Source organism: Armigeres subalbatus, chromosome 2 (genome assembly GCF_024139115.2).
Source record: "Armigeres subalbatus isolate Guangzhou_Male chromosome 2, GZ_Asu_2, whole genome shotgun sequence".
In the NCBI taxonomy this organism is placed as follows: Eukaryota; Metazoa; Arthropoda; class Insecta; order Diptera; family Culicidae; genus Armigeres; species Armigeres subalbatus.
The window spans coordinates 45789250-45933428 of record NC_085140.1 but is presented as its reverse complement, the minus strand read 5'-3'; the positions used below and the strand labels follow the sequence as shown (position 1 = coordinate 45933428).

Genomic DNA, 144179 nt, shown 5'->3' with positions numbered 1-144179 from the left:
TTCTTGATTTAAGTCTTTGGAGGTGACTAAATTTTTGTTATTGAAAAACGTAATATTTAAATCAATCCATCTCAATATTTATCATTACGAGACATCCATTCCATAACTCTGTGATCTTTAAAAAAATATATCATTGCATACACACCTCCATGAGCATGAGATGATAATCATTCATCGCCATCAACAACTCGTCACATTCACTTTCCTATAGAGACATCTCGTTGACAGAATCCTATTCGAATTGAGGAAGATCCAATAATTACGTCAATCAAAACAAAGCAGCTTTTAACATTTCTCCCCTTTGTAAAATTTCGTATAGCCTTGCCTAAAACCGTGACATAGATTATGGACTTTCCCTCTAATTTGTTCGTTATTTTCCGCTTAACCTTATTACAAGAATTCGAAATGTTCTATGAAGCCGTGAAGCATGAACCAACCTCAATTAAACCGCTTCAACCGGACGGTGGCACCTCTTCGCCAATCGACCAGATGTCAGCAAAACGGTGCTCATTACTTGCCTCCAAGTGCTAATTTATGTGCATATTTCAATTGTTTTAGAAACAGATCAAACTCATCGATGCCGATGTGAATGCGATCCCGTTGCCATGTACCTTAGTTAGCCATCTTATGCAACGGGAAACGGTTTCAATTTACAGATGACAATACAAAAATATACGTACTAGTTTTAATTATTATTTGTTCGAAGTACATACTTTCGAAAAGTAGTTCAAAGTACAAACTTGACCTCCGATTGGTTATGTAACCATGATGCTGCTGCAAGTTTATAATAGAGATATACATCATACGTAGAATAACGCCAACGTCCATCTTGACCCCTAATGATTTTATTACTCAAACCCTACGTATGCCGTCTCGCATATATGGGCTGCATTTATTGTATATACGCATTCATTTGTTTATACGGGCATGTTTTCCACTGCTGCCACCGATCATTAATATTTAACCGACCATGTACACAATTTTCCAACATGTTATTTCGCTTTGCACTCATCTACCACGCGTCCCCTCTTGAACGCATCATCTTCCAATGTACTGAAAATGATTTTCCAACCAATCGACTGGCGCTGTAAGACGAAACATAGCAGTGTTGTTCAAACCTCTAAATACCTACGCTACATATTATTTTGTGGAAATATCTGATTCCACATTTTAGTGGAGACGATATGACGTCGCATGTGAGTGATCCCAATTTTATCGTGTGGACAAAATTCATTTTACGGTTTTATGATTTTCCTCTTTGACTGTAGACCTGATGCGCGAAGCAGCGAAATTAATATGATTGATGGTTTGAGCATTAATAACAATTGTTGACTAAATCAAATCAAACACATTGAAGCTTCAGATGATGTGTTTTGGAGCAACTGTCTCAGATCGCAGGAAGGATGATTTGTAAGCATATTTTTTCCATCTTTTGTCTGAAGATAAACTTATTCGCTAGAGTCAAGATATAATTGGCCACATTGCTATGCTAAAAAAATTGGCGTAACTTTTTTTCGGTTTAATTTTGAAATTGAATTTTGGAGAAAATATCCCTTGCTTTGAACCAAGTAAGTGCGTAAATTGAAGGAAGGAATTATATCCTCTCTTGCCTTCTGCTGGGCAAATGAACCATTTTGAATAAAGGATCATATTCTCGTGTGCTTGAAGGACACGAAAGGACACGAAGGACGAAAGAAGCATCATATTTTTTCCTGCCTGGACAATAGGGTGGCTCAAATTAGTATGGAAAAAACTTTGTTCAATTTTTTTGATGGGCCGCCCTCTTATCCGGTTCTATTTGATGCCCTGATGCTCTGGACAAAATTTCAGCCAAATCGGTCAACGTTTGGGCGGTGCTAAACTCGTTTTAAGTTTATATGGAAAAATGTATGCAGAAACATCCAAAAACAGTAAATTGCAGCTGGACTACACAGCTTACCATGAAGAACTGTGATACTCATTCAGATCTTGGAAAATTTAATACAGAATGTTATGCAGAAAACCGCGGGAAGTTTCGAGTTTTCCCTGCTAAGTTATTGGCATTTCTCTGCAGTGGGGTTTGAGCAAATTTCGTTTCTTTTACCTTTGAAAAGAAATAAATTCACCCCTACAACACTCCAGTAAAATGCTAATATCTTTGCGTAATAAACTCTAATCTTCTCGCGGTTTTCAGCATAACATTCTGTATTTAATTCTACAAGAACTGAATGAGTATCATGGTTCTTGATCGTAAATTGTGCCGTCCAACTGCAAATCACTGTTTTTGGATGTTTCTGCATACATTTTTCCATATAAACTTCCAACGAGTTTAGCACCGCCCAAACGTTGACCGATTTATTGAAATTTTGTCCAGAGCATCAGGACATCAAATAGAACCGAAAAGAGGGCGGCCCATCAAAAATTTGAAAAAGTGTTTTTTGAGCCACCCTACTGGACAAGTGTATTCTTCGAAAGAAGGGTTCATATCTGCCCTTGCCTTAAAACGAGAAAATGCCTCAAAAAGAGCAAATATCCAACTTGAAAGAAGATATCCTAACTGCCCTTTCCTTGAATCGAGCGAATTCCTGAAATAGAAGAAGCATCCAAATACTCCTTTGCCTTCTGCCGGCCAAATCCATCCCTCGATGAAGGGATCATATCTGCTCTTTCTTTAAATAAAATTTCCGAGTTGACCATTGACGCAAATGCTCGAATTGAAAGAAGGACTCATATCCTCTCTTGCCTGCTGCCGGAAAAATGTATCCTTTAAAGAAAGGATCATATCTGCCCTTGCCTTAAACCGATCGAATGCTCGAATAGAAAGCAGGACTCATATCCTCTCTTTCCTTTTGCCGGTCAAATTTATTTATTTATTATCAGACTAAGGCCGGAGTGGCTTGTGCAATACATAAAAGTCTTCTCCATTCAGCTTGGTCCATGGCTGCACTTCGCCAACCAGACAGTCTGCGGATGGTCTGAAAATCGTCCTTCTCCTGATCGATCCACCTTGCCCGCTGTGCACCTCGCCTCCTTGTTCCAGTCGGATCGTTGTCGAGAACCATTTTCACCGGATTAGGGGAGACTGGGTAGACTTGATCCCCTTTTCTGATTTCCGATGTATAACAACCAAAAATAAATAACCATACGCGATTTCCACACAGACTCTCTAATAAATATAGTATTTAACTTTACTGATGTATGACCATTGGCGTAAATAAGGGGGGCCGGGGGGAGGCCTGGCCCCCTCCAGACCTACTTGTGGCCCCCCCCAGAAAATTTTGAAAAGTAATTCCAACTTAATCAGTTTTTATTTCATTTACATATTTCCTACATATTTCTTAATTTTGATTATGAATTCTATAAACATATTTTTTGTTGCGTTATCACATCTATGACCATTTGTTCAGCAAAGCATCGAAATATTTAAGTTGGACCCCCAGGAACATTTTCTCGATTTTTAAGCTAAAATCAATGCCGCTTCTAATTCAGTTGCTAGCTTAAAATAATAAATTTGTTCTGCATTTGTTTGACTAGTATCCTGGTCGCAGAAACATTAAAACATAATTGTATTAAGATATAAATATTTCTGTTCTATTAAACTACCATCCGCTTCAAAAAAGACTGAAGCAACTACATCAAAATGAGCTCATGCACACAAATCCGGTCAACGAAATTTCGAACGACCATTCTTTCGAAAATCTTCGAGTTAATCGCAAGGTATGCCGCAAAACAGTTGATCAAATTCCTATGGAGCTTTTTGCTATCGCTATATAATTCTGGCACAGAAAGATATAAAATTATAAAACTTAAGAATCTTTGTTACAATTACAGAAAAATCAACAACGCATTCCATTGAAAGTATTAGGACAAAACTTAGGCAACCTTCGCACTCACAACAGAGATTGCATTAAAAAAATATTTTTATAATCCTCAAAAGATCTTGTTCCATTTAATTTTTTGGCGATTTCAAAAGGATCATCGGAAAACCCTTTTGTGCCTGCTTTAGTTAGAATTTGTTTTTTAGGATAAAAAAAATAGATTTAGAAACCAGTTCGTATCAGAAAACATTTCTTTTGCAGCGCAATTCAGATCGTTTTGGTTGCTTCTCAAGTCTCTTTGATTTTTGCAGAGAAATCTCTCACCTATTCAGAAAACCATAATAAAGCCTCTTCCTAACGTCAGTAACTACAAAAACCCTATGTTATTCTGGAATTTGATTTATGACTCATAATTGTATGACTCATGGAATTTATGACTCATAAAATACACTTTAGGATTCCAAATTTGTGTTCATCGGTACTTAACTATTTCAGCACATAGCATACATTTTGAAATTGCATGAATACTTGAATATTGATTATGACAAAATTTCGTGGAATTTATTCCACATCTAAAGAGTTTCAAAAATTTCAAAAATCGAGATCTTTATGCATTCAGTAATCATGGAAATGCTTGAAAACTTTCAGAAATATACTCATATCGAATTTCATTCATATATAACTCGAAGAAGATTCTTGAATCTTAGATTACACACTTATCCACATTTAGTAACATGGAGAAGACAAGTTGACACAGACACATCGTTTTGAAGCAATCACAGCATCATTGGAAATCAATTGTATTATTCGCGATTTTTTTATGTTAGTTCTAGGACGAATGAGCGATAAACTTAGTCAAACAATTTCTATTGCAATCCATGCGCACAGTGCTTTAAATCGCCTTTGAAAATTACATCCCACCAGCTGGTGCCATGGCCCCCCCTAGACCGAGACTCTAGTTACGCCTATGTGTATGACAGACCTTCAATTATTGTTATTATTGATACACAATCGATTTTTGGGGGTGCTGACTTTGAAAATATTCTGGGGAAATTGATCCCTCTCTATGAACTTGCTTTGATAAAATTAGAAAGGTGCACTCAGATTTTTTAAATATTTTTCCTTCAAAATACGCGGAATTATCGAATTGATGTGCGTATACATGAACGATTTTTGTTATTGAATTCGACAGCACATGCAATTTTAAAATTTGGGGAGACTTGATCCCCTTTTTATAAGATCTACGCAATAAATATTTTTTTCCTGCCAACCCTTCATCAAATCCGTCAAATCTACAAAAAATTAGGAGCCTGAAAACAGATTTATATTTTTTTGAATTTTTTCGCCAAATTTTTGTAGGAGTGACTAACGGGGGATCAAGTGTCCCCATATTGAGGCAATAACTTCAAATCCAAATATCCTAAAACTTTGATGGAATTTTGACATTTTCATCAGTACAGATCATTAAGCATATTTATGGCTTTGTGCTGTAAAAAAACGAAAGCATTTGGTCATTGTTATGAAAAGTTGTTCAAATTTTGCGTGGCCAATAAAAAAATCTTTAGGAAGGTCAAAACATACAAAACGCCCTGCAGAATAAATAAGGTTGTCAATCCAAAAAATAACTTACCACATAAAGGTCATTTGTCTAGAGGATCTATACTAAAAAATACTCTAGAACAAAACTACTTTAGTTCTCGATAAAACAGGGGGTGATCAAGTCTCCCCGGGGATCAAGTCTACCCACCTTCCCCTACTGTTCGACATTCTGGCTGCGGTCAAACGCATCCCTCTAAAATGGATCATATCTGCCCTTACCTTAAACCGATCGAAAGCTCGAAAAGAAAGAAGGACTGAATTAAAGGAAAGAGTCATATCCGGGCTTATTTATCTATTTATTATCAGACTAAGGCCGGAATGGCTTGTGCAGTGCATAGAAGTCTTCTCAGAAACAACAGACCGATGCGTTTCAATATCCAACGCTTGTCAGTTGAAGGAGTTGCTGAACAGTACCACCAGAAGCTGGACTAGCGAATAGGAGTTGCCACCGGATCTGGTGACGTCAACAGATTGGGGGCACATATCCACGAAGCTGTGACTACAACAGTGCAGAAAGTGTTGAGCACTGCACAGCGACGCCAACGGAATGGTTGGTTTGATGAGGAGTACCAGCGAGTGACGGACGAGAAAAATGTTGCTAGGAGTCGAATGCTAGTGGCTCGTACCCGTTCCAACAGAGAGCGGTACAGTGTAGCAAGGTCAGAAGAGAAACGAATCCTCCGCAGAAAAAAAGGCAACACGAAGAGAGTGTTGTGATAGCTGAAGCGCAGGAGAACATGGATAGAAACGATATGCGGAGGTTTTACGCAACTGTCAATGGTGCGCGGCTTAAAACTGCGCCAGTGCTCGCCATGTGCAATGACCGAGAGGGGAATTTACCAGCTGGTTGGATGGCCTCATTTGCCCAATATATAAGAAAGGGCACAGACTAGAGTGTACCAATTACAGAGGGATCACCCTTCTGAAGTTTGCGTACAAAATCCTGTCGCGTATCCTGTTTAACAGACTGAGACCGCTTGAAGAGTCCTTCGTCGGCGAATACCAGGCAGGTTTTCGTGAGGGCCGATCAACGATGGATCCCATGTTTAGCATGTGGATGATCCTTGATAAATTCCGGGAGCACGACTTGCAGACTCACCATCTGTTCATTGCTTTCAAAGCAGCGTACGATTCAGTGACGAGCAATGAGCTGTGGCAGATAATGTCCGAACATTGTTTTCCGGTGAAACTGATTAGACTGATACGTGCAACGCTGGATGGCTCGAAATCAAGTATCCGGATTGCAGACGAAGTGTCAACCTCGTTTGTGACCTTAGACGAATTGAAGCAGGGTGATGCACTTTCGAATTTATTGTTCAACATTGCACTCGAAAGCGCTATTAGGAGATCTGGCGTGCAGAGGAACGGCACTATCATCACACGGTCGCATATGCTCCTGGGATTTGCGGACGACATCGACCTTATTGGAATCGATCGCAGAGCCCACTAATACTCCCACTTTTATCCTAAAGCTTTTATCCCACTGAAGAGGGAGATGGCGAGGATAGGCTTAACCGTTAACTCTACCAAGACAAAGTACATGGTGGCAGGTAGAGAGAGGGTAATACCTAGTGGTGTTGGTGCAGTGGTAGTGCTTGATGGGAATGTGTTTGAAGTTGTTGAAGAATTTGTTTACCTTGGAACGCTTGTGACTGACATGTGACAATGACGTTTCCCGTGAAGTTAAAAGACGTATTGCTGCTGCGAATAGGGCTTTTAGGGATTACGTACCCAGCTTAGATCCCGCAACATGCAGACGCAAACGAAATTTGCTCTGATTCTACCAGTGGCCCTTTATGAACATGAAGCATGGACATTAAAAGAGGCGGACCGGCGAGCTTTCGGGGTTTATGAACGATTATGGAGCTCTACAATACAGGCATAGGTGTATCGACGCCATAGGTGTAGCCAACCAGGTACCAGGTAGGTAATGAGCTCCATTGAAAAAAAGCGAAATCCTTTCTTCTTCTTCTTCTTCTTCTTCTTCTTCTTCAATTGGCTCTACATTCCACCAAGAAGTTGGGCTGCATTTCAACGGATAGGCAATCATACGCCTTTGCTCGCAAGGCTACTGGAGACCCAAAATCCTTTCATATTCACTCAAATTTAAGTAAAAGTAAAGTAAAAACAAACAACCATGCGTTCACCATTATTTTACATGCAATTGAGTCATTTACACCACCATGGGGGCGTTTTGCCGCAGGCCTATTTTTAAAATATTTTTTAAATTCGTTAGAAAGTCATGAAAATCTTATTGTTTTGAATAAAAGATCATTGTGAAATGTAGCTGGGTTTGTACATTATGCATCTACACTTAAAATGGTTCGGTGAACTAGCCTTGAATAAGAGGTAAAATACCAAACAATAATAGGTACCTACCAAAAAATAATATGCAAAATACTTTGGCATAACATGCTTAGGTATTTCAATACCAAAAGAATAATAATTTGTGATGCGTTTGGTATTGAAATACCTAAGCATGTTATGCCTAAAGTATCTTACATATTAATTTTTGGTATTATTGTTTGGTATTTTACCTCTTATGCAAGGCTAGTTCATAACAGAGTATGGTATTAATAACAGAATGAGGTATTAATGAGGTAATTTCTCTTGCTCGGGAATTTTTGTTCATATTGATGAAAACGCAAAGCAAAGCATTTTGGATCGATTTCACACTCAAAGCTCTTTCTATGATTTTCTTATGTCTGCATACGGCCCTCTTTTTACGGCAGGTGACGTAAACGAATTTGTAGTATTCTTCAACATCAAAAGTAAACCTATCTATATGGTGCTCCTAGAGATTCATAGAATCAAACTGAAGGAAGGAAGGAAGAATGTAAAAGGAAGAAGGAATGACCAAGTAAAAATCCAGATTCATCCTCATAGCGTCGATGATGCCTTTCTTGTGCATCGTAAAATGTACTAGGGGTATAGATCGCATATTTTCTATCATTTTGCATGTTTTTGCATTAATCACTATGCAATGCCACCATTCTTGAAAAAAAAAATCGATTTTGAAATTTTTTTCCCGTGGGAAAAAAAACAATGATTTTTCGTTAAATATCTTGGCTGTGCATATGCACAGCATATGTTTCGAAATGGACAAATTGATATGAAATTTGCGAAAAAGAATCCACGTGTCTTGGAGGGACTCGAACCCTCAACCTCCTACTCTCTAGATAGGCGTGATAACCCCTACACAACAAGACCACTTAAAGGTCACGTTTGCGGAAAAGCCATCAGAATCCGAGTACCAACCTCCACCGCGGTTAGCTCTCTTTTTTGCAAATTGAATATCTTTCGGATGCTTGATTTGTCCAATCTCCACATGTGCTACACGCCTATCTAGAGAGTAGGAGGTTGAGGGTTCGAGTCCCTCCAAGACACGTGGATTCTTTTTCGCAAATTTCATATCAATTTGTCCATTTCGAAACATATGCTGTGCATATGCACAGCCAAGATATTTAACAAAAAATGGTTTTCGTACGGCCGAGTTGCCGAATAATATGCAATTAATTGTAATCAAGTGTCGGTCTTTCACCGTCATTAGTCGTCTGAGTACACGCGACCGCTTACGTTAAGGCAATCAAACTCATCAAATGCTTTAGCCAAGCAAGCCTTTGGCACAGCAGAGTGCGATTGAATTCGCATTCTATACCGTCCCGCCCAGACAGTTACTGGGGGCATGGAGTGCGATCCTCTCGTTTAATAAACAATGTGCACTCGCTTGGCTGTGGGTATACAATAGTAAAGCACATGTGGAGATTGGACAAATCAAGCATCCGAAAGATATTCAATTTGCAAAAAAGAGAGCTAACCGCGGTGGAGGTTGGTACTCGGATTCTGATGGCTTTTCCGCAAACGTGACCTTTAAGTGGTCTTGTTGTGTAGGGGTTATCACGCCTATCTAGAGAGTAGGAGGTTGAGGGTTCGAGTCCCTCCAAGACACGTGGATTCTTTTTCGCAAATTTCATATCAATTTGTCCATTTCGAAACATATGCTGTGCATATGCACAGCCAAGATATTTAACAAAAAACTAACAGTGGGTAATGTCTTTGACATAACCGGAAGTGGACGTAGGACTTGGCTTGACCATGCATGTAAAAATACATATTTTGCTCAGCATTATTCATAAGCATTGTTACACGTTTCGTTACCAATCTAGAGGAAAAATATCAAAATGGAAAGCTATCAATCGATTTTTCATCTAATGTTGTTTTTTTTGTCATTGATGAAAGTATGTAAAAAGATAATTCTTTGATTTCTAGAGACGGCAATATCATCATCCCTGTCCGGGCTGACAATAGTCATTCTCGTCGTATGAAGAAAGCGAAAAAAAATATAGTCTTCGTCATAACATTGCCCGACGCGACACCTATTCGGTTTCTTCATGTCGCATGCCTACCACGAAGATAGTCGTGCAGCCAAAAGTTATGACGATTCCCGTCGTCACTTCTTCACATAATCGATTGCACGTCATTATAGACGGAGTAGTTAAAAACATAATGACGTCTAGAATAAAGAAATAGTACGAACTTTGGTAACATAAATGTTTCGATAGCATTTATAACATCTTCACACGTTACTTCAAATTCATTTTCCCAAAGAAATAATAAAAATCTTCGCAGGGCAGCTGCCGCTTGAAGAATAATGGTATGAAGTCTTCGTTCTTCGCTGTCGTCATGACGATTTGGTTGCACGACGAAAGCTAACGTTGTGCGCGTCATTGACGATGCGTCGAGTAGCAGACAATAAATCTCGTCGCTACTGCGGTTTTTCTTGCTGCGACGATGACTATTGTCAGACCTGTCGCTGGATGTTGGTTCTCTACCGACCGCTCAAGATAAAATTTGAGCAGGAACTAAACTCGCGTGAGCCATGATTTTATCATTATATCAGAACTTTAGCCGAAGCTCCGCCCCTTTGATGAATAAGACCATTGAACATCGTTTGCTCACTGCTAGTCGTGGGCAATTAAAGTGACAAAACATTTCAAAATTATTATTTTCTAAATAATAACTAATGAATGAAAGAGTTCACTATCAAAATAATTATATATGGAACATTCGAAGTATTTTCAATGCCATAATTGCCAAAAAAATGAACTATAGCATAGGAAATCCGCCGAAGCTCCGCCTTTTCGATAAATAATACCAATGTAAATCAGCTGATGGCTACACCTTTACATTGATCAATAAAGCGAATGATTTCTTCATTATAGCATTGCAACTTAAGCCGATGTTCCACCTCTTTGATGAATACATCGCCAAACATTTGTTGGTTCTACCTTTACGTTGACCAACCAAGCAAAAATGATTTGTCACATATATAGTATATAGTATAGTATATTACCACAGATAACAGATATTGAGGCTGGCATCCGATACGTGTGTAAACATCTCCAACCGTCATTTCAATTGTATTTAAAATTGGGACCGCGTTTGGCAATCGATTGGAGATGGCGCAAGGATCATTGTTATTGAAAACGCAGCCCGAATACAGCTGTCAAATACATTGGCTGCGTTCGACGGTTGTTAATCCGCTGCGTTCGTATGTACTGCCGCAATCAGTTGAGTAGATGGCAGTAGTGGGCCAACGTATATCAATTCAAAAGTTTACACAGGATTTTCAATAAAATTTGTTCTAGCCTAAATATCTGTTATCTGTGATATTACCAACATGGTCCACTTCGAGAATCCCCATATATTGGGCAACAGACAGCACATTCACACCATCCTGGGTTACCAAAGATGACTAACGCCTAAAAATGATTGCCAGGGGTGCGATAATTGCAAATATTACACTAATTTTACAATTTTTGAAAATTTTAATTACATTTTTCAACATTTCATTTTTAAACTACGATTCCAAAATGGGATCATGTGATGATTTCTAGCACATTATTTCGACATGTTATGCTGCACATTGAATTATACGTTTAGGCACCCCTCGCAATGTCTCTTCACTACATTGCTTGTCTTTTGTGATACCGCGACGCTACTGCGTTAACTCTTCAAATTAGCTAGAGTGGTAATAGTGGTAATAGAGTATATTTGCTGAAACACAAAATCACGTTAACCAAGAATATTCAAAAGCTTTTTACCAACGTTTGAAAGTTACACAAAATTCAGTAGCTATTTACCTATTCACATCGACAAATAAATCAAATTTTAAATTGAAATATTTAGACTCAAAACATTGACAATTTTTGGAATTCTAATGGAGAAATTTCAAAAATTTTCGTTGAAATCTCAGAATAAGAAACGCATTTTCTTTTGTCGTGAGCGAGGAAGACAGAATTTTGTAACAATATATCGCCAGGAACGCGAATATTAATAAAATTGTCACGCAAACGCTCTCTAATTAGTTGATTGTACTACATTTTCAAAATGATTCTATTGCGAAAAACTCTTTAGTAAGTATATTAGTGGTTCTGAAAGATCCATTCTTAATGTTAGATGTAAATTTCCTCTTGAGCTGGTTCAACTGGGAGTTTATGATTGTTTAAAACATTATGAATCGATGTCTGCAGGAATACCAAACGCTTAACCGCTGCTGCCATCGGCCGAGAAAGCTTGATCAGTAATGTTGTCGTCGACACTCTATCGTCACACACCGCCGTGCCGCGCTTACTGTTGGCTTCTCGACAATGCCGGGCTGAAAATGCCGATGATGCTGACCTGAGAATGCTGACGATTCTGCCTTGCTCTTAAAAAGGCTTTAGGTTTGCGAATGCGTGGCTGAGACGATGATGCAACCTTTCTGAAATTCCGACGATGCGATGCTGTTATTGCTTTGCCTGTTTCGGTCAGATTGAGAGGAAAAATTCGCGCTGCGCTATTTTATGCCTTCTTAGCAGACCTAGCGTGAGCTCATTCGTTGACGTCTGCACCAATCAGAACGTGGCAATGGAATGATGCAAGAATGATGCGGTACCCATATTTATAGGTTTTCGTGAATTCAATGTTTTGCTTTGAAAACAGTTTTAGGCCTATTGAAACAAGTTTTCGGATATTATCAAGCATTAATATGAAAGGCATACTTGAAAGCTGTCGATTGAGGGGTCTACTGCAGAAATCTGTTCACTAGGGTAACAGCTATTAACGTTTGAAATCTTTCAACACAGCGTAACGCGGCCGATTTAGAAATTTTGGAATGACACCCGGTATAGTAAAGAGAGACGTAAGTCCTACGTCAAAAATGGTTTTCGTACGGCCGAGTTGCCGAATAATATGCAATTAATTGTAATCAAGTGTCGGTCTTTCACCGTCATTAGTCGTCTGAGTACACGCGACCGCTTACGTTAAGGCAATCAAACTCATCAAATGCTTTAGCCAAGCAAGCCTTTGGCACAGCAGAGTGCGATTGAATTCGCATTCTATACCGTCCCGCCCAGACAGTTACTGGGGGCATGGAGTGCGATCCTCTCGTTTAATAAACAATGTGCACTCGCTTGGCTGTGGGTATACAATAGTAAAGCACATGTGGAGATTGGACAAATCAAGCATCCGAAAGATATTCAATTTGCAAAAAGAGAGCTAACCGCGGTGGAGGTTGGTACTCGGATTCTGATGGCTTTTCCGCAAACGTGACCTTTAAGTGGTCTTGTTGTGTAGGGGTTATCACGCCTATCTAGAGAGTAGGAGGTTGAGGGTTCGAGTCCCTCCAAGACACGTGGATTCTTTTTCGCAAATTTCATATCAATTTGTCCATTTCGAAACATATGCTGTGCATATGCACAGCCAAGATATTTAACAAAAAATGGTTTTCGTACGGCCGAGTTGCCGAATAATATGCAATTAATTGTAATGATTTTTCAATAATTCCAAAATGGAATATCCGATCGGGCCAATTTTCAATAGCAAACAATGGGACCGCATTCCCCGTCGAATGCAACTTGTTGCGAGTAAATCGGGTAATGCTAAGTACATACACACACATACACACATACATACGCACATACAGACATCACCTCGATTCGTCGAACTGAGTCGATCGGTATATAACACTATGGGTCTCCGCCCAAGTAGCACACGCAACATCTTCCAAAAAACACCTTGTTTCTATTCAGTCATTAAAGGCTTTGGAAAAACATCAAAGCACGAAAAAGTTGCATCAAGATGTCAAATTCGTTCGAATTGTGATCAATGTTTCATTAAAATTGCAATGCAGTACGTGTTTGACATTTGGAAACAAACAAACAAAGAATACTGCACCTCATGTTGCAAACACGAAACAAAATCATTAAGTTGCATATTTTTTACCATGTAACTTCAATGCGTCTTTCAAAATTTAATTGTTTGTTTAAATTAAGTTGCAGTTATGTTTTATGTGTCTTCATGTTTAATTTAGCATCGTTCAACGTTTTGACAACTCACATTTTTTTCCTGTGATGGTGCAATCAAGTAACAGGAAACCCGAGTACATAATTTCATAATCGTATGGTTTTTATTGTGAGCCAACATGCAGTCCCTTCGAAGTGTTGAATGGTGCTGTGGTAGAGTGAAGGACTATCAATCACAAGATCCATAAATCGAATCCAGTTTTATATATTTTTTTTTCACTGTAGTATTTTGCAACAATATTGCAATTTTACTGCAATCGAAGGATGTTTCCGTAGGCTCCACCTCTTGCGCTTTTTAGATTGCAAGAGAGTTATATTTGATAGCACATACGCAAAGATTGTTTCTTTCCGAATAGTTGCAACACAGTGAAATGTTCAGTAGTGAAACAATGTGTGCTGCTTGGGCGGGCCTTCTATCAAAAGTTGTTTTTTGGAGTAGTCCTATAGCCTTTCGGAACAACTTTGTTGTACGAGAAAGGCAAAAAGAAAAAAGAAAAAAAAGAAGAAGGAAGAAAGAAGGATGTAGGAAGCAAAAAGAAGGAGGAAAAAAGAAAGATGAAGAATGAAGGAAGTAAGTAAAAGAATAACAAACAATGGGATAGGCTTCCCGGTCGAATGGAACTTGTTGCGAGGAATTCGGTCAATTTTAGGTTCCAAAAAGTGTGTCAACAAAATTTTGTGCACATACACACATAGACACACACATACATACATACACACATAACAGGGGCTGCGAAATGGTGAGTTGACATCTGTGAAGGAGCGACCTACACAACTCTGGTCCTCATAAGTTCTAATCACACGCTTCCACGGGTCTTCCGATGATAATCGACCGCCAGCTAAGGGTTTTGTACTTAGCTGGTAGTGCAGCCTGGGCACTGTTGTCCTTCTGACATCAGCTAGAGTGAGGGGGTGCGACCAAAGGGACCATCGTCCCTAACCGCTAATCCCAAGGCGTTAAGCGACCCGTGCCGAGGGGATGCATGGCCAGGGAGGTGAAATAATGAGCTAGGCCTTTAACGGAGCCTGTGGGGTACCTGGGCACCCTCCACAGTTATTGTCCCTTACCGCGTCATGCTGAGCTCTGGCGTGGTGGACCTCTTTTCGCGAGCAACTCGTGGGACCAAAATGGAAAACTAAGTCAATTCTTCGAATAGTGGTAGTAGTGTAGGCGACAACCCCTTCGCAAGAGGTGGGTTGTTCAGATCTCCGCCTAGAAGGCCGAGGCAATAGTCGGCAGCTCGGTGCGCAGCGCCAGCGTGGGTCACTTAACCTTCTCTTCGGCTACGCCGGTAGGGTGGTCTAACCGGTCTGCGAATCGACCTGGCAACCCCAAGCAAGGCCGGGTACATACAGCTAGTGTTTAATAAAACGACGAAATGCTTCAAGATTATCCGGTATACAATGATATGGAAATGCTAATATCATCTTCCAAACTTAGACGAACATGTTTCATGATAGAATTAGAGGCGAAAGTATAGAATTGATAGTTCCGTTGGGATACGGCAGGCATGAAGAATGTTTATTAGAAGTCGATTTGAAAGCGAGCGGAGGGCAATATTTTTTTTTTCTCTTTTTTGGCACAGACCATTGTTGATCCATATAGTGAGGGCAATATTTGTGATGGTACAGATCTCACGACCTTCCTTCTGCCAAACTCCGGTATGAAGGGGGAGGGAAGGATATCAGTGTGGAAGCTGGTATATCTCCACTGGCCATTGGATTATTGAAACTTCCTGGAAAATACATATTAGGGTGGCTCAAATTAGTATGGGAAAAACTTTTTTCAATTTTGTTGATGGGCCGCCCTCTTATTGGGTTCTATTTGATGCCCTGATGCTCTGGACAAAATTTCAGCCAAATCGGTCAACGTATGGGCGGTGCTAAACTCGTTGGAAGTTTATATGGAAAAATGTATGCAGAAACATCCAAAAATAGTAAATTGCAGCTGGACTACACAACTTACGTTGAAGAACTATGATACTCAATCAGATCTTGGAGAATTAAATACAAAATTGTATGCAGAAAACCGCGATAAGATTAGAGTTTGTCCGGCTAAGTTATTGGCATTTCTCTGAAGTGGGGTTTGACCAAATCTCATTTCTTTTACCTTTGAAAGGAAATAAATTCACCCCTACAACACTCCAGTAAAATGCTAATATCTTTGCGTGATAAACTCTAATCTTCTCGCGGTTTTCATCATAACATTCTGTATTTAATTCTACAAGAACTGAATGAGTATCATGGTACTTGATCGTAAATTGTGCCGTCCAACTGCAGATCACTGTTTTTGGATGTTTCTGCATATATTTTTCCATATAAACTTCCAACGAGTTTAGCACCGCCCAAACGTTGACCGATTTGGCTGAAATTTTGTCCAGAGTATCAGGGCATCGAATAGAACCGAATAAGAGGGCGGCCCATAAAAAAAATTTGAAAAAATGTTTTTTGAGCCACCCTAATACATATACTGGAGGAAAATCAGAACGAACTTATGGTAGATTCGTTTTTTCATTGAATTTACACAGATTTTTTTAATATTACGTCGATAATTCTTTTTAAATTTCCACGGAAAACTTATTTCAATATCAAAACGAAATTCCTCCAGTAGCCTTGCGAGCAAAGGCGTAGGATTGCCAGTCCGGAAATAGCGAGTTCGATTCTCGGTCCGGTCTAGAATGTTTTCGGGTTGGAAGCATTCTCGACTCCTTGGGCATAGTGTTTATCTTTTATACTTGCCACACTAGATACATACTCATGCAATGTCGAGCATAGAAAAGCTTTCAATTAATAACTAGAATGTGAACAAAAGATTTAGAGGCGATTCACAAATTGACAACAAATGGAAATATTACAAATATGCAAGCATAGGCAGGCAATCAACGGTTTTAATTGTTGGTTTTATGGTTTTATATGAAACAGCCATTAAAATGGAATGAACTATGAAATACTACAGACTTTTTGTACTATGTGAGTTGTGATTGGTATTTGTGGGTTTCTACTGTATCGTACGTAATCGTAAAAAAATCATTACCGTCTACGGGGGTGTCATTGGGCCAAAATGTGGTATGCTCCAAGAAAATGTTACAAAGCTCTAGTAGTTAATATTGGAATCAAGTTATAATTAGTTAGGAACAAGCTTGAACAATAAATTTACCACTGTGTGTAGAAAAAATAATAAATGAGAGACATTCTTCAAATTTATATGTTGTTTAAAATTGGCCCATTCTCACCCCTCACAGGGCAAATACATTAAAGTTCAGCGGTGACGATGCAACGATTCAATCGTTCTTTAAAAATAATTGCCTACATTACGGCTTTTACCAACTATGTATGGCAAATCAACCAAAGGCTTGGCCCAATCTCACCCCTTTTTAGCATGCATTGCTCGTTGCTACGAAAAAACAAGTCCGCTAAATAAATATTCATAAAATTCGATAAAACAACAAACAGATTATCGTAACATGATCACCAGGTATCCATCGATCTAAAATTTAGTTATGTAATGGATTCGTGGGGCATTACTGACACTATTTTAATGCGGTCAATAATTTTACATTTAAATTCCAAGCATTATGGTACGAGCACAAATAATTCTTGGAATTTGTTTTGTGATTTCCTAGACGTGAATTTCAATATAATTTCGAACCGTTTGAAATTTTCATCAAAATACGTAACAGTTTCTGAGACATTAGAAGTTGAAACATTTTTCGTTTTTGGCCCAATCTTACCCCCTAGGCCCAATGTCACCCCGAACCACGGTATCTTAAAAAAGTGTTACCTTTTTTAAACATATACAAAACTCAATTTTTAAAACAATAAACCTAAATAGGTTCTTCAGTAACATTCATTTTTGGATTGAGAAACGCTGCTTAACGCATAAAACATTATTTAATTTGGAAGAAGAAAAAACGCATCTTCACCCAGTACTAGACCCAATGCGTGCCAATTTCCACCCGCTGGCCATCTCTAGAACAATAGATTAACAACCAGCAGCCCAAACAAGCGCAATGACATTGAAAAATGTGCCATGCCTATACCGCGCGCGACCGTCCGGGGAGGCCGTCTAACCGCAGTATTGCGATTTACCTACTCGCGACACACGCGCTTGCCATATGCTGCTGCGGGCTGGCTGGCAGGTGGGCGACCGAGTCAAGTCGGACGGTCGCGCGCGCCTCCAAGATGTTCAAGTAGGTACCATTGACTGACGTCTCGGCCGCACTATGGGGATACCGATGGTAGAAAATCGAAAATTGGCTTTCTTCTATTGCGAGTGGTTCAATTCCACAAGGGTTTTTTCGCTCCGCTGGTAAAATGCATCATTGCACCGGTGCCCACGAATTTTGGATCTTTTTTAAAGGAAATCATTATAGAATACAAACCCCACCCGATTATGGCAACAATTGGTTTCTGTGATTAAACCTTACTGTTACTGTATTTGAGGGCTAAAATTACTTGCCTTGCCTTACTTAGCACTAAAGTATTTTATTTTCGCATGACTGACGATTATGAATTATTATGATTTAAAAATAAGTAAATTTGATATGAGGATGGAAAATAAATAAATTTGAGACTTGAACCTAAACATGTTTAGCTCATAGAGGGAGCGAGTTCTCCCGATATGGGAATCAAATCTCCAGCAATTTTTAGTAACTTTTTAGTATTTAAATTTGACATTTTCGTTTGGCTATGACTTCAACCGGAGGGCAATATGGCTCGAAGACCCATATTGTTGCATACTAACCGATACAGCTCGAAAAAAAAATGCATGGAGAAAGATGAATTGCTCGGTATTTCAAATTTGGTGTACCAGATATATTCGAAATCAAACTTGAATCTTTGAAAAAGTGGCCTTTCGTTGTATGAATGTGAAATATTTTAGCCACCTACTAGTACGCATGGTGCCACAACGGGGGTGTAGATCCGCTGGGAAGACGCGCGCAGTAATCGTCTCTAATCAAATCATCGCGTTCACTATCGGTCACCCGTTGTACCTCACCCCATCAACTACCGCTGGCCCTGCCGCTAGTCTTGACCGGGCGTAATCAACTGTAGAACTATGATTACTTACTAAGTACCAGTACCTACTAAAGGCAGTAGCCAAGTAACGGCCAGATGGATAGTGATAGTGGTGGTAGCGGCTGATCTAACTAATGGTTGTGTGATAGTTCTGAGGCTGGTTCTCGCTTTCAGCTATATAAACGACCGGAAAACTTCTTATCGGCAGTCAGTTCTCAAGCGCCAAAACAATCTTCAAGACTCCGGAGTCGCTCCAGTCGTGCGATAAGTGCAACAGCAGTAATCTTAATAGAAGCATCTATCGGAAAAATGGCATCCTTCAAAGCTGTGAGTGTTTAGTGGTTTTCAGGTGATGGGAATTAAGTGGAAGTGCCAAAGGACTTTGATGAAACTTGGTGGAAAATCTGTGAAATAATCATGAACTGTGTTCGTCACTTGCAAAAGCATTGAAATCTTTTGATACTAAACGTGGTTGGCGCGCAAACAAATTTTAACAAAAAAATCGCTTAAAATCAGATAAAAGTTTTTGCTATGAATAAAACTGCAAATTTCAATTATGTAGGTAGGGACACGGCAGGTATTTTCGTCTGTTCGTCATAGTCTCGAAAACCAATAAAAGAGACGCTTTTTTGTAAAACTCATACGTACCAAATCGTAAGCTCAGGAGAAACGTTCTAGCAAATGTACGTTGCTTTCGTTGGTTTTAGCCCCTATGACGATGGACGGAAATACCTGCCGTGTCCCTACTGGTTCAGGAAAATAATTAGTATATTGTGCAGCACATTTTCGTTGTTGTTCCTATTTGACGAAAAAGGCCACACGCATGACTGTTTGAAATTGAAAATACGTAGGGTATCTGTTCCATTATTGATAACATGCTCCTATATCAATAACATTCGTAAAACAGGCAATTTAGGCTCAATTTCTGTCATGTTTTGTTGTTATTCGGCGTGCTCACTGCTGAAAAAATCACAAAAATGAGAAATAAAACAATTTGCGCACCAATTATTTGTTTTCGAATGGTATTGATTTGGGTACATGGTATGAATTTAAGGGGTAGTTCCCCTATTTGAATCTCTATGCATGGTTAACCTAATGGGAAATCAATTAATTCGTATTGTTTTAGCTTGTAATTTAATAATAATTTGTGAACAAGCCTACTACATTCGTTTTTGTTTTGAATATTAGACAGATAGATGAGCATTAGAGTGATTCAAATTTTGACTTTTTTGACGATGGCATTTGCTATTTTAATCGTCCTCAATTTTTAGCTAATTTGAATGTAATTTAACTGAGCACAAGCAGTTTGAAGCTTGTATGAAAATTACTATGAAAACAGTAACTTTTGTGAAAAGCGTTCCGCATCATTGTCCATTAAGCTCTTAAAATGTATGAATACGTTAGCAACATGGGGCCCTCCTTTGCCGTGCGGTAAGACGCGCGGCTACAAAGCAAGACCATGCTGAGGGTGGCTAGGTTCGATTCCCGGTGGCGGTCTAGGCAATTTTCGGATTGGAAATTGTCTCGACTTCCCTGGGCATAAAAGTATCATCGTGCTAGCCTCATGATATACGAATGCAAAAATGGTAACCTGGCTTAGAAACCTCGCAGTTAATAACCGTGGAAGTGCTTAACCTTTTGTCTGTGCTCTGGGGTCAATATGACCCCAGGCCACATTGAGTGGCTGCCATTTTTTTAGTTTTCAACCGATTCTCCTAATTTTTGGTAGTTTGGTAAAACTCGCCGAAATCTGTCTCCTAGGTGCAAATTCGCTTGAAAAATCTTGAAAATATGTGCTACAGTGTACTTTTTTCAAAAAACTTACGTTGTCTGTGCTCTGGGGTCAAATTGACCCCAAATTGAAATTGCTATAACTTTTTTAATGTATGATCAATTTTTGATTTTGGGAGCTGTTTCGAAAGATAATTTAATCATCTTTCAGGTCGTTACCAAAGATTAACTATAGGTGGGCGGGTACATCGCGGGGAGGGGTTTTCGTAAAAAAAAGTACAAAAACAGTGTTTTTTCATGCTTATTTTACTTATATCTGAAAATCCTACCTATTTTGAACTGCACCTTTTCAAAAAGGTTATGCAGGAAAGCGTGTGCTTTGACATGAGGCATTGATTAGTTTAGAGCTTGGTCACTAGGTGGCGGCATATTTGAATTCATTATTTTAGACTTCTCAAGTAAGTAATTCCGATATATGGAATTCTTCTCATTGTAAATATTCTTGTCGCACAAATTTGAAATTTGTAAAGATGACGTCTTTAACAAAGTTCTTCTGGTGGAAATGGACTGTCATGTGACGGAACAAATAATTAGGAAATTTACAAATAGGCGGCGCTAGTGTACTTGCAATATTCTTGCATATATAAAATATTGCTTTAGCTTGAGATCCCTCATACCTATACCCAAGTTGTATTCGACAACATTGTTGCCGATGTCTAGCACTACAAAGCGGTGCTCATTATAATGAGCACTTCTTTCAATTTTTAAATTTGTGCGATAAGAATATTTACACTGAGGAGAATTCTATATATCGGAATATCTTGAGTAGTCTAAAATAATGAACTCAAATATACCACCAACTGGCGGCCGAGTTCTAAACTTATCAACGTCTCATGGCAAAGCACATGCCTTCCTGCATAACCTTTTTAAAAAAGGTGCAGTTCAAAATGGGTAGGATTTTCGGATAAATCATGAAAAATCACTGTTTTGTACCCTTGTTCACTAAAACCCCTCCCCGCGATGTACCCGCCCACCAATAGTCAATCTTTGGTAACGACCTGAAAGATGATTAAATTATCTTTCGAAACAGCCACAAAAATCCAAAATTGATCATACATTAAAAAAGTTATAGCAATTTCAATTTGGGGTCAATTTGACCCCAGAGCACAGACAACGTAAGTTTTTTTAAGCACAGACAGAAGGTTAATGAACACTAAGCTGCGAGGCAGCTCTGTCCCAGTGTGGGGATGTAATGCCAATAAGAAGAAGAAGACGTTAGCAACATAAAAAATTTCAAGGGAAAATATCGTCGTTGTTGCTAAACGATTTGATGCTGACACCAAAAGTACTGAATTGTTGGAAATTCAATTTAACACGTAAAAGAATAACATCAATATTAATAATGACCATTTTTGTTTTCTTTATAATTTTGCTCACAAAAGTCAGATTGCTTCGCAACAACTGACTTTCAGTTTAGGATCTATACTATGATGACGATGCGTTAAATGTATTCAAATAGATTCTGGGCTGCTTCACGAAACGATCCTTTACGTTAGTGGCAATTCTCATAGTAACTTTCATATAACCTTCAAATGGCACGTGCACAATCAATTGACACCCAAATCAGCTGAAAATTTTGGAGAACTATTAAAATAGCAAAAGCAATCGATCGTTTAAGCACAGAGGAGCGAAAAAGTCAAAATTTGAATCACTCTAATGAGCATTATTATCTTCATTAACTTATTTTCCTAAATTCAATCGCGTTTTGAAGGCCCCCACCACTCAATGTGAAAGCAACGCACAACTATCGACGCAGCAAAGCTGACACAATAAAAATAACAGTTGTCCGTTGCTTTCGTATTGAGTGATGTGCCCTTGAAAACGTGAGTGAATTTAGTTTTGGATTCCGGAAGGTTTGTCCTTAAGTTTTCCCAAAATATTCACTTGGATTTTTTCCCGATGTTTCATGAGAAATATTTTGAAGTTTCCATGGGAAATTTTTTAATTGCCAAGAAAATTGTTTGGTTTTTCCAAATGATGATGTTTAAAATTTCTTAGGCAAAATTCTCTTCAGTTAGATAAGTTTTCATAGCAAACTCTCTGGAATTTCAGCGAATTTGTGGGTTTAAGCAAGAAAATCTTTGAATTTCAACGGGAAAATTGTTCAGAGTTTTCAAGGAAAATTCTTCGGAAGTTCTACAGGAGACACTTTGGTATTTTCATAGGAAGTCTATATGGGATTTGTTTTTATTTTAATTTCAAAGGAAATTTGGTCAGGATTTTCTCTAAAATTCTTCAATATTCTACGTCAAGTATTTTACGGAGCACGTATGAATTTTCAATGGGAAATTTCTCGGAATTTCAAAAAAATTCTACGAGACGAGTCAGCCTTGGGCTGAAAGTCTCTCCAATAAAGACAAAAAAAAAATAATTTCTTTCGATTTCTTCGGGAAATTGTTTATTGTCCATAAGAAATTCTTCGGAAATTCCACGGGAAATTGTTTTCGGTCGTTTTTTCCGAAACTCACTTGGTGGAAATCCATTTGAACGAATGTCATTTGTCCAAATAACACTTTAAGCTGACAGCCGAATTCCATTTGGTTATTAGGTCGAAAACGGCTTTGCCGAAAACTTCGTTTGGCCGAAAGCAACATACGGCCGAAAGGGACGACATGCCGAGGAGCTGGTTATTTTGCTGAAGGAGGAGTTTGCTTCAACAAGCTGATTGCCTGTGTTAGTCGTTTTGCCGAATTGGTTGTTTGGCTTGAATAGCCGTTTAGCCGGAAAACCATTGCAAAAATGTCGATCTGCTTGGCCAAATGGTACTTTAGCGTTAGCGTTGTTACGGTATACTTCGTAGATTGAACACTAGTGATACTCATATTTCTTTTGAAATCCTTTTCCAGATTGCTATCAGAAATCAAGATGGGGAGTAATACTTGATTTCAATCTAAGATAAAAATGGCAAAAGCATGAGGATTACTGCTCCCGGCCATTACCGTAACTAGGGATAGGGAAGGAAATGTTGATGCAGAACTTACTTAGCGAGAGGCCCCCGACTTGGCGACGCCCTCATAAGATCTACGGAGTTTGTAGTTGGATAGGGTTAGGTAGGTCATGGATGTTTGCCTCAAGCTGACAACTCGACCCATTGCATATGTTGTTTATGCGTTTATAATTAAAACTCTTACCAGTCGGGTGTCGAAAGAGTATGTAGTAAAATCTATTTTATTTATATTTTTATTCTTTAAATGTTCATGAACCGAATACTCCTTATTTTGAAACGCGCGGAACGATAACGAGCTAAACAAGCAAGACGGATCGACAACACCAACGCACTGGTGTGATGGTACCACGCCGGTGAAGAAATCGCGCCCCTACTGTTCAGCACGGCCGCATACTGAACTCGAGAGTCGGTAAACAAAAACAAAAAAAAATGGGAAAATTTTCACCGCACTTGCTTTGTACTGGGACCGGTCAGCCGAATGATGTCATTATCCGGAACGAAAAATCCGGATCTCCGGTCACCTCGGACCGATCGGGCTGATTCTTTGGCCACATGATAAGGGACCCCACCCTGGATGCACTGTCCAGAAGCACTGAACGCTACGGGAAGTCCACTTTTCGCGCACTGAAAAAAAGCGTCACCCGCCGACTGAACACCGATCCGAAAAAATCTCCGAATCTCGAGCGAATCGGGCCGGTTTTCACTGTACGGTCCTGTACGGAAACCTGGTCCCTGACGCACTGGCCAAATATCACCCGCCGGACGCTAAAAAATGGCAGGTAACTTTTTGGCCGAAAATCCACTAAAAGGCTGACTACCAGCCGAATCACCAGCCGAAACTAGGAAAACACGCGACCGAAAAGCAAAACACGTCCGAACTAGATGCTTGCTTGATCTGAACTCCCTAATGGAACAGTATGATATACCGCAGAAAGGTTCTGGGCCAAAAAACTGTGTGTTTGAACCTTGTTGCGCCAGATCATCTGCCTTTTCATTACCTTCAATGTCACAATTTATCATGCACTCGTCTTAACACCAGTACTCTTTACGACAAACATTGTTTCTTAACACTCGTAATTCACATTTCTAAATGATTGCATTTCTGAACTGTACAAATAATTGAGGTGAAGATAGCTTCCACTTTTAACTTTGATTGCTTGATAACTTTAACGTCCACAAGAATTTCAAGATTTACCGAATTGTTCTAATTAGAAAAAAAAAATATGGGTACCTATATTTAAAAGCATTTTTGAAAAAATATGACGCGGCCGAATATTTGGCACCCGCAGATGCGCGAAAAAACAAGCAGCAGATAATTTAAAACGTCTTCATTCGCGCACGGCACTCTACGAACTCCGATCTGCTTGGCCAAATGGCACTTTCCGCCAAAAGGTCAATTCGGACAAATGGCTTTTTCGGTCCTCCTAGTTCAAACATTTGATGAAAAATTATTTGGATTTTGAAAAATCTGTCAGAATTTCAACGAAAATCCATAGAAAATTCTTCAGTATTTCTACAAGAAGGTGTTCGAAATTTCATGAACAATTGTTTGGTATTTGTACTTCAATAAAAGAAATATTCGCAATTTCAACGGACATGTTTTCGGCGTTTTAAACGAAATTCCTTAGATTTCAACGGGAAATTATTCAGAATATCGTCTGTGATTTCTTCTACATTCTAGTTTTCGTGGAGATCTTTTCAAAATTTCAAGGAGGAATTGTATTGTATAGAATTTTCAGGGAAATCATTGCTAGTTTCACAAAAAAATCTTTGGAGTTTCTTCGGACTGTTTTGATATCAAGCATGAAATTCTGCGGAATTTTTCTAATTTTCGACATTTCGGCATGACAGATTTTAAAAGGCAGTGCCTGATCCGAAATTGTCAGCGATGGCGCGATGCGAAAAACTATCGGTGACATGTACCTCTAAAAAATATTCAAATATTCATTTCATGTAATCTTTACAGAAACGTATTTCGAACTTGGTTCTATTTGCTTGATTAGTTCTCGTGTTACGTAGAAATTTGTGTTTCATTTGTAAGGGAGCCCCTCATCTAGAAGAGGATGGATCATGAACCATCATGAGAGCCTTCCCCGGTCCCAAAAATCCGTACATTACAAATGTTCACGCTGATCGGTTTTGTACTTTCCAAATCTGCAAGGGTCAGGTAAATGAATGCAATAAATGTCAATCAATGATAAATGAAACCCATCCAAAGTGCATTTTAGATCACCTAAAGTTCTATTTTAGAGCTATCCTTTATGATTGTTTTCATCGTCTTTGTTAATGCACGAGGAAGGTGCCATACTGCCATCACTGACGGGTGGATTGATGAACATATTACTCCTTTTTTCAAATCTGGGGGTGTAATTATTCATTATTCTTCAATTTTAGCTACTTTTTCAAGGGTGCCCACGCCACAACCGAATCACAAAACTGAATTGTCAAAAACAATCAATTTTGCAGAATTGTCAATATTTTTTCAGACTGGCGAGATCGAGCTAATTTCTTCGCTAATAGTAAGATAGTTCGACGGCTCGATACCAATTAGGCCCGAATTTAACGATCAAAAACAAAAGGGTGCCAATAATCAAATGTCTTCTCCCATTGTATTTTATTTATCTGCTCACATTAGGGAACTGCTTCATCGAGAGAAGTGATCAGTTTTAGATAAAGCATTGAATCCTAGCTTTCAACGTTTGGAACTGCATGATTTTTCAAAATTAGTTCAAGGAAAAGTCCTCTGGGGGGCGGCATGTTCCGGAGTTCAGTCCTGTTGTTGCCTGTATTTTTTTGGAGGGCAATACCACAACAATATGACCTTAACACTAGGAAAAACAACAAAAGGCTTAAGGGATGTGATTTTTTAAGGTAAAATATGACCTTAGATTTCTTTTAAATGGAATTTCTTCAAACAGAAGGTGTTCTAGTAAATAATTGAAAGAGTTTTAGTGGATGCATAATTGTTCTCGAATCCTATAAAATGCTCAGAATGGACTATTTTCCACATGCTACAACGGTAGGACCTTTTCCTCTATGTGTTCAAAAATGTAATCATAGGGTAAATCACTACTTGGGCATATGGACCCGATTCCCGGCTCACTGCACAGAATACTAATGATTTATACTGTTTGGAAGCCGTAGGTTTATGATAGACTAGCTTTATGTACCGGCCTTGCTCGGAATTTCCAGTTTGGTTTTCAGTTTTTTACAATCAGAAAAAGATAAAATCAATTGGTCAACAGAGTAATTGTGTTAACTTATTGATACTTCGTCATTTGACTAATAGAAGGCTTTTGGAAGCATTGACTGATCTAGAAAAGGGGATCGTTGGTTTGATCGTTGGTATTCCTGGCAAACGTCAATTGCTAAAGAAGGAAAAACATCCACCGATGCTTTATTCCGGGCAAACGCCCATTTTTAAAGAAGGGATCATACGCACCATTGCCTTATTCCTGGCAAATGCCTACTTTTAAAGAAGCAATCACATCCACCATCCAGAAGGAAACACATTAATTATTGCTTTTCACTGGGCAAACCATGATTCCGACGAAGGGTAACAATAATCATTGCTCTATACCCAGCAAATGCATGCTTTCTATGAAAGATTTTTCTGATGCTGTTCATAATTATCCCAAATATTGTTATGTTAATGGCCTGCTTCATTCAGGGATATGTCATTTTCAGGGAAGTGTCATATTCTGGGATATGTGTTTCGGGAAGTATCATTTTTGGGGAAATATCATTTTCGTTTAAGTCATTTTTCGGAGAAATGTTATTAACGGGAAAGTGTTATTGTCGAGGATTTGCTATTTTTAAGGAATTCGGGAAATTTGTTTTCGGAGCATTGTACAATGTGAAAGAACATCAAATGAACTAAATAAGAGGGATTTTAAATTAAGACGTTTTCTGAACAATACCTAACCCCAACAACCTCCCGCATTCCAAAAGTTTCTCCCAGCCTCTATATAATAGTTCTGGGCAGAGAATATGTGTTTACAAAATTGATTTGAATTGACCCATGCGGTAAAAAGGTATACTAAACTGTTCGTTTAATAAATATACCATCTCTCTCATTCAGCTATGACACTCCTATCCAGTCTGATATAGTCTTCCTTAAACAGAGAATATGGGTTCCAAATTTAGTGGACATCGGTAAATGGGTTCAAAAGTTATGCTGAATTGATCGATAGCTAAACAATACCCCTCTCACACCATCCCCTTTTAAAATTACCTACCCACATCCACTTAAGTTGTTTCCTTAGGCCATACAATATTTGATACAAATTTAGTTCAAATCGGTCATTGGGTTCAAGACTTACATTCAGTTGATCGATTGCTGAATAATACCCCTTCCTCCATACCCTCCCTTTTTCAAAAGCACATCCCTAATCACGCTATCGTCGTCTCCTTAATATGAAGAATGTTTGTTCCAAATTTGGTTGAAAACGGCCAATGGGTTCAGAAGTTACACTGAGTTGATCAATAACTAAGCAATACCCCTCCCCCTTTTTCCAAAAAGCATTCATAATCCCCCTATCATCGTCTCCTCAAGATAAAGAATGTGTGTTCCAAATTTGGTTGAAATCGGCCAAGGGGTTCAAAAGGTACACTGAGTTGATCAACAACTTAGCAATACCCCTTCCCCCACACCCTCCCCCTTTTACAAAAAGCATCTATAACTTCCTATCGTCGTCTCCTTAAGATAAAGAATGTGTGTTCCAAATTTGGTTGAAATCGGCCAAGGGGTTCAGAGGCTCCACTGAGTTGATTAATAACTAAGCAATACCCCTCCCCGCACATCCTCCCCCTTTTCCAAAGAGCATGCTTAGCCCCCCTCCATTGTCATCTCCTTAAGATAAAGAATGTGTGTTCCAAATTTGGTTGAAATCGGGGTTCAGAAGTTACACTGAGTTGATCGATAACTAAGAGCTATTTTTAGTATGAAAATAATCCTTCATAGTTAATAGGAAAAGTGTCTAATACGTTTACACTATCATGTTATTTATAATTCTCTCGATTTCAAAAAGTGAAAACAATATTGTTTTTAAGTATTTGGAAGGAATTTGAATGAGTGAATATATCTTTTTAAACAAATGAAAATTATTATGCATAATACCATCTGGCGTGATGTAGTGGAACGTGCATATTTTTGTTAACGTAGCCTTTTTACCGTACCAAGAGAGAATGAGATGTTGAGAGATTGAGTGAAAATCGCTTATGCCGGAAATTGAATTGAAGTTTGCCGTAAAAGCAATCGCTGTGACTGAAATACGTGCTACACCTTGTCAATTAAAATCAAATAAACGCTTTCGTAAGAAAACGTGAGGTAAGAAACCCTAAATTAGCCCTAAATTTTCTCCCAATTCAATTTTAATCAAATTAGCAATACAATTATTTGGACATACTAATATTTATCATCTGCCAAACGTAGATGCCCATTTTGCTGATAGAATTAGAGACAAAAGTAGGGAATTTATAATTCCGTAAGAATACGGCAATTTTTGTGACGATGTACCGCGAAACGAGAATCCTTCTGTCAAGCTTCCATTTAAAAAGGAAGGGAAGAGCTCATTACGTTTGGCTTGGCTGGAGAGATCAAAAATGCATAAAAATCCATCAATAAAGAAACGTAATTTTCTCCAAAATTAAATGGGTATAAAAAATGATCTAGGTTTTCCTATACGATTCTTTTATTTCACAACTCAAGAGCGTGAATAGCTTTTACAAGATTTGGTTTAGCACGTGTTTGGTTTGAGGTTTATGTTGCCGAGGAAGTCTGGTCGGAAGTCATGTTGAAATGAAACCAAGACATTTGTAAGAAAAAAGTTGATGGTTTCTAATGATATTCTAATAGTATCTCCTTTCTGATAAAATATAATGTCCATCGATAGCTTTTCATTGGTTAATAATGTATGTAATAAAATACATGGAAGTACAGCATTTTTTATAGAAGCTTTGTCTATCGCATACAATAAACTAGAACATAGTACCTACGTGAATTCAAAACAAGTGTATCCAAAAAACCTTGGCGAAAACAAGAAATCAAATTAGTACATAGTACTCCTCTCGTGATCAAAGAAAAATAATAAATTATAGATTTGAATCTTGCATCTCAAATTGCATCCGATTCCTTTCCACCTCGGGACCAACTCCGTTTGGACTACCACGTTCTCTGCCAGCCACCAGGTACTTAGTTTTGACATAGTTTATGATCAGTCCTATTTTTTTAGTCTCCCGTTGAAAAGGCACGAAAGCCTCTTTCACCCCAACGAACAATTCTAGCATAATAAGCTAGTTTTTCAGCTAGTTTCCGCAAAACCAAGGAGCATGCAAAACTTCCGTTTCTTTGCTCACCAGATCTCCGTATTGCACTTTCCAGAGCTATAATGAATACCATATTAGAGCGCATCAATCCAATCTGCTGCAATTCATTTAACGTTACGAACAAACCGGATGCCTCAGCAGATATTTTGACGAGTTCTGTAGTAAAAAAAAACTACTTGAGAATACAAACTTCATGATCTATTACATATCCATTAAGGCCGATACAAATATTTAAAAACTATTTTTCTCGGATTTTTTGCCAAAAAATAATATTTTAAGGGGGCAACCAAATAAAATTCGGATAATTTTGAGGATTTTCAAAACGATCTTTAACAAATCCGAAGAGTTTTTTGATTTTTTTTTTCATTTTAATATTATTTTTTTTATTATTTATCACCCCTTGGCCTTTCCGAGACTAGTAGGACAGAATGTTAATTAAATAGGTATTTTCGAAAAAAAAAAACACTTCTCGCGCTTAGTTTCATAGGGGCGTAACTGTATTGATCGATTTCTCTTCGTCGATGTTTTCTTTTTATTATTGTACCGAATTGCGCTAGTTTGTCGATGGTTTAATGGTTTGGTGTGATAAAGGATGGTTGAATTTTGCACCAGAATCAATAATCAAGGTTGTAGCTTTTGAAGCAAATGAGTTATTAACAAAATATAAAATCGATTAAGAAAAATCGATCAATACAGTTACGCCCCTATGAAACTAAGCGCGAGACTTGTTTATAGGGCACTGCACGGACTACTTTGTCTCTTTCTCGCTGCAAAGAAATTAGAAAACAACAAGGCCAGTAAACGTCAAAATTTATGAGGAACGAAAGAGAAAAAGATGTTTTCGTGCAGTGCCCTATTGATCTATTTTGGTCTCTCAGTCAAGGCCAATGTGATCAGTTCCAATGTTTTCTACCTCTTAAATGTCAAACTAATGGGTACTCAAGCCGCCATTACCGAGCGCAAATTGCTGGATAACGTTGCGTGTGGAAAGGGTTTCTACCGACAAGTACTAGCTGTATCTAATATGACATCAGTCGAATTGGATTTTCGTAGTTTCTATATTATTACTAGATGTTTAGAAGATCGGACTTGCTCGGGTTGTTGATCCAAGACGAATCGATTATTGAGGAAATCTTGCAAATCGGTCCAGCCGTTCGTTGGTTATATTGCCTCAAAGCAAATGTGAACTCATTTATATTGAAAATTTATTTTCAAGTTGTATAGAAGTGTTTTAACCTTCCTAGAATAACGTTAAGGTTCTTGCATTTCTCTTTTCAAAACAGACCCTGCTCTTCGCCTTCATCGCCCTGTTTGCCCTGGTATCGGCCATCCCAGCTCCGCAGCAGCCGGGGGCGCGGCAACCGATCGCGCCCCGCCCAGCTGGTGTAGGTCCCGCTCCCGCCGATGATCTGGAAGCAGCATCCGAAGACAAAGACCTGAAGGGTGCTTCATCGTTCGGATACGGATACTACGGTTATCCCGGCTACTATGGTGGATATTATGGCTATCCAGGATACTACGGTTATGGTCGTGAGTTCCTTGTACACATCCTTCCGCGACGGTTGATGTAAAGCGATCTTTCCTTTTTATTTGAACAGGTGGATACCCATACTACCGCTACGGAGGACTGTACGGAGGATACTGGTACTAAGCGAGTCTGTCTCCCTCAGCGGTCCCTCATTTCGTCCCGTGATACCTGCGACAGCAGGTCACACCCGTGTTTCGTACCTGTGCTATTCATTTCCGGTTTCATTCCTCCACAAGTTCTTCCATCGCATACTTGACCCACCAGTAGGCGTGATCCAGCGCAAACGGCTAACAATCCAAAGGATTCGCAGCATTGCTATGGCTTTTCAGCTGTGAGTCGCCTTGTTCGATAATACCTCCCGTGTTTCCATTTGCGTATGTGCCCTGGCACCGCGGTGGAGTTCCCTTTCGGTTCCGTTTTGGAGAACCGAACTGGAAGCCACCAGCGATTGCTTCGCGCATTATGTAATGGGATTACCGTTTTTCCTTCGTTGTACTTAGCATCTGATTTTGTGTATTCCAAATGCTGCCGAATTTATGAGAAAATGACAAAAAAAATCTCTTGTATATACCTTCTATGTTTTTCTAATAAAAAATATGTTACAGAAATTCACGTGCAAGTAATTTCAGATAAGTATAGAGAAGATCTTATAATAGCCACATTATATTTATCTGACCGTTCAACGGTTACGCTAATGGGATTCATGCTACGATTTGATCGATAATCGTGAGTGATGATGACACATATTATTAGAGTGTTCTTTAATGTAAGGCTATTTGTGATTTGTGAGATGATTTTTTCAGCACGAGTTGTACGTTTATCCAAGGAGGCTTGCCGAGTTGGATAAATACTACGAGTGCTGAAAAAACTAGTTTTGCAACTTGTTGCACACGCTATTTTTTGCAATGACGTATAATGGGCTTCAGCATGTTAAATATGTATCAATTTTTACAGTCTAATTTACTTCACATGATCATTCTTGCGAATAAATCATTATGCTGCAGAGAACTATCAGATTTCATGTTATCATACCATATTGAATAGCTCTTCAAACCATGAAGCGATAGATGAACTTACATTTGGAAAATGTTGATGTCATATCGCAACCGGTTATTCAGAGATTCCTAGCAAGGTCGAAAATAAATCCATTAAATTTTCATAAACTTATCGTTTTGACATTATTTTCATATATTTTTCCCCAGTGTTCGATGGTTATGACTGGCTGAACAATGGTTGAAATAAAAATCTTCTACAGTTATTAACAAACTGTAGTTTGACAGATTGACTTGTTGAATAAGAGTCCAATCATGATTCATATTCAGCCATACGATTATTTATGTTTGGATCGAGAAGGCCATAACTTACAAATCAAGGATGGCGCGGATGACAACGTTACCGGCGGATGATCAAATGTCAGCAGTTCGAGACCCGATTTAGGAAAATTTTAAAATGATTATATGAAAAAAGCAAATTTCATCAACATACGTTCAATAAAGATCTTGATGATGTTATACTTAATACGTTATTATTTTCGGAATATTTACATGTAGCTGAATTAAGGCTAAGTAAAATGCTTATTAAAGATTTCACAAATCAGGTAATAAAGTTGTTTTCCAAAATAAGATGTTGTAGCTGTATAACTTCTCCAAAATTGTGTGAACAAAGCCTGAACAGAAGTTGCGATAAGAAATAATACAGACATTATTCAACACAGTGCTGAATTGAATCATCACACTGATGTTAGTTAAACTAGTGAATGTTTGTTGGGATGTCAGTCAAACTATTTTATTTATTACGCGGCGCAGATAATGCACTATTTGAACACTTATTCAAGCTAATTTAGCAAAATGTAATCAGATAACTACTGTTCTGATGTTAATTTTTCATTACAGCACCCAAATGAGTGCTATAATGGTTTTTACGCAACCCATTTGAGTTGCATAATATTATAAATAAAGCACCCATTTTGTTGGTATGGAAAAGTAGGCCGCTTTATCGCACAAAGGCGAACTGTAAAACAGGTAGGTATTATAATCAGGAATTCCAAAAAATATTTCTTATTCAATAAAATCATTGGTGGCAATAAACCTATATATCTGTGTAAAACAATATTAATTGTAGAATTCAAAGTTGACCCATTTTGCTTTGCTGTTTGACCCATCTTACCCCGTTATTTTTTTCATGTTCCTGTCCAACAGACTTTTACTTTAATGACTCGAAATAAAACAGAGGGTGGATTTTTTCACGGTTTAAAAAAAATATTATCTTCCTTTTACTTCCACTAATTTGTTTTTTCGTGTCGACACAAATAAGAATTTTTGTAATTTTATACCCTTGACATGCAGTTTATGTACTATTTTTATAAATCCATGTTGAAAAGTTAAATTAAAATGATTTTGTTCTGAGGCATTGAGGGTTCGCTTTAGCCGACCCATCTTGCCCTATCATACCCTACATGTCCCATATAAAAAAGACACCCAGCAAAGATGGGATAAATATGCGGTTGCAGACAGTATAGACGTGTGGAAAAAAATGCTTGATTAGTTCTCGAATCATGTAGACATTTATGTTTCTTTTGTATGGGGGCCCCCTTTCCAGAGGTGGGAGGGGTCTTGAACCAACTTAAGAGCCTACCCCAGTCAAAAAAACACTATATACAACATTTTACGCTGATTGGTTCAGTAGTTTCCGGGTCTATATGGGTCAGACAGACAGAAATTCATTTTTATGTATATCTTATGAACATTGAACATCTATAGATTTATTTAGCTTACATCTAAACAGATAACACTCAATCAACAATACCGAGGCCACATATCTCCATCCTCCAAATCGTTCTGCATCTGGTCAGCCCACAGCCCAGTCGCTTCTGCGCTCCACACCTTCTCGTACCTGCCGGGTCGGAAGCAAACACTATCTTTGCAGGGTTGCTGTCCGGTCTTGCACCATGTCCTGCCCATCGTACCCTTCCAGCTTTAGCAATCGGTTCGTCATAGAGCTGGGCGAACTCGTGGGTCATTCTTCGCCGCCAAACGCTGTTCTCTTGCACATTACCAAAGGTGTTCCTAAGCACGCATCTCTCCAATACCCCGAGTGCTTGCAAGTCCTCCTCGAGCATGTTCCAAGTCTCATGCCCGTACAGGAACAATTGTCTTATGAGCGTTCTGTACATGATACGTTTGGTGCGGATGTGAATCTTTTTTGACCGTAGTTTCTTCAGGAGCCCGTTTCTACCAACTTTTCAAATGTTCGGCCGACAATATCCATATTATCAGCGAAACAAATAAATAGACTGGATTTTCTGCTTTTGAAGACGTGTGATTCGATAAATAAACCTGTTTGAAGTATTTTTCAAAAATATTCTTGATATAGGTTTTCGTTCATTTGTCACTTTTGTTACGAACATATAAGAAAAATTGGACTGGAATGGTACATCATAATATTCTAGAATGACCTCAAAATTACTTGTTTTCGTTTTCAGTACATAAGAATGACAGATAGAGACTACCCGAAAATTACTAAATTTTAAATTTTGGCAGCACTCCAAAAAATCGATTGTGTATCAATAATTATTCAGGATGTCGACTCAAGTCTGAGTATAAAATTCCCTAACTTTCCAGACCATTCCTCGAAAAATTCCAGGTATGAAAAATGTTTTTTTTAATTCCTAGAAGCGTATGAAAATCTCTGCATGTGTAAATCCTTGAAGTCCATATGAGTTCCTGAGCTACTGGAAGCCTAATCACTTCTAGAAACAGAACATTAAGGATTTGTAGAATATCGTAGGCAATTCTGGTCGTTCACAAATATTCAAGTACGCAGAAATCCTGAAAGATTTTCATAATTCACATCTTTCCAAAATTGGCTCAAATAATGTTATAAGTTTTCTGGTACCTTCATCCACCATTGGGAATTCTCACGGACTCCATGGAGTCGCAATAGACGTCCAATACTGCTGACGGACTTATTCAACTCGTTGAAGTTTTCATTATCTTTCTGGGAATTTGTGTGAAATCTTGTATCTTTTGACACGACTTTTGAACTCTTTCCAAACAATCGTGGAAGCTTCTAGAAAATTTTCTAATGCCGTTAAAAAATCTTACGGATTGGGTGTTTTGATTTTCGTGAATATCGAGGAACCTTCATTAGCTCTCAAGTACACTTACGGAGTAAGAATTCTTATTCACTCTCTGTGGAGTATATGGACTTCTAAAAATAGTTAAGGACTGCTTGAAATCCAGATAATCAAGAATGCAATCCCTACAAGCTCACATAAATCTATGCATGCAGCACTTATAGTAAGCCCAGCAAAACATTCTAACCACTGCAATACTTTAAATAATTTGGTCTGAACACACTGAGGTCGTTTAATTTTGGTCAATTGTGGCCTACAGATTAAATAAAGCAATGGTCCCATGGAGAAATATAAAAAAAGGTTTGTTTTTTAAGAAAGCGCATAACTAGTCTCAAATGCTAAGGGGAGCTACACCCATTCTTTTTTTTAAACGATTTTTAGATGTTTTTCAAAAATGGTCTTGGAGTTCCAGCATTGTTTTATTTATAGAAAGTTCAACTACTATGAACTAGATGTCAGACAATTGCAACAAGCAATGAAACTTAATAAGGAACATCAAATAGAGTATTTTGAAGAACTCGTGGAAATATGTTAGAAGATTCCATTGCATATTTTTTATATGAATCCCTTCACGAAAACATTCAATTAAAACTTGAATATGATACAATCTACCAAGTTTTGGAGCAGAGCTTTTTAAAAAGTCTACTGAACATCCATCGAAGAGCATTTTTAAAAACCTTCCTATTTAAAACCTATGGCCTATTTCAGCAATTTGATTCAGTTTCACTGCTTTCACTACATAAATTTCAAACATTTGGGCGTTACATTTTCATCAAAAGGTAATGTGATATATTAGTTTTTTCGTTTTTTTAGTTGGTTGCTATAGTCACTGACTGATATTAGCAGTAGTCAGCAATTTAAATCTATCAAGATACATATATCGCATAAAATGAAATTTTCCTTCATCATAAGCAAATCAAAATAATGTCATAAGGAATGACTCGTGGACCATTTGAGCAACGTGGGTTTGGAACATCTGTTATTGCTTAGTGATGAATAGAAACAAACTCGATTACCATGGGGAACATGAAAAGGGCCGGAGTAGACTTTAGTCTAGAGACTGCCAACGGCCACACAAAAAAACAAGGTTTTTGTCGACTGTAACTGCCTCGAAGTATTGTTTATCGGGTATGCAGTAGGGTGGCTCAAAAAACACTTTTTCAAATTTTTTGATGGGCCGCCCTCTTATTCGGTTCTATTTGATGCCCTGATGCTCTGGACAAAATTTCAGTCAAATCGGTCAACGTTTGGGCGGTGCTAAACTCGTTGGAAGTTTATATGCAAAAATGTATGCAGAAACATCCGAAAACAGTGATTTGCAGTTGGACGGCAGTAGAACCGAATAAGAGGGCGGCCCATTAAAAAAAATGAAAAAAGTTTTTCCAATACTAATTTGAGCCACCCTAGTATGCAGTCTGATGACCAGCTAAAACGCTATATTAGTTCTGACGTTTCAGTACTTTTATTGGTCCCTTTTCAATAGGTTAGAAAGGGTTAGAATTGGTTCAGAGTTTCATTGTCATAAGTATCCTTAGATTAGTATATTGTGGTATATTGCTCTAATTTTTGAAAATTCACAATAAATTTTCAATATTGGGTTTTGTGATTTTTCCCTGACTTACTTACTTCCTTACTTTTCCCTGACCTCAATCAAAATTCCCTGACATTCCAGGTCCAAAATAAAATTCCCTGACTTTCCAGGTTTTTCCAGGTAGTCGACACCCTGTTATTATATTTTACAGACTGTCAAACATCTTTCAAATAAAATCTTTACTTAGAGAGTCTATGCAAAAACCGCGTAAATTTGATTATTTTCCACTGTGATATATTGCAAATGAGAAAAGTGGATGCAGTCTCAGTTCTCTATTAACTGATATGCACAAAACCTAACGCGATGTTCCCTCCAGCAATGATGGTTTCTATATCATTTAGTAATTCGGTTCGATCATTTGATACACGGCGTGTTCAGTAGAACAATATTATCACAAAAAAATGAGCATGGCTAAAATTTCAACTACGTGAAAATATAGCTTCTTATCTTTCATTACCTGAGTATTTTAAAAAAATCTACCGGAGGGTCCCGAACAACTTTTTTTTTTTCCTTTCCAAATGGAACCTGCATTCTAATCTAATACCAGCTGCCAGTCACGAGTCCCTCACGAGTTTTTTTTTTTTTTTTTACTAACTGCCTCGAAGTATTGTTTATCGGGTATGCAGTAGGGTGGCTCAAAAAACACTTTTTCAAATTTTTTGATGGGCCGCCCTTTTATTTGGTTCTATTCGATGCCCTGATGCTCTGGACAAAATTTCAGTCAAATCGGTCAACGTTTGGGCGGTGCTAAACTCGTTGGAAGTTTATATGCAAAAATGTATGCAGAAACATCTAAAAACAGTGATTTGCAGTTGGACGGCACAATTTACGATCAAGAACCATGATACTCATTCAGTTCTTGTAGAATTAAATACAGAATGTTATGCTGAAAACCGCGAGAAGATTAGAGTTTATTACGCAAAGATATTAGCATTTTACTGGAGTGTTGTAGGGGTGAATTTATTTCTTTTCAAAGGTAAAAGAAACGAAATTTGCTCGAACCCCACTTCAGAGAAATGCTAATAACTTAGCCGGGCAAACTCTAATTTTCTCGCGGTTTTCTGCATAACATTCTGTATCAAATTCTCTAAGATCTGAATGAGTATCATAGTTCTTCATCGTAGGTATTGCCGTTCAACTGCACTTTACTGTTTTTGGATGTTTCTGCATACATTTTTGCATATAAACTTCCAACGAGTTTAGCACCGCCCAAACGTTGACCGATTTGGCTGAAAATTTGTCCAGAGCATCAGGGCATCAAATAGAACCGAATAAGATGGCGGCCTATTAAAAAAAATGAAAAAAGTTTTTCCAATACTAATTTGAGCCACCCTAGTATGCAGTCTGATGACCAGCTAAAACGCTATATTAGTTCTGACGTTTCAGTACTTTTATTGGTCCCTTTTCAATAGGTTAGAAAGGGTTAGAATTGGTTCAGAGTTTCATTGTCATAAGTATCCTTAGATTAGTATATTCACATTCTCTGTGGTATATTGCTCTAATTTTTGAAAATTCACAATAAATTTTCAATATTGGGTTTTGTGATTTTTTCCCTGACTTACTTACTTCCTTACTTTTTCCCTGACCTCAATCAAAATTCCCTGACTTTCCCTGACATTCCAGGTCCAAAATAAAATTCCCTGACTTTCCAGGTTTTTCCAGGTAGTCGACACCCTGTTATTATATTTTACAGACTGTCAAACATCTTTCAAATAAAATCTTTACTTAGAGAGTCTATGCAAAAACCGCGTAAATTTGATTATTTTCCACTGTGATATATTGCAAATGAGAAAAGTGGATGCAGTCTCCCAGTTCTCTATTAACTGATATGCACAAAACCTAACGCGATGTTCCCTCCAGCAATGATGGTTTCTATATCATTTAGTAATTCGGTTCGATCATTTGATACACGGCGTGTTCAGTAGAACAATATTATCACAAAAAAATGAGCATGGCTAAAATTTCAACTACGTGAAAATATAGCTTCTTATCTTTCATTTCCTGGGTATTTTAAAAAAATCTACCGGGGGGTCCCGAACAACTTTTTTTTTCCTTTCCAAATGGAACCTGCATTCTAATCTAATACCAGCTGCCAGTCACGAGTCCCTCACGAGTTGACTCGTTATTTTTTTTTTTTTTACTATTTTTCATGAATTAAATGCAAGGAATGAATATTCTTCATGTTCTTTTATTTTGAACCTAATTTAAAAGGCTCAAATATGGAAAAGCATGACGGAGCCAAAATTATTAAGTTCAACATTTGGCTAGCAAACATACTGCTTCGCAAGGGTTGAACCCACTAATATTTTTAACAGTGTTTGTTTAGTTTCAATTTTATACTTTTTGGATTTAAATGAAAATTAGCGAAATTCGTAGAAATTATTCCAGATAATTGAAAATTTCAAATTGATTGTTCGAGCTCAAAAAACGACAGGATTCCGACATTCAAGACATAACGATTTCTGAAAACCTAATGATTTTTAATAACATTTCCAAGATAATATAAAACTATTTTAACCTACCGAGATAAGCATGCCAAGACCATGCTGCAGGTGGCTGAGTTGTATTCCCGGTTCGGTCTAGGAAATGTTTAGGTTGGACATTTCCTCAGCATTTCTATGTGGGATGGTTTTATAAAGATATTTTTGGTTTTGAAAGTAAGGAATACATTTTATTCTATGGAGTTTTTATAAATATTAACGGGGCTTAATAATTAGTAAAGCTTTTCTAAATTACGCTTCTGATCATTGTTGAGCTAGATTTTTTCCACTAGATAGATGAATAAAAGTAAAGCTCATCGATTACTTCAAAGTCGGGTGGTTGTACCAAGAGTCATGAAAATAAGTGTCTTTTTAGAAGAAGATGCATTTGATGCATAGGGCAGGAGATTGATTTTTGTTTACTGGTTAACTTTTCTGAACTCTTAGGCAATTTAGATTTTATTAGAGTCATCCCTTCAGCACGATTTTTGTGTCTAAAAATTCAAACTCTTCTCCAAAAACTTCTAAAACTACCCTGGTTCTGATCGTCCAGGTTTTGTGTTTGCGTTTTATGTTGGTGGTATTCGGCTTGACCAAATAATTGAACGTTATTGAAAGTGATTGCCAAAAGCAAAATAGCAATAATGCGACAACACAATGAAAAGTGGACTAATTTTAAAAAAGGGAATGAATTTCGAGTGAAAATAATCGTTTCGAATGATTATTTCTCCAAGCTCACGCAGTGCAATATCATAGAAAGTTGCATGTTTCCACAACATTTGTAGTAGTATTCGTTCGTTCGTTCTCATCAACTATGCATCGCAGCGATATGATCTGTAGGACAAAATACAGTACATATTTTTAAGTTTTTTTTATACCCATGTCACTTTTTGTTGAAATCAGAAGAGATTTTATTTTAAACTAAAAGCTAGATATTTACTCCCATTTTTGCCTTTATTGTGCACTTAGCATGACTCATTTTTGCGCTCATCTGTTTACCGTATATGAATTGAAATCTGATTTCTATTTGAATGAGGTATTAAGGATTTCTATGAGCATGTTGGATAGTTTTTAGTGATAAATTGAAGTTACACAATCAAAAATACGACAGAAAAAAAAGTGTTAAAAAAGAATTATGTGTATCTACATTACTTCTCCTTCTTCGTTTTGGCATTACATTCCCCACTAAGACATTGCCGCCTCACAGTTGAGTGTTCAATCAGCACTTCCACAGTTATTAACTGCGAGGTTTCTAAGCCAAGTTACCATTTTTTTACCATCAAATTTACCACCAAATTTACAACCAAATTTTGAGTTTGGCTTCGTCATGCACTTTGACGCATGAGCTCCAATAAACTATTAATTTAGACTATAACTTGGTAATTTGGGTACCCCTGAGTTTATATACGATTATTGGAATAAAAAAATCCAGGAATCTCATTTTAAATGGGACGCGATAAATAATAATCGTTGGTCTTCCAACTACAAAAATCCGTTTCAGGGAGAAAAAAAAAGTTGTTCGAGACCCCTCGGTAGATTTTTTTCAAATAGTCACGAAATGAAAGCTTGAGAGCTATATTTTCACGTAGTGAAAGTTTTGGCGATGCTCATTTTTTTGTCATAAAGGTCCCCCATACACACGCCGTGGATAGTTTGAGCGGTTCGAAAATAAATCATTTCAAAGGCTGGATTTCAAAATGTGTTATATGGAGGATTTGAGCGCGAAGTTTTTTCTACAACTCTACCTAACAGTTGTTTGAATTCTACTAGTTACGAAGTTAAAGTGCTAGTTGCAGTAACTTATTTAAATGATTGATATTCTGTAATCATTTAGGGGGAATGGCGGCTTTGGCAGGTTTTGTTCTATTATTGTCAGGGGGTTTTATATGACTGATTATGCCCAAATTTGGAATAAACATTCTTTGCATATCAAAGTATATTGTGGCCAAATTTCATAAAGTTTGGTCGACAAAAACCCCCTGCCAATAATAGAACAAAACCTGCCAAATCCGTCTTTCCCCCTAGTAGAAGTTATTCCAACCAGCGAAGATCAGATTTATTACTTTCGTCGCCATTAGACTGCTTTTGCTTTATCTCATCCTTATCTGATCGGTTGAGTTTTGCTAATTGAACCTTAATGTTATTCACGTTTGCATTAGGGTAAGACGGTCTAATATGCCTCCCCTAAGTCAACTCCTTGATAACTTTCTTACTTTTCAACGCAATTTATGCAAACTTTGTGTTATTTGGTAGTCCAGGAAGTCGCAAATGCATTGCCCGTGAGAAGTCATATAAACATATTACAGATAACACGTAATAAAGCTTTTTTGAAAAGTCGTGAAAAAATGAATTTCAAAAAGTGCCTGGGCAATACGCCCCACCTTAACCAATGACGTTTTATAGCCCTTCATTAATATTTTATCAATCCCATAATAAAAAGGTTACAAATCCTTATGCGCTTGAATTAAAAAACCAACATAGGTCCATTTAAGCAGGTGTGAATTACGTTTCAATATTTTCCATACAATTTGGAAGCAACTGCTGCAGGCTCGCTGTGCTTGTGTCCAGTTGGTAAGGGCATATCGTCCTGCCTACCCTGGGGCGTTTTGGCCAGTGATACATATTTCCGAATATCGTTACATTTTTGAAAATGGAAGCATTTTTATATCATATTAACCACTGAGAAAAGTTATTTTGTTGCCCAACTGAGTGTTACAGTGCAAATTTTGCGGACAGTATGCTAGAATCACTCCAGAATGTTGAGCAAACAAACATGAAAAGTTATATCAAAACTGTAAAGTTTGTATTTTGCTATTATTTTCATTGCGTAATACAAAAATACTTCCACATTCACATAGAATGATGGGTTTACAAATACTTATAGGTACCAACTGATTTTGACCCTTAATAAGTTATAGTTTTCTAGAAATCAAAGGGGGGCGTTTTGGCCAGGTGGGGCGCATTATATCGTCTTACCCTATATTGAAAGATCTTCTACAGCTAATTTGTTCTAAAAGCTATCTGCCATTAAAGTAATTATTGTTGTTTCTACTGAGCAATGAGATTCATGTAATTGAATGCACAAACATTTTATGTACTTACTTACGCATGCAGTGTATAATTAAAGTCAACTGTCAATAATTTGATATTCGCTTATTACGACATATTTATTTGAACATCGCTTAAAACCCAAATGATATTAATCTCAGAAGCATTTTTCTTTGAAAACACATTTCATATATCTACCTTTCATGATGTTTTCAAGAATTGACTGTTACAAACAACAATAGCTGAGAAGATTCCAAGTTTGACCTAATTATTTAAACGGTTCCAGTACGCGAAACCGGATATGATGCGACTCGATAAACTCGTGATCGTTAGCACGAGTTGCAATTTCTATTAGCTAAATCGGATACAAGCGGTGGCGCCGGCCGGCGAGCTGACTTACTACATATATGAATGAGTGGAATCTGAAGTATGAATGAGATTCCTATCTTTCTCTGTTCGGGAGAAACAGTTGAATTTGACGAACTGCTCCAATTAGGGAACGCGTGATGTAAAAGATGATCGAAGTATCACGCACTCTGTTGCTAACGAACGGTTAACAGTATCAGCGTAAGGTGAACATATGAAAATAGTACACGATCAACAGATTATAATCAAGGTAGGGGGAATGACGGCTTTGGCAGGTTTTGTTCTATTATTGTCAGGGGGGTTTTTTAGGACTGATTTTGCTCAAACTTGGCCTAAACATTCTTTGCATATCAAAGAATATTGTGGCCAAATTCTAAAATTTATTGGCCTCTTCGGAGGCCAAATTTCATAAAACTCGGTTAACAAAAACCCCCCTGCCAATAATAGAACAAAACCTGCCAAAGCCGTCTGTTCCCCTATATGAATATTGCTTGATTTTCTCAAAATTGCAAGTGGCGTACCCTTCTAGAAAGGTACCGCCGCGCTTTCTGCACCTGTTTAAGTTATGGGTGAATAGCACTGCGATGTTTCGGCCATTCTTTTCGACAATGAAACGCCACATTGTGTAAGTACCTATTTGGGAACATTGGGAACGTGCTGTTGTGCTCATCCATCCATGGATCGATCGTTGATGTTGTCGCTAACATTGATTACACTTATCCGTTAATCGAGCTTCTGGCGGTGCTCAGCCGATACTCCTTCCGCCGAGAATCGTTGGATAGGTGTTGTAATGGAACGTACACACGGTCAAGCAGTTTGACCAACATTGACTCCACCTCTCGTTTATTCAAACACCCATCAAGTTTTACCAACACCGGTACGAACAATCAATTTATTCGACCAACAATATCACACACGAACGACCGAAGCGTCAACTTGAGCACCAATCATCAAAAAATATATGGGGGTTTGTGCAACTTCACTGCAAATGCTCAAACATGTTCGGCGAACCTTGACTCCACCCCCGACAACTCAAACCAAAATCAAACCGTTTTAATTTTTTCCAACCGAGCCGCCAACTGTCAAATAATTGTTCGAACAACTTCACACACGTTCAAACAAAGCAGCAACCGAAGCGTTTTCTTGGGGGCGGAGTCAATGTTCGTCAAACTGCTTGACTGGTGTGTACGTAGCATAACGCATTGTTCGCTGTGATTTTTTCTTTTTCGATTCGATTCGAATTTTACTGACAGCGAGCTAGTGGTCAGAGTCAATGTACTCAAGTACTGAATGTCCGCACAACGGTAACAATCGAAATATGTCGCCCACCTACCAGAACTATCTGGTTGCAAGTTTCACCGTATAGGTGTCTCCAGGTGTGCTTCCGGCCGGATATTCTTTCGTGCAAAGTAGGTGCGAAATTTACTCCTTACCAAAAAACGGAAAAAGTCCTCTCTATCGAACTCTGTGCATTAGCATCTCCGATAACAATTCTTACGTCATGCTTTGGGCACTCTCCATAGGCGAACAATGTTACTACTCTTAATATCTTAGAAACTATTATGAATCTTGATGACAATTTTAGGTGGTTCGAAAAAATCTAACGACTAGCGAATCAACTGCTTTTCCACTTCATGTTGTATTAGAATGTCTACAGCTATTAATTGAAAGCTGTTCTCACCAATTGCACGAATATGTACCATGTGTAGCAAGTATACAAATACAGGGAGCCGAGAATGTTCCCCACCAGAATACATCCTAGATCGGACAGATAATCGAACTTGCCTTCTTCGGACTGGAAATCATTTGTTCGCAAGGTTACTGGAGACCACCCAAGACCCATTCACAAATTACATAACGCTTTAGGGGGTGGGAGGGTATCTGTCAGAGCGTTACGGTTTATGCAACTTTTAAGACCCTTCTGTAGTGAATATAAGGAATACAAAATATAAATCAAGTTTACAAACAAATGTTTGTGAAATAATAATAATTTAATATGAACAGTTATCAAATTACTGGTTTATTAAAAAAAGAATAAACGCCCAATTCTGTTGAACCGATAAAGACTATCAATGATGAAAGTATCCAAACTGATGCGTACGATGACGCGCAGCAGAAATTGCAACGAAAAAATCTACGTGTGCCAGAGAAGAAAAGATGCTTAAGTTACAGTTATGAGAGAGAAGGGATGACATAGCCGAAGACGGTCCCTCGCATTGCACGAGCGTTGCGAAAGTTTGAAGTAGGAAATAGCGAGAGAGAAAACTAGCGAATGCCTTGAAATGGGTCGTTTGTGATTGTGTATGTGTGAGAAAAGAACTGATTTGATGCTGAAGAATATCCATCTAGATTCTCTCGTCATTCTGTGAACGATTGTTGGTGCGAATAGTCGCGGTTTCGGTTTAAATTTAAGTTCGGATGTTCTGAACTTGCGGTTACGACATGACGCGGTCGGTAGTGATGAAAACTAGTAGCAAGTGATGTAAATATCAGGTAAGCAAATGCGAAGAAGAAATTTAGATGTTTGCAGGACGGGTGGGTACCTGCAAGTGAAAGAAAAACGATTGCAAAAGAAAAATGTCGTATGCATGCAGGACGAGTGGGTACCTGCATGTAGAAAAAGTCGTGCTGAAAAAAAAGCAAGAACGAATAGAAAATAATATATCAAAATTTGGTGCATGCAGGACGAGTGGGTACCTGCATGCCAAAATACCAAGAATAAAAAAAACGTGCGGACGTGTGGGTACCGGCACAATTTATTGAACATAACCAAAATAAGAATCAATCAGGCATTTTGTGAGGTATTTGAAAACATGATAACATAACTTATTCTTGACATATTATGCAAAACTGACCATTTTGCATAATGACTCGAGAATTAGTTCAAACAAAGAAGGATTGGATGGTGATTTCAATATGGTTTACATATAGACTGGATTCGTAAAAGATTTGAATTTAGATAGAAAATAGTGAAATTCAATACCAGAAATGTTCAATTCATAACTATTTCTTGACCTATTATACAAAACTGTCAATTTTGTATGATTCGAGAGTAAGAACAAATACGGAGTGGATATGGATTGGAATTGATGTTGGCATTTGGATTTAATTTGTTGTGGATGGAATTTGTATTGAATTCCTATTAAAATTGGAATGGATTTAGGTTATAATTGGCCCCTGATTTGTTCAGTATTTAATTAGATTTGAGCTTGGATAAACAAAAAACTTGGATAGAGTGTGTATCGAATTAGAATAGATTTTCATTGAAATTAATCTTGGACACAGATTGAATTTTATTGGGAACTCATTTTACTGGCCAGTGGTCTGGAAATAAGAATGGGATTGAAGAGAATTGGATTTAAATTATATTTGGAGCGATATTAGATTTGATTGGGTTTTGATGATGAATAGATTGATAAAAAGACTGATTTTTTTTTTCATTGGGAATTAGATTGACTATAGACGATAAACCGAATTGGATTGAAAAATGATTTGATTTTGATTTGGATTGAGTTTAGATTAAATTTAAATAAGGCTTGAATTGGGTTAGGATTGGATTGATTTTGGATTGGATTGATTAGAATTGAATTCAGATTGTTTTGATTAGATTTGAATCAAATTGAAGTTTGATTCAGATAGAATTATCGGATTTGAATTGTTTTAGATTGCACTTCAATTGGATTTAGATTGGGTTTGAATTTTATTTATATAAAATTTGGATTGGATTTGAATCGATTTTGGATTGTATTTGATTTTAATTCATGTCGGGTTTCAATTAAATTTGAATTTGATTTGAATTAGACTAGGATTAGATTGTGTTTGAACTTGATTGGATTTATATTTAGATTTGATTGGATTTGGACTGTATTGGATTATATTTGGATTGTATTCAGATTGAATTCAATTTGGATAAGTTTTTAATTTGATTCGGATTGGATTTGAATTTGATTTAGATAAGATTTGAATTGTATTTGGTTTTGGTTTAATTTTAAATTGGATTTGAAGTTGATTGAGATGGAATTTTGATCGGAATTGGATTCGATACGATTTACTACAATACTTGAGTTGGTTTAAATTAAGTTTGAATTAGATTTGGATTGGATTGTCATCAGATTCAATTTGGATTGGATTTGTTTTGGATTGGATTTCCATTAGATTGGATTTGGATCAATCAAAAACTGATAAGATTAGCTTGGACTGGATTTGGATTAGACCAGAATGGATTTAAATTTAAGTTAGATTCGAATTAGATTTTTAATAGTACAGTCGCGATTCGCTGGTTGGGCCACGACCTCGGCCCAACTAACGAATTCGGTTTTTTAGTTGGGCCAACTGACAGCCATTTGAACACGTGTATTTCGACTTGAACATCACACATGATGTCCAGTGACGCCCTATCCCGTTTTCCGTGTTTACATTGACTTTTGACGTACGGTTGCTTTTTAGTTGGGCCATGGCCCAACCAGCGGAGGCCCAACTAAAAAGTGACCCAAGTATTAAGATCCCAACCAGCGAATCCCGACTGTATTTGCATTGGATTTAGATTGTGTTTTGATTTTATATGGATGTGTATTTAGATTGAATTTTGATTCAATTTGGTTATGATCAAAATTTTAAAGGTTTCGGATGGTATTTCGTTTGGAATTTGATTGTATTTGATTAGATTTGTATTGAATTTGATTAAGTTTTCTTAAGGTTTGTATTTGATTTGGATTGGATTTAGATTTGATTCGAATAACATTTAGATAAGATTTGAATGGGATTTAGATTCGATTTAAATCGGATTTTGATTTGATTGAGATAGAATTTTGATTGGAATTAAATTTGATTTGAATCTATTTTGGATTATATTTAAATTGGATTTTATATTAGGTTTGAAAGTTTCCAGTAAACCTTACGAGCAAAGCATTGGATTGCCAATCCGCAGATGGCGAGTTCGACTCTCGTCCGGTCTGGGATGTTTTCGGGTGGGAAACATTCTCAACTCCCTGGGCATAGTGAATCCATTGTACTTGTCACACAAAATTCATACTCCTGCAATGGTGGGCAAATAATAACTGAGTAAACGCTTGAAAGAACAAGAAAATAGGCCAAGGACCAGTTGGAGTGTAGAGCTATAGAAGCAAAAGAAGATGGATATGAATTCGAAAAGCCGCAAGAACAAATAGAAAATAATAAATCTAAATTTGGTGCATGCAGGACGGGTGCGTACCTGCATGCCAAAATATCAAAAGTAAAAATCGTGCGGACGTGTGGATACCAGCACACAAGGATGTTATCGATCATTTAGTAATCTGCCTTCGATCATTTAGTAGTTTGTCAATAACTCATTCCAGAGGCTAAATTTAAAAATGTGTTGTATGGTGGACATCTAGTGCAAAGATTTTTCTACAACTCTGCCTAACAGTTCGTTGTTTGAATTTCACTAATAACGGAGCTATAGCGCTAGTAGCAGTAACTTAGACTAAATGATTGCATATTTTGTTATCATTTAGTATTAGTATAGAAACTAGCACCGTAACTCCTTTAATAGTGGAATTCGAACATCGACCTATTAAGGAGAGTTGTAGAAAAACCTTCGCACTAAATGTCCACCATACAAGACATTTTGAAATTAGGCCGGTGAAATGAGTTATTGACAAGCTACTAAATGATCGAACGCAGATTACTAAATGATCGATAACATCCTTGCCAGCACAATTTATTGAACATAAACAAAGTAAGAATCAATTAGTCATTTTGTGAGGTGTTTAAAAACATGATAACATAACTTATTCTTGACATATTTATTATGCAAAACTGACCATTTTACACGGTGACTCGAAAATTAGTTCAAACAAAGAAGTATTGGACGGTGATTTCAATATGGTTTATATATAGATTGGATTCGAAAAAGATTTGAATTTAGATAGAAAATGGTGAAATTCCAATACCAGAAATGTTCAATTCATAACTATTTCTTGAACTTTTATACAAAACTGGCAATTTTGTGTGATTTGAGAGTTAAAACAAATATGGAGTGGATATGGATTGAATTTGTTGTGGATGGAATTTGTATTGGATTTCAATTAAAATTGAAATGGATTTAGATTGGAATCGGCTTCAGATTTTTCCAGTATTTGATTAGATTTGAGATTGAATATAGTTTGAAAAAAAAAACTTGAATTTAAATTGTATTTGGAGCGATATTAGATTGATGGGTTTTGATGATGAATAGAAAAAAAAAAGATTCTGATTTTTTTTGTATGGGAATTGGATTGGTTAAGGATGAGAATTCAAATTGGATTTGAAAATGATTTAATTTTGATTTGGATTGAGTTAAATTTATAAAAGGTTTGAATTGGATTAGGATTGGATTGATTAGTATTGAATTGAATTCAGATTGTTTTTGATTAGATTTGAATCGGATGGAAATTTGATTCAGATAGAATTATCGGATTTGAATTGTTTAAAATTGTACTTGAATTGGATTTAGATTGGGTTTGAATTTTATTTAGAATTAATTTGGATTGGATTTGAATCGATTTTGGATTGTATTTGAATTTAGCTTAAGTTGGGTTTCAATTAAATTTGAATTGGATTTGAGTTAGAGTAGGATTAGATTTAGTTTGAACTTGATTAGATTTATATTTATATTCGAAAGGATTGATTATCTTTGGATTGTATTTATATTCATTTTGATTTGGATTGGTTGAATTTGATTTGGATTGGATTTGGGTTTAATTTTTATAATATTTTAATTGGATTTGGATCAATCAAAATTGATAACGTATTTTTGGACTGGATTTGGATTGGACTCAGAGTAGATTTAAATTTAAGTTAGATTCGAATTAGTATTTTGATAGTATTTGCATCGGATTTAGATTGGGTTTTGATTTTATATGGATGTGTATTAAAATTGAATTTTGATTGAATTGGATTTGGATCAAATTCTTAAAGGCTTCGGATGGGATTTCGTTGGAAATTTTATATGATTTGGATTGGATGTGATTAGATTAGTATTGGATTTTGTTTATTGGATTGGATTTGATTGGATTTGATTGTATTGGATTTCGATTATTGGATTTGATTTGGATAGGATTTAGAAAAGGTTTGAATGGGATTTAGATTCGATTTGTATCGGATTTGGATTTGATTGAGATAGAAGTTTGATTGGAACTATATTTGATTTGAATCTATTTTGGATTGTATTTAAATTGGGTTTTATATTAGGTTTGAAAGTCTCCAGTTAGGCTTACGAGCAAAGTATTGGATTGCCAATCCGGAGATGGTGAGTTCGACTTTCGTCCGGTCTGAGATTATTTTAGGTAGGACACATTCTTGACTTCCTGGGCATAGTGTATCCATTGTACTTGCCACACAAGATACATACTCATGTAATGATGGGCATAGAAAAGCTTTCAATTAATAACTGAGGAAATGCTTGTAAGGCCAAGAAAATAGGCCAAGGTCCAGTTGGAGTGTAGTGGCCAAGATCAAGGTCCAGTTGGCGTGTAGAAGATAAAGAAGATAGATAAGAATTGGAATCCATTAAAATTAGATTGGATTAAAATATTGATTAGATTTGATTTGTACTTACTGTAAATTGAATTTGGTTGGATAGGGTTGGATTTGCATTCTTATAGGAATATTTAAATTAGATGAAATTGTTATGCATTTGATAATTTATATATTCGATAATAAGAGGCTGTGGAAATGTTCGGTGGTGTGGTGGTGTGTTTGTATACCTTTCGCGTATAAAAAATAAACCTTGATTTTATCGGTACTGGACGACTCAAGCGGTTACCCTTTCGGCCACGCAACCTTAATTCAATTTGGATTTGATTTGAATCATGCTACATCCTGTTTGGCTTGAATCTTCTGGAATTGAATAAGATTTTATTTGAATTGGATCACCGCGTACCATGTACCAGAAATATAGTGCTAGTGATACGAAACATAAGCCCTATTGGATATATAAAACTCAAAAGAGTAGAGAAGAGGACGAATGTAGTGAATATAAGGAATACAAAATATAAATCAAGTTTACAAACAAATGTTTGTGAAATAATAATAATTTAATATGAACAGTTATCAAATTACTGGTTTATTAAAAAAAGAATAAACGCCCAATTCTGTTGAACCGATAAAGACTATCAATGATGAAAGTATCCAAACTGATGCGTACGATGACGCGCAGCAGAAATTGCAACGAAAAATCTACGGTGTGCCAGAGAAGAAAAGATGCTTAAGTTACAGTTATGAGAGAGAAGGGATGACATAGCCGAAGACGGTCCCTCGCATTGCACGAGCGTTGCGAAAGTTTGAAGTAGGAAATAGCGAGAGAGAAAACTAGCGAATGCCTTGAAATGGGTCGTTTGTGATTGTGTATGTGTGAGAAAAGAACTGATTTGATGCTGAAGAATATCCATCTAGATTCTCTCGTCATTCTGTGAACGATTGTTGGTGCGAATAGTCGCGGTTTCGGTTTAAATTTAAGTTCGGATGTTCTGAACTTGCGGTTACGACCAGGGATATAGCGCAGCTGTCAACCCCATACAGATGCACCGTAGTAAACATGAATTTGACACTTTTGGAAATTTTGACAGTTTTGGGCATTCTGACATTTTCGGTTTGTGCACGTTTAATTCAGTTGACCTTTTTCCATGAGTTTCAACTGGGTTAACTCCTGTAAACGACTCGTTTTTTTTTGGCGTGCACAGTTAGTGCACTACACGATTCAGAGGAATAAATCATTTTTAAGTTATAAATCTGTGTAAGTCAACGAATAAAAGAGTAAACATATCTAGGTATGTATTTCATGCTTGATACGGTGATTTTGACTTTTGCTATACCCCTGGTTACGACACCTTCCATACACAAAACGCACCCGGAAGTTCATCCCACATATGCAATGACGATAATAAAAGTCTTGTCAAGTACGAGAAACTGAAGACGGCCTAACTGTTGAGGTCGAAATACGTATCTATCACAGGTACAATCAAGTGGTGGAATTAAATTGAATTGTACAAACTCGTTTTATGACAAGTAAAGACATTCCACCAAAAGCTCAAAATAATTGTCTTACCTACAATTTTCTTATCAATTTCATTTCTCTAGAAGACCCGGAAGTTCCAGTGGCCATTCCTCCGGATGTTACTCCGTAAATTCCTCCGGAAGTTCCTCTGCAAATTCCTCCAGAAGTTAATCAAGTAATTCCTCGGGAAGTTCCTAAAGACATTCCTCCGAGTGTTCTTCCGTGAATTCCTTTTGGAATTGACCATTTTTACGGGTGTTCCGGATCTTTCGGAGTACCATTTCGGGTGCATTAGGAGGTCGTGCATCGCCAGGATGGGTAAATATGCTCTGAGATAAACTTTTAGAATTGGTCACTTTTACGGATATATTGGATCTCCCGGAGGACCGATTCTTAAACATTTGGAGGTCACAGAAGACTTCCACTATTGATTGCATTTGCATCAACAATGGATGACAGGATGGATTGCTACGAAAAAATCACGAAGCTCTGGGATGAAATATGTATTGGAATTCCCGCATAATTAAAAACGATCTGCAGGACTGTAGATACAATTAACTCGAATCAAGCTATATTGTTACAGTTTGGATTACCGTCGACTTTCAGTCCGACTTTTAATTAATCTTGAAATAGCACTATACAATATGTTTGATCTACGATACCATATGAGATGAACATACGGCGTATTGTTTGCTTATAATGTTTTGCATTCCACGTCTGATTGGTTTTTGAGAAAAAAATATAAAAAAAACTAATATCGACTGATAAGAGATATAGTAACAACATGGAATACGGTTAGGAGATCATGTATCATCTCAACAGCTCATAGTGTTTTATCATGATATCACACACACGCATCAATCAAATCATCCCATGCTAAATATATGATAAGTGTTCTAGTTGAGTAATGAGTGTGCGTATGTATCATTCGCTTGCATTTTTTCTCAAGCATCCATCCATGTTCGATTCGCGAGATTGTTTTACTTGATTTGTTTTTGCTCAGTTTTTATTTAATGAAGTTCCCATGCATGCGTAAAACTTGAAGGTAAGTGATTGAATATCATAATAAATATAAATCGAATATAATACCATTAATACAAATATATGCTTGATTCACAGATTGACCATCTATGGAAATAAGAGATTCATGCTCGGTGTGCCGTCTGTGCAATAATGTTGGCCATGGCTGATTTAATAGTAAGTTATGTCACAGATAACAGACATTGAAGCTAGAACAAATTTTATTGAAAATCCTGTGTAAACTTTTGAATTGATATACGTTGGCCCACTACTGCCATCTACTCAACTGATTGCGGAAGTACCAAAGGATGCAGCTGAATTACAACCATCGAACGCAGCCAATGCATTTGACAGCCGCAATCGGGCTGCGTTTTCAATAACAATGATCCTTGCGCCATCTCCAATCGATTGCCAAACGCGGTCCCAATTTAAAATACATTTGAATTAACGGTTGCGGATGTTTACACACGTATAGGATGCCAGCCTCAACATCTGTTATCTGTGGTTATTTTTTAATACACTCTCCGCAATGATTAGAATATGGTGTATTTTTTCACGTTTCACTCTTCTTACAGGCGACATTAATTCTTCTGGAAATTTGTTTGGCTTGCGGCGGTCCCGGTGGTCCGACAGGCTATATAGCTGCACGCTAAAAAATTCTACCAAGTACTATATGCTAACAAATGTTAATTACTTTTTCAATATCCATTAGTTTTTAAATATAAAAGTAATATTTATGTTCTTTAAATAAAATATGAAACGAAATTAGACGCCAAATTTATTTTTATTTGATGAAATTTATCCAAATAATACTCTTATTAATAAACAGTAAGATATACGGTACAACAGATTTAAATCGCATATGGTTCAACTGTTTTCATATTATACCCCGTATTCCGCCTCGTATAATTTTATCTGAAACCGTGGATTGTAATCAGACCATATCACAAGGTGTTCGCCGAAAAAGATGTACTGGAAAATTTCCATTTCTATATGTTAATTATACTTAACCGCCTATTACCCGAATAGTTGAAAAGCCAAAAACAATATATCATACTGTTAACATTGTCTATGATGAGGTTAGTTTATCGTTTGTATCTGACGTAACCCAAATAGTAAGAATAATGTTGTTTAACGTTATTAACAGTTTGAGGAATGGTCTATTAATGGTTCATGATTATGCGGGTTGGCCATTTTACGGTCACAGAAGATTTTCATTATTGATTGCATTGATAATTTTCCAGGACATATTATCACGAAACAATCGCGAAGCTCTGGGACAAAGTTTGGAGTTGGCCATTTTTACAGATGTTCCAGATCTTCCAAAGGACTGTTTCTGGGACATTTGGGAGTCACAGAAGACTTTCATTATTGATTGCACCCACAATTTGCCAGAATGACTGGTTACGAAATAATCGCGAAGGTCTGGGCTGAACTTTTTGAATTGGCCTCTCGTAATGAAAAAAGAAAAATGGTGATTCTCGCTTTGTTTTCCCTCATTTCGTGTTGGTTACTGCACAGCTGTGTAGAATAAGTTGAATTGCATCATCAGTCAGTGCTCCCCGCATTTAGAGTTTTCTAAAATAAATTTATAATGGGGTATTATTGCCTCCCGAATCAGTTCTCTATCATGACAGCTTGCGAAAAAAGTTTCTCGCGGTATGCTACATATCAGATATGTATACAGAGATGATAAGTGAGAGACTTATTCATTCTCTTTAGGATTCAATCCCTGCACACTACACAAAAGCCGAGTTAGACACTGGCGCTCCAATGTGGATAGGATAATTTTGGTGCAGGTAAGTCCTGTGAGGCTTGACCTCCTGCTCTGCTCTCCTACGACTACTGCATTCGGGACTCCTGCTTGTATTTAGCCGTATTTTGGTGTCCTGCTGTGGTCCTAATGATGCGCTGTTCTCCGTTGGTAACGTATGCCTCTGAAGGATTGAAGTTGTGGTAAGGCCCTAATCCATAGACTCCTCGCCAAAAATTTGCCAATCTAATAGGAAATACCCGTTCGCCTTTTGTGAAGGGCCTCATTCCCGATGCTTGAGGTTATGAGGCTATCGGGGTGCTAAACTTCATAAAATAATCGGGCGTTCTTCAAGAAGCAAAAGATGGCAGTCATTGCAGCTTCATCATCCGCCAGTGCGTCCCGAATACTACCCAGTATTCCATAGAGATTTCGAGGGTAGTCGTATTTGGGATACCGACAGACAAAGTGCTCAAAACACACAACACACAACGGGACCGGAAAGGGCTCCCACCAAAATTGTAAGAGATCCTTGTGTGGCCGGTCCGGAGCCTTGAGATGACCTGCTGCTCTTTCTGGGTGGCTGGTTCATTCCGGGAGTGGGTGGTTCCTTTAATTTTTCTAAGGAAGTGCCCTCTATTGCTGCTCCATATCCGATCCCAGTTCTGGACGACGACGCTCTTCGTCAATTTCATCGGGTGTATAATAAACCTTCGTGTCCGACACTCGCCAGGGCGTCGGCTTCAGTATTTCCCCTGATGCCGCAATGGCCGGGGATCCAGGCAAAGGTGGTACCGGGGATCATCCCAGATAGTATTCCCTGGATCCAGGGGTGCTTGGATGTCTCGCTTTGGAGGGCATAAACAGGGTTAGATGTCGCTGGAAGCTGATTTTCTCAGGAAATCTTAGTTTCCAAAAGTTAGGCAATGTCAGCATTTTACAGATTTTTATCTCGTTGCGTTACAAAGTTACAGCGTTGTTTTGATTGTGCTTGGTCGAAATGGACCCCAATGCACAAAGAAGGTTAAGAAATTAGCATTTATTCGATATAATAATTTAGCGACCTAAGACCAGCCACTCCTGGATGGGATGATGAATGTACTAAGTTGTATTCCGAGAAATCTGATGCCTTCAAGGCTTTCCGTAAACACGGAAGGTCTGAGCTTTTCGAAGAGTATTTGAGGCTTGAAAGAAAGCTCAAAAATCTTCTCAAGGCTAAAAAACGTAGCTACTGGCGACGTTTTGTCGAGGGACTATCACGAGAAACCTCAATGACAACACTTTGGAAAACGGCCCGCAACATGCGGAACCGCATTTCCACCAACGAGAGTGAAGAATACTCCAATCGATGGATATTCAACTTCGCAAAAAAGGTCTGTCCAGATTCCGTACCAACAGAACCGCTATTTCGAGAATCTACGTTTGATCCCGATTCTTTGGGTGGACCATTCTCAATGCTGGAACTATCTGTGTCTCTTCTATCATCAAACAATTCTTCTCCGGGATGCGATAATATCAAATTCAATCTTCTTAAAAACCTCCCAGATATCGCTAAAAGACGATTACTTGACCTGTACAACTGTTTCATTGAGTACAACATTGTGCCCCCAGAATGGCGACAGGTCAAAGTAATAGCTATTCAAAAGCCTGGGAAACCAGTGCCTGATCACAATTCATACCGACCGATTGCCATGCTATCGTGCATGAGGAAATTATTGGAGAAAATGATGCTTTCAAGGATTGACCATTGGGTCGAGCAAAATGCATTACTGTCAAATATGTACTCAATTCGGTTTTCGAAAAGGTAAAGGAACAAATGATTGTCTAGCGTTGCTCTCTTCAGATATACAGCTGGCCTATGCGCACAAGGAGCAACTGGTTTCAGTTTTCTTGGATATTAAGGGCGCTTTTGATTCCGTTTCCATAGAAGTACTGTCGGAAAATCTGCACAGTAGTGGATTACCCGTTATTTTGAATAATTTCTTGTACAATTTGTTGTCAGAAAAACACATGAACTTTACTCTCGGCACTCTGACAACTTCCAGAAATAGCTACATGGGCTTTTACCAAGGTTCATGTTTAAGTTCCTTGCTTTACAATTTCTATATTAAAGATATTGACAATTGTTTGGAAGGACACTTAGACACGCTTAGACAATTCACTTCGTCAATGACAGTTCCTCAATTGAATACGATCCGTCCATGAAACACGCTATTCAAGGAATACCAGATCATCTTCGACAAATATCTATCCCTTCCATTTTTTCTGAAAAATATGAACATGTCAATTGCAATACAACAGATTGCAACAGATATTTCACTGATGGTTCTCGCATTAACGGATCCACTGGCTTCGGTGTTTTCAACGTAAATTCAACCACCTTCCGAAAACTTCAAGAACCGTGTTCGGTTTATGTTGCTGAGCTGGCAGCAATTAATTTCGCTTTGGGGATAATTTCCGATCAGCCCGCAGACCATTATTTCATCTTCTCGGATAGTCTTAGTTCTATCGAGGCACTCCGGTCGATGAAACCTCTTAAGCACGCATCTTACTTTCTTACAACTGTAAGAGAGCAGATGCGTGATTTGGTCGCAAGATCATTCAAGATTACCTTTGTATGGGTCCCGTCCCATTGCCTAATCTATGGCAATGAGAAGGCGGACTCGCTAGCAAAGGTGGGCGCACAGGAAGGTGAAGTTTATGATAGACAAATCTCGAACAATGAGTTTTTCCCATTAGTCCGTCAGAGTACTCTTCAAAATTGGCAAATGATTTGGTCACACAATGAACTTGGACGGTGGCTGTTTTCCATAGTTCCTAAAGTTTCTGCGCGAGCGTGGTTCAGAGGTGAGGACTTAAGCCGAGGCTTCATTCGCACGTAGTCGAGACTTATGTCCAATCACTATTCACTAAACGCACACCTCTATAGAATAAACCTGGTCGATAGCAACCTATGTAGGTGTGGAGCCGGTTACGATGACATCGATCACGTAGTTTGCTATTGCTCGGAGAACGACGCCTCCAGAGAGCAACTATTGGATACCCTTGTGGCCCGAGGTAAACAACCCTACAGGGAAGTAAGAGGTGTTCTGGGGGATCGCGATGTGGTTTATATGCCTTTCTTTGTTCGTCTGACATAAAAGTCTAATTCCCCTATTTTTTTTCTTTCTCGTTTTTGTTTTGTTTTTGTCTTATTGTTCTGTGTAATACGAAGCTATGGCCATCCGGAAGATGCTCCCTGACGAACCACAACTCGAGCCCGACGCTACGCCATACCGTTAATGACGTCAAATACCCGGATGAGCAGCTGTTATACCTCAAACCTAAATCCCAACCTAGTCCATCATGAAATTACGCAATCTAACCTTGAGTCACCACGAGTATCTTGGTCTATACCCTTTCCCCTTACTAACTGTTGATAATAAGATGATATCGATTGTAAATATCATAAAGTCTCGGCTCCGTTAAGTGTTATACACGCCTGAGCCTGTCAAATAAACACAATAGTTAAAAAAAGAAGATAGAAGAAGACTAGTCGACCCAGCAGACGTTCTCCTGCATAGTAGGCGAAAATGCGCGTTCTGAGCCGCCCATGCGAAATATCTTAATTTTAGTTTTTCATAATTTCTCAGCCCTTACTCGTGATTTTCGCATGAGAAAATAAAAATATCATATAAACCCGTCGGAAACGATAACGAACATATCTGCTGAAGGAATGTAGAAAATCTATCCAGCCGTTTTCGAGTTATGCGGATACGAACACAGACCATTTCATTTTTATTAGGGGTTTGGCAGGTTTTGTTCTATTATTGTCAAGGGCGTTTTTGTTGACCAAATTTTATGAAATTCGGCCACAATATTCTTTGATATGCAAAGAATGTTTAGGCCAAATTTGAGCATAATTGGTTATAGAAAACCCCCTGACAGGGACAATAATAGAACAAAAACTGCAAAAGTCGTCATCTCCCCTATATAGAAGATAGATTATACCAAGACAAAATTTTCAAAACGACTTATCTGCTTTTGTAAACAAAGATTCAAACGACGATTTGACGAATCTGATAGCTCTCCCGCAAACCAACACCATCAACAGGTAGCGAGAACCTTCACCTACCTATTGATGGCGTTGGTTTGCGTGGGATAGCTATCAGTTTCGTCAAATCGTCGTTTGAATCTTTGTTTACAAAAGCAGATAAGTCGTTTTGAAAATTTTGTCTTGCAATTGTGTTTGACCCATAAGGGTAAAATCAGCAGTGATTCAAATCATTCGAGGCTGTCAGTTTGATATGAATCTGAAACATTCATTTTCCCAGCAGCTGTTCTAGATTCATTTTTTATACCAGTCAAATGTCAAAAAAATAAAACTGGTATAACGCTCCGTTCTATTTTCTGCAGATTTGAACCACGATTGAATCACGAGATTCAAATATTTTCCAATGGTTTTGTTGTATGAATGCGTCATTTTATCTACGGATCAATCCACTTTGCAATTACGGCACCTTTCTTGGCGCCAACATGATGATTTCATTTAATTGAAAATTTGAAAAACATGAATAGAACACTGCTGGGGAAACCAGCGAGTTTGTTCTATTTGGCTCCAGATTCAAACTAGAATAGTGGTCGAAAATTTGGAATGAAATTGAATCACTCCTGATTTCACTCTTAGTCTCTACTCTCTAGCCCTTCGAAATAACTGCATTTTTTTGTTGCGCGTGTGGATCAAAACTGCTACGTAAAAACATATATTCAGAGAGAAGCGCTACATTTGTCTCGTATATTGCAGCCTGAGAACAGCTGCAAAATTTAGAATTGTTTTGCTTTGTTATGTATCAACTTCTCTCGTAATACAACGCAGGAGTGACATCAACACAAGAGTTCGTTACAATCGCTTCCCTCGGTAGGCGATCAAACAACGAACATGTATGATTCAGTAGCTTATGTGTGACAAGAGCATCGAAGCTTCGTGTTGATTGCCGAATTTGTTTCCTCACTACCACTGGCTGCTTGTGAAGCAAGCAAGAGAATGGCCGATGACATAGTGACGCGTGAGCGTGCGCGAACGCGTCTAAGCACTCGTGAAGCAGAATATCAGCAAGAGGATTCCTTTTGTCTTGGACGCGTTCGCGCACGCACACGCGTCACTATCTCATTGGCCAATGAGGCATGCGTGGTTTGCTCATCTTCATTGGGTTGCAAGCCCTGTGAAATAATGAACCATTTCAACATGCGAGAGTAAAAATGTATTAACCTTTCAAGTTTATCTTTTGAACAAGTTGTTTTGCGTGTCAATAAATACAAATATTTTTTGATGTTGGTTTCCATAACACATTCAATTAGTGCATTGATAAGTTGGTTTTCTTTGTAGTTTTGAATTCCAGCCACAAAAATATTGATATGAACATCATAAATTTTGAAAAAAATATTTTATTTCTCTGCCTGTTTTTTACCATGGGTGGGGCATGTGAAAATTTTCCGACACTGAATGCATTTCTCTATTTTTCCAAACACAAATAATTTCTATTAGGCGTATATAAACAAATCAAGACAAAATTTTCAAAACGACTTATCTGCTTTTGTAAACAAAGATTGAAACGACGATTTGACGAATCTGATAGCTCTCCCACGCAAACCAACACCATCAATAGGTAGGTGAAGGATGCCGCTACCTGTTGATGGTGTTGGTTTGCGTGGGAGAGCTATCAGATTCGTCAAATCTTCGTTTGAATCTTTGTTTACAAAAGCAGATAAGTCGTTTTGAAAATTTTGTCTTGAAATGATACCAATTCGAACTCATTCGAAGGCTTTTGGTTATTACAGTGATACGTGGTAATACTAAATCACGAACCCAAAGTGCCAAGCGTGTCAGTGTTTTAAATAATCCATGTTTGATAAATAATTCGTGAAAAAATGTTATTTAGCTTAAATACAAGAATCACTACTATTGCAAATATATCAACTATTATGATTTATTTAGTTGAAATTTATAAAATTTATTTATTTGGTAATGTAGACTCTTCTACTGAAATAATAAGTGGATTGTTAATGAAACACAATATGATTCCAGGTTTGATGAATATTTCAAAGATAATTTTTCTGCATTATCGCCAAGGTTCATTATCTTACTATAAACTTGAAATAGAAAGTAGTGTTAGACACAAATGGAGATGAGATATTAGATCTCAAAAAATTCAAGTAAAGAAAACATAAAAATATAAAAATCATTCAATGGAGGCACTCTAGCGCCCTTTGACTCTCATAAAGTGTCAAAAAGCACCTTAACAGGTCACAGTTATGCTCTATTCAGTATAGTTATCATTTGCATGAAATACATGAACAGTGGGGCCTTCCTTAGCCGTGCGGTAAGACGCGCGGCTACAAAGCAAGACCATGCTGAGGGTGGCTGGGTTCGATTCCCGGTGCCGGTCTAGGCAATTTTCGGATTGGAAATTGTCTCGACTTCCCTGGGCATAAAAGTATCATCGTGCTAGCCTCATGATATACGAATGCAAAAATGGTAACCTGGCTTAGAAACCTCGCAGTTAATAACTGTGGAAGTGCTCAATGAACACTAAGCTGCGAGGCGGCTCTGTCCCAGTGTGGGGATGTAATGCCAATAAGAAGAAGAAGAAGAAGAAGACATGAACAGAAAATGTGTTCTTATATTAAAAAATCCTCTTTTAAAATCATTTTTTCACTTACCCCACATGTGGGGCAAGTGAAAAATTGAAACCGATTTTTTTGTTTGCCAAATATTTTGTATCCTAAAAATAGTTTTCAAAGATCTTGTTCGCAGGCATATAAAGATTGGATAGATGATTCGTTATGTCATAAATATGATCAATTTCAATATTATCTTCAACTTTTATGACTTGATGAACATGAAATATACGATTTCCTTTACCCACTTGCCCCACTGTACCTTAACATTAAAAATAAATTTTTGATAACAATATTTTTTTTAAATTTATGTCAATAAGGCAAAGACAAAGGTGCTGTTTGAACGAGATGGCGCCACAACATTTAAAGTAAAATGAATTTCCTTGTATGGACAAATCATCCGTTCTCATTAACTACCCGACTAGAAGGTCATAACTAAAACTTAACATAATTTTAACATATTGTGATCTTTATAACTTATTTTGACACAATTTTGTTCTTAGTAGTCATTATCTTTCAAATGTTGTAACAGGATTTTAACATAATAAGATTTAAAAAATTGTTAATACCGAATTGCCCAACAGTAGGCAATTGAAATAGATGTAGCAAAATCTCCTGCCATAGATATCACAAACGCTGATGTAATTAGGAAAAGTTGTCTAATTTGTAATGTTCTTAGTTTCATGTTCTTGAAAAATGTTCTTGTTCAGAAAAAAACTAATATTTCTGAATGTTGATCACAATCTGGAGACCTATCACGACCTGTAACTGCACAGTAATCAGTATATTTTGTATCTGATTCTGTTATAAATTTTCTAACAAAATATGTTATTTTTATGATAAAATTGTAACAAAATTTGATATTTTTTGTTTCGAGTAGTGTAAGTTTTGATAGAAATTTAGATATTTTAACAACATCCTGCACCATATTTCTAACAAATTTTGTTATAAAAATTTTGTATAACATAATAACATATGATGATATAATTTTGATATGAGCTTCTAGTCGGGTAACGCATCGCATCAATATGAAAGCTAGGTCAAAAAGCAACAAATAATTTTTAGATTTTTTGTTCCCACGACTTGTTTTACAGTTATAAACAATAAAAGAGATTTAATTGTACCTCCATACTAAATTCTAGCTGTATACTTTCAATTTCTTCAAGACTGTTCTCCACCTCGTGTGTGGGGAAGGAACATTGAAAGCTTACGATATCGAACAGCAGATGTCACTAGTGTATATGCAATATTACATTGATAGAAACACACAGCAACACCACCTGTCGCCTGATAATGAAAATATTGCAATTATACCGTCAGGTGTAGTGGCTGTGGTTAAAATATTTAGGAAGGGCCTCAAGCGGATTTTTTGCTTAAACGCAACTGACGATCTCCTATTGTTATTTAATACAAATTGATATCTAAAAATACTTTCAATGTACATTCCTCAGTTATCATAATGATAGCAGTTTTACATCAAAATATATCGATTATCTGAAAAGTGTTATAGTAAGAGAAATCTGGAAACAAAATATGCTGTTGTTGTTATGAATGCTCACAAGAATAATCTAATCAAATACTCATTTTGATATCAAATTAGGAATCTTATGATATCAAATTTAGTAAACATGTTGATTTTATTGACAGCAAAATTTGTTTCCAGTATGATTCCACAGTGTAAAAATAAACTCTCATTTCTGCTGTGTTAACCGTTAATTCAGCAAATTTTGCAAATGCAAAATGCAAAAACAGCAAATTTTGATTTCAATTCGATTTCAAACTTTGCTCGGGCCAACCTTGGGTCCCGCGCCGATGGTGATGTAGCAGAGCTGTATTTAGGAGAGGGTCGGCCAGAGGGGCCGCCCTGCATGCCAACCAAGGGCATCGCATCGGCATAATTTTACTAAAACTAATTAATTCTAACACTTAGCGTAAAGATAAAATAATAAAACAAAAGCACAGTTGAAAACAATAGGAAATAAAATGATGACACACTACCAGGGTTTGCAGAAATTGCTCTCAAAGGATAACGAACAACGATAAAAGAGAGGCAAAAACTGTTCCGAATCATAACAAACCATGATAACGAAAAAACAGAATCGGATAGGCAGCCCCCACAGAAAAATGGTTTTTATTATTATTATCTTTATTAGTGAGGTTTTCGGCCCTGGGCCGGTTCACCTCGTAATAAAAAAAAAGAAAAATGGTGATTCTCGCTTTGTTTTCGCTCATTTCGTGTTAGTTACTGCACAGCTGTGTAGAATAAATTGAATTGCATCATCAGAATCAGTGCTCCCCGCATTTAGAGTTTTCTAAAGTAAATGTATCATGGGGTGGGGTATTATAGCCCCCCGAATCAGTTCTCTATCATGACAGCTTGCGAAAAAAGTCTCTCGCGGTATGCTACATATCAGATATGTATACAGAGATGATAAGTGAGAGATTTATTCATTCTCTTTAGGATTCAATCCCTGCACACTACATAAAAGCCGAGTTAGACACGGGCGCTCCGATGTGGATAGGATCATTTTGGTGCAGGTCAGTCCTGTGAGGCTTGACCTCCTGCTCTGCTCTCCTACGACTACTGCATTCGGGGCTCCTGCTGGTATTTAGCCGTATTTTGATGTCCTGCTGTGGTCCTAATGATGCGCTGTTCTCCGTTGGTAACGTATGCCTCTGAAGGATTGAAGTTGTGGTGAGGCCCTAATCCATAGACTCCTCGCCAAAAATTTGCCAGCCTAATAGAAGTCCTTTTATTTTTCGACCTTTCAGAACGCCACTTGGGAAATGTAGCGGTATTCAGAATCCGAAAAATTCGGAGGGAGCCTGAAAAAATGCTCGATGACTTTTTGTCGATATCCTTCAATAAATCCTTTATGAAAAAAAAATCGAATGCGAATTGGCGTGTCTAGCTGTTGGTTTGACGAGGTATAGTTGTGGAGGGGGAGTTCGAAGCCCCCCCCCCCAGCCGAATCGGAATTACGATCGCGTTAGGGGGGGAGGTGGCTTATATTTAGGAAATACCCGTTCGCCTTTTGTGAAGGGCCTCATTCCCGATGCTTGAGGTTATGAGGCTATCGGGGTGCTAAACTTCATAAAATAATCGGGCGTTCTTCAAGAAGCAAAAGATGGCAGTCATTGCAGCTTCATCGTCCGCCAGTGCGTCCCGAATACTACCCAGTATTCCATAGAGATTTCGAGGGTAGTCGTATTTGGGATACCGACAGACAAAGTGCTCCACACTATTTTCAGTGTCACATATATCACAACGGGACCGGAAAGGGCCCCCACCAAAATTGTAAGAGACCCTTTTGTGGCCGATCCGGAGCCTTGAGATGACCTGCTGCTCTTTCTGGGTGGCTGGTTCATTCCAGGAGTCGGTGGTTCCTTTAATTTTTCTAAGGAAGTGCCCTCTATTGCTGCTCCATATCGGAGCCCAGTTCTGGCCGACGACGCTCTTCGTCAATTTCTGAACGTCGGCCAGCGGGACGGAGCGGGTGTATAATAAACCTTCGTGTCCGACACTCGCCAGGGCGTCGGCTTCAGTATTTCCCCTGATGCCGCAATGGCCGGGGATCCAGGCAAAGGTGGTACCGGGGATAGTATTCCCTGATAGTATTCCCTGGATCCAGTGGTGCTTGGATGTCTCGCTTTGGAGGGCATAAACAGGGTTAGATGTCGTTGAAAGCTGATTTTCTCAGGAAATCTTAGTTTCTTAAAGTTAGGCAATGTCAGCATTTTACAGATTTTTATCTCGTTGCGTTACAAAGTTACAGCGTTGTTTTGATTGTGCTTGGTCGAAATGGACCCCAATGTACAAGGAAGGTTAAGAAATTAGCATTTATTCGATACTAACAGACCCGACGAACTTCGTTTCGCCTAAAATTGATTTTTTCTCTGATTAGATCTCGAGTTACGAAGAAAGTGGTGTTTCATGTGTATAGGAGCCCCCTTTTTAAAATCGGGGAGGGGTCTCGAACCATCTTAAGAACCTTCTCCGGCTCCAAAAACCTCTGCATACAAATTTTCACGCCGATCGGTTCATTAGTTTCCGAGTCTTTAAGGTTCAGACAGACAGAAATTCATTTTTATGTATATAGAAGAGAAGATAATAATTTAGCGACCTATTAGATTTTCATGCCGAAATGTTTAACTACTTTGAAACATACTCACCAAGTCTTATATCATTTCAGAATCAAAACTAGATTCACCTTCCTATGCCTTTGCACCCATGATCTTATGTGTTTCTTATTGGCATATTTTGAGTCTATTTGGCTTCTTCACGTCGCCTATGAATGCAATGACATAAAAACAAACCATTTGGCGAACCTGCTCTTTAGGTCATCTATTATTTATTAACTGTTGAGCGCATATCTTAACACTCACTTGATGTAAGTACATAAATATACATGATCGATTCATCTATATCACGATAAATGCTGTAACAGGAAGGAATACTTGCTTTAACAGGTGAATCAATTAAATTTAATTATTATTAAATGTAATTTGTCTAATGGATAATATGTACTTTAGTTTCTCGTTACAGTAACTAGATATAGTTATTTTACTATCTTGGTTCGATTTACTACACTGTTAAATGTGTATTTTTTTTATATCCACTACATAAGTGTTTGCGTGTTTCGTATTAGTTTCAAATATAAATACAGTACAATCGCATTGCTCTCACTTTCCTACTTCAGACTTGCTTATTCCCGCTGTAATAAATAACAATTGCATAACTTAAATTTCACGGTTGGCATAATAGAAATAGAAAACAATGAATAACAACCTATGGAACGAATACGCAGGAAATATGTGGAGATTTGGGTTCACACCAGACAACAGTTTGTAAATGCACTTGAATGGTTTCAATAACTTGAAGGCAGAACACGTTGTTTTGTTGATCGAACGAACCGTCATGAAGAAGGCCAATCAGTGTTGCAATTTGTAAATCCACATAAGTAACTCAAGTCTATCATATATGGAAAATATTTCATATTTCAGCGAGCTGTTATCAAACGAATGAACGAACAAGTGTAAATATACCTCTCTGTCTTTTCTGGCTTTTACTCCACAGATAAACTCTTGTTTGAATTACATAACAACGCTTGTATTGAAATATTTGTTCTTGGTCTATTATAGGCCATGTGGGCTATCATATAATTTATCTATTTTTTCTGTAAATGTGTCAATTTTTCTATTTAAAATAGTTGATAACCCACCATAATGACTCGCCCTTGTTTTTACTTTAGATCTTGGTGACCAAGCCTTCCAGGTTCAGTTCTTGGGGAATATCGATCTCTTTGAGGTTAACCTCACTATATTTGTACACCACAACAAGGGGACTGACGATCTCTTCGTCCATCATGTAGGTATCTGTTTCGTTCTGACTTGACCGTTCCTGTGATTCATTCAATTGCTTCGCCAGCTTCTCGATGAAGACTGGCTTAATTTCCTGCTCGCAATCATCCGCGGTGTACGATTTAATGATCTGAAACGTAAACGATTTAGCAATCACATAATGGCAGGGTCCATATAAAAACATACCTTCAATATTTGCGCCGTCGTCAAACACGTGCTAAGCTCCAATAGTGTGGAAACATCTTCCTCGGATTTGCGGGCTTGAAGGATTCGGGAAATTTGGATCAGCGGGTCCAACGGTTTGATCACCTCCCGGTCCATGTACGTCTTCTCGACCCAACCCTCCAAACAGCCGACGTTGTAGCGGATCTTCATACCAGTTTTCCACATGCACAGATCACCTCGCAGCATGAGATTGTTGACGGCCACAGCGCAGATGTAATACATGAGCTATGGAAAGCATAAAAGTATACCATCAATTCTTCTTCTCCTTATTGGCATTACATCCGCACACTAGGACAGAGCCGCCTTGCAGCTTAGTGTTCATTAAGCACTTCCACAGTTATTAACTGCGAGGTTTCTAAGCCAGGTTACTATTTTTGCATTCGTATATCATGAGGCAATTTCCAATCCGAAAATTGCTTAGACCGGCACCGGGAATCGAACCCAGCCACCCTCAGCATGGCCTTGCTTTGTAGCCGCGCGTCTCACCGCACGGTTAAGGAGGACCACTAAACCATCAATTACTTGTCTGAAATAGATAGTTACTTCCAAATTTTATGGGAGACTTATTATAGCCTATTCAGATTATGCCATTTATGATAAAAAATACCATGATACAACGTGATGCCAATATCTATACAATTAATATTCTTTTCCGTATTTAATTATTATAATAATTAATAATTATTATTATTTAATAATTATTATAATAAATGACGTAATCTGAATAGGCTATTAGATAGATCCTTTAGTTATGTGAGATACCGCATACACTTTTTAGGCACTAGATTTGATGACAAAACGAGCCCACTCAACGTGATATTTTAGACCTTTGATTCAAAGCAATTAAAATTATGTATTGATTCAGAGTTATTTAAAAAGGGTGAAAGAGTATTAAGAGTATTTGCATAATGTCATTTGGCATAAGGGCCATTTGACACAACGACCGTTTGTCTTGAACACAAAACATGATTTTAAGGAATACTATTTTTTAGTAACAACTTTCTTGTTGAAACCCCAGAATAACACAACCGGGCTGTATCCTCTTTCAGTGGCCAGGTTACCCACTTTTTCCCACTTCCGGATTCCTAACTGCTATTAGTTTCCTTGTAAGTAAGCCTTGAAACCAAGAAAAATTGTCATTATTCCAACAACCGTTGTTAACAGGATGTTAAGTACGGTAATAAATCAACAATTATTGTTATTCTGTTCCAATTATTTTCATGTGATAAAAGTCGTTTCGCTCTATACAACGGAGATCCAAATAGTAAGTATTTAAAAAAAAAGAACTGCCAGAGAAGAAAAACTTCAAGCCAAAGAACGAAATAGCAAGAAAAGGACGAAATCGGTTCACCAATTGAACTGAACATTTGGTCCTTCTCTGTCAAGGTGAGCTCCCTGTCGGTCCGAAGCGGAGCTGAAACTGAATATTTGGTCCTGCTCTGTCCATGTGAGCGTCATGTCGGTCCGAAGCAAAGCCGAATCTGAACATTTGGACCTTCTCTGTCCAGGTGAGCCTCCTGTCGGTCCGAAGCGAAGCCAAAACTGAACATTTGGTCCTTATCTGTTCATGTGTCCCTGTAGGTCCTAAGCAAAGCCGAAACTGAACATTTGGTCCTTATCTGTTCAGGTGAGCCCCCTGTCGGTCCGAAGCGAAGCCAAAACTGAACATTTGGTCCTTCTCTGTCCATATGAGCGCCCTGTCGGTCCGAAGCGAAGCCGAAACTTATCATTTGGTCTGTGCAGGTGAGCCTTCTGTTGGTCCAAAGCGAAACTGAAACTGAACATTTGGTCCTTATCTGTCCATGTGACTCCCCTGTCGGTCCTAAGCAAAGCCGAAACTGAACATTTGGTCCTTGTCTGTCCAGGTGAGCCTTCTGTTGGTCCAAAGCGAAGCTGAAACTGAACATGTGGTCCTTATCTGTCCATGCGAGTCCCCTGTCGGTCCTAAGCAAAGGCGAAACTGAACATTTGGTCCTTATCTGTTCAGGTGAGCCCCCTGTCGATCCGAAGCGAAGCCGAGACTGAACATTTGGTGCGTTTTTGTCCAGGTGAGCCCCCTGTCGATCCGAAGCAAAGCCGAAACTGAACATTTGGTCCTTCTCTATCCATGTGAGCCCCCTGTCGATCCGAAGCAAAGCCGAAACTGAACATTTGGTCCTTGTCTGTCCATGTGAGCCTCCTGTCGGTCCGAAACAAAGCCGAAACTGAACATTTGGTCCTTCTCTGTCCATGTGAGCCTCCTGTCGGTCCGAAGCGAAGCCGAAACTGAACATTTGGTCCTTCTCTGTCCATGTGAGCCTCCTGTCGGTCCGAAACAAAGCCGAAACTGAACATTTGGTTCTTCTCTGTCCATATGAGCACCCTGTCGGTCCGAAGCGAAGCCGAAACTGAACATTTGGTCCTTGTCTGTCCAGGTGAGCCCCCTGTCGGTCCGAAGCGAAGCCGAAACTGAACATTTGGTCCTTGTCTGTCCATGTGAGCCTCCTGTCGGTCCGAAGCGAAGCCGAATCTGAACATTTGGTCCATCTCTATCCATGTGAGCCCCCTGTCTGTCCTAAGCAAAGCCGAAACTGAACATTTGGTCCTTCTCTGTTCAGGTGAGCCTCCTGTCGATCAGAAGCGAAGCCGAAACTGAACATTTGGTCCTAGTCTGTCCAGGTGAGCCTCCTGTCGATCCGAGGCGAAGCCGAAACTGAATATTTGGTCCTTCCCTGTCCATGTGAGCCCCCTGTCGGTCCGAAGCGAATACGAAACTGAATATTTGGTCCTTCTCTGTCCATGTGAGCACCCTGTCTGTCCGAAGCGAAGCCGAAACTGAACATTTGCTCCTTCTCTGTCCGTATGAGCACCCTGTCGGTCCACAGCGAAGCCGAAACTGAACATTTGATCCTTATCTGTCCATGTGACTCCCCTGTCGGTCCTAAGCAAATCCGAAACTGAACATATGGTCCTTATCTGTTCAGGTGAGACCCTGTCGAACCGAAGCGAAGCCGAAACTGAACATTTGGTGCTTTTTAGTCCAGGTGAGCCCCCTGTCGATGCGAAGCGAAGCCGAAACTGAACATTTGGTCCTTTCCTGTCCATGTGAGCCTCCTGTCGGTCCGAAGCGAAGCCGAAACTTAATATTTGGTCCTTGTCTGTCCAGGTGAGTCCTTTGTCGGTCCTAAGCAAAGCCGAAACTGAACATTTGGTCCTTATCTGTTCAGGTGAGCCCCCTGTCGATCCGAAGCGAAGCCGAGACTGAACATTTGGTGCGTTTTTGTCCAGGTGAGCCCCCTGTCGATCCGAAGCGAAACCGAAACTGAACATTTGATCCTTCCCTGTCCATGTGAGCCCCCTGTCGGTCCGAAGCGAATACGAAACTGAACATTTGGTCCTTCTCTGTCAATGTGAGCACCCTGTCGGTCCGAAGCGAAGCCGAAACTGAACATTTGCTCCTTCTCTGTCCGTATGAGCACCCTGTCGGTCCACAGCGAAGCCGAAACTGAACATTTGATCCTTATCTGTCCATGTGACTCCCCTGTCGGTCCTAAGCAAATCCGAAACTGAACATATGGTCCTTATCTGTTCAGGTGAGACCCTGTCGAACCGAAGCGAAGCCGAAACTGAACATTTGGTGCTTTTTAGTCCAGGTGAGCCCCCTGTCGATGCGAAGCGAAGCCGAAACTGAACATTTGGTCCTTTCCTGTCCATGTGAGCCTCCTGTCGGTCCGAAGCGAAGCCGAAACTTAATATTTGGTCCTTGTCTGTCCAGGTGAGTCCTTTGTCGGTCCTAAGCAAAGCCGAAACTGAACATTTGGTCCTTATCTGTTCAGGGGAGCCCCCTGTCGATCCGAAACGAAGTCGAAACTGAACATTTGGTGCTTTTTTGTCCAGGTGAGCCCCCTGTCGATCCGAAGCGAAGCCGAAACTGAACATTTGGTCCTTCCCTGTCCATGTGAGCCCCCTATCGGTCCGAAGCGAATACGAAACTGAATATTTGGTCCTTCTCTGTCCATGTGAGCACCCTGTCTGTCCGAAGCGAAGCCGAAACTGAACATTTGCTCCTTCTCTGTCCGTATGAGCACCCTGTCGGTCCACAGCGAAGCCGAAACTGAACATTTGATCCTTATCTGTCCATGTGACTCCCCTGTCGGTCCTAAGCAAATCCGAAACTGAACATATGGTCCTTATCTGTTCAGGTGAGCCCCTGTCGATCCGAAGCGAAGCCGAAACTGAACATTTGGTGCTTTTTTGTCCAGGTGAGCCCCCTGTCGATCCGAAGTGAAGCCGAAACTGAACATTTGGTCCTTCCCTGTCCATGTGAGCCCCCTGTCGGTCCGAAGCGAATCCGAGACTGAACATTTGGTCCTTCTCTTCCATGCGAGCCCCCTGTTGGACCGAAGCGAAGCCGAAACTGAACATTTGACCCTTATCTGTCCATGTGACTCCCCTGTCGGACAGGGATTGAACTTATCATTTCATTATCATTTAGTATTCAGCCAATAACTCATTCCAGAAGCGGAATTCCGAAAAGTGTTGTATGGTGGACTTCTAGCGCTGATTCCCCTCTACAACTTTATCTAAGGGTACATTTCTCTATGTCTAATATTCACCGCAGGAAACGCTAGTATCATTTTATATACTAAATGATAATAACACTTATTATCATTTAGTATATTGAGTGTTCCTAGCGTTTCACGCTGTTAATATTAGACATAAAGCAATGCACCCTTAGACAAAGTTGTAGAGGGGAATCAATCATACAACACTTTTCGGAATTCCGCTTCTGGAATGAGTTATTGGCTGAATACTAAATGATAATGAAATGATAAGTTCAATCCCTGCTGTCGGACCTAAGCAAATCCGAAACTGAACATTTGGTCCTTATCTGTTCAGGTGAGTCCCCTGCCGATCCGAATCGAAACCGGAACAGAACATTTGGTCCTTCTCTGTTAAGGTGAGCCCCCTGCCGATCAGAATCGCAGCCGAAAATGAACATCATCAGCACTGGTGCCACCCGCGATTGGAGCTTTTTTTTATAATGGATTACAAATATCCTCCAAATCAGTTCATTATTGTCACAGCTTGCAAAAAAAGTCTCTCACGGAAGTATTATAGTGTGAGATTCATTTTTCTCTAGATTCAATCCCAGTCCAGAAACATTCGCAAGCAAATCTGTTCTTACCTGTTTGCAAATCTGCTCGATGTACTGACTCTCCATGCCGAAACTGATCAAATGTTTGTAGAAAATGTCCAACTGCTGTACCAAAGACTTCGGTTCCCGACTCTGCTCCGGCGACGTATCCAGCGACATCGTCCGACCTCGATTCTTGCCCCGGGCCGTTTCATCGTGGTCCAGGATGGCAGGTACGATAAACTTCTTGATCGATTCCTGTACCTGTCGCAGCAGAACGCCATGCATCAGGATGATCAACTCGTAGATCACTTGCCGGTACTCGGACAGGTCGAAGTTCTTCAGCTGCTGCTGATTCTGCTCCTCGGTGTTGTACTTCATGTAATCCGCATAGCCACCGAATTGTTTCAGCAGATGGTGAAGGCTATTAATGGGAGATCACACTTTACTTCTATAATTCCGGAAGAAATTATGAACAATACTTACGTGAGGGTATTGACTAGCCACATGACTCGAACTTCGACAACGTTGGGCAGCTTGTACAACCGTTTGATTGTCTGCAAAAACCTCGTCAGTAGAGATCGCACGTGATCATCCGTATTAACCGAATCGGTGTATCTTATGCACATGAACACCACATAGGCCGGCAAACTTGGCATCAACGTCACAGCAGTTCTTGGTTTTAAGTCCGTCACTAATCGTTGAATGATCTTGTTCTCATCCTCGTGCCGATATTTCAGTATGGCTTGATACGACTGTGTTTTCTTCTTTACAATAACCATCGACTGGAACTCTTCGTTCATTAAGATAGAATCGTTCAGTCCATTATCTCGTAACCGATTCGATAGAATGGTGATCTTCTTCGAAAGTTCATGGTTCCTTGCCAGCAATTCGTTCATCTGTTCCTGCAATTCCACGTAAGCAGCTGTAGATTTTCTCAGCTCATGCCTCAAGTACTGATCACTTTTCCGTAATGTTTCCAGATTATCGTCATTCACGTTATCGAGTCCGTCTTGCATGATCGTCTGCAATTCTTGAACCTCCTTTCGGAGTGCTTCAATTACCTTACTGTTCTCGATCAGGGTTTCATTGCTTGCATCCATCATCGCACGTAGTTCCGATTCCAGCTGCCTGTTTACCAGCTTCTGCGCTTGGAATGCTTCCATAAGCTCGGTATCATCGTGAATCCGTAAGCTCGAGTCGCCATTCGGATTGACTTGCGACTGTCCCAGTGTCCTCAACGAATGGCTCTGCTGTGCCAGGACGGCCTTCAGCGAAATACACTCGTCTCGTCGCCGTTGCAGCTCCTGCTGCAGGGCGATATGTTGTGCCTCTAGTTCACGGTCTTCGACACCGCGTTTGATGCTGTTTCTCAGCAGGTTGTAGTCTTGGCGTAGTTTTTCAATTTCCACCTCCAGTTCCGAGGCGCGGATTGAGTCCTCCGTGCTGAAGGACGCACTCTTGCGGAATCGAGCAATCTCTTTGCGAAGTTGATCGCTTTTGGATTTCTCTTCCTCGAAGAGCTTACGCATCTTTAGGATTATGGCTGTTTGATCTTTTTCCGGTGATTCCGTTGTGTTGGGTGTAGAATGATCTGTGTGAAAATGAGTAAGAAATTGTATTCAAAATATTGGCATCAGAATTAAAGTTTTGTACATCAAACAAATGTTAGTTATTCACTCTTCCAGGAAGTTCCAGTAATACCACGGGTGAGTTAAAAGTGAAGTTAGCTGCTTTTACGTTTTTATATTTATTCGACATAGAGATCCCAGCAGATAGAAGATAGCAACCGCAGTTTCTTATGCTTTGGAAAGAAGTTTAAAATTGTCTCAGTCCCAGGATGTATATGAGAAACAGCTAAGCATTTTCCGGGAAGCCACACAAAAACGAACTTCTTTAACGTGTAGAAGGACACCAACATTAATTCGAAATAATCAATTTTGCATGTACTATACTGCCGTCATACACATATTTGTCCCATGTTTGCTGGGATTCCCTATATACATGGGACAATTATGCGTAGAACGGCAGTATAGGATAATCCAAGGATACGAATATTTGGGGTTCTTGTAAACACCATTTTCCTCAAATCTCTCGCATGGTGCTGGGTGATTTGGCCGAATGATTAGCTAAAAGACGTTCGATAAGAAGAAGGATTGAGATTATTGTCAAATAGGAACATTTGGAATCCTATTCAAATAATCCAAAATTGAAGAGGACTCTCCTAAAGAATTAAAAATAGGAACATTTGGAATCCTATTCAATGAATTTAGGATTGAAGATGACCATGAGGACTCATGAAAAGAAATGGAAATAAGGATCATTTGGATTCCTAAGCAATGCATAACAAATCATAGAGGAAGATGAGGACTCTTGGAACAAAAGAAGCGAAAAGACTACTAAAATGATATGCAGGATTGTTATTGCATTTGGATTTAATAGGGAATGAATATGGATTAAATTAGAGCTGGTTTTGAACTGTAGTTATATTGGTTTGAGATTGGATTAGAATTTCATTTAGAACGAATTTTAGAATAGGTTTTGGATTGGACTAGATTTGAATTGGATTAGAATCGGATTGAATTTTGATATGAATTGGATGTGGATAAGTTTGGTTTTGAATTATATTCGATTTGGGCAAGTTCGCATTTGGATAAGATTTAGGTTTCTATTACATTGGATTTGGATTAGATTAGATTCTGATTAGATCGGATTTTAATTAGATTCGATTTGAATAATATTGGATTTGGATTAGATTGGATTTGGATTAGATTGGATTTGAATTAGATTGGATTTGAATTAGATTGGATTCGAATTAGATTGGATTTGGATTAGATTACATTTGGATTAGATTGGATTTGGTTTAGATTGGATTTGAATTAAATTGGGTTTTGCATAAATTGGATTTGGATAAGATTGGATTTGAAGACCTCCGGAAGTTCCCCCGGAAGTTTCTCCAGGAGTTCCTCCGGAAGTTTCTCCAGGAATTCCTCCGTAAAATCCTTTAGAAATTCCTCCGAAAGTTCCTTCAGGAATTCCTCCAGAAGATCCTCCAGGATTTTCTCCTGAAGTTCCTTCAGGAATTCCTTCAAGAATTGCTCCGGAAGTTGCTCCAGGAATTCCTTTAAGAATTCTTCTGGAAGTTGCTCCAGGAATTCCTTTAAGAATTCCTCCGGAGGTTCCTCCAGGAATGCCATCGGAGGATCCTTCAGGAATTCCTTCGGACGTTCTTCCAGGAATTCCTAGGGAGGTTTCTCCAGGAATTCCTCCGGAGGTTCCACCGGGAATTCCTTAAGAAATGTCTTCGGATGTTCATCCGGGAATTCCTCCGGAAGTTCTTCCAGGAATTCCTCCGGAAGTTCCCCCAGGGATTCCTCCAGAAGTTCCTGGAGAAACCTCCGGAGGAATTCCTGGTGGAGCTCCCGGGGGAATCCCTGGAAGAACTTTCACAGGAATCCCTGGAAGAACTTCCGAAGGAATTCCTGGAAGAACTTCCGGAGGAATTCCTGGATGAACCTCTGGAGGAACTCCTCTAGAAACTTCTGTAGGAATTCCTCTAGGAACTTCTGGAGGACTTCCTCTAGGAACTTCTGGAGGAATTCCTGAAGAAACTTCCGGAAGAATTCCTGAAGGAACTTTCTGAGGAATCTATGAAGGAACTTCCTGAGGAATCTATGAAGGAACTTCCTGAGGAATTTCTGAAGGAACTTACTGAGGAATTTCTGAAAGAACTTCTGGAGGAATTCCTGGAGGAACTTCCGGAGGAATTCCTGGAGGAGCTTCCGGAGGAATTCCTGGTGGAACTTCCGGAGGAATTCCTGGTGGAACTTCCGGAGGAATTCCTGGAGGAATTCCTGAAGGAACTTCCGGAGGAATTCCTGGAGGAATTCCTGGAGGAGCTTCCGGAGGAATTCTTTGAAGAATTCCTGTAGGAGCTTCCGGAGGAACTTCCGGAGTAATTCTTGGAGGAACTTCCGGAGGAATTCTTGGAGGAACTTCCGGAGGAATTCTTGGAGGAACTTCTGGAGGAATTCCTGGAGGAACTTCCGGAGGAATTCCTGGAGGAACTTCCGGAGGAATTCCTGGAGGAACTTCCGGAGGAATTCCTGGAGGAACTTCGCAGGGAATTCCTGGAGGAACTTCCGGAGGAATTCCTGGAGGAACTTCCGGAGGAATTCCTGGAGGAACTTCCGGAGGAATTCCTGGAGGAACTTCCGGAGGAATTCCTGGAGGAACTTCCGGAGGAATTCCTGGAGGAACTTCCGGAGGAATTCCTGGAGGAACTTCCGGAGGAATTCCTGGAGGAACTTCCGGAGGAATTCCTGGAGGAACTTCCGGAGGAATTCCTGGAGGAACTTCCGGAGGAATTCCTGGAGGAACTCCTGGAGGAACTTCCGGAGGAACTCCTGGAGGAACTTCCGGAGGAATTCCTGGAGGAACTTCCGGAGGAATTCCTGGAGGAACTTCCAGAGGAATTCCTGGAGGAACTTCCGGAGGAATTCCTGGAGGAACTTCCGGAGGAATTCCTGGAGGAACTTCTGGAGGAACTTCCGGAGGAATTCCTGGAGGAACTTCCGGAGGAATTCCTGGAAGAATTCCTGGAGGAACTTCCGGAGGAATTCCTGGAGGAACTTCCGGAGGAATTCCTGGAGGAACTTCCGGAGGAATTCCTGGAGGAACTTCCGGAGGAATTCCTGGAGGAACTTCCGGAGGAATTCCTGGAGGAACTTCCGGAGGAATTCCTGGAGGAACTTCCGGAGGAATTCCTGGAGGAACTTCCGGAGTAATTCCTGGAGGAACTTCCGGTGGAATTCCTGGAGGAACTTCCGGTGGAATTCCTGGAGGAACTTCCGGAGGAATTCCTGGAGGAACTTCCGGAGGAATTCCTGGAGGAACTTCCGGAGGAATTCCTGGAGGAACTTCCGGAGGAATTCCTGGAGGAACTTCCGGAGGAATTCCTGGAGGAACTTCCGGAGGAATTCCTGGAGGAACTTCCGGAGGAATTCCTGGAGGAACTTCCGGAGGAATTCCTGGAGGAACTCCCGGAGGAATTCCTGGAGGAACTTCCGGAGGAATTCCTGGAGGAACTTCCGGAGGAATTCCGGGAGGAACTTCGGAGGAAGACCTGGAGGAACTCCGGAGGAATAACTGGAGGAACGTCGGAGGAATTCCTGGAGGAACTTCCGGAGGAATTCCTGGAGGAACTTCCGGAAGAATTCCTGGAGGAACTTCCGGAGGAATTCCTGGAGGAACTTCCGGAGGAATTCCTGGAGGAACTTCCGGAGGAATTCCTGGAGGAACTTCCGGAGGAATTCCTGGAGGAACTTCCGGAGGAATTCCTGGAGGAACTTCCGGAGGAATTCCTGGAGGAACTTCCGGAGGAATTCCTGGAGGAATTCCTGAAGGAACTTCCGGAGGAATTCCTGGAGGAACTTCCGGAGGAACTTCCGGAGGAATTCCTGGAGGAACTTCCGGAGGAATTCCTGGAGGAACTTCCGGAGGAATTCCTGGAGGAACTTCCGGAGGAATTCCTGGAGGAACTTTCGCAGGAATTCCTGGAGGAACTTCCGGAGGAATTCCTGGAGGAGCTTCCGGAGGAATTCCTGGAGGAACTTCCGGAGGAACTCCTGGAAAAACTTCCGGAGGAATTCCTGGATGAACTTCCGGAGGAATTCCTGGAGGAACTTCCGGAGGAATTCCTGGAGGAACTTCCGGGGGAATTCCTGGAGGAACTCCCGGAAGAATTCCTGGAGGAACTTCCAGAGGAATTCCTGGAGGAACTTCCGGAGGAATCCCTGGAGGAACTTCCGGAGGAATTCCTGGAGCTGATCCAGGAATTCCTCAGGAAGTTCCCCCAGGAATTCCTCCGGAAACTCCTCCGGAAGTTCCTACAAGCATTTACCCGTAAGTTCCTAAACGAATTCATCCATAAGTTCTCCCAGAAATTCATCCGGAAGTTTCTAGAGGAATTCCTCCGGAAGGTTCTCCAGGAATATCCCCGGAAGTTCCTCCGGGAATTCCTCCGGAAGTTCCTCCGGGAATTCCTCCGGAAGTTCCTCCGGAAGTTCCTTCAGGAACTTCTCCGGAAGTTTATTCAGGAATTCCTCCGAATGTTTCTTCAGAAATTCGGAACTTCCGGAGGAATTCCTGGAAGAACATCCAGAGGAATTGCCATTGGAATCTCTGGAGGAATTCCTGGAAGAACTTCCGAAGGAATTCCTGGAGGAACCTCCGAATTTGGAGTTCGATTAGATTGCATTTAGATTAGATTCGATTTGGAAAGATTGAATTTTGATTAAATTGGATTTTGATCAAAATGGATTTGGATTAGATTGGATTTGAATTAAATTGAATTTGGATAAAATTGGATTTGAATTAGATTTAATTCAGCTCAGATTTATATGGGGCTGGGTCGGCCACACTCTACGTAAAGGCGGAAACGAAATCTGTAAACAAGCATTAGACTGGAACCCAGCGGGACATCGCAGCAGAGGCAGACCCAGAGGCTCATGGCGGCGAAGCCTCAATAAAGAAATAAAAGAAGTCGACCGAAATCTAACCTGGCAACAGGTTAAAGCGATAGCCGGGCAACGCTCAGGATGGAGATCTTTCAAGTCGGCCCTTTGCACCACCGGAGGTGTACAGGATCCATAACTAACTAACTAACTCAGATTTATATCAGATTGGATTTAGATTATATTCGAATTGGATTAGATTGTATTTAAGTTAGAATGGATTTCGATTGGATTGGTTCTGGATTAGATTGGATTTGGATAAAATTGGTTTGGATAAAATGGGCTTATATTAGATAAGATTTGTATTATATTGGATTTAAAAAAGATTGGATTTGGATTAGATTGAATTTTGATTAAATTGGATTTATATTAGATTCGATTAGGATTAGATTGAATTTGATCTAGATTGGTTTTAGATTAAAATGGATTTGGATTAGTTTGAATTTTAATTAAATTGGATTTGTATGAGTTATTGGATTTAGAATATATTGGATTTGAATTAGATTGGATTTTGATTGGTTTTGGATTAGATTGGATTTTGTTTGGATTACATTGGAATGGATTCATCGACAGGCTGATAAAATACGGCAGATTACAGTGGGATGGACATGTAGTGCGTGTGCCAGAAGAGAGACCAGCAAAAGTATTGTTGGCAGAGAACCTAGAAGATGACTTCGGCTCCGGGGTAGACCCCGCACTAGGAAGACTGGCGACCCAAGAACGGGCCACCTGGCATATAACATTACATTCGGTTTTGCTACGAACAACTCGGAGTGTACGACCGTCATAGATATAGGTAGGTAGCTTAAGAGAGACAGAATGATAAGGAAGTTTTGGTTCTGCTAAGTAGAACTTGGACTTATTCTGGTACACAACTTACAGGCAGTCTGTTTTTATCGGTTGGTGATTTAAATTACCTGCCGAATGGCGGATAAGCTTCATGACAGCGTCATTTCAACACGTTTTGGAGCGAAATTATGTATCAGCAAATGAGCGAAATGATCCGATTCTGCCTGAAAACCCCAAGGCGATGCTCTCGCTGCAGAATCGTAGGCGAGTTGGCTCGCGCATGAGGCCTTGATGTAGAGTTGAGTGTGATTCTACCAACACTGCTTTTGTCTTTGTTATGCCTTGATAAGTCACATGGAAGCTTCCAATTAGTCTTCGGAATACTCTATTGAACGCTGTATTGAAAATAGTAGTTTACATACAAAGTTAGTAATACAAACCCCAAAAGAATTAGTTGTTGATGTTCCACACAATGTACTTCAATTAGTAACGATTAGTCAAAGAAGCATTCTCAAAATGAATACAAAATTGAACAACGAATGCACTCCTACCTTGCAGCAGACTGAACGACTCCAATGGAGTCTTATTTAACAACCGCTCGAAGTCTAGCGAATTATCTTTTGGAAGCGTTCGTAGAGGCACCTCACTTATACTACTTTGACTAGAAACATTACCCATTGATACGGGCGGACTACCAATGGATACAGGACCGTTGCTAACTGGGGCAACTACCGAAGGTAACCTTCCTAATATGGGAGAAAGCACGACACTGGGACCACTCGTACTAACATTGCTGTTATTTCGTTTCAAATTGTTATTAATTTCACCTTCGCATGATTGTGGCGATCGTCGAATCTCCAGCGTATTTTTACCCGAATTGTAACCATAGTCTTCTTCGTTGGTACTGGAGGCGTTGCTCACCGACCGGGAGTGGGTTTTCAGCTCGTGCGAATTGCTGATGATGTGCTGTAACCGACGTACTTCGTTCCGCAAATTACTGTTCTCGTTTTCTAGCTGATGCTTATCTACGACCATCCGTTGATAAGCCACATGAATCTCTTTGGAGTCAGCTTGCGAAAGCAGTCGATCTCGTTCCAGTTTCGTGACGTCGTTGATCTCATTGACCTGCTCACGCATTTTAGTGAGGTCTTGTTCCATAGCCGCCCGTTCTTTTATTCGGTCTTCCTCTTCCTTCTGTTTCTCTTCCAGCAAGATCATCTTCTCATCGCGTTCGTTCTCCAACTGTTTGATCACCACAAGTAGCTTTTCGTCCTTTTGTTCCAACTGTAGTTTCAACGCCTTCAGGTCGTTTTCTTGTCGCTTCATAGCAACCATTTTCTGACGCATTTCCGGTATGTCGGCATTCTGCTTCTTCAAAGCGGAATTCTCCTTCGAAATCTGATCGTAACGTTGTTGAAGTTCGATAATCTTATTTTCCAGACCTTTGTACATTTTTTGAATGTGGGATATAGTACGGGCTTCTGCCTTCATGCGTTTGAACATACGACGAGCCAAGAATCGGCGTATCGTTGCTTGGCACTTGATTATACCAGCCAGCCGCTGTTTGGTTCGTTGGCGTGCCAAATATCCTCGGCAGAATCGCTGAATCTGAGTAGCCTTGTAGTTGTCCAGCAACAGCTTGAACTTCCGCCGTGCTAGCATTCCACGAATATAGGTCTGCAGTCCACGTACCGTTCTACGGATTCGTTGATACTTAGTGCGCTGCAACCAGCCGCGAACATAGCGTTGGATAGTGATAGCCGCTCGATTCTTTCGAAGATCATCCGCCCTCCTGAAAAAGACAATAAACAAATTTATAAATGTTGTAATCCCAAAACATATTCAGAGAAAAAAACACTCACTTTCTAGCCAACATGCCTCTGGCGTGTCGCTGCAACCCCAGTGCAGTGCGCTTCAGTCGGAGATATTTGTTCCGACAAATAAATCTTCTTATCAGCGACTGTACCTTGATGATGTGCTTCTTGCGCAGATCGCTACGCAACTGTTCCAGATAAGCGACCTGACCGGCACGGAAGAAGATTTGCGTGTTGCCTAGTCGATATTTGTCCGTGTCGGTCAGCCAGTTGCGTACAATGTTGCCACACGTGGCCTTAACGTTCCAGTCTACGATTTGGACGCGTTTGCAGAGCAACCGATAGCGGTCGTAGAAATCCTCGTACGTCCACCGGGATGGGAAACCGGCCGCCGAAATGCGAACTGTTTCGAGAACCCCGCACGCCCTCAGCTGTTGCACGATTTTTGGAGCTTCCCATCGAAAAGCGGCCTTATCATCGTTTGGCTGTCAAAAATGTATGAGATTAAAAAATAAGTCTTCATTTAACTAAGACAGAGTATTGTCAATCTAGATATGGCTAGTTAAACTTTTGATTCGATCAAGGTTCTAAGATTTGACAAACTGTTCATTTATTTCGGTTTGTAGTAGATACTGTGAAGCTTCAAACTCACCTTAATACATCGGACGTAATGTGGCGTCGTGTTGTGAAGTGTTGTAATAAGTAGCGTCAAACTCTCCCGGAATTGCGAACCGACTGTTTTCCTCTGTTGCTTCTGGGTCATTGGCTTTGGAGTAAAAATACGAGGAAATCATAATCCTATTAGTATAGAATGGCGGCCATAATGGAAGCAATAATTATCAACCAATAACCAGTGACTAACATTTGCGGTCTCCGACCGGAGCAACATATAATAACGAACAAATGCACTCATGTCAGAAAAAGGAAGAAAGCGATATAATTCATGTCTGTCAGTTTATTCGGTATTGGTATCCAATCAATTATTGTACTAACCTTTCGTTTCTTATCAACTACCTAAAACCGGCACGATCACAGAATAAAAAAGACAAAATCACATAGACGAGAACATTAGACAAAACATCACAAACAATTAAAATCCTACCTAACTTCTCACCTGACTCTTGGCGGCACTTATCACCAGCTTCACGCCGGACTTCCCCGTATCTCCAGCATCCGGTTGTGGCGATTCTTCCGCCGCGGTCATCAGCTTATGGCACAACTTCATACTCGACAGCCGCAGCACATTCACTAGCTCCTTCGAGACTGTGTCCCGATTCTTCTCCAGAAACCCATGCGATTCGTACTGGACCGTGTCCGAAAAATGCTTTATCAAAAATGCACTCGTCCCAAACCGAGGCTTGTCGAAGTGCTTGTATTTGCCGCACTTCTCCAGTAGTTTCCCCACCCAGGACTCGTCAGACCCCCGAGGCATCCGGCATTCCTCGTCTAGCAGGTCCAGGATGCCCAGCTTGGCCTCGATCAGATCGATACACGGTTGATTGTCATAGAAATCGATCATCTTCCACTCGATTCCCTCTTTCAGGTACTGTTCCTGTTCTAGCTTGAAGACATGCTGATTGAACTGCTGCTGTAGCTTCTCGTTTGCGTAATTTATGCAGAACTGTTCGAACGAGTTCACGTCGAACGTTTCGAAACCATAGATGTCCAGTACGCCTTCATGGAGTATGGAACAAAAATTAGACCTAAACGTAATCGGAATCCATCACATTACTCACCGATAAAGCAGTTCTGCTTTTTACCACCCGCCAGATTACGGTTGATTTTTTGAACGATGTACTGAAACATCTCCGCGTAGATGTGTTTGGCAAGAGCATCTCGGGCTGCTTCGGACTGGGCCTTACTCTGAGGAATCAACACGGATTCGTTGATGGACTCGATTTGACGGGTGATGAGCCATTTTCGCAGTTCGTCCCTGTCCAGCTTTAGGATGTCGCTGAATATATTCACGTGCAGATCGTCGGACTGTGGAAAAAGAGATTCATAACAGAAATTATGGGATTACATATCGATGTACATATTGCCATTAAATAAATTCATTTTTATTTTGCAAATGGAGGTGTCAAACACACGCGACGCTACAGTCACCGTTGGTATGAAAGCGAATGGAACATTGCATGCAGCGATAGCGTCGCGGTCACAGTCGTCCAGCGACAGCGAAAGTCGCATCGAATGTATTTGGAGAACCTTTATATACCTAATTGTTTTAGAAATATCTTTCCAATTAAAGCTTTGATGGCTTCGTTCCAATCCATGCCTATTCTCTTTAAAAAATGCATAAGGCCGTTACAAATACTTAATTAACTTTATGTCCTACTGGTCTCCGGAAGGTCCAGGGGGGGGATAATAAAAAATAAATATTGAAATGAAAAAAATCAAAAAATTCCTCGGATTTGTTAAAGAATGTTTTGAAAATCCTCAAAATTATTCGAATTTTATTTTGTTGCCCCCTCAAAATATTATTTTTTGGCAAAAAAAAATCCGAGGGGGTAGACAAAATAGATTTTAAATATTTGTATCGGCTTAATTATTAAATACAAGATTGCAGAACAAATAATTGATTGAGAAAATTTACACCAGAACTTGAACTTCTTAGTCGGTAGAACAGGGGATATATTTCAATAGGACGTGAGATAAGACAGATGAGTGAGATATGCAAAATTTGGACTAAATTCAAATGAATATAGCATGAAAAATAGCAACAGAGAGCTGGGTCCCGGTTTATCAAGCATAATTGTTTATCAGGATGCTTGCTTTACAGAACAAATATCGCAGGTCAAGTTTGATCCCTAAAGGCCCAGATATTTGAAATCTTGCATCTGAGAGCATGCAAATGCATTCGAAATGTTTATGTTCTATACCACTTAGTATGAAAATTATGAACACTGAATCAAGAAAGGCCAAGTCGAGTCAAGTACGAGATAATTAAGCCGGCCTCACAGTTGAGGTCTAAATAGTATCTGTAAAGATAACAAAACGAGGTGGAATTAAATGGAAAGTAGTAAACTCGTCTTAGACAGTTGAAGACATTCCAGTTAAATAATTTTTCTATTCAATCAAGTTTGGTTCTCAAAGTTCTGAAATAAAAAAACGTTTTTCTACTGCGCGAATAGATGCTTCTAAGGATTGCGTAACCAGCTTGGGTCCTAAAACTATCAGTGGCCCTTTATGGACAAGAAGCGTGTTCGTTAAAAGGGACCGAGCAAAAAGAGCTACGTACAATACTGGCGGTACTCGTATATTAGTCTCATTTCGATTTTCGTCACTTTTGAGTTAACTTTATGAATAGCATTAAAATTTATCATACTTCCGAATAGCTTGATGAAAATGAGACTTTAATCGAGAGAAACCTTGCCCCATATTGAATATACACACATCAGTCCCATTAAGAATATACATGAGCTGATTGCTCAAAATTTAATATTTTCTATTGAATTAATTCCTTTCACGGTAATTCATCGAACAAGGAATCGATCAACAAAATTTCAACTAGATCGGATAATGTTCTTTTAGTCAAAATTTACGTATCTTTCACTTGCGTCTTGTATCCAAACAAATCAGATGTTGTAAGATCTCCAATTTCTTCTGCAGTCTGAATCAAATAGTCTACTAAATCAACCACGACTTCCATGATGCATGATGTCCCTAGCTACGGTATGTCCTCCAAGTATATGTTTTTGACTACAGTCCATATATACGCAAATCAGATGTTGTAAGACCTCCATATTGCCCTTGAGTTTGAATCAAATAGTCTACCGAATTAACCAAGGCTCCCACGATATTCCCAGAACTAGGCACTATATCTAAGATAGCAGCCCCTTCCCGGTGGATAGGAACCTTAGGTCAACAAAATATAACAAACATCCCGAAACATAACAAACCGTTCGAGAAACCAACAAAAAAGATCGAGAACTGATATAACGGCGACAACTTTTGGCATGAAACAAAGGACACGAATTGGAACATGGAATGTTTTAACATTAGCACAGCAAGGTAAGCTGGCACAGCTTGCTAGCGAGGCACGGCACTTGAAGCTCGGAATCCCGGAACTGAGTTAAGTCCGTAGGCCAAACTTTTGAGAACACAAACTACCGCCGGGACAGGTATTGTTATATTCCGGTATTCGACAGAACAACATTCTCCGGCACCGAGGAGTTGGTTTCCCGCTTAGCACTCAGGCACAGGCGGCTCTCATAAAGTGGGAACCAATAATCATTGCCAGATTCAGAACACGGGTAAGGAACCTGACGATAATCCAATGTTATGCGCCGACCGATAGGGGAAGGTGGGTAGACTTGATCCCCGGGGAGACTTGATCACCCCCTGTTTTATCGAGAACGAAAGTAGTTTTGTTCTAGCGTATTTTTTAGTATAGATCCTCTAGACAAATGACCTTTATGTGGTGAGTTATTTTTTGGATTGACAAACTTATTTATTCTGTAGGGCGGTTTGTATGTTTTGACCTTCCAAAAGATTTTTTATTTGGCCACGCAAAATTTGAACAACTTTCAATAAATGAGGTGAACCGGTCAAGGGCCGAAAACTTTCAATAACAATGACCAAACGCTTTTATTTTTTCACAGCACAAAGCCATAAATATCCTTAATGATCTGTACTGATGAAAATGTCAACATTCCATCAAAGTTTTAGGATATTTGGATTTGAAGTTATTGCCTCAATATGGGGACACTTGATCCCCCATTAGTCATCCATACAAAATTTGGCGAAAAAATTCAAAAAAATATAAATCTGTTCTCAGGCATCTATTTTTTTGTACATTTAACAGATTTGATGAAGGATTGGCAGGAAAAATTACTTATTGCGTAGATATGGTAGAAAGGGGATCAAGCCTCCCCAAATTTTAAAATTACATTTGCTGTCGAATTCAATTACAAAAATCGTTCATGTATACGCACAGCAATTCGAAAATCACGCGTATTTTGAAGGAAAAATATTTAAAAAATCTGAGGGCACCTTTACAATTTTATCAAAGCAAGTTATTGGAGAGGGATCAATTTCCCCCAAATATTTTAAAAGTCGACTTTTGACAGCACTCCAAAAAATCGATTGTGTATCAATAACAACAATAATTCAAGGACTGTCATACATCAGTAAAGATAAATACTATATTTCTTAGAGAGTCTGTGTGGAAATCGCGTTTGTTTATTTATTTTTGGCTGTGATACACCGAAAATCAGAAAAGGGGATCAAGTCTACCCACTCTCCCCTATTGTCTAGTCATATGGCAAGGAGAATTGCTACAGTGAACTGAATGCCGTCGTTGACATGGACGACTTTAATGCAAAGATCGGTTCCGACAACACGGACTATGAGCGAGTCAAGGGGCATCATGGTCTTGGAAAAATGAGTGAAAACAATGAGCTATTTGCAGAATTGTGTGACAAAAAAGACAAAACGAAAAACGACATGGTGATTGAAGGGATCGCTCATTCCCCATCGACCAGAGCACAAAGCTTTGTAGGTCTCTCGTGATGGACAAACTGAAAATCAAATCGACCACATCTGCATCAGCCGAAAATGGAGACGAAGCATTCATGATGTCCGGAATAGACGCAACGCTGACATCGCATCTGATTATCACCTTGGTGAAATCCAGAGGCGTCGCGTCCGCATGTGCAACCTGTGCACTGCACATGTGGCAATTTTATCCCCAACATTTAAGCTCTCAATAGATTTCTTATCTTTCTAATCCAAACATATATTTGAATTATATGCATTTGATAGAAGTTTCATGCAACTATTAGATACATAAACGGAAAATATGCATGATTTTTTTATAGGCGGCGTGTGATGTGAGGCAACCAAATGCTGCGATGGGGGCGCATTATATTTTTCTCTACGATACCGAACCGACCCATCGACACCACATGTTGTATCAACACGGAACTTTCAGCCAGGCCTGGGATTTGTCACCTTCATACAGAAAAACCATGCGACAAAACCAAAGAGAAAACAGTCCCCTCAAACTGGACAACACAACCTAACCAACGTAGCTCGATACAGCGTACTACTGGTCTCTCGCTCCGACAAGACATTTTGAATCTTGTCACATACTTATTTTGTTACGACATATTTGTCGTGTGACGATTTCCATCACGACTAAGGTTTTGCACAACCAGACGGATTAGAATAGTTGTCATGGTTATTGGCAAAAAAGTTCGTCATGTCACCTTCGAATTTTGTCGCGACAAAAATTGTTGTCGTTGTCAGCAAAATGTTGTCATTATGAATTGATGACAAAATGTGGGGAAACCACTGAAATGGTGTGGTTTCTGGATTTTACAGCAGTTGAAGCCGAGCTCATTATAAAAACGGCTAATATGTACGGCATAATAATGTGTCGAATTTTGGTGATTTTAGTCCAGCTCCTCCTATTTTACCAAAATGCGTCATTTAATTACATATCTAAAATGTATATTTAAAAATCACGAATGGTTTGAAATGATCTATATCCGGAAATCTTTTAAGCGGGCCATTAACACTCGAGCACACAATCTGTTGTATTTTGAACAACATAAACCAAAAAACATATCACGCTGTACATAGCATGAACAAGCCCGCATGAGCGTTTCATGACCGTACACTTATTACGTAAGCACTTATGGGGGGAGTACTATCATTTTCTTACTCTCCATATAAATAAAAAATAATGTGTAAGAAAAAATTTTTACATTAGGAGGGGGTTTCGAAAAACACAGAAAAATGCACCGTAATAAGTGTACGGCCCCACTACAGCGCGTGCCTAGCGATTAAAATTTAATACTCCGCCCAAGTTAACGTGCAGTAATTCCAATCAATCAAAAATGTATCGAATTTTCCTTAATTGGCCCTTATGTAGGATATACGCTTAAATAAAATTCCGTATTTCTCTTATACATAAAATATTGCAGTCAAATATTATTTTTACGGTTAAACCGTCTATCAGGCAATGAATTATTGGTAGTGGCTGATTTCCTACCCGCCGCTTCCACATCCAGGCGCTATCGTATATGCGCCAATAGCCAGCATGAGTTAACCGCCAGAAATTCGTATGGTGAAAGACATCTAACGCGGGTTTTCTCAAAATTAGGATCTTTTTATGAATAACTAGTTGGTACCGGTTATGTAGGAAGGTGTCCGCTACTACGCCTACCAAATATTTTTTCGATAAAGGTGTTGAATTTTGAAGAAATGGAGCCTTAAATGCCTTTTGCCATACTGATTTCAGAAAGTTAACTCGTAGTGTGCCGCTGTAAGCACCCTCAAAGCAGGCGATTCATTGCTACAAACGGTGTACCGGTCAAAATCCACTAAAGTCGATACTTACGCGGACAATGAATCGCCTGCTTTGAGCGTGCTTACAGCGCACACTAGGAGTTAACTTTCTGAAATCAGTATGGCGAAAGGCATCTAAGGTTCGATTTCTCAAAATTAAGCACCTTCATCGAAAAAATATTTGGTAGGCGTAGTAGCGGACACCATCATTCATAACCGGTACCAAATAGTTTTTCATGAAAAGTTCCTAATTTTGAGAAAATCCGCGTTAGATGTCTTTCGCCATACACATTTCTGGCGGTTAACTCTTGCTGGCTATTTTGCGCATATGCTGTAGCGCCTGGATGTGACAGCGGCGGGTAGAAAATCAGCCACTGCCAATAATTCATTGTACTGCGTCAAAACCGCGTAAATCACAAAAACCGCGTAAAAACGACTTTATCAAAAATCGCTGTTTCGTATGCTCCGATTTTTGTTTTATTTTGTTTGTATGATATTTCAAATTTGTCCGCTGCTATTGCTTCTCCACGCAGATCGACAACCAGAAGATGCGACATAACTTACTTTCGGGACCAATGTTGTGTCGTGTACAGAGCCGAAAGTGTATGCGTTGTCACACTTTTGTCGCAGATGTGTGCTCTAACAAGACATACAACAAAAGCAAATTGTCGCTGATGGAAAAAGTTGTCATCTGGTCGTGGGGATCCAGTCGTGCGACGGAAAACTGGAAGTTGACAAGTTTTTCTTGACTGACCATGTTTTTATGTATCTTGTCAGGTGTCACTGACAAACGCGACAATTCCCAGGCCTGCTTTCAGCCGAGAACGTTTTGCCATACATCATACACGCATTATTTTGGATGTGTGGATCATCTGCTCTCAGCGCAATCGGCGATGTATAGGTAGTCAAAGCGTTCTTCGCAAGAAGTGCACGGTTTGGTGCCTATCGAGAACCGCTTCAAACAGCGCATGCGCGATTCGGTGAAGAGAGCGCAATCGGAAATAAAATCGAAAGAGATGAGTAAAGCGCGCGCATTTCTGCTCTCTCAAAGCGTTCCATAACGAAAGTTCCGCGTTGAATAAACACCGCGAAGCAAAAGCGCTTTTGATATTTGATATTGAATGGGATGGCATGTTTACATATCCACTAATCCTGGCGATGCTCCACACAAATTTATGAAAATTTTTATGAGGAAATGTCCATGCTGATGGACGGAAAATTATTCGACATCTGTCCAGTCCAGAATATTGATCAAAGAAATAAATAGATAGAATAGAATAATTATTAATTGAGAAGAGTTAAGGCTATGAACTTCATTGTTTATTATATAGACTTTATTTTTCTGATATGACATGCTAATTATCAATTATTATTAGTAACATTGCATGATTGATATAGTCCAATTTCCTTTAAGAAATAACTCAAATTAGAATTGAAAGTGCCAGCTCAACAATTTTTGAATAGATTATTTGTCACATTGGAAACGATTCTAATGATACTATTTTTTTTTATTTTATGAACTATCACTTTAAAGCTTAGTTTAGTTTGAGTGAATTCAGAAAATAAGAAGTTGCTAAGAACCAGTTAGATGCAACAAAATAAGCAAAACTTATTGAGAAACGCGCTGGAAAATGATTCGTTTATCATTTCTGGTACCTTTTATGTGTTTTTCTCGGAATATTAAAAAAGTGCACAGGTTGAAGAATTGACCACGCGACGCCTCTGGTGAAATCCGATTACGCATTGCTCGGATTCAGGGGCGGGATGAGAGACTCGGACACACGCCGACTAGAAGATCCAGCTGTGAAAAGATCGTACATTGAAGAAGTTCGAGCTCGGGAATCGGGTGTTCCAAAAGGTGGTAGCGTAGAAGAGGCATCAAGAATGCCTTTAGCGAGAACACACTGGGTGAGCTGCGCACTCAGCGGAAGGAGTAGATTACAGATGCAACCTGACGAAAAATTGAGGAGTGTAGATAAGCAAAAGCCGCGATAGAGTGGGCAAGTACCAGAGCAGCCAAGTACGCTGCTGTTTACGGGACAAGCGAGCGTAAGTGAACTCCCTTGCCGACGAAGTGGAAAAAGTTTGCAACAAACAACGCTATTCGCCCCCTCTACGATATCTCACGACGCCTACAAGCAAGCGCTACACTGGAATCCGGAAGGACATCGCAGCTGAGGCACACCCAGGGTCTAGGTGCGACGTAACGTTAACAAGGAAATAAAGGAATTCGACAGTAATCTTTTTTCTTCTTCTTTATTAAAGAGGCTTTCAGCCCTTGGCTGGTTCACCTCTCAACAGTAATCTGACCTGGGTTCATGTCAATGCTTAAGCGAGTAGCCGCCCTGGATGGAGATTTTTTACGTTGTAACCCTAAGGGTCATCACGACACATGAGTAAGTCAGTTAAAATTATCAAATTATCGGCGGATTATGTTTTCAGAAACTTAAAAATATTTCTAATCTACCCTAAATTACGACGCAATCCTAAGCATTGATTTGATTTGAAATATTCATTCAGGATATCGGACCATAGGGATTTCCAGAAAAATTTCATGAGGAATTGTCAAAGAATTTCCCGTGTAATGCATAAATAATTTTCAGCGTGATTTCCTTGTAAGGTCCAAAGAATTTCCCAAAGAAAATCCGAAAAAAAAAAATTTGAGAGGAGATTTAGAAAATTTTTACGAGAAAATTCCGAAAATTTTCCAAAAAATTCAGAAGAATAGCCTGATAATTTTTGTTTAGAATTTTTCTGAAGTTGTCTAACAATTGGACTGGACTGGCAACTGATTTCTTGTGAAAATTCGACAGAATTTTTCGTGGTAGGTAGTCCGAATGAATAGTTTCCCGAAACACTCCAAGGAAAATCCACCATTTTTTAATTTATCAAATTTCAGAAAACAAAATCAAGATCGAAAAATCCGTCCGTCAAAATTTGTTACAGTCCAAACAATCTTTAAATATTTAATTTTGTTTTTATCATTTTGGATTCTTAGAATATAGACCAATGTACCGCGAATTCTCCACATCAGAACTGTTGTTCAATTCGACATGTCCTCTCACGGTGCCCGGTAGACCGTTATTATAAAATAAAAATGTTCATCAAAACCAAGTACAGGGCTCGATTCCTGTGGTAATTCTGCACCTCTGGACCAATTTTCAAAAAAATCCCTAGAAGGAATCTCGAGAAATCTTGATTTGAAGTTTTCAGTTAAGAAATTTCAAAAGAATCCATATAAGAATCAGAAAATATCACCAAAAACCCTGATTATTCCACCTAGATAGATGTCCTTCAATTCTTCTTGTACCTGCCGGTCGGAAGTAACCACCAGCTTTGCAGGGTTGCTGTCCGGCATTCTTGAAATATGCCGTGCCCATCGAGCCCTTCAAGCTTTAGCTACCTTCTGGGTACTGGGTTCGCCGTAGAGCTGGGCGAGCTCTTGTTTCATCCTTCGCCGCAACACACTATTCTCTTGCACAACGCCAAAGATGGCCCTAAGCACGCGTTGCCGCTATTAGAACCATAAATATTTACAACTGACTTATCTTACCAAACTGACTTAAGTATGTTTTTGGATGGCTGGCTAACTTGCTCGAGTTTAGTATAAGTGTTGTTTTCAATGTTTAATAAAATGAAAGGTAAAAATTAATTTTAATTTAGTGTTTATGTTCATAATGGAGAGATGTAAGACCAGAGTTTGTGTAGAATAATAGAAGTTAGAAGCTGTTATACTCGATCACAAGCACTTATTAACCGATCTTTGCTGCCAAATCTCGTCAAAGCTCTAATCAACGGACTAGAAAAAGCATGTTTGATATGTAAGCCAAGACCTATTCCGGTACCTCTACAGAACTCTGAAACATGATAATTCAAGATATGGTACTTTGACGTGAATGAAAGCTGCGGCTTTTTCCAACTGCTAGCAAAGCCATCAATTGCTTCTTCAAAACCATGCTCGAGTTTCAAAGAGCTGTATCTTGCGTACACTTTTTTGAAATCATTCAGAACCTGCTGATTGAAATATTAATTAGAAAATTGTTAATCTTTAAGCAGCGAAACTTACCGTGACGTAATCCGAAAGATCGGGATTCTAGTGAACTCTATGCAATTTGTTGATGCCTCATCTGTACTTGGTTCACCCATAAATTTACTCAACATAGCGCTTCTCGAGCAACTTATCTCGTATTAACTCGTATTAACAATTACGAACTAGATGTGTAGTGGCGGAGATAAGCAAAGGTTCATTTTGTTTCTTTAAAAGTGTTTTTAAAAGTTCAAAAATTGAATATTTTATCTTCGTCGTAACCGAAAACCCAAAAGAATATGCACAAAGCTTGTAAAATTCTTTCTTTATCTTGTGCATTTTTTCTGATGTTTTCATTGGTTCTCGAGATGTCATTCGAAATGCCAAGCTTACTCTTGAAAATCGTAGCTTTTCCTTCTTTGAAGTCATTTGTTACGGTTCATTTAATTTTACCTGTAAGTGACAAATGTCTGAATGGAATTGTGTATGTTCCATTCCTGCATGTTCTCCGTAGCACATTATCAGTCCGATGATCTTTTTGCGGGGAAATCTCAGAATATGAGAAGCTCCGTCAATTCAATTGTTACAGAATCTGACGAAGATCTAACATGTTATATAATGCTAAACAACTACACTGCTTTAAACAAATCTTTAAGCTGTTGGTTTTTTCATCAATTTCTTCCGTACTCCAATCTTTACTTCTGATGCACGAATACATTTGTGAATACAATAAAAAAAAAAACTGAATGGCATTCAACGAAGAATCTGCAGCCTGCACGTGAATTCATTAATGGTTCTGAACGAGAGGTAGCAATACGAAGATAGACGGCTTCAAGCCATACACAAAACATGGACGGCTTTGAAGGTATTTAAATGTATTTAAAATTTCTTAATTAAAAACTTTAAATCAAGATTTCTCGAGATTCCTCCTAGGGGTTTAAAAAAAATGGGTCCGGGTGTGCAGAATTACCACAGGAATCGAGCCCTGTACTTGGTTTGATGGACATTTTTATTTTATAATAACGGTCTACCGGCGCACGCATAACATGGACAGGGAACATCTCTGGTTATATAGCATTTGACTTAACGACTTAGCTTGTCGACAATCGACACTAAAGCTAATACACTGGAGTCGCATTTTACGTGGTTAAATTTTATGGATTTCTTGGCCTATCTTAATTTCCACAGCTTTTTAAATATATTCTGATTTTTCTTCGATGTTTTGTGGAATCAACTCAATATTTTTATAAATCCAAAATCCAGATAACCAAAAGTGTTTGCCAGTGTACATAACAAACAATAGCCAATACTTCATATAGTAATTCTCATTCGATTTACTTGCAACATATTTGTATTTCACAGGGAAAAGCTTAATTGATCATCCATTGATAGCGTCCAAACGTTATGAAGAAGATATGTTGCATCAACCCGTATAACGTCTCTTTTCTATAAACGTTGATGTTACCTTACTATCTGACAAAATTAAAGATAATGCTAGATCATAAACTTACCGCCACGCTGCACGCCTCCTGGTCCACTTCCTGCGATTGTTTCTTGTATTTATGCGTAAACTCGACGTTACCTAAATGCAGTACTGCAGCTAACACTTTCATGATACCGTTGATCTCCCCATCATCGAACCCTAATATTTTGAACGCATTTATCGTTTCCCGGAACTGATCCTCATCTGACACTCGCGCAATATCCGGCGACCGACCCTGATTCAAAAAGTGGAACTTATCCTGATGATCCAGCATCAGTTCGGGCCACTGCTGCCGCGCCGCGCACAACTGATAGAATATGTGATAGTTTCGCTCACCAGGAGCCTGAAACACAACTCGCGACTTTTCTAGTAGATACGTTTGCATCGTCCCACCGGTTAGCGACATCATCGAGAGGTTGTTCGTAAACAACAATTTGGTAAACTTTCCGAACCGAGAGCTGTTGTCATTCCGCGTAGTTTTTGCATTCCCAATCGCTTCCATGATCGGACTGCTAGCCAACACTTTCTTCTCGATTTGCGTTTCCGATTCACTACCGCCGACCGCGGCAAAGTATCGCATAGCATACTTAGCCGATACGGTCTTTCCCGCCCCAGACTCACCACTAACAATAATACTAATATCACACTTTTCTCGCTCGAGCTTAGCGTAAGCTTCTTCCGCCACGGCAAATATATGTGGTTCCAGTTCGCCCATCGAGTGTCCCCGATAGGCCCGTATGAGATCCGCCCCGTAAAGCGGGAGTTCCGCATACGGGTTGATCGCCACCAGGACGATACCGCAGTAGGTATAGATGTTATGACGATCGCAGAAGCGAACTTCCAGATTGTACAGGACATCCGGTTCGTGCAGATAGGACAGCGCCGTGAGATCATTCTGTCCGATGAGGATGGCTGGGTTACGCAGATGGGGAAAATCGCTGGGTGATTTGAGCTGCACCGTGTGCTTCTCCTTACGGTCTGTGATCAGCTCCAACGTTCTGTCGCCTTCTTTGTAATCGCAAAGCACCACCGCACCCTGCCAGACATTTTCTGTGTGTGGGATCCAGACGCGAGCGTCCTGTTGAAAGAGTGAGAAAAAGAGTGATGAGTATATTGCTATTGCTCACAGAATTACAACAGGTATCCCAAGTAACAATTTCCATGCTTCTTGGATTTATTTAATTCTTATAGCTTATTTATAACAGCAATCGCCATAGCTAGTTGCTCAGTTTTTATTGTCAATCTTATTGCTATCAATAAACCTCTCATAAATATGCTGAAAATCTACTAACGTCAAACGCCTATTAATCTTTTGAGTAGCCCTACGCAAGTGATAAACAGCGTGATAAACCCTATTTTCAAAGCTCTATAAAAACAACAATTTTTATCGTAATATCATGAAATGAATCATCCCAACCCAATAAGGATATTTACATTCCAAAGAGCTTATGACGGTGCTCGGTGTGAAATATGGATTATTATCGAAGTTTCATGTACTTCTGATTTTTTTTTCACAGAAAATTAGGAAAGTTAGAAAATCATTTGAAATTAGGCAGGGGGGTTTTAAAATATTTCATCATTTTTTATTGTTTTTTTTTTGCTCCAATATTCGGTATAAAAAGACAATTGATAACTCAACAATGGATGAATCATAGTAATTACCCCCAAAATTGGAAGAATACACATTTGTAGTTTTTCTATATAGAGAACCAATATTCAAACGGAAATGCTAAAAAACATATTTTAATCCGTCTAAGACGAATTAAGTACTGTCCATTTAATTCCACCAGTTAATTTTCGTTATCTTTGCAGATACGTATTTCGACCACAACTGTGTGGTCGTCTTCAGTGTCTTGTACTTGACTCGACTTTAGTATCTGCAAAGATAACGAAAATTAACTGGTGGAATTAAATGGAGAGTGCTTAATTCGTCTTAGACGGTTTAATACATTCCACTAAACGAGCTTAAAATATTTTTCTGAAAATGCCATATTTTAATGTAATACAAGCGTGTTTTGTGTTTTTTCTTGTTTTTTTTTTGCGTAATTACTATTTTTTTCTGCAATTATCATCTTTCTCCGGCATCTATTCTGTTCTCTGTTAACCCTCTCTTTCCCACGACTTTTTTCAAATATTTTAATAGGAAGGAATCACCTTTGAAAAAAATGCTGGAACAAAAGTTATTTGGCATTGCTAAAATTAGTGGAAAACGAAAAAAAAAGTTTTTGATGAAACCATAAAGTTGTGCCAAATAGGGTAAAACGTCCGATCGTTGTTGTATGCCCTAATGTTGCGGTAGTGTTAAAGTAGTCCATTCTGGATATACAGTTAAACCTCCATGAGTCGATGTTCTATGACTCGATATCGACTCATGGAAGCAAATTATTCCATACTAAAAAATATTTTCTGGGTTACTGTGATGGTCCCTTCAAAGAGCTTTCCAAGGATTTTCTATTCTACATCTCGATATTTCTATGAGTCGATGGTCCCTTCAATATCGACTCATGGAGGTTTGACTGTAACACCATTGAAAACAATTGTGGGTACGCTAAAACTCTTCGAATTAACGACTAGAACAGCTTTTGTTTCACAAAATTCCGTTCAAAATGATGAAAAATCAACATTTTTCGTTAAAAATTTGAATCCCTTGAGCCTATCATTGCGGTACTGCCGTAATCTGAAAAAGTGACGTATACGCCATTTTCCAAAAATGGTGTTAACGAGTACTACTAATCGAGCTCTTTAACAGAAAAATGGAAAACATGCATGTTATAAAATGGCTGTTACGTCACTTTTCCAGATTACGGCAGGGTAGTGCTAAGGTCCTGTTGTTGCGGTATCGCTCTCCATAAGAATTACATGCAATACCGCAACAATAGGACTGACCTTCAAAAAATATCGCAACGGCAACTGCGTCCTATTATTGCGGTAGTTTGTTTTTATTGTGATAAAAACAAAACAACATAAGTTCAACACAATTCACGTAATAGTTACGAAACTATAGTTAACGAGCATCCTATTCAACTACTACAATATGGAAATCGACCAACAGGTAATTTTTGAAGAATTTTTGTAATCAATTTTATTTTGACACGGTGCTTAACCCCTCCATAATAGGTCGTTTTACCCTACTGCTTTTTGTTGTTGAAATAATTCGATAAATGTTCGATGGTGCAAATTTTGATGGAGCTCTGCAGCTACCATGGGAAGGAAAGGGTTAAATAAAATATATGCAATTCTATCTTCCGACGCTTCCGGCGCTAGATGACCTGCCCACTGAAGTGCGCCGTATTTATAAGATTAAAAACATTTTCTTTTTTGAACATATGATACAGCTCGTAGCTCATGCGTATGCCCCACAGGCTTTTTTCTAACCTTTTACTATTCTCTTTAATTGCTGCCTACTTGCCTTTCCAGTGCAATGGGCAGTAGAGGAATTTGTTGAGAAGAGCTGATCTTCAAATTCTAGCTCGCAACAAATCCAAATTTTTCATAATTGGTGACTTTAATGCCAAATACCGTTCATGGAATAATGCTCAAAGCAATTCCAATGGTAAAATTTTATTTGAAGATTGTTCTGCAGGATATTATACTATTCAATATCCCAATGGATAAACTAATTTTTCTTCGAGTCGAAATCCTTATACAATTGATTTAGTTTTATCGGATTCAAGTCAGCTGTGTGGCCAATTGGTAACCGACTCATGCTGACTTTGACGTTTGAAATCTCACAAGAAGCCATTTACAATCCAATCAGCTCTACTTTTAATTATCATAGAGCTGATGGAAATTTATAGAAAAAGGTATATCGATAGGAATTTTGATGTTGATATTCCTCTGGATACTAAAAGTGATATTGATAATATATATTTTTTTATATTTATATATTTTTTTTGATTGTTGATTGTTTTTGTTGTTATAAAAATTCACGGTGGCCAAAAGCCATATTGATAATGCTCTCGTATCTTTGAGAAATTTAATTGTCGAAGCCAGAGGCATTGCAATTCCTAAATGTGAATTTAAATTCAACTCCATTATTATTGACGACGATCTTCAGCTACTGATCCGTCTTAGAAATGTGAGGCGAAGGCAAGACCGAAGATCTCGCGATCCCGCGTTGACAGTTTTTTGGAGAGATTTGCAAAATGAAATTAAAAAACGTTTCGTTATTCTCGAAACCCTTTTGGAAATTAACGAAAATTCTATGAAACCTCAAAAGCCAATTCCAGCGCTTAAAGAGGGAAATAAATTTTTATTAACAAATGGCGAAAGTGCTCAAAAACTTGCTCAGCAGTTCGAGAGTGTCCATAATTTTAGTCTAGGTCTCACTAGTCCAACTGATGATCAGGTTACACGGAGCTTCGAAGACAATCGCAATCGAGAGAATGTTTTTGACCCTTCGTTGGGAACTAATTTGGATGATGTGGATCTATTACTCGAAAGTTCAAAAATATGAAAGCCCCGGGTGATGATGGGATTTTCTACATACTTATCAAAAAACTTCCTGGGAGCTCTTTATCCTTTTTGGTTAATTTATATAACAAATGTTTTCAATTATTTTCAATCAATGAAGCCAGACAAAAATCCACCTGGGGTTTCTAGTTATCGCCTAATCAGTTTGCTTTCTTCAATAAGCAAACTGTTTGAAAAGATTATATTAAATAGAATGATTATATTAAATAGAATTTGGTTTTCGCCATGGGTATTAAACCACTCACCAGTTATTAAGAGTAACGAATTTAATTCGGCTCAACAAATCTGAAATCGACTGGAGTTGCTCTTCTTGATATAGAGAAAGCATTTGACAGTGTTTTGCATGAAGGTTTGATTGTAAAATTGATGAATTTTAATTTTCCTCTGTACATTATTAAACTGATCCTAAATTATTGATCAGATCGCTCACTGCAGGTCAACTATCAGAATTCTAAATCTGATAGATTAACTGTAAGAGCTGGTGTTCCCCAAGGCAGCATACTGGGGCCCATATTGTATAGCATTTTTACTTCTGACTTACCTGATTTACCACCAGGCTGTCAAAAATCTTTATTTTGCAGATGACACGGGCCTTTCCGCCAAAGGACGAAACCGTCATAGTAAGATTGCAGAAAGTTTGGATATTTTTTCCACTTACTTGCAAAAATGGAAAATTTCTCCGAATGCTTCCAAAACTCAGCTTATAATTTTTCCAAATCAGCCGAGAGCTTCTTATTTGAAACCTTCTAGCAGACATATTGGCACTGTGAATAGGGTTCCAATTAATTGGTCTAGCGAAGCTAAATATTTAGGACTTCTGCTAGATCAAAAGTTAACTTTTAAAAGTCACATTGAAGGCATCCAAGCCAAATGTAACAAATATATTAAGTGTCTATGTATTGTATTAATAATAATTAAAAATGTATCACAGCAAATAAGGATGATAGTGTTAAGAACACACGGAACACCTAGTCTAATGATGAATGCATGTATTAGATAATTAACAAATAAAAACAGTTGAAAAAAAATAAAAAAAACATTGCATTGGGAATAGGTAAATGTGAGGAATAAAATAAATTTAAAATCAAATATCAAAGTTGTAAAATATCATACTAAGAAAATAAGTTATCTTTCTTACTCAAGTTTATCCCCGTTTATTCATTCAAACCGTACGTGACATCGAAGTCCATTTCGACATTCGCAACATTATCACAACCCACCTACTTCACTTATTCGCAACAAGGAACATTTCTTGTTCCACCCCAATGAAAGCAGGCAAACTGAACCCAAACAATATGCTGTTCACAATATTTACCTTTGATAGATTGTAGAACGAAAATATAGCGGAAGGTGTACAATACATAAAAAAAACGCGGTCATCTACCCGCCCGTTCAATATTACCCGACTGTGGTTGGTGTGCCATGGCAAAGAACCGATTAGAATGACGACGTGACCGTCCGATAAGCAAGTCCGCACGAAATAGAACGTGCTATGTTCAAGTAGTTAATACTATTTTTTTGGTCAAATGAGCCAAATTGATTTTATCAACCAACTTACCTTGGCATTTTTTTGCATATTTTCTGGTATGTTGCAAAAATAGTTTGCAAATGTAAACCGTTCAGATACATCGTCAATTATGCTCTTTTGAATAAAAACAAATTGACTTAAAAGAACAAATTGCGTACAGCGGCTAGTGCTTGAGCGACACAAAATTACAACGTACATACAAACTATAAGTACTGAACAGAATTGGTGTCATGTTTCCTTTATTCATTACATAGTTACGGTAGCAAAACTTAAAACCTATCCTTGCAGTTGGGTCGAGGCGTGGACGCTTGACATTCATATTACGCACCGCCTGCCTGTCCAGATGTCTACGTTGGAAGACCCAGTCACGCTTCTTAGCTTCCCCAACGATTGACGGTATTGATGGGCTTCCATTTCTTGGACTTGTTAAATACTAGAACTAAGTGTATACCTACATATATGTATACGTTTTGTTTGGAATCCGGTTATGGGCAGTGGAGGGTAAGCAGACGGCGATTGAATTACCAGCCAAATGCAAATCTTGTCACACGTCGATTCTAATACATGGTGTTAAGCTATCGCTATGCTGAGCTAATTCTACTTCCGCAGCATGGTTCATTGGCAGTAATGCCTCTTCCGGCGAAAAATTAGTTTCCCTAATTTGTTCTGAAACATGATGAACATTGGTTTAGCCTCACTGTCCGTTAGACTTTGTTTACAAATTGCGTAATACATAAATATTCTATGTTGGTCCTATCTTTGTAATTCTTGGTGCAATAGACCATCAACTTTTATGTAGGTTTTACAGCTTGGACAGATCCCCCTCTCGCCTACCAGCACCACGTAATTTAAGCACGATTCCTAACAATTGTAACTCAAGCTGTGTTATGATGTCATCCTGGCTGATGCTATTCCGAGAACAGAATCCAGTCGTCTACTTGTCTGGTTGGTTGTAGTTGAGCCATATTGGTTAGTAGGTATATGAGAAGGGCTGGCATATATCGATCCGGATGGTCATGTTACTGTGCACGTATATGTAGAGGACTAAATGTATTATGCAACAGAAAGTTCACCGATGGTGAACACAGCAACAGAAGTAGATGCGAGGACGAAATGTGATGGCAGATGCTGTGTATGAAACATGAACTTGACCTTGAATTGTTGCATAAATAATTTGTGCTTGTGCTGAATGACAATAAGTACAGTAATCGTGTGTATTATACTAATAGAAGAATTGATTGTTTTTGCTTTGTTCTTATTATTATATTCAAGAAAGTGAACAATTCAAGAGCTGATTTTGGCATGCTCTTAATTAAGATTGCTTCAAAATTTAGATGACCGTCACCCATTACCAGGTATTGCAAATTATCCCATCTTACGTTCTTCTGAGATACAGATGAAATGATCGGTATTGTTCCCAGTGATCTTTCCACTCAGTAAACTATGTACGATATTCGTCGTGCGTAAAACTGGAACAGCGTTTCTGCAACATCAATTGGGTTTTTTAGGGGTATTTATATTATTACATATCTCGAATCTATTATAAAAACTGAGCCTAAATCCAAAATTTCATGAATTTTAGTGCACGGGAACTATTTTAAATCAATTTCGAAAAACCCAATAATTTCGCGTATTGAACACCCCTAACTTGATTTTACTATGGGCCGAGCTGTCAACCTGTGAGATAACTGCCAAGCAGTCAAATTTTCAAAAACTTTTAAAATTGATTTTTAACATCAAATTTAGGTTCTTTGAGTGTGAAAAAAATATGTTGTGGCTCAGAAAAAGGTGTTCTATCGAATGCATATAAAAAATCAACATATTTTTCAAAATTAGAAAACCCAATTAATCTAAAACTATTGTTGCTTCCAGGATCATCATTACATGCTCATAAGAAGAAATTTCTCTAATGCGTTTTTTGTTTAGAGGTAATATTTTGACGTAGGACTTATGTACGTCTCTCTTTACTATTTCCGAAGCAGTTACTGGAGGAGTTTAATTCCTGCTGTATCTCCTGACATTTCTTAAGGATTTCCTGTAGGAATTTCAAAATGATTTCTGGAGGAATTTTCGAAGCAATTCTTAAAGGGCTTTGAAGTAGAGTTGTGCACCGCCACCATTTTTGCATTTAGCTGTGCTGTGGCGCGCGATCCTCTGCATATGTTTGAACGCGCTCGAAACCACATATCGCAGGCATCTTTGATGGCATGCGTATGTTTTTCATGGCAATCAATGAATTCCAAAGTGCACAACGTAACCCCCAAAAGATCGGCCGAAAACTACAGAAAAATTAATTTAATTATGGTATAATGTTCTGTGCAGATCTTTGACATATCAACTGCCTTTGCTGCAATTCTGAGCTCAATCGGGCATACCGAACCAATTTCCTGAACGAACGAGTGACGGAGGTGTATTTTCCTATGCATTTTGGCTGAAACCACCATACAAACTTCAAATCAAATGCGCCAGCTTATGCAACAAGCGATTGAGCTGAAATTTTCAGCGATTGATTTTCTTACTCAAAAGCACAATCCTGGGGGGTGCCCCGTAGAATTCGACAACCTTTTGTTTCCTAGGCCAGTCTATATATTGGCATTTGTACCACCGCGCATCACTAAAGAATAGACAGCCCATTTTTTGCTTATTTATATCTCTTTTCTTCTTCTATTTACGAGAAAAAATGTTATGATGAAAATGGAATACTTTGAAGATCAATGCTCAATCTTTTCGTTAAAATGATTTTTTGCACAATTTGCATGAAATTTTTTAATTTTGATCATCTATATATATAAAATAAAGTTGGCTTTAATACGACCGCGCATCATTCAAGAGTAATATCTGAGACACCGCAACTTTCCCGGTCGACTGGATGCAAGATATCTTGGTGGAAGTACCCAAAAAGGGTGATCTGACTGTATGCGATAACTGGCGAGGTATTATGTTGCTGTGTACCGTTCTCAAAGTTCTATGCAAACCGGAGGTGAGCCAGCCAAGGGCTGAAAGCCTCCTTAATAACGATACAAAAAAAAGTTCCATGCAAAGTAATCCTAGCTCGGATTCAGGAGAAGATCGATACGACTCTCCGGCGGCAGCTGGCCGGATTCCGTGGCGGAAGATCCTGTGTGGACCATATTGTCACGCTCCGTATCATTCTGGAGCAGGTCAAAGAATTCCAAGAGTCCCTTTACTTGGTATTCATTGACTAGGAAAAAGCTTTCGACCGTCTCAATCACGAAAATATGTGGGGCGCCCTGAGACGCAAGGGGGTTCCTGAGAAAATCATATGCCTCATCGAGGCACAGTACGAGGCCTTTTCGTGTGCTGCACAGTGGGGTCTTGTCCGACCCTATCCGGGTCGTAGCTGGTGTGAGGCAAGGATGTATTCTATCACCGTTACTGTTCCTCATCGTAATCGACGAGATTCTGGTAGATGCGATTGACCGTGAACCAAACCGCGGGCTGTTATGGCAGCCTATAACCATGGAGCACCTAAACGACTTCAAATTGGCTGATGACGTTGCACTCCGCGCTCAACGGTGCTCTGATATGCAGAGTAAGCTCAACGACCTTGCCGAGCGCTCCTCCTCGGCAGGCTTAGCCATCAACGTCAACAAAACCAAATCGTTGGATGTAAATACGATGCCCTTCCAGTTTCACAGTAGCCGGGAGAATGTTGAAAGCTTCCAATATCTTGGTAGCCAAATGGCGTCAGACGGCGGTACCAAAATCGACATAGGCGCACGTACCAAGAAAGCAAGGGCTGCCTTTGCGAGTTTAAGAAATATCTGGAAAACAGGCAGATAAGTAAACGCTCCAAAATACGAATTTTCAACTCTAACGTGAAATCTGTGCTGTTATATGCTAGCGAAACATTGTGTGTATTAGTGGAGAACACTCAACGGCTGCAGGTGTTCATCAACAGATGCCTGCGGTATATAATTCGAACCTGGTGGCCTCACAACTGGATCTCAAACAACGAGCTCCATTGTCGTTGTCACCAGAGGCCGATAGCAACAAAAATTCGGTATCGGAAGTGGGGCTGGCACACTCTACGTAGGGGCAGAAACGAAATCTGTAAACAAGCATTAGACTGGAACCCAGCGGGACATCGCAGTAGAAGCAGACGCAGAGGCTCATGGCGGCGAAGCCTCAATAAATAAACAAAAGAAGTCACGTAAGTAAGATCCTCCAAAAGTTCAGTGCAATTCCTTTCGCACGAATTTTAGGGAATCCATTTTCCAAATTTAAGGGGAAATCCTCCTTCGGCAAATCTGAAGAATCTCTCCTACGAGGATCCTGGGTAATTATTCACATCAGCCCAGATATTCTAGATAATTCCTCTTCAACAACTCTAGGGAATTTCTCCCTCACGAATTATGAAGAAATCTTCTCCCAGGAATTTTCATTGCTTGCTTGGACTTCTGAAATGTTCCTTCTACAAAGAAATTCTGTAAAGTTCCTATACAAGAATTCGGGGGTATTTATATTCCCTGATTTTAAATTCACCAGAAGAATTTCTTATATTGGATTTTTGGAGATTATCTTATCCAAAAGTTCTGAGGAATTTCCCAGAATTTCTAAATGAGAAACTCCTGGAAAATTTCCTTTATCAGTTCCTGAAATTTTGACGTAGGACTACGTCTGTGTTTTCTATATTGGGGTACACTTTACGATTGCGAAAATCGGGGACCGTCACGAAAATATGATAGACTTTAAACTTTAATTTCTAAGCCGTTTCTCGATGGATTTTCATTTTTTTGGACCATTCGATCAAGGATGAGGCAACGCTTCTTTGTATTAATATGAAAATACTTTTAACTATTTATTATCGAAAATTGATAAAAAGTTTAGAAATAGGTCAACCAGCCAATCACGTAATGCATCACTAGCACAGACATCAAAAATCAGTCACTTGCGGGTTTGGATCTAATCCTCAGTTTGAACAAGATTTTACGCAGAGCAGACGCATCAAAGCTATCGCAGCGGAGCGGACTCAGCATCACGGAGGCGCTAATGACATTTTCAAAAGAAATCCATCGCATTGGTGATGGTGCTCGATGTGTTCCTGCAGATCATTCAACCTCAACGAACCAGAATTTAATATGAAGAAAAGGTTGACCATAAAAATAGCACTGTGGCGATCCCGCACCGCCAGTGCCGATGCTAAAAATTTATTACAAATTGTGGTGTCAGTTAGTTGGAAAGGAACATTGGGAAAAGAAAATTGGTTCTTCTCAGGACCAACATTTTATGGAAAGAAAGAGTTAATTGCGAAAATGGACTGTTTCGGTGGCATCGGGTTTGGCGTGGTACCTTGGTTGCTGTTAGTGATTCCATCCATTCAAATTTACTGCATCATCTCCCTTCGACGCGCTATCAAATTTGCTATTTACGATTGAGTTTTGTACTTGAAAGAAAGTTTATTTCGGATAGTCGGATCAACCTTCTTTTGTATAAAATCAATGAGGACGCCACCTCTGTGGAAACTATCTACAGCAACCACCCATTAGTGAACGTCGCTCGGACAGACAGATGCCAAGAGATAATGTTTGGTAATATGAAGAAACTTCGTCTTGAGTGAAATTTCTGCTGTTATTCCTCGTAACAATACACATCTAAGATAAACTACATCTCATAACCAAATTCAGAATCGAGAAAATTTCATAGGATTCTTAGAATTTGTCATTCTTCGAACGGTCCGTTGTCTGCGGAATCTCGATAGAACTGGCTCGCGCACCCCAAAAAGCAGCTTTCTTATATCTAATGAAGTAATTCCATTAGCCCCGCCCCTTCATTAATCGTTGAGTGCACATTATATTTACACCCATATCAGATCAGAAAGGGGCGGGGCTAACGAGCTTAATTTATTAAATACAAAAAAGCTGCTTTCCGGCGCGCGCGAGCCATTTTGATCGGGATTCTACAGAGAGCGGTTCGACATTCAATGCAGCGGAGCGGACACAGCAGCACTGAGTGGGTGGCAATGCTGAAAATTTATTTCAACTTTTGGAGGCTTAGCGAAAAATCATCGAGTGGCGGTCGGACAGTTGCAACGCAAGGTGTCGACAAGCGATTGGATGCAGTTAGTTATTGGACAGAAGGCGCATTGGGAAAAGAAAATTGGTTCTTCTCAGGACCAACATTTTATGGAAAGAAAGAGTTAATTGCGAAAATGGACTGTTTCGGTGGCATCGGGTTTGGCGTGGTACCTTGGTTGCTGTTAGTGATTCCATCCATTCAAATTTACTGCATCATCAAATTTCTGTTGTTACTCTCCACAACAATACCCATCTTAGATAACCAACAGCTCATAACCAAATTCAGAATCTTGCGAGAAAATTTCATAAGATTCTTAGAATTTGTCATTCTCCGAAAGGTCCGTTGTCTGCTGCGGAATCCCGATCAAAATGGCTCGCGCGCGTCTAAAAGCAGCTTTCTTATATCTAATGAAGTAATTCCATTAGCCCCGCCCCTTCATTAATCGTTATGAGTGCACATTTTATTAACACCCATATTAGATCACAAAGGGGCGGTGCTAACGGGCTTAATTTATTAAATACAAGAAAGCTGCTGTTCGGCGCGCGCGAGCCGTTTTAATCGGGATTCGGTTCGACATTCGATGCATCGGAGCGGACACAGCAGCACGAAGGCGGTCGGACAATTTCAACGCAAGGTGCTGTCAAGCGTTTGGATGCAGTTACTTATTGGAAAGACGCATTGGGAAAAGAAAATTGGTTCTCCTCAGGACCAGTATGTTATGGAAAGAAAGAGTTAATTGCGAAAATGGATTGTTTCGGCGGCATCGGGTTTAGCGTGGTAGCTTGGTTGCTGTTAGTGATTCCACCCGTTCAAATTAATTGCATCATCTCCCTCCACCGCGCTTTCAAATTTACTTGTTACGATTGAGTATTGCACTTTAAAGAAAGTTCATATCGGATTGTCGGATCAACCTTCTTTTGTATGCATAAAGACCTTTTTGGAGGACACCATCCTCAAAAATGGCCTAAATAAAGGAGAAATAAGCAGAATCAGAAGTGGCGTGAAACCAAACACAAATATATTTAAATGCAACGTTTGGTCTTTGCCCGCGATGTAAGCGTTCGTGGCAAAGTAAGGATTGTGATGTCCCCGACTGAAAGCCAGTCGAGTGGCTTCAGCGGCCAATGAGTCATGTTAATTTCACGGTTAGAGACTCAAAGTCCATCCAACTGGGAACAACTATTCGACTTCTTGATTCAGTTGGCCTCCGAGCAGTTTGCTCAATGTTAATAAAACGACACAAATTATTATGGCAAATACTATCAATTTCGAATAGCTACGTAGTCCTACGTCACCTTTGCGTACAACCCGATTGGGCTGCACCTTTGAGTTTTTTATTGGAATGTCAGGTATGATCTGCTGGAGTTCTCTCTTCTGTTCTTCTTTGTTGGCATTATATTCTCATTTGAGAATTGCCGTATCACGGCTTAGTGTTCACTACAAAAGTTATTATTACTGCAAGGTTTCTAAGCCGATTCACTATTTTTGCATTCCTGTGTCATACCCACGTTGGTGCTAATAGGCATAGGAGAATACCCTAAATACTTACACCGTACTATGAATTGAATCCAGTCTCTTTCAGCATGGCCTACGTTTGTAATCGCTAAGCTAAGGAAGGCACAATTCATGATTTTCGCTAGTACTTTAACTAAGAATTACACCACCTCCCGGACGAACCATTGTAGAATTTCAATGAATTCTTGAAGAAATTCCTGGAGGGATTCTTGGAAAAACTCCTGGAGGTAGAATATAAAATGGATAGTATTTATATATGAAATCATTATTTTAGGCTAACGCAATATCCGGGTAAGATGCCAGACCTTTTTAAATAATAATATCTCATTTAAATGCTGATATTAGGTAGGTGCGGCACATCACCCTCATTTTTTTGCGGCATCTATACCGATAGACGCCACATCACTATAATTTTTACTCAAAACGTAAACTGTTTACACACATAACCAAGAAGCTCTTTAGAGTATTCACATAATGAAATAAACATGTGGATTCGTAAGAATTTTCGCAAAACCGCTCGAAAAATCTTTATAAAAAATAGTGTTAGAAATTTTACGGCCTCTGCCGCATAAATAAAAGTGTTTTGTGCCCGATAAGAATGAGCAGTTACTACTTACGTTATTGTTTTCGCTACAAAAGACACACTCTCACGTACATTTGTGCCAATAAATCAAGTCCGTTCTACCAGATCTCAGAAGTGCGGCATCTATACCCGGATTTACCCTATCTTCCGATATATGGAATTTTCTAAATTGTAAATATCCCTGTTGCACAGATTTAAAATTTGTAATTTGAAATGTATTTAGCCAAGTTCATATAGTGGGAATAGACTGTCTTGTGAGGAAAAAAATAATTAGGAATTTACCAAATAAACGGCGCTACTGAGCTTGCAATATTCTTGCATTCAAGCTATAGCTTGAGATCGTTAGTACCTACACCCAAGTTGTACTCGGCAAAATTGATCAGGATGTCCAAGACTACAAAGCGGAGCTCAGTGTAATGAACGCTTCTACCAAGAGGCGGCGCTAGTGAGCAGTTATATTTGAGTATATTGTTCCATGTGAGATCTGATGTATTTTGATGCGTAGTATTTTTGGCAACCTGTTTTGTAAACATTCTCACCAGGCGAACTTTGCTAAAGACATCATCTTTACAAATTTCAAATTTGTGCGATAAGAATATTTGCAATGTTGATAATTCCATATATCGGAATATCTTGAGTCAGTTCTAAGCTAACCGGCCAAGCGCCCAAGTTCTAAGCTAACCAATGCCTCATGTCAAAGCACACGCCTCCCGTATGACCTGTTTTAGAAGATGCAAGATTTTCACATATAAGTAAAATAAGCATGAAAAATCACTGTTTGCACCTAGAGGACAGATCTCGGCGAGTTTCACCAAACTACCAAAAAAAAAAACTAGGAGAATCGGTTGAAAACTAAAAAAATGGCAGCCTTTCAAAGTGACCTGGGGTCACTATTATTGACCCCAGAGCACAGACAAAAGGTTAATATGAATTATGCTTACCGATTTTTAATGCTCGAGAAATGCCAGCATTTAAAAAGGAGTTTGAAGGATAGTTTTGGACCACTCCGATCCAAGTATCCGCCGTCGAGAGCAACGGCGGCACGTCGCCGGTTGAGCCGCCGCCGCCGTTAGAAAATTGCTTCACGTCACCGCCGATTCAAAGAAGATCGGTGCACAGGTCTACTTTGAAGGCGGATCCCAAGAAAAATATCCGGGGAACTCCTGACAAAATATCCTGGTGGATTCCTGAAGGAATATAATCTTGGTCTTATTTTATTTCAATATTATTGGAAGAATTTGCAAGATAATTTTTAGAAGGTTTCATGGATATCCGCAAATGGATAGCGCAAACCAATGTATTCTCCCTTACTATAGATTTCTGAAATAATTGTTTATTGTGGTTTCCCTAGTACTTTTACTGTCTATGGTCGCATTACAGTTCCAAATGAATTTTCGTCGTATTCGAGTTAAAATGTGTAACGACTAACGGTCGGAAAGCCCAAAAAAAACAATCCGATTTGTCCCAGATGGAAATTTCCATGATAATGGGTTTCATATGCGGTCGTTTTTCAAGATGGGACAAGTAGTGTTGGTGTTTGTTTGTTTTATTGGCTTTTCTTCACACTAAATTATTTCCATGACTGATATAAATCTTGATTAATCGTTACCTCAATTCATATAAAGTATGATATGAACGCAATGATATACTTTGACAAAGCATTTCAAAGATGAACACCGTTAAATCCGTCTAAGACGAATTAAGTACTCTCCATTTAATTCCACTAGTTAATTTTCGTTATCTTTGCAGATACGTATTTCGACCACAACTGTGTGGTCGTCTTCAGTGTCTCGTACTTGACTCGACGAGACTGAAGACGACCACACAGTTGTGGTCGAAATACGTATCTGCAAAGATAACAAAAATTAACTAGTGGAATTAAATGGGAGTACTTGATTCGTCTTAGACGGTTGAATACATTCCACTAAAAGAGCTTTATATACTTTTCTGGACCGTTAAATCTTTATTACCAATTTGATTGCAATAAAGGGTGTGGGGAATTAATTGTTGCTAGAATCCAATTTGTGGGCCCTCCTTAGCCGTGCGGTAAGACGCGCGGCTACAAAGCAATACCATGCTGAGCTGGCTGGTGGCTGGGTTCGATTCCCGGTGCCGGTCTAGGCAATTTTCGGATTGGAAATTGTTTCGACTACCCTGGGCATAAAGGTATCATCGTGCTAGCCTCATGATATACGAATGCCAAAATGGTAACCTGGCTTAGAAACCTCGCATTTAATAACTGTGGAAGTGCTTAATGAACACTAAGCTGCGAGGCGGCTTGTAGGGATGTAATGCTCCCAGTGTAGGGATGTAATGCCAGTAAGAAGAAGAAGAAGAATCCAATTTCGTGCCAATGACCCCAAAAATAACTAGAGTTGCGGTCGATCAAGCTTGGAGGCACCAAAAAAATTGTATTACGGAACATGATTCATTTGACCTCTCGCGTGAACATTGGCTAGTAAAAATAACATCAATATTTTAGATTATTTGACTAATTTATGTGTGTTACAAATAAAGTTAAATAGTTTCGTATACCAAGATTCTATATTGTATTTAGTCCTTGAAAATTTCATGACAATTGGATGATAGATCTATTTTAGGCGAGTAGTTCGACACCCTTTAACGATAAGAATATTCAAGGAGCGTTATCAAATTTCTGATGAAGTACGATCTCAACGAAATGATATATTTTGACAAAGAATTTAACAGATGAGCACCGTTGCATCTTTATCCCTTTAGTTCATCGATTCATGTCGTTGGATACCAAAACATTGATGGATTTTTTGGCGTTTGTTTATATCCCAGTGGGCTGGACATGTAGTGTGTATGCCGGAAGAGGGACCAAGAGGAAGATGCGCCAATGCGGCCGGTGTGCAGGGAGAATGCCGATTGGCGGCTCAGGAACGACTGACCTATACAAGAATCGACCCTTAGGTAAATTAACATCTGTTTTGGACAATGTTTCCTTAATTAAATCAAGTAAAAGTAAAGGATTTTTGTTTTGGCCGACCCTCAACCATTTTCGTTTACTGCACTTTACCACTGGCACTGCACCGCACCGTGCTCCAAACAATCAAGACTTTATCCCAGATCACAATGAAACGTCTTGATTGCTGAGATACGAAAATTTGCTGATAATCAGCAACAAATTACATTTTTTACCGAAATTCAGTTTTGAAATTAACTGGCGGTGCCAATCTCGAAAAAGAAAAACTTCATGTGTGAGAATGAATCATTCTAACGCATATTTCAAATTTTCAACTAAACGCTTGAACGAAATTGATTTCTTATCGCTTTTTTTGTCAATTCTAACCAAATCTATCGGCCACCCAGCGTTGACTCATTTATACGATTTAGGTTGAACGTACAGGTTGTACAATGTTTACCAACTGATAAATGCGGAAAGACGACGACGCCGACATGTTTTCCCCTTCCATAACATTTCTTTCATTCTTCCCCATTCCTATTCTACAACTGCCCAAAGATGGTTGAAGGCATCCATGTGGAATAATTCCAGTCTATCAAAGCGACCCACACATATAGTGGCACCGCTCTTTTGGCAATCATTCGACACGTCAAAGTACGGTCTGCTTACATACATTATTGGGATAGTCTCATTTACTATTCATACGCCAGCACCCAGCGGATCAAACGTGACGTAGGTCAGAAATCGGCTGAAATGAAGTTCCAAATTGGGTGATAAACTTTTCCAGTTTGAGCGTCTCCGCATGGCCTAACGTGTAAAAGGTGTATTGCTCAGCAAAACGGGGATGGGGTCGTTTCACGTTTATGTTCATCATACAATGTAGTTGTAGAAGCATTGCCAAATGTCTTCCAGTGAGCACTTTGAAGATTCGCAGTGAATCAACAAAGATAAAAATGGGAGCGATAAATCAGTTTGCAATGCAAGTTTAGAATTTTCCAAATTTTCTTGTAATTTAAGACGTAATGAAATTATGCACTGATAGATGATTAAATCAATAAAATTACGCTGAACGCGAATAGATGCAGCCTTTCTTCTGTGCGGGTGCGCTACTCTTCCTCAAGGCCTAGTAGTAGTTGCATGATGCGAATGGTGCGACCGACGACGACGATGACGACGACGGGTAGCCAAGTTAGATGGATATAGGTATGCGATGGAAATGGCAAACCACCCCCAACCCAACCAGCATCAGCAGGTCGCTATGGTTGCAACAGCATAAGATACGATAGGTACAGTAATAACAGCAGGGGCAGTGGCAATTTTCGCATCAGGTCACGCTGCTTGCAGCTCATTGAATGAAGTGCATCGTTTGGATGTAGTGGACTCTTTTGTTGTGTTTGAAGACATTTCAAAAGCTCTGAAGATCGGATTTTTGTAACAAAACTTGCAAAATATTGCAAAATTAATTCATCTAGTAGTTAAGTAGCTTTTCTCAGTTCATATTAAGTCCGGTGTTTTAGTCATAACTTACAAACGCATTGACAAATCTACATCATTTTCAAGTTGCATTATTTTTGCCCCATTCTTATTTCTATTAACTCAAAATGCCTGTGTCATATAAATATCACAAAACAGTCTGAAAATAATCGGAGCCATCGAATACGAAACTCGATAATGGCACTGCATTCAAGAGAATTAATAAGTTTAATTGCAAAACAATTTACCCGATCCTAGGTGGTTTAAATTGTCTATAAAATTGGGAAATTTCCACGATTTCGTTGAACGCATATCACTCGATAAATAGTACATATGAAAGCACGTGAAATTGCTATTCGAACGTCGACAACATAGCAATCAATGCCCCCAATATACCTTCACTGGCCTTGAGAATTTCTCGGGCGGGCTCTTATCAGCAGTCTCCCCTCAGCCTCAGTTGGGCTGGGGCAAGCAAACGAGTGAGTGGATGTGAGAGATTTCCTGGGTGGTTTAATAATAAAGTTCAGCAGCAATCGTAGGCGGTTTGAATGCGGTTCAAAATGAATTAAATAGGGATAGCATCTACTTGGACAGAGCCTCCATCTTCAACTGAGCCACATTCCAACCGAAATACTTGATTTTTTAGTAAATAGTGGTACATAAACTAGTGAATTCTATGTCCGGGAAATCAAGTCATTTGTTTGAAATGTGAGTGCGTAATGAAGGCGGGGACGGGAATAAGGGGTGCTCTTCAAATACATCATCTCCTTACGGTCATGGAGCTTGTCACATTGTTGATTGTTCATGCTATCGTGACTCATACATGACGAACAAATTACAAACAACTTTTAATCTATTTTTGGGATGTTCAATTAATACAAATGAAGATTTTTATTTGTTTTATTTCTACGTTTATCATTCTCAACAAAGTCGTACCAAAAGGCTATAGAATGTCTCCTAAACCTAAATTTCGATAGGAGGCCCGGAGATCCATCCATGCCAGGCGTACATTTGTTGTACAATATCCTCTGTTCTAGGGTTGAGGAATATCTGGTACGATTAGTGATCAATTGAATTTGCTACGAAAACTTTGACAAAAAAAAAAGATAAATTTTTATTCGCTTGGTGCGATTTGGCAGAACCAGAGCATAAAATAATCACCTTCACGAAGCAACCTCGGGCCGAATATTGACAAACGTCGCATTTTGATAAGAAAATTATTTTGAGCTTTTTAGTGGAATGTTTTCACCTGTCATAAGACGAGTTTATACAATCCCATTGAATTCCACCACTTAATTGTATCTTGACAGATACGTATTTCGACCTCAAAGGTAAGGCCGTCTTCAGTGTCTCGTACTTGACTTGACTCGAGTCGAGTCAAGTACGAGACACTGAAGACGGCCTTACCTTTGAGGTCGAAATACGTATCTGTCAAGATACAATTAAGTGGTGGAATTCAATGGGATTGTATAAACTCGTCTTATGACAGGTGAAACGTCGCATGACTATTCAAAACATAGAATCACTTACTCAGTTTTGTTCTTCACATATTCATTCATTTGAATGGTACTGAGAATTGTCACTGTGTTTAAAGAAAACATAATTGGCCTTGATCAGTGGCGCCGGGAGTGGGTGGGACAAGTAGGACATGTCCTACGCATGAAAATACATGGGTAGGACAGTCAAAGCATTGTCCTACCCATGATTATAGTAAGAACATACCATATGGATAATTGAAAGATCTAATACTATCAATACTAAACAGTAAATTTCTAGATCTAAAAAATATCATTAAAACGTTTCAAAGTTAATCAGAGGCTAAACTTACAACCGTGTAGGTTTCCGGGATGGTAGAGGAGAAATCTTTTTAGAAAGGCTTCTTAGAGTCTATGAGAAATGCTTTCCATTCCAAAAAGTACTCAATGATGTATTAAGATTTTCCAAGAAGTCTTGAAGTTTCTAATAGTTTCTGCTCTTTCATAAAACTGTTGAAAGTTTTCTGAAAGTACGTAATTATTTCTGCTAGTTCAGGGAGGCTCAGAGAATTTCTGAAATTTTAAAAGTGACAGACTGACAGGTGACGTAATCTAAAGATGAATATTTAAACTAGGCTAATGCTTAGCCAGTTGGGAAAGGAGAGAAATATTAGTGTGTAGTTAGAAACAGGAAGAGAAAACCTTTGCATCCCCACATTGCCACGAAAAGGAAATTTCGTCAATTTGGTAAGGTAGATGAATAAAAGTATAGATCGAAGGTTCACTTGAAAAAAAAAAATTGAAGTCTTTGCCACATTATGCGATGGAGTCTTTTAGTCTTTGCCAGACCTCCTGTCTATTAGGCTGAAGCGGTAGTTACTAGACTGCCGAGCTCGTCTTTATAGGTTGAGAAACGAAACAAAGATGTGAAAGAATAATCGCAGATATACGTGAATTTGAAGCAGTTTATGATGATTGTAGCACATACGGATGTCTGGTAGTAAGCCGAAAAAATCTTTTGAAATTCGAGAGGATCTCCGGAAAGTCCTTGAAATTCCTTAAAAGTATTCTTATTCTATAGTTTTGATCTGGGACGTTTTGATAATCCATTTTTTGTCCTACCCACGTCTCGGAACGTGGCCGCGCCTCTGGCCTTGATTATGTTGACTTTTCGCACTTAAATTGTCCCTCAGTTCAAAATCGGGGTCAGATCTATGTGCGTAATTGTTGAAACCATCATTTAAGTGTTTAGTTTTACAGTAATTTTTTAGTTTACGAAATCTAAATAAATAATCACTGACTGAAATTTGATCGGAAATTGTGTATGTTCAGCCGAATATGAATATGTACGAAGTGAGGGTGACAAAGAAGGCCGATGGGCTTCACCAAAAATATTTGAATATTTCAAGCAGAACCCCGGCCATATACTAATCGACTCAGCCTGTCGAATTAAGCGTGTGTTTTACTTGGTGGAACACAATTACTCGTTGACCATGTACATAATTGGTAGTTTTCAACTTTCTGTGCACCTTTGGCTCAAGCCAATTGTTTCCCCGAAACTACTTTGGCATATTACTTCAGAGAGAAAGTATTACGCGTTGCAAGAAAAAGTTGGATTAGTGGGAAATCAAAACCGCATTGAGCGGATATTTACCTAGTAAGTGATCATAGACAGTTATGTCCAACTATAGTACCATTGTTTACTTTCAATGTGTCATTCAGTGAAATACCTGCACGAAGTTGACCGAAAGCGATTAATTTAGAAAATGCTAAACATTAACAAAATCGCTTCAACTATCGAAAATAGTTCAAATCCTCCGTTCCCACTAGGACATTGTCGGTCTTGTTCGGGAAATCCCGGGATGTAATGCATCTCAGATTCCGGGATTTCCCGAAAATAAAAAAAAATACATGATAACCAAAATATTTAAGATAAATTAATATATGTATGTTTTGCATAATTGCACCGATTCTAATTTGTTAGTCCATCGGCTTTTATTTTGCCCGCATAGCTTATGCACATCCATACATACAAACATACACAAACAAGCAATCACGGATATCTTCTCAATTCGTCGAGAGAGTGCTGAGTAACACAGGTCTCCTAGCCTTCTGACTATTTTGTTTTTGGAGCGAACCTACAGCTGATGAAGATAAGGAATCATCTTTCCAGATTTCACAATAATTGAAGCGCCATCCGATGTATAACTACGGCTACGAAATTGTCTTCAATGTCACAACTTTTTAACAGCTGTTCCACGGATAGCTTTATCTTGTCCCCGGAAACGATCCGTAAAGCCGAATTTGTTCCAAGTTTTCGCACCTCGCTATTAGTGACGTTCTTCATCGAAGTTCCCCAAGTCCAAGACGATCATGTTGGAATGAAAATGTTCAGATAATGATGAAGACTATTGTTTCAACGACATCAATGGTAGTGAAGAATCAGATGACGAAGTCAATTCGTTCTCATTTGGTAATATCTGAACTTGTATTGATTTTCTTAACCAATTGTTGAATTTAATTCACGATTTATATTAAACCGATTTGGAAGAAACTTTCAAACGGATCCGAAACATTACTCGAAACTTTCGTTGATCACCAGTGGAGAACTCAATGTTCAAGAGAAAGGATGGAAAACGGTTCAGGGAACAACTTCAACTAGTTCAGGATGTTCTGAAAACTAGTGACCTGTGAAATCGCTCACAAAACTCCATAAGAATAAAAGTATGTACATAATCAAGAATTATCTGGTTCAATCAATATTCGACGCTCTCCAGCCTGTTGGGGTGATATCGGAGGCGCTGGGGAGTCGTGACGTAATGTTGTTGACTAGACTTTTTGCTATCTAAACTGAATAGCCAGCAAAACCCTTTCACCTCGAAATTGCACGATGCAATTCTAAAACGAGTAGATGAGCGTCGAGACATCAAGCTTTTCTCACTTATGAGATGGCTTCAAAGTGAAGAAAGGTAATTTTCGAATTCTGCTGAGCTTTCGATCGCTTCCCGTCACTAGCTGATTAAGTTTGTTAAAGTTGCCGATCCACACATCATTTTCTGAATCTGACGGGAACAAGGCATCATCTCTCATAGAAGAGTTGGAAGCTATGATCCAGAAACAGAGAGATGCGTCGTAGTTTGAATAATTTCATCAATAAGGAGCATGCTCTGTTTGAAGTAACTGAAGAACTAGCATCGAGTCTAGAGAAGGTTTTCATGGCATTGAAGTCCATTAAACCCACTTCGATTGATACACCCAACCAGCAACTGTTAGATTTTCATACACTTCTGAATAAGGACCTACAAAAACTTGTATAAGAACTGGGCATATGCAACATTGTCAGATTCGTATACATTAAATGTAAGCTCACCATCAAATATCATAAGAAAAGCTTGCAAAATGTTAAGGTTCATAAAATATTGTATATGCCCAATAAATCGCATATGCCCAGTTCTCATATAGGTTTTGGTAGGTTCTTATACAGAATTGTTAGAAAATCTACCAATCACCGGTTGAGCGAGCGGGTGTTCTCTGATTCTAATTCTGAAATAACTGCACTAAGAAGAAGTCTTTATTGTCGGATACAAGCATCAACGCCTTAACGTTTCTAAAACCGTATTGCAAGCGAGTAGACAAGTGGCGATTTGTTAGTAAATTGAACTGATACATATTTTACCATTCTTAAAACTGTAATAAATATACAAAATTGAAATTTGCAAGTATTTTTATTTTTATTTCGGGAACCCGGGATATCCCGGGATTACAAAGAATTTAATCTCGGATCCCGGTTTTTTTTATAGTCCGGGAAACAAGACCCTTTAGTCCTATCGTCCTAGGAATAAGAATTACGAATTAATTATAATGCTGTTATGATATCTCAGGTATTACTTTAAAATGAGAAAATTTGCATACGGATTAGACATATTTCAATGCAGCCTGTTCCAATATCGTATTGGTTGATCGATTTGATAATAGGTACATCGGTAACCGATATGCTGAATTATAAACTCCAACTTTCCCATTGTTCGCTTAGTCGGATTGAGTACACGCAAACCTTTCCGAACTTCACGCAAAACCTCCCAGGAACAATAATCTGTTCAACCGCAGAAGAACCAATTTATCAAACACGTATTTTCAAAACAATCAACGAATTCTTTGTTACACTCGCATAGTTACACTTCTTCCTTGCGGGGACTGCTCATTGCGCGTTATTTCCGCGGAGCCATCCAATTTTTTTCTTTTTCTCCGTAATAATTACTGCATTTGACAGTTTTCCAGATTGGGACGTTATATGCTGCTCTATTTCGGCGGTCTACTTCGTTTTTAGAGTACTTCGACTCCCATGGAAGACTGTTGCGTAGCCCGACTAACTTTTTAAATATCGTTGGCGTTTTCTGGATTAATTCAGATCCGGAGTGTTTCCTCACTCCAGCGGGGACGGGACGAGTGCCGAAGTCAATCCAAAGAATCTGGATTGAAACGACCGGCTTCAATGGCGCCCAGACGATTCAAAACCGGTACCTAACGCGTCACGATCTATGGTGATTCTAGCCTGACGGGAAGCAAACAATTCGGTTTCCGCAATGGAAAGTCGACAACGGACATCATCAGTCGCCGGTAGTTAGTAGCGGAGGTTGCTATCCAACGCATGTAACGTAGCACCTGCTAATGCGCGGTGGTAATGCTGGATGAATGAAAAGTCTTCAATAGCACTAGCTGTAAGGCAAGCGCGAACTAGTTGTTCCGACTGGGAGTCCCGGAAGGACTTACAAGATCCTGAAAACTATTTCCAATATATATTGCTATACGAGACAGAGGAAGGCATGAGTTATCCTGGTGGATTGGATTGGAATGTACGACAGCGTACTGATACTGAAGCTCCCGCCGGGTGTCAAGCAGTACTGGAAAAGTTTCATGTCCATAGAGGACTACCGCTCTTTTGAGAGTTTTGTACATGACACATTTGGTGCTGGTGTGAATATGTTTTGGCCGCAGTTGATGCCTTCGTATTTCACGACTAAAATTATTATCAGCCGTTAGCAAAGATCCAAGATAGACGAGTTCATCGACCATCTCGAAAGTATCCCCGTCTATCGTAACACTGTAAGTACTTTGTCTTCGACGCATTCACCACCAGTCCATCTTTTGTTGCCTCACGTTCTAGACGAATGTAGAGTTCTGCCAGCTGCTGCAAATGTTCAGTCGACAATAATGTCCATGCCATCCGCGATACAAACAAAGTGGCTGGAACTGTTGAAAATCGTCGGCTGTTACACCCGGCTCTCCGCGTGACACCTTCTGGTGCAACGTTGAACCACAGGTACAAAAGTCCATCACATTGTCTTCTCATGCATTATGCAAAATATTATTTTGGCCATAACTTTCGAGCCCATAGTCCGATTTAGAATTTTTAATAGGAAACAGAGATACATAACTTTGCGTCGAATGCCACGAACTTCTAAGCCTATTATCCGACCCGATAAGATTTCAATAGGAAATAATGAAACATATTCCTGCGTTGTTGCGAGCAAATTGGTTGAGGATAAGTATCTACAAATGATTCACATAGCGATCATCATACTGCGGAACGCAAGTCGACTCTGGGGTATCAATGGAGCAACGGTCGCCAATTGTCAGACGAAGTGGAGCAACTCGACTAAGGGCAGGTAGACCCATCGCCTAGTTCCGAATGTTTCGGCATGGATTAGCCGAAAGCGCGTAGCAGCAGAATGTGGTGCCACGGCCGGTTTCGGTGGAGCTCCTGCTTTCGGGGCACCTTACGTCGGAGTAGGGAAGATCCTCCCCCGGGGACTATCCGAGGCGTTCGCGACCAATGCGTGATCTAAGTGGTTCAACGAATAAGCTGGGAACTGAATGGCTCAAGGGCATCGAAAATCAGCTATCGAAGTAGGCTAGCTCCACCGCTGGAGACCAGCTGAGTAGATCGTGGCGAGCGAATGCACCGACCTCAGCACTCGTTCGGTGATCCGTTGTAGTATGAAAACGCGTAGAATTTGAGCTGATCGATGAATGTGCTGACCAGATGAAACAATAGTGTTGGTAATGTATAATGTGTAGCCTTCCACGCATGCGAGTCGTCGGTATCGGGAGAGCTTCCGCCGCCTGGGGACTACTCGTCGGAGTAGTCACAAGGAAAAAGGGGCTAAATGGCTCAAAGCTTTGGTGTGCTTACTGGCACAAACAAGGGAGCCTCAATGTTTAAAAGCGTACGAACTATGGAGCCAAAGGGCTCAGAAGTTAATCAGAACATCGAAGAGAGGCACCGTGAAGCGTGTCGTTTTGAAAAGAGTACGTTTAGTACTGCATATCCCCGAGAATTAATACTGGAAGGTAGTCCCGGGGGAGAGGAGGGGAAAGTTATGGTTGGTCTACCTTGAACTTGAGGGAAGTTAAAAATGCCGTCCAACAGCTCAAGGCGAATTAAGCAACTTGTCCGCGCAAACTGATAGTCAGAATCTGGAAAACTGAACAGCTACCGTAGGAGTGGAAGGAAGGGGTCATATGTCCCATTTACAAGGAAGGCGACAAGCTGGAGTGTGAGAACTTTGATATCCCAGATTTGATATTGTACAACGTTTCACATTTCATTTCAAGCCCAAGTCCTGGTGTTAGGTGGGACGCTAAACAGCCCTGACACGACGGCCCTCCGACGAGACAGGAGGTTTGCGCAGGCCCAATAAGCCGCCTTTAAAAACAACCATTACGAACAACATAGAAGATAATACGACTCGATACAATCGGCAACGACCTAGGCGACGAATAAAGGATCACGATTGGAAGCTTGGAACATGGAACTGCAAGTCGCTAGGCTTCGCAGGTTGCGACAGGATAATCTACGATGAATTACATCCCCGCAACTTCGATGTCGTAGCGCTGCAGGAAATCTGCTGGACAGGACATAAAGTGTGGAAAAGCGGGCATCGAGCGGCTACCTTCTACCAAAGCTGTGGCACCACCAACGAGCTGGGAACCGGCTTTATAGTGCTGGGAAAGATGCGCCAACGCGTGATTGGGTGGCAGCCAATCAACGCAAGGATGTGCAAGCTGAGGATAAAAGGCCGTTTCTTCAACTATAGCATCATCAACGTGCACTGCCCACACGAAGGGAGATCCGACGACGAGAAAGAAGCGTTCTATGCGCAGCTGGAGCAGACATACGATGGATGCCCACTGCGGGACGTCAAAATCGTCATCGGTGACATGAACGCTCAGGTAGGAAGGGAGGAAATGTATAGACCGGTCATCGGACCAGATAGTCTGCATACCGTATCGAACGACAACGGCCAACGATGCATAAACTTTGCAGCCTCCCGCGGAATGGTAGTCCGAAGCACTTTCTTCCCCCGTAAGAATATCCACAAGGCCACATGGAAATCACCTAATCAAGTAACGGAAAACCAAATCGACCACGTTCTAATCGATGGTAAATTCTTCTCCGACATCACGAACGTACGCACTTACCGCAGTGCGAATATTGAATCCGACCACTACCTCGTCGCAGTATGTCTGCGCTCAAAACTCTCGACGGTGATCAACACGCGTCGGAGTCGTCCGCCGCGGCTTAACATTGGGCGGCTACAAGACGGTAGACTAGCCCAAGACTACGCGCAGCAGCTGGAAGTGGCACTCCCAACGGAAGAGCAGCTAGGCGCAGCATCTCTTGAAGATGGCTGGAGAGATATTCGATCCGCCATTGGAAGCACCGCAACCGCTGCACTCGGCACGGTGGCTCCGGATCAGAGAAACGACTGGTATGACGGCGAATGTGAGCAGTTAGTTGAGGAGAAGAATGCAGCATGGGCGAGATTGCTGCAACACCGCACGAGGGCGAACGAGGCACGATACAAACGGGCGCGGAACAGACAAAACTCGATTTTCCGGAGGAAAAAGCGCCAGCAGGAAGATCGAGACCGTGAAGAGACGGAGGAGCTGTACCGCGCTAATAACGCACGAAAGTTCTATGAGAAGTTGAACCGTTCACGTAAGGGCCACGTGCCACAGCCCGATATGTGTAAGGACATAAACGGGAACCTTCTTACGAACGAGCGTGAGGTGATCCAAAGGTGGCGGCAGCACTACGAAGAGCACCTGAATGGCGATATGGCAGACAACGGTGGCGGTATGGTAATGAACCTAGGAGCACGCGCGCAGGACATGCGACTTCCGGCTCCGAATCTCCAGGAAATCCAGGAGGAGATCGGCCAGCTGAAAACAACAAAGCCCCTGGAGCTGACAAACTACCAGGAGAGCTGTTTAAACACGGTGGTGAAGCACTGGCTAAAGCGCTGCACTGGGTGATTACCAAGGTTTGGGAGGATGAGGTTCTGCCGCAGGAGTGGATGGAAGGTGTCGTGTGTCCCATCTACAAAAAGGGCGATAAGCTGGATTGTAGCAACTACCGCGCAATCACATTGCTGAACGCCGCCTACAAGGTACTCTCCCAAATTTTATCCCGTCGACTAACACCAATTGCAAGAGAGTTCGTGGGCAGTACCAGGCGGGATTTATGGGTGAACGCTCTACCACAGACCAGGTGTTCGCCATACGTCAGGTATTGCAGAAATGCCGCGAATACAACGTGCCCACACATCATCTATTTATCGACTTCAAAGCCGCATATGATACAATCGATCGGGACCAGCTATGGCAGCTAATGCACGAAAACGGATTTCCGGATAAACTGATACGGTTGATCAAGGCGACGATGGATCGGGTGATGTGCGTAGTTCGAGTTTCAGGGGCATTCTCGAGTCCCTTCGAAACCCGTAAAGGGTTACGGCAAGGTGATGGCCTTTCGTGTCTGCTATTCAACATCGCTTTGGAGGGAGTAATACGAAGGGCAGGGATTGACACGAGTGGTACGATTTTCACGAAGTCCGTCCAGTTATTTGGTTTCGCCGACGACATTGATATCATGGCACGTAACTTTGAGAGGATGGAGGAAGCCTACATCAGACTGAAAAGCGAAGCTAAACGGATTGGACTAGTCATCAACACGTCGAAGACGAGGTACATGATAGGAAGAGGCTCAAGAGAGGTCAATGTAAGCCACCCACCACGAATTTCTATCGGTGGTGACGAAATCGAGGTGGTTGAAGAATTCGTGTACTTGGGCTCACTGGTGACCGCCGATAACGATACCAGCAGAGAAATTCGGAGACGCATAGTGGCTGGAAATCGTACGTACTTTGGACTCCGCAAGACGCTCCGATCGAATAGAGTTCGCCGCCGTACCAAACTGACTATCTACAAAACGCTTATAAGACCGGTAGTTCTCTACGGACACGAGACCTGGACGATGCTCGTGGAGGACCAACGCGCACTGGGAGTTTTCGAAAGGAAAGTGTTGCGTACCATCTATGGTGGGGTGCAGATGGCGGACGGTACGTGGAGGAGGCGAATGAACCACGAATTGCATCAGCTGTTGGGAGAACCATCCATCGTTCACACCGCGAAAATTGGAAGACTGCGGTGGGCCGGGCACGTAGCCAGAATGTCGGACAGTAATCCGGTGAAAATGGTTCTCGACAACGATCCGACGGGAACAAGAAGGCGAGGTGCACAGCGGGCAAGGTGGATCGATCAGGTGGAGGACGACTTGCGGACCCTCCGCAGACTGCGTGGTTGGCGAAGTGCAGCCATGAACCGAGCTGAATGGAGAAGTCTTTTATGTGCAGCACAGGCCACTCCGGCCTTAGTCTGATGATAAAAATAAATAAAAACGTTTCATATTAATTCATTGGTACATTTGTTGTAGGATATACTCAGTTATGGGGTTGAGGAATATCCGCTACGATTTGCGATCAATTAAATCTGATAAACGAAAGCTCGGGCATTTTTTTGTTGGCGCTTGGTGCGACTTGGCAGAACCCCGACCAATTAATAGTTGATTGGTGAATTTTCATCAGGAGCCGCTAGGTAAAATTACGCAATGACCATACTGTCGATAAAATCTTCCCCACAGATTTTCTATAATTATTGATCGATGAAGCTCAGACTTGTCCAAAATAAGTACATGTATCCATTTACATTATGTGGAAGATTTTGATTTGAAAAGTGTATTGAGGGTTACCGCTTTCCTTCAAAGGGACTCGAACACACGACCCTCAGTGCGTTGGACTGGTGCTTTTCCCCAACTAAGCTACGAGGAACCTCCGTCAGCCTTCGCAACTTAGCGGCTACTAAATAAGCCCGAGATTCCCAAATCGGACGCGTAGTCGAGGCACTTCCAATCCATACTCAGGGTTTGAATTAAAAAAAGAATGAAATAATCTCTCGCCTATCATCTATGTATACATTTACGACAGGCCTGATCAACCTTTTCAAGCCATGGGCCAATTTTCAGATTGACCACATGTTGGCGGACCAGGAAATATTCGGTACATACTACATATGTTTTAAGCATTTTCAAAATAACCAAAGTAAAATAGCTAACATTTTTTTTTTAGGAAAACCAAACACGATATTATTGAGTTTGAACAATATTTTTGTATGTGCTTATTTTCTTTTTCTTTTTTAACAGGACATGGAATTGTTGACTTCTTTCCAATGCTCGCCGCATATTGATTGCAGAATCGGTGATCGAATTTTGCTAGCAGATAATGAAGATCAACAATTAATTTTAATTATTTTCATTCTTGATAAGAGTTATTCACACAGATAGGGGAAATGTTCCGATCTCCATCTCACTGTACATATATCCATCTCATCGCTAAACAAAGAAATACGGCACCAAATTCGTCGCTTCTTTTTGTCAACATGCGTGCTCACTGCTGAAAAAAATCACAAAAATAATAAACAAAGAAAATTCCTTTCCATTGCTTTGTTTTTGATGGGATGGAAATAGGAGCTATGAGATGAAGTGGCGAACCGTTCCCCTATATACTTCTGAAGAAAGAAAATATCTTACAAGAGATGTGTCTTTCTGAAATTTAGATTTGAGCTCGTTGTTGCATTTGAGGTCAATTATCTCCATTTGAAACATTCCAGGTGCATTATTTACATCAGTAAACGGTGTTGAGGAACTGTGTTCTGCAAATAGGCTTTTGCACATATAGGGTAACTACTCCGATCTCAATCTCACAGTACATATATCCATCTCATCGCTAAACAAAGAAATACGGCACTAAATTCGTCGCTTCTTTTTGTCAACATGCGTGCTCACTGCTGAAAAAAATCACAAAAATAATAAACAAACCAAATTCCTTTCCATTGCTTTGTTTTTGATGGGATTGAAATAGGAGCTATGAGATGAAGTGGCGAACCGTTTCCCTATATTTCTTAGTGAAAAATGCAAACTGCAGAGAAACATCACAAATGAACAAATTGCTTTAATTTTTAAGTGTCACAGCGCCAATGTTCTTTCCCGCCATTGCCGGAGCTCCATCATTATACAACAGTTGTTAGGCCTTAAGTTTTCAAAGAAGAGTTTAAGCTTTTTGATGCAGGTTTTAACAGCTTTCCCTTCATTGGGATCAAAGCTGCTAATTCCTCTGTGATCCGTATTGTCAAAATCTCATTAACAGCGAAACTGGCCCGTGCTACATTATTCGACTCCGTGCTTGCCCAGATTAATCTCGGCTTCTCGAGCCAGCTTTTTTTTCTTGTTGCGAGACAGCAAATTAGTGATTTATCCCATTCCATAGATCGCATCGTTTACCGAAGTGAATCCAGATGAATTATCCTTTGTAACTGAAACGATATCCTATCCCAAGACAATCGTGGAGATGCAAAGGTATACTGGGTCTCTAGTAGCAACGACAACCGGACTAACAATGTTTCCCTTTCTATATGACCGTAAGGGTCGGCGGTATTTGAGCTCCCGAAACGTGTACTGGGTAGCCAATCACATGCCCCATTCATTGTGTTTTCTATACAATTTCGCAAGTTCTAGTCAACAACGGAGTAGCAACTACGAATTGTGCGGTCATAATGCTCATGCTCATGTTGTTCAACATTGCGCTAGAAGGTGTCATCTCATTTTGGTCAAAAATGTTACATATGGAGTTTCTCAAACAAACGGTTCACTTGTGTCTTGAATGCTCAACAGTCTTATGCATGCTATTCAATGCCCCATGTATTGCGAGAAGATTGAAAAATTCGAACCGGAGTCCGACGGTCGACTGTCGGAAAGCTGTTCCGCAAACGTCAAATCACTTGTTGCACGGTAAAAAAAATTGGTTTATTTTTTCGGTGTGAATGTTGATTATTAAAATCAACAGGAATATGCAACTTTAACCCTTATGCGGCCGACGGGGTACCCGTGTTCCTTTTTCAAATTCACGTGGTGATATTTCAATGAATTTTTATAGCTGAAAGCTGAAACTCGGTGACATCTAAGAACTCCATAAAATGTAGCATCTGTGAGAAAATCACGTTGATACAGTGAGGGGGGACGTGGGGAGGGGCATCTGATTTTTTTACCACGTGGATGGCCGACAGGGTACCCGTGTTCCCATAAATTGATATTTTCATAACTTTAACAATTTTCAACCGATTTAGATAATTTTGACAGTTTTGGAAACAGAAACTCATATACTTTTTGCCCATTGTCAAGGTTTACAGCTTTTGTCCATGGTTATCCAAGAAATTTTTGAAGTAAGGCTTAAGAGTCTACACACGTAACCGAAGGACTATCAACCAGTTTCAAATATAATACATGCTCATTGCACTTCTTAGAATAGTCGGTGTTCACAGTATATATTCTGGGTCTCCAAAAACCCCTGGAGTAAGGCCTAAGTCATCCAAAAAATCCCTGGAATAAGATCTTATGGGCTGCTAACGTAACCAAAGGTCTATCGTGTAAATTCAAAAACGGTACATGCTCTTTATGGTGCTTAGCATATAATGCTTTCACAGTATAAGTTCCGGATCATTTGCATTCCAAGTAGTTCTTGTTGCTGTCATTGATTCCAGGTGGTCTACGAACTCCATGCAGTCAAGGTCTTCGGATCAATCTCCGTAATGGAGGCAGTTAACGGAGAATAAACAAGTTGCGTGACCCCTTCTTGGTATATGTTTGTATTCTAAGTAGTTCTTGTTGTTATCGTGGGCTCTAGGTAGTCTACGAACTCCATAGAGTCAAGTTCTGTGGATCAACCTCAGTAATGGAGGCAGTTATTGAAGAATAAACAAGTTGTGCGACCCCTTCTTGGTATTTGTTTGTATTCCAAGTAATTCTTGTTGTTGTCATTGGTTCCAGGTAGTCTACAAACTCCATAAATTCAAGATCTGTGGATCAACCTCCGTAATGGAGGCAGTTAATGAAGAATAAACAAGTTGTGTGACCCCTTCTTGATATATATCTGTTTTTAATGTAGTTCTTGTTGTTGTCGTGAGTTCCAGGTAGTCTACGAACTCCATACAGTCAAGGTCTTCGGATCAATCTCCGTGATGGAGGCAGTTATCGGAGAATAAACAAGTTGCATGACCCCTTCTTGGTATATGTTTGAATTCCAAGTAGTTCCTGTTGTTGTCGTGAGTTCCAGGTAGTCTACGAACTCCACACAGTCGAATCAATCTCCGTAATGGAGGCAGTTAACGGAGAATAAACAAGTTGTGTGACCCCTTCTTGGCATATGTTTGGATTCCAAGTAGTTCTGGTTGTTGTCGTGGGCTCTAGGTAGTCTACGAACTGCATAGATTCAAGGTCGGTGGATCAACCTCCGTAATGGAGGCAGTTATTGAAGAATAAACATGTTTTGTGACCCCTTTTTGGCATATGTTTGTTTTTCATGTAGTTCTTGTTGTCGTGAGTTCCAGGTAGTCTACGAACTCCATACAGTCAAGGTCTTCGGATCAATCTCCGTAATGGAGGCGTTTATCGAAGAATAAACAAATTGCGTGATCCCTTCTTGATATATGTTTGTATTTCATGTAGTTCATGTTGTTGTCGTGAGTTCCAGGTAGTCTACAAACTTCATACAGTCAAGATCTTCGGATCAATCTCCGTAATGGAGGCAGTTATCGAAGAATAAAAGGGTTGCGTCACCCCTTCTTGGTATATGTGTGTATTCTAAGTAGTTCTTGTTGTTGTCGAGGACTCCAGGTAGTCTACGAACTCCATAGAGTCAAGGTCTGGGGATCGACCTCGGTAACGGAGGAAGCGTTTGAAGAATAAACAAGATTGGTGACCCCTTCTTGATATATGTTTGTATTCCAAGTAGTTCTTGTTGTTGTCGTTGGCTCCAGGTAGTCTACGAACTCCATAGATTCAGGGTCGGTGGATCAACCTCCGTAATGGAGGCAGTTATTGAAGAATAAACAAGTTGTGTGACCCCTTCTTGGTATATGTTTGTATTTCATGTAGTTCTTGTTGTTGTCGTGAGTTCCAGGTAGTCTACGAACTCCATACAGTCAAGATCTTCGAATCTATCTCCGTAATGGAGGCAGTTATCGAAGAATAAACAAGTTGCGTGACCCCTTCTTGGTATATGTGTGTATTCCAAGTAGTTCTTGTTGTTGTCGAGGACTCCAGGTAGTCTATAAACTCCATAGAGTTAAGGTATGGGCAGTTATTGAAGAATAAACAAGTTGTGTGACGCCTTCATGATATTTGTTTGTATTTTAAGTAGTTCTTGTTGTCATTGGTTCCAGGTAGTCTACGAACTCCATAGAGTCAAGGTCTGTGGATCAATCTTCGTAATTGAGGCAGTTATTGAATAAAAAAGTTTTGTGACCCCTTCTTGGTATATGTTTGTATTCCAAGTAGTTCTTGTTGCCGTGGTCTCCAGGTAGTCTATGAACTCCATAGATTCAAGGCCTGTGGATCAACCTCCGTAATGGAGGCAGTTATTGAATAATAAACAAGTTGTGTGACCCCTTCTTGGTATATGTTTGTATTCCATGTAGCTCTTGTTGTTGTCGTGAGTCCCAGGTAGTCTACGAACTCCATACAGTCTAGATCTTCGGATCAATCTCCGTAATGGAGGCAGTTATCGAAGAATAAACAAGTAGCGTGACCCTTTCTTGGTATATGTTTGTATTCCAAGTAGTTCTTGTTGTTGTCGTGGGCTCCAGGTAGTCTACGAACTTCATAGAGTCAAGGTCGGTAGATCAACCTCCGTAACGGATGCAGTTATTGAAGAACAACTGGGAGGGACGGAAGGTAGTGGTTTTCCTCCAATACCTTTTCCGAGCTTAATCTATCACATGTTGTGCATATGCATAATCGAGTTTCAGACAAAGTAATTAATTTCCACTCCGTATATTCTATGTACCACAAAGAGCATATGCCACTTTTGAAACAATCCGAAAGATATCTGGTTACGTGTGAAGATCCTGAGGCCTATTCTACCATTTGCTTGGAAGACCATAAACATATGCAATAGACGTATTCTATTATATGTACCACAAAGGGCATGTAACACTTTTGAAAAAATCTGAAAGATCTTTGGTTACGCGTGTAGATCTTAAGTCCTTTTCCAGGGTTTTCTTGGATGACCATGAACATATGCAATAAAGGCGTTCTATTCTATTTACCACAAAGGGCATGTAACACTTTTGAAAAAATCTGAAAGATCTTTGGTTACGCGTGTAGATCTTAAGGCCTTTTCCAGGGTTTTCTTATATGACCATGAACCTATGCAATAAAGGCGTTCTATTCTATGTACCACAAAGGACATGTGCCATTTTTGAAACAATCTAAAAGATCTCTGGTTACGCGTGTAGATCTTAAGGCCTTTTCCAAGATTTTCTTGGATGACCATCAACATATGCAATGAAAGCGCTCTTTTCTATGTACCACAAAGGGCATGCACCACTTTTGAAACAATCTAAAAGATCTCTGGTTACGCGTGTAGACCTGAAGGCCTTTTCCAGGGTTTTCTTGGATGACCATGAACATATGCAATGAAGGCGCCAGAGGAATTATCCGAGAGATTTCTTCGATAGCGCAGAACATATGTAGTGATCACATTTGATTTCAAGATGCGCAAAGAGCATGTACCACTTTTGAGACAAGTCCATAGACCCATGGTTACGGGTGTAGACCTTAAGGCCTTACTCCAGAGATTTCTTGGATGACTCGGTGCATATACTGTGAACGCATTCTATGCTAAGTACCACAAAGAGCATGTACCGTATTTGAATTTGCATAATAGACCTTTGGTTATGCGAGTAGATCTTTAGTCTTTACTCCAGAGATTTCTCGGATGACTAAAACCTCATTTCAGGGATTTTTGCATTACCCGAAGCATATACTGTGTACACCTTCAATTCTAAGAAGCGCAAAGAGCTTGTCGAATATTTGAAACTGGTTGAATGGCCTTTGGTTACGCGTGTAGACTCTTAAGCCTTACTTCAAAGATTTCTTGGATAACCATGGGCATAGGCTGTAAACCTTGACAATGGGCAAAAAGTATATGAGTTTCTGTTTCCAAAACTGTCAAAATTATACAAATCGGTTGAAAATTGTTGAAGTTATGAGAATATCAATTTATGGGAACACGGGTACCCTGTTGGCCATCCACGTGTGTATTTTTGTTGGCCGCATAAGGGTTAAACGAGTGTTACATGCCGCTATATTTATTAAACAAGTTTTATGATACTTTGAAGGCATTTTATCATATATTTATGTGATTTAGAAACATTTTAGATTTCTCGAATATTCTTAATATCAAGAAATATCAACACTTTTCGTACAGTGCATGCCATTTTGAAGTTTCCGACACTCAGACTCAGTCTGCTTCTTCTTCTTTGCTCCGCAAAATTAGAATTTTTTTCTTTTCTCGCAATAGATAGATATTACATTAAATATGAATTAACCTTTCGTCATGAATGAATGTTGTCTCATTTCATTGTCTCAGTCGAGTCTTTGATTTATTTATGGGCAACTTTCCCATCATTTTTAAAGCCTTAGAATTATTTGAATTGAAAACGAAAGCGAAAAAGTGCTGCACGTGTGAAACGGGCCCTAAGGATTGTTCAAAATTGAGCGAATGTTAGGCTAATCTTTTTTTTTTGTGTCTTTATTTAGGAGACTTTCAGTTAGGCTAATCTTGAAAAACAGTACTTTTACGATTTTTTGTTTTTAATTTTTAATAATAGTTACGCTGTCCATGATCGCATAAATGTAACATTTGCATTTTGGTTGATTTTGTAAATCGTATGTCAATCCTCCCCACAAACTCAATCATTTCCAGCTTACCACAAATAAGAAAGATAATAAACCCTATTTTACTGTTGTGGGACTAGATGCAATAAATTAAGCTTTCTTAGAGATTCACAGGCTTTTTACAAAATGAACAAAAATACGATCATGGGCAGTACAGGCGCCGACAAACATAAGTTCTTTGAGAAACTTGACCCCAAATAGATTGAAGAATAGATTAAGCAAATGAAAATTGTTGACGAGCAAAGTCAATTATAGGCGTCCTTAGATCTAGCATTTTATTTTTTAAATTTTCACCTAACACTAATGTAGCGTAAAATTCGAGCAGATCCTTAACATTGTTGTATAAATCCACGCCAAATCAGCGTAATCGTAACAACTCCAAACTTTGTTTTACAACAAATTCAGAAGGATTACATATTTTATCTTTGCAAAATAAAAACATTTTTTTGTTTGCCTTATAAAATCCGTCCATTGAGCTCTACTGGTTATACAAATTCAACAAATCCACTATTTTCCCGCTAAATACAGTAGACAAAAAATCACTTACTAATCTAGTAGCAGATCAAACATGGAAAATCTTATAGTTGTGCAAACCGCCACCGACAGATACGGTAAATATGCAGCAACACGCTATCGATGAATCGATCTAAGTAAGACGATGACCGAATCGAAAGTTCGAAGCCATTAGCAGGGCAATCAGCATGGCTCGCGGACGTTGACGAAGGCTTTTCTTTTTGCTGGCTGCTGCTCCTTTCGTTTCGACTGACAAACAAACAAATAAGCAATCCGACAAGCTTCAAGAAGCAGTAAACAACAGTCGATCGGAATCGACCGGCCAGCCAAATTCAACTTTGCCGCTCAAATACGCGACCTGTTGGGAATGAACCATGGAAGACGTCGGACGAGAGCTAAATTGGTAATCGAAACCCTTTCGAGGTATAGGAGTTTCACCTTTGCTCTTCGCCGTACCCCGCGTGCGAACCTTTCGGGCTTTCCATAGTCCATGTGGTTTCTATTTTGTTTCCTTTTGCTCCATTACTTTGCATTCTGCTGAGACTTGGTGAACGTGGACGTGGTAGAAAGATTGTAGATACAACTACAAAACAAACCAAGTAAATTGCGAAAAATATTTCCGGTTTATCTGACCTGTTCAGTCAGATACCTATATAGGAGCTTTCAATTATCACCAATTCTAACTTCACATTTTTAGGGATCGATTGACGGAAAAATATCGATAATTGAAATAGGTCACGATTATAGTGAGAATCCGTACAAATATATGCAAGGGTTAATAATATCGCACATAGCAAAATATGCATACACAAAGCATTCAATTTCCGTACGCTATGTTGGCTTCAACTTATAAACCGCCTTTGAAGCACTTCTATCTTGCACATTCTTCGTTATACCTTCGATACAGTGTAGTCCCCAAACCGCGCCACGCAGCAAAGCAAGTGACGAAACAGACTTATCGTAAGAAGGTTCCACGTATATACACTTACCTTCACGTAAAGCTCCGTTGATGACATGTTTTTGCGGTGTTGTTCCTCGCCTTCACTTGTATGCTGCCTCGATTCAGCTCTTTCTCTGCTGCCGCTTCTCCCGCTTCCGAAATTCCGCTAATAGGTGAAACTTTCCTACTTTTCGGGCGCGCGATGGCCCCAAAAAGAAGAAACTCGAGGGAACCAGCGACGAAAGGTAGACGAGAGTCGGTATGGTTTTGTTCACGGCATGCACTAATTTCCCATGCAGAAACCCAATTTTCGCCACATTTCAAATTATTCAAATTGATTTCTTTTTATTACTGAAGATACATAAAGTTACATAAAATCACTATTTCAACTATTTAATTGGTGACTCCTTTCACAGCAAGGTACCAACGTAGGTAACACACACCAGCAATGCTCCCCTTTCTTCACATTCGCTTGTAAGAACAATAAGACCAAGAACAATAATTACACTAGTTCACAACATTTTTGAATTCAGTAAGGTTGAATGTTAAGCACGTTTGAAATCAAGTTTTGTATTGATTCCTAATGAATACATAATAATTTACTGAAGTTTTCGAGATACTTGTTGTACTACAATGTGTTTACAAAATTGAAAGTCGTACAATTGTGTTAGAAGCAAATATTGAAACTATTGACTAGTTTTTCCGATGAAAAAAGTGCCAACATATGATAAAGTTCAAAAATGATGAAGCAGCTGTATTATACCTAATTGGAGGCGTGCAAGTTTTATGAGGAGTCAAATTGCTCATGCACAAGCAACTTACCATACGCCACCATGTGAAGCGACGGAATTTTTCTCTCGAGCAAATGTGGTGAGTCAGACAGTCGGGCAGAGCACAGGACAAACGATCTCCGTCCCTAGATCTGTACAAAATCCAGGATATTTTAAGGTCAGCTGTCAAACAACCCGATGGTGGGGCATTGATAAAACGCTGCACTGACTGGGTTATATTTAAGATTATAGAGAGGGAGGTTCCACCGGAGAAGTGAACGGAATGTGTTATGTTTTCCATCTACGACAAAATCGACAAGATGGATTGTTGCAATAACTACGAGATCGCACTACTGGTCTTCGCCTTTCTCAAATCTTATGACGGAAAACGGTACATAACATTGGTAAATGGAAATTTGAAAAGACACCTGAGGAGGTTAACTCGCCTGTCTGTATCCCCCGGCCCGCTATTAAGCAATACATCAGGGGACATAACATGATATGCAAATGCAAAAATGGTAGCTAGACCTAGAGCTGTGGAAAGTATTAGATCGGACTATGGACATGGAACAAACAGAAAACAGCGTCAAATTCAGAATTCTTCTCGTCAACTAAAAAGGCAGCGTAGTTATGGGGGAATTGACCGGATAATGAATATTTGAATGATCGATAAATTAATATATTTTATATTTATTGATACTATGTTAGCAAGAAGTATAGAACTTTTAGTCAGATTAAGGAAGGTATCTAAATAAAAATAGTTTTGTATTTGTCTATCATTCTTCAGTAATAGTAGATTGTTTGCGCTTTGTTGATCTTTTTTAGGTAAATATCTCGGAAACCCGAAATAATTATTTTAAGGAATCAACACAAAACCTGGTTTTGAAAACGGCAATATTGAAGTTCACGATTTTTCCACACTTCGTAGACCAGTGTTATTCCAGCTCCGCAGTAGCACTCGCCACTTGGTGATTTCACCTTCTTTTTCGATTGTTATCGTACACACCAATTCCATGCAGAAGTACAATCTGATTTTGCAAGATAATCTTCCCGCAACCAGCAACACGAACTAGGTACCTAATGGCCCGAAAATCGTGCGGGTCGAAAGACGAAAAATCGCGTAACCAGAAGCGCAAATCGACCAACGATCTTTCCACCACATGCATCAGCAACCAGCCCAACCAGCAGCTGGAAGAACTACATTCTTCTCAGGCCTGGAGCGCAGTTGACTGTGGGAAAAATGTCTCCAACTGGACACTTCACACACTCTCGGTACCTAATGACGTAGCAGGTTCCACACGCTGTAGGTTTGCTGCACTACCCGCGAAATACAAAACACGTCCACTAGCCGCGAAAAGTCAACTCCAACTAAGAACAGCGGTTCCCCTTTTGTTTCGATTCGCGATTGAGTTGGGGCTCTCTCCCAAACCTCCCAAAGTATCCAATCCAATCTCTTTCGCGGTCACGCTTAGATTGGCTCGCAGAAAAATGTCTTTGTGACCAACTCAAACAATTAATTACAAATCTTGGTGAAATTAAATAATGCAGAAATGATATCCTTCAGATATGATGATAGACAGTAAGTTTTTGAAGAAGAAGAAATTGCATTTTGCACGTTTATGAACATTCATGTTCCCTGCCCCCAAATAGGTAATATTTGAGCACACCGTTTTCTTCATCTAATAAAAATTTATCAAAATTACTTATTGTTTTTCGTCTTGAATTTTTATTCGCAGTGGCAGTGGTTTCCTATAAACGAATCCAAGTAAAAATAAGAAGAAGACACACGACGGTGGTAACTTTGACAGATCCTACAGCTCAGCAGGGAGATCATTTTAAAATGCTTATAATAAATTCTAGACAAATTGTAATTAAAATCTGATTGATGTACGGTACGGAAAAAGTTCCGAATTACATATCTGGAAGCTTATCTCAATTTTTTGATTTTTTTTTCCAAAAACGTATCTATCATACAGTTCGGAACTTTTTCCGTATCATACATCAATCAGATTTTAATTACATTTTGTCTAGAATTTATTATAAGCATTTTAAAATGATCTCCCTATGCTGAGCTGTAGGATCTGTCAAAGTTAACACCGTCGTGTGTCTTCTTCTTATTTTTACTTGGATTCGTCTATACTCGCCGCTGCCATCATCCATGGCCTGACGAGAAAAATATTTGGTGCCAGTACTGCAGGAAGGTGTCCTACTACTTTTTCCAAATACTTTTTCGGTTAATGTATTTAAAGGCATCTAGGGTAACGATGGTATTTTGGACATCTGAATATATTTTGGACTTTTGGTTATATTTTGTTTATTTTGTTACATAAATGTGGTTAGAAATGTGATTATGAAAGAGGCCAAAGAGACACATGATTCCTATTTATTTAAAGAAAGCTAAGTCGAAAAACACTCAAAAGATAACCAAAAGTCCAAAATATATTCAGATGTCCAAAATACATCATTTACCCTATTTCGTCAAACTGATTTCAAAAATTTAACTCCTGTGTCGCATTAAGCACGCTCAAAGCAGATAATTTTCATCGCATGATGTATGAAGATGTAAAAAAAATTGTATGTACATAGTATGAACAAACTCAAGCGTGCTCCTATCGCGATAAGAATGTGAAGCACTCTCTCCTCTTTGACTTGATGCTGAAAGGGAGGGGGATGGGGAAAGCCACACGCGGTGTTTACGGAGAAACCGGTTGGAAAGAATGGAATGGGGAGCCATTCCACCACATTGGCTATCTATCTCACGCGGGGTTTTGTTTTTGTTCAAATTGAGTGGACTGTGGGCTCTCACTCACTGCGCACGGTGACACAGTGGTTTGTTTTAACACAAAGTTGAATTTTTTTTTTTGCAATAATTATTCCTGATCATAAGAGCAAGATTACCGGTGGTAAATTTAAGCCGTTTGGCAGCGCAGTATCACTACTTAATACTTTACCGGTCGATACTAAACGCGCTGCTATAACAGTAGCGCGACTGACATGTGACCAAATTTGGTAGCGCAATAAGAGCGCTGCTATTTGATGAACTGTCAACTGTCAAACGTCACCGGTACGGAATACAGCAACCAAATTGAGAGCCGAAAATAGTGACCAATACGGAAACGAGTGACGAAACTAAAATGAAAGCGCTGCGCGGGTGATTAAAATGCTCGCGACCGATAATGATGCTCTAATAGTGGTTTTACAGTTCGTACACAGAGAAACAGACGTATCACTCAGCACATGTTTCATCGTTCACATTTTTAACGGTTAATTTAATTTTATGTAGGTGGTCAATCGGCCACCGATGGCGCTTCCATCGATTTTTCTTGTGTTTGACGTTTGCGCACTACCGCCATCTGGTTGCCGTTTGACTACACACAGTGATTTTAGCATTGGGGGATAATGTTTTCGTGACGATGATTTTGATTGCATTTTGTTCTAAGTGAGACGTCTGTTTCTCTGTGGTTCGTATTTGAGTGATAAAACGGCCTACTTTTCCATGCCAATTAAATGGGTATTTTAATGACTATTATTTAACTCAAATAGGCTCCATAATAGTAGTTTGTGCAACAAGTTGCTAAAATATGATTTTTTCAGCACGAGTTGTACGTTTATCCAACTACAGTGATCGTTCGCTAATTGGGGCGTTTTGACAAGCGTCAATGTTGTTTACTTTTTGCGTTGAACAAAGGAAAATTTTACGCGCCAGAAAATATCGATCCCGCCAAACACGGAAGCAAAACGTCAACGCGTTTTTGACATCACATTCTGACGTTTAGCTGCTTTTTAATTGGGTTTCGCCCCAATTAGCGAACCCCCAACTAAAAAGCGCCCCAACTAGAAAAAACCCAATTAGCGAACGTTCACTGTACTATGAGTGCAGAAAAAATCGAGTTTTGCCACGAGTTGCACACGCTATTTTTTGCAATGACGAAAAATGAACTTTAATTTGTTAAATCTGTACCAAAATTGTAGTCTAATTTAATCCACATGATCATTCTTACCAATAAATTATATTTCTGCGGAGAACAATCAGATTCCATGTTACCGCCACATTGCATAGTTCTATAAGCCGTGAAGCGATAGATGTACACAGTAAACTCAGATCACTGGAGTCGGTAAAATTTTACCGGGTTTTCAAACAGCTGAACGTTCGGTAATGAGCCCGGTAATTTTTTTAATTACCGAACGCTCAGTAAATGAAAATTAATCTGAACTGTCAAAAATTGCAGTTTGTTCGGTAAAAAATTGACGATGTTATCAGTAATTTTACTAACGGATATGTCAATAAAATTACAGGACGTCGGTAAAACATTAACATTGCTTTCGGTAAAATTTTATTCATTTTACGGATGGATCAGTAAATAGATTAAAGATTTTTTTTTGGAAAAGAGAAAAGAATGTAAAAATGAAGACAAAAAATACATTGTCATATTTGAGAAATCATGAGTTACTTTTTGCCCTCCAAACATCAATTGGAATTATGTATTTTTTTTCGATATTTTTGTTATATTTAACTGCCCCATTTCCAATTAGTTATCACTGAAAGTTTTTTCCTTCATCGCATCAGTTTAATTGATTATTTATCTTTTCAGTTACAGTCTCAAGCATACTGATCCCATATGCAATTTTTGTGCGATGCTTTTCTTGTTATACTGGCGGTCAACAAAACTATATTCATCAGTAGACTTCACAACTAGAATGGATTCTAGCCGAACCATGAAGTCTAACAACAAAATAATTCGTTTTCACAAAATAACTTGTGAACGCCAGCACAAACAGAATTGCATCGTTTAAAACGATATGAGACCACTATGCTTATCACATCACATGCAAATGATTTAAAAAAACTAAAATTTGTGAACTCACAAAATCTCCCTGAAGAAAAATCGCGAATTGAAAAGTAATGCAAGTGGCGTCTGTTTCTTTTCTATTTAGTTTCAATTGTTTGTTAACAGTTGTCTCCGGTAATTTTTCAAGTATTATTGATGAAATGTTCGGTAAAGTCATATGTTTTACTGTCAGTACCAGTAGTTTATTACCGAACAGCCTATAAACTAGTGAATTGCCGAAAAATTCAGTAATTTCTTCACGGTGTACAGTATTATTTTTTCCATTTACTGAGTCATCGGTTAAAATATCAATTTTGACAGTAGTTTTACAATTATCTCAGTAAAATCATGATTTACCGAACTAAAACTGTAAAAATAATTACCGAACAGCGAAGTCCTTGTTTAGTGTGTACTTGCCTTTGGGAATTTTTGATGCCATGTCCACCAAACTATTTAATTTATTACGGGGCGCATAGAATACTCGCTTAACTTTTCAAAAGGACCTAAGTAACATTAACATTATATTATACACTATTTGAGCACTTACCCAAGCTAATTCAGCAAAATGTAGTCATGTAACTACTGTTCTGATGTTGGTTTTTCATTATAGCACTCAAATGAGTGTTATAATGAATATTATGCAACCCATTTGAGCATGAGCATGAGCATGAGCAGGATAACCGTACAATTCGTAGTTGCTACTCCGTGATTGACTAGAACTTGCGAAATTGCACAGGGAACCAATTGAATGGAGCTTGGGTTTAGCTATCATTCTCAATTTGCAAATTTCGGAAATTCAATGCATTTTACTAAGTCAATAACGGCGCCGGCCACGTCCTTACGGTCATCAAGGGAAGGAAGGATTATTAGTTCAACTCTCGTTGCTACTAGAGACCGAGTATACCTCTGCATCTCCACGATAGTCTTAGGATAGGATATTGTGTTAGTATGAAGGGATATATTATCTGGATTCACTTTGGTAAGTGATGCGATCTATGGGATAGGAATATATGAATGAGAATTAGAAGTACTAGAGTAATGAGAAAGTATTAAAGTGAATTCTAATGGGATTCATTTTTTACATTTAGAATTTGAATGCTATTGGATTCTAATACCACGCACACGTCTACCACACCATCGCTACCCGCACATCAACCTCACACATTCTTACTTGTATGAGGCCTGCACGAGCATAGCGGCGGTATATAGCATTCGTATGCGGGTACAAATGAATACCAATCTATTTTTACATTCTATTTACTGCTACTAAGTAACAGGCAGCTTTTATAACAATTCTATATTTAGAATCATACTTGCTAGCAATGAGAATTTGATTTGCAAAGAGATTGAGTTATATGATTAACGAAATTATCTAATAGGAAATTGTGAAGGGCCAGGATCAAACCCTTAATCTCCTGCTTATGAAGCAGAAGCAGTGACACAAGGCCACAAAGCACCTCGATTATTATGCAACCCATTTGAGTTGCATAATATTAATTAAAGCACCCATTTCGTTGGTATGGAAAAATCTGCGTGAATGAGCATTCTCTTCTTGTGAGAATGAGTAAAAATTACGATTACTGGATTAGCAGAGCACCTATACATATAAAAAAGATGCAGAGAACTCTGATTCGTATAGGTGCCACGGAAGTTTTTGGAATTTTTAGTGCGACAGGAATAACAGTATTGCTGTTCCAGAGAAAACTTTCCTTTTTCCGGTTCAATTTTCAAACTTCCGCAGCTGTCACTTCATACTTTTTCTTTGCTATATAGGGGCATAAAACAAATATTGTTACATCTGCGAAATAAAAAGTAGAGCAAATTTTTTTTTTGGTGTGTACAATTTTTTAAATAAAAATAGTTTTTAAAAATAATATTTTATCTTGCAATATAAATAAGGCGCATTCAATATTTGTTACATTTATTCGGAAAAGCATCGATAAAGTGGTTGTGGTATGTGGAATTACACGATCACAATGCAATTAAGTTTCAATTTATCAACGTATCCATAATAATTTTCATCATTATGAGATACTGTTCGATTTGATTCAGACAAAATTCAATAAAAACAAGTATAAACATCAGCGGATCTAGATAACGAAAACACATGCTGTCAAATTCCTTAGTAATCCTAAAAGGGTTTTATGCTGATCTTTCATGCCATCATAAGCTCACTTTGATAAAACTAACAAGTTTTAAGCGAACCTTGGAAAATGGTCTTGACCACCTTCTCAGGGGGGGGGGCTCTTTCGTCTTATGGTGGTTTTATGGCTGTCTTGAAGCAAGCTTGTAGGACAATTGGCTTTAAATGTGGTTTTAATGCACAAGTCTAGAAGTGTGCTTCAAGTGCAACATAAAATTAATTTTGCTAATTGGGATTTGGCATGGCATTCTACGATGACAACGCCAATTACCAGGTTTTTGTTTCAGTGTACAGTGAACGTTCGCTAATTGGGTTTTTTCTAGTTGGGGCGCTTTTTAGTTGGGGGTTTGCTAATTGGAGCGAAACCCAATTAAAAAGCAGCTAAACTTCAGAATGTGATGTCAAAAACGCGTTGACGTTTTGCTTCCGTGTTTGGCGGGATCGATATTTTCTGGCGCGTAAAATTTTCCTTTGTTCAACGCAAAAAGTAAACAACATTGACGCTTGTCAAAACGCCCCAATTAGCGAACGGCATTCGCTAGTTGGGGTGAGGTCGTGCCCCAATTAGCGAACGATCACTGTATTGAAGATTTGCAGGCTGGCGGTAGAACTTTGACAGCTGCGCTAGAACTATGAGGAATCCGCAAAATGGAAAATTTTGAAAAGATCCGCAATATATGCGGATCGTTTTGGTGGCAAACAAAACAAAAATTATGAAGATTCATGCACAACGAGTCGGTGATTGAACGCTCGACCTCCTGCTTATACTAAGGATCATGTTCTTTAAATTTTTGAATATTTTTCCTCCAAAATACGCAGATTTTCTGACTTGCTGTGCGTATTCATGAACGATTTTTGCTATGGAATTCGACAGCGCATGCAATCTTCAAAATTGGGGCGACTGTATTTCCTTTTTATGATATCTTATGATATCTACTCAATAAATATTTTTTCATTACATCTGTCAAATTTACAAAAAAATAGCCGCTTGAGAACAATTTATATTACATATATGTTGGCATTTTTATCAGTGATTTATGGCTTTGTGCTGTGAAAGAATGATAGCATTTGGTCATTACAGTGATCGTTCGCTAATTGGGGCACGACCTCACCCCAACTAGCGAATGCCGTTCGCTAATTGGGGCGTTTTGACAAGCGTCAATGTTGTTTACTTTTTGCGTTGAACAAAGGAAAATTTTACGTGCCAGGAAATATCGATCCCGCCAAACACGGAAACAAAACGTCAGCACGGTTTGACATAACATTTCGAAGTTTAACTGCTTTTCGATTGGGTTTCGCCCCAATTAGCAAACCCCCAACTAAAAAGCGCCCCAACTAGAAAAAACCCAATTAGCGAACGTTCACTGTATTGGGAGAAGTTTAAATTTTGCGTGGCCACTAAAATACATCTTTTTTTATCTATTGCATTTATTTGTAAAGCTCAGGCGTGTATAACACTTAGCGGAGCCGAGACTATTTATGATATTCACAATCTATATAATTATTTTCAACAGTTAGTAATGGGAAGGGGACATAGCCCAAGATGCTCGTGGTGACTCAAGGTTAGATTGCGTAATTAGGATGGACGGGGTTGGGATTTAGGTTTGGGGTATTTCAGCTGCTCATCCGGGTATTTGATGTCATTAACGGTGTAGCGTAGCGTCGTGCTCGACTTGACTGAGAAAGAGAACTGAAGAAGAAAAAAAAGAAGTTTTGGACTTTGATGTCAGACAAGCAAAGCAAGGCATAGATGGCTTGCATATATTCCCCATTGCGATCCCTCAAAATACCGCTTTCTTCTCTGTAGGGTTGTTTACTTCGGGCCACAAGGGTATCCAATAGTTGCTCTCTGGAGGCGTCATTTTCCGAGCAATAGCAAACTACGTGATCGATGTCATCGTCACCGGCTCCACACCTCCATAAGTTGCTATCGGTAAGGTTGATTCTGTGGAGATGTACGTTCAGTGAATACAGATTAGACATAAGTCTCGACATCGTGCGAATGAAGCCTCGCTTAAGTCCTCACCTCTGAACCACGCTCGCACAGAAACTTTAGGAATTATGGAAAATAACCACCGTTCAAGATCATTGTGTGACCAATAATTCATTTGCCAATTTTGAAGAGTACTCTGCTGACGGACTAATGGGAAAAATTCGTTGTTTAAGATTTGTCTATCATAAACTTCACCTTCCTGTGCGCCCACCTTTGCCAGCGAGTCCGCCTTCTCATTTCCATAGATTAGGCAATGGGATGGGGCCCATACAAAGGTAATCTTGAATGATCTATCGACCAAATCACGCATCTTCTCTCTTATTCTTGTAAGAAAGTAAGATGCGTGCTTAACTGGTTTCATCGACCGGCCTCGATTGAACTAAGACTATCCGAGAAGATGAAATAATGGTCTACGGGCGGGCTGATCAGAAATTATCCCCAAAGCAAATCTAATTGCTACCAGCTCAGCAACATAAACCGAGCACGGTTCTTGAAGTTTTCGGAAGGTTGCCGAATTTTCGTTGAAAACACCGAAGCCAGTACAATATCCGTTGATGCGAGACCCATCAGTGAAGTATCTGTTGTTGCAACTGACATGTTTATATATTTTTTTAGAAAAAGTAAGGGGGAATTGAATGATTTCGAAAATTGATTCTTTGATTGCATGTTTCATGGACAGATCGTATTCAATGGTGGACTCCTGGTGGATTTTAACATGAAAGACAAAGATCTGTTGATATGTAGTAAAAATACATCTTTAGGAGGGACAAAACACAGTAAATAATAGAGTACTGTAAATAAAGTTGCCAATGAAAAAAAAAAGTAACTTGCCTTTAGTGACTTGCCCGAAAAAAGTGACCTAGTCACTAAAAAGTGACCCGCTACTAAGGTTGCCTGAGGCATTGAGGTTCTAGGCGACCCATCTTGCCCCATTCTACCTTACCTATGCTTATACTCTTGGCTCCTGTCGAATGCAACTTGTTGTGAGAAAATCAGCTAAGGATTAGCTACACGCAGAGAAAATCTACCTTTTTGAACTAAAAAAAAATTATTGAAGTATTTTTAAACTCAAATATTTTATCTTTAAAATCAAAACTGAAATATATTTAATGAATTATTGGCAGTGGCTGATTTTCTACTCGCCGCTACCACATCCAGGCGCTATAGTATATGCTTAAAATAGCCAGCAGGAGTTATCCGCCAGAAATTTGTATGGCGAAAGACATCAAATGCGGGTTTTCTCAAAATTAGGAACTTTTCATGAAAAACTATTTGGTACCGGTTATGTAGAAAGGTATCCGCTACTACGCCTACCAAATATTTTTTCGATGCAGGTGCTTAATTTTGAGAAATCGAACCTTAGATGCCTTTCGCCATACTGATTTCAGAAAGTTAACTCCTAGTGTGCCGCTGTAAGCACGCTCAAAGCAGGCGATTCATTCAAAAATTTTAATTGTTGTTTCTACTACAATCCAGTATAAATAATACAGTATATTATAAACTAGTTTGTGAAGTAAATGTATGAAAAAATTACAAATATAATTATATATTTTCCACACGATGCCTAATCAAAAATTAAAATAATTGATAATCACAAGAAATTTATTATAACATTCAAAATAAATTTTTGATTACAATATTTTAGTTTTTTTGAATTTAAGAAAAATATTGTTAAAATCAAAAATTTTTTCTTTTTGGTTTAAAAATATTTTTTGTACAAACAAAAAAATATATTGTAAATTCAACAATTTTGAGTGCTGTTTTGGAACATTGTAGAAACAACAATATTTTTCGTCTAATCAA

At 39.3% G+C, this 144179-nt stretch overlaps 2 protein-coding genes across 8 annotated transcripts; one reads left to right on the top strand and one right to left on the bottom strand.

The window, feature by feature from the left end:
* The first annotated feature begins 18928 nt into the window (after positions 1–18928).
* On the top strand, positions 18929–31961 carry LOC134218510 (shematrin-like protein 1). Of its 2 annotated transcripts, none has more exons than XM_062697612.1 (3): positions 18929–19087; positions 31109–31352; positions 31424–31961. In XM_062697612.1, exons 1-3 carry the CDS (start codon positions 19070–19072, stop codon positions 31474–31476), a joined length of 315 nt encoding a protein of 104 aa, XP_062553596.1. In that variant the 5' UTR covers positions 18929–19069; the 3' UTR covers positions 31477–31961. The 2 variants fall into 2 exon arrangements, with proteins under 2 accessions (XP_062553596.1, XP_062553595.1); XM_062697611.1 differs by having other exon boundaries at positions 31109–31355.
* A 33777-nt stretch (positions 31962–65738) lies between these two features.
* On the bottom strand, positions 65739–134830 carry LOC134218508 (unconventional myosin-Va). Of its 6 annotated transcripts, none has more exons than XM_062697604.1 (13): positions 134688–134830; positions 132691–133112; positions 94071–95120; positions 82976–83222; positions 82354–82913; positions 82233–82253; positions 81892–82005; positions 81288–81724; positions 79977–81217; positions 72608–73715; positions 72173–72545; positions 66967–67230; positions 65739–66910 (listed from the first exon to the last, which is right to left on the bottom strand). In XM_062697604.1, the coding sequence occupies exons 2-13, from the start codon at positions 132715–132717 to the stop codon at positions 66668–66670; spliced, it is 5685 nt and encodes a 1894-aa protein (XP_062553588.1). In that variant the 5' UTR covers positions 132718–133112; positions 134688–134830; the 3' UTR covers positions 65739–66667. The 6 variants fall into 6 exon arrangements, with proteins under 6 accessions (XP_062553588.1, XP_062553594.1, XP_062553591.1 ...); XM_062697610.1 differs by having other exon boundaries at positions 80253–81217; XM_062697607.1 differs by having other exon boundaries at positions 132691–132992; positions 134688–134779.
* Positions 134831–144179: the final 9349 nt, after the last annotated feature.

Excerpts from the sequence above, each read along its gene's own strand:
- LOC134218510 (XM_062697611.1), top strand. Across the intron at positions 31,356-31,423 it reads AGGATACTACGGTTATGGTC|GTGGATACCCATACTACCGC; the intron begins GTGAGTTCCTTG and ends TTATTTGAACAG.
- LOC134218508 (XM_062697604.1), bottom strand. The coding sequence starts at position 132,717 with ATGTCATCAACGGAGCTTTACGTGAAG. Across the intron at positions 95,121-132,690 it reads CAACGGAGCTTTACGTGAAG|GACGCTCGCGTCTGGATCCC; the intron begins GTAAGTGTATAT and ends CTCTTTCAACAG. Across the intron at positions 81,218-81,287 it reads AGAGGCATGTTGGCTAGAAA|GAGGGCGGATGATCTTCGAA; the intron begins GTGAGTGTTTTT and ends TGTCTTTTTCAG.